Source organism: Varanus komodoensis, unplaced genomic scaffold, assembly GCF_004798865.1.
Source record: "Varanus komodoensis strain SLA01 unplaced genomic scaffold, ASM479886v1 scaffold8, whole genome shotgun sequence".
In the NCBI taxonomy this organism is placed as follows: Eukaryota; Metazoa; Chordata; class Lepidosauria; order Squamata; family Varanidae; genus Varanus; species Varanus komodoensis.
Window position 1 is genome coordinate 35167688 of NW_025336481.1, and position 144179 is coordinate 35311866.

At 41.0% G+C, this 144179-nt stretch overlaps 1 protein-coding gene across 1 annotated transcript; it reads right to left on the reverse strand.

Annotated features, from left to right (window-relative positions):
• Window positions 1-8696: 8696 nt before the first annotated feature.
• On the reverse strand, window positions 8697-91276 carry TUSC3 (tumor suppressor candidate 3). Its single transcript, XM_044455202.1, has 9 exons — window positions 91214-91276; window positions 86842-87011; window positions 73575-73692; window positions 70889-71029; window positions 67710-67850; window positions 62187-62276; window positions 30496-30559; window positions 11899-11973; window positions 8697-8791 (listed from the first exon to the last, which is right to left on the reverse strand). The coding sequence occupies exons 1-9, from the start codon at window positions 91274-91276 to the stop codon at window positions 8697-8699; spliced, it is 957 nt and encodes a 318-aa protein (XP_044311137.1).
• Window positions 91277-144179: the final 52903 nt, after the last annotated feature.

Here is a 144179-nt window from a genome sequence, read left to right on the forward strand (position 1 = left end):
TATCACTAAGGAGTGCACATCTATTAATGTATACACAGAAACACCAAGTGTGGTGACACATTTGTCATACATTGCAATTGTAATTTCCATAAATTTCAACACGAATGTGGATTTCAGGGAAGGAGACAATTTATTCTGGATGAAGACATCTTAGATCAATTATAGATCTCCACACTGATTGCTCAATCCCTCTTGATTATGCTACTCCTCCCTAGTCCATTGATAGTGGTACTTTTTATGAAATAATAGTTCCAATTTATTCTGCACTGGTTGGATGGTGGTTGCATCTGTGGATGGTGTCCAATTCTGGGCACCAAATCTTAGGAAGGGCACAGAAAAAGTGGAGTGTCCAGAAAGACCAATGTTTATGTATGGTATGTTTATCCTAGAAAAGAGAAAAGGTGAGATGAGGTAACAGTCTTCAAGTCTCTGAAGAGCTGTCATGAAGAAGATGGGGTAGACTAGTTCTTTATTGCCCCAGTCAACAGAACTAAAAAAGACACAAAAACAGAGTTCAACCACATATTGAGAACCACTTCCTCATGGCAAGATGTAGTGTAGAGAAATGCCAACTATTTTCACTATTTTGCTTTTCACAGGGAACTAAGGAGGCTGATGACAGCCAAAGTTACAGTGCCATCCTAACCATGTTTACTCCACTGGGACTAATAGGCCTACATCCAAAAGAATGTGCAAAAGAATACTACTGCTTTTAATTACTGTAAGCCGACCTGAGATGTTTTACTGGGAAGGATGGGGCAGAAATGTTTTAAATAAATAAATAAATTGCAGCTTTGGTGGTGAGACACATACCAAGTTCCTTCTGAAATTACTTGTTTCCTCTCCATATAACTGGGAGTAAGAGGTCACTCCAGCTGAAGAAGGTTCTTCTTTTGGAAAACTAAGGGCTCATAATTGCCCAATTCAAGACCAAACCACCATAAAATGCTTTGGTTACTGAGAAGGAAGTACATGGCATTGATCGGAAAAAGCATTTGCCTTCAGTCCTGCAATGATAGCAGCCAAACTCTGAGGAAACAAGGAACTCTGATGAGGATGGCAACAGATGATGCCAGTAATGAAGAAATTGCCTCATCATCTGGCATTTTGTGAAATAAACTGAAAGAACAGGTATCCCGTGCCGTTCAAGATGAGCTCTTTTGCAGGGAAGACTAGAATGTTAAAAGCTCCTGATCAAAAACATGCATATAGAATTTGAGGGGAAAAAAGATCTGCACTTTAATAAGCAGGTCACCTCATTTTACTGTAATCTGTTTTCTGAAAGCCAGAACAATATCCTGCAAGGTCCTCCCCACCATTTTATATGACTACATTAAAAGCAGGGGGTGATTGGGGAAGGCAACCTATTTCCTCATATTTCTTGCTTGATTTATTTTCCTTTTGATAGAGCATTACCTCAGGGATGTCAAGAGAATACACTGCAGAGACCGGTTACTTTGGGAGTCCTCGGCTGGTGTGTGCTGCTTCAAGAAAAGATTAATTTGGCTGTTTGTTGATATACAACAGACCAGCTGCTTAATATCTGTGGCCTGCAATTTAGGACAAGCTGCATGTTTGTTTGTTTGTTTATTTATTTAAAACATTTCTATGCCGCCCCCATCGCAACAAAGCCTCGGGGCGGTCACAAAAAACACATAAAACATACATAAATAATAATATAGCAATTAAAAGAAGAAAACAACAACAACAACAACATTTAAAAACCCCTGGTACATTCTCGGCTAAAAATTTTAAAAACCTAATTAATACAATAATTTAGCAATTAAAATAAGTTTTAAATAAAAAGGTCTTAGCCTGGCGCTGAAAAACAAATAACGACGGCGCCAGGCGGACCTCTCTGGGGAGCGCATTCCATAGATGGGGCGCCACCGCAGAGAAGGCCCTCCTCCGGGTACTCACCCTCCTTATATCATTCACAGAGGGTTCCCGGAGAAGGGCATCCATTGCTGATCTCAAGGGGCAGGAGGGCATATATGGGCGCAAGCATTCCTTTAGATATCCAGGTTCCAAGCTGTTTAGGGCTTTATAGGTCATAACCAACACCTTGAATTGGGCCCGGACTTCAATCGGGAGCCAGATGTTGGGGTTTCCATCTTTTCAGAGTTTGACATGAAATGCCTGTTTGAAATCACTTATTACAGACAAGTAATGATAGAAAGGTTTTCTATCTATCTTTTTTCACTTTTCAAATGAAGCTGTGGCATGAATTTGGGCAAGCTTTGGTGGAATTCTAGCCATCCTTCCATGTTATAATTTCCACAGGAATACGTATCAAAGAGTGCCCAGTGCTCTCACAGAGCTAGCACAATACCATTAATGCTTGGTAGACAAAGGGAAAAAAGCAGTGATTTTCTATGAAAGAACAATGGCAAATCACCCCTTTTTCCCTTTGCCCAGGACATGCTGGCAACCTGGTGCTAGCATTGGTTTATGCTAGCAAAGCCTTTCCCAACTTGTTGGTCTCCAGGGGCATTTGGACCACAACTCCCAGAATTCTTGTCTAGCAGGGCCACTGACTGGGAATTCTGGGTGTTGCAGTCCAAACGTGTCTGGAAGGCACAATGTTAGGGAAGGCTTTGCTAGCACAATGTCATGAGCATTAGCAATGTGATAGTACTGGACAATGCTGTATGATTCAGAGCTACCCCAACGCTGGCTGCCTTGCATCAGAGTCCCTAACGGCACATTACGTCACTCAATGAGATTCCATGCAAGACATCTTTCTATACATCAGCATCAGATGTGAGCTAACTTTGTTAATCACTGGCATAATAGCAGGTATGACCAACTTATCCTGGGTTGAGTTCTTTCTTGTTTAAAGGTATTGTGGTCATTTGCAAGGACTCGCTGCTAATTCTCATGTCTGTGCAGCCCATTTCATAGAGCAATTATCTTTCCTGGTGGCTTTTAATTGGTTTGGGCTCCATACATCATGAAGCCCACTTTGCCACTGATATGCCACTGCATATTTTAGTGCCCTTTTGACTATACCATTTATACGCTTTCTGACCATACTTTAATACCATCAGTCTCATTACAGGTGAATTATTCCCATGCAGTTCTGAGGGCCTCAGGCTAAGTGAAAGGTAAGGATGAGAGAATTTGGAAAATGGAAAATGTGAGCTCAACAAACTTCTTTTATTCCATCTCAAAGCCCATCCTAATTTGAGTCAGTATCAGAATGTAAGTTTGTTTTCTCTTTTCACATACAGATCCATGAATACTTTGTGCATATTTCTCCAAATGCTCACCTTTGCAATGTACACCTTCTTCTTCCAATGATGAAAATATATTTTGCATACCTTTTTCCATTCTTTTTTCATGTGCATTTTGCAAATGTACACATGCTGGAGATGTGCTTAGGTCTGTGAATCACATTGCAAGCTGGGAGGTATATGGACTTTGACTTCAGTTTGTGTCTGGATGGTGTGAATTGAAGTAAAGCCAATCTGAAACGATTTTCTCATACATCTCCAGTGGGAGATTTCCCCAGTATGGCTCCTTTCCATGCTAGTGGTGCCACAGTTCTGAAAAGTTCTATACTAGTAAGGAAAGGAGCCAAGCTGTGACTTCCGACATTAGCAAAGCAACATGGGAAGGTGCCGCCATTCCAACACCTTCAAGTAATAATATTGGAAGGGAGTTTTGGTGGCTGCAGTATATATATTCATTAAGTTTCTGTTTCTAGACGTCTGGCATTTGCTGCATAAAAGCTGGCCTACTCTGAAGAAAGTTGTGGGAAGAGAAGAAAGATGGACCAAAGGATAACAACAAGGTAAATAATACATAAAGGGTGACTTATGTTTGGGTAATGATTGGTATCAAAGGAAGCATTAAAAAAAAACCCAAGAACCTATTTAAATATAGGACATCTCAGTTTTCTCAGTAGTATTTGGCAAATATGCATATATTTTTCATTAAAACTAATGTGAGTTACATGCATGCCTGGAGGAGAATATTTAACTTAAGGAAGACAGGCAGACCGGCAAGACTGCAGCACAGCTGCTGAAGTTTACTGCAGGAGGCAAAATTGATTTCATGAAAAGCCTAATGAATCCAGCAACACTTTGCTCAGAGACTATAATATCCCCAGAGAGGGGGGTAAGGAGTCCCCAGGCAGACGGGTGTAGCACTCAGTGACTTTGGCATGGCATTGGAACAGGTAACTAGGCCAGAAGAGTTATAAAATATTGACTGAGCAGCTAGTAAATTTGGGTGTACAGGCTCTTAGGCTGCCAGCTGCCCAAGATGCTCCAGACAGCACACCTTAAGTACTAGGTATGCCACTCCAATTACTCAGCGAACAATGAGTAGAACCTTCTAGATAGGCATTAAAAATGCCCTTGAGCAGAATTGCTTCATTCTGAATGAGCCACAAATGTGGGTGGGCTCCTCCTCCCAGTGAACCCTGCTGATAACAGATAAAAAAACAATTTTGAGAATGGCTGTTTCCGTGAAGTTCTGTGCCTACCACTGGGGGTGGGGGGAGGCGCTGTGGAGGCCTAAGCAATGAAGCACATTTCTCGGGCAGTTGTGGGCTGCACAAAAGGGCTATTAAAGATGTGAGTTCAGGAGGTCTCCTGGACCATGGAAGCCTGAAGGTTCTGCACGCTGTAAACCAGTTATTTTCACACCTTGTTCCTGGAAGTCTTCCATTAGAAGAGAAACAGTGGATGACAAGCTTTTCTTGAAAGGCAGCTTTCACACTGCTATCAATCTTCCTCTGCAATAGTGAGCAGCAGGAGAGAGCCAAGTATATTCTAGGGTGCACACACATTTCACAGTAGGACCTAACAGGCCATTTGCCAAGGGTATACTCTGCAATGGGCTGCATTCAATGGCAGATGTTTGGGGCATGATCCATCCATTTGCGTATCCTCAGATATTTTCTACAGCTTGGACCACTTGGTTGGCTTTTAGCCTCCTAGGCCATCCTACCACAACACTCCCACATCTAGGCTCTACAGTTTCTGGACTACAAATCCTACCAGCCACAGTCACAGTTGCTGTGCAGCACATCTGAAGGGCACTGATTTGGGGAAGGCTGTCCTAAAGGTTGGTGTAGATTGCATTTTTTAAAAAATAAAGCATATCCACATAAAAATTGGACTGAACAAAAGATATCAGTCCATTAAAAGCTTAACCCTGGCCAAGCAACATTTTGCATCAGACCAGAATGATCAACACAAGACCTTTGGTAGATCACAGTAATTAGAAGTTTGATCTTCTAACCTATGTAACCTGGAAGCAGAAATGATGAAACTGAAGCTGCTGTACTTCAGGCATGTCATGAGAAGGCAAGACTCAGTAGAGAAGACACTCATGCTAGGGCAAAGTTGAAGGCAGAAGAGAAAGACCAACTATGTGATGGATAAGTTCCACAAGGAAGTCACAGGCTTGGGTTAAGATGAGCTGGGCAGGGTTCTCAGGGAGAGGTCATACTGAACAGCATTCATTCATAGTTGACATAAGTCAGAGATGACTTGGTGGCATGCAGTGACAACAGAACTATGCAACAAGGGATGGGGTCATGAAGCAGGAATTTCACAAATAATGTGGAATGCTGCCCTCGTAATATCCTTAAGATGTTACTAAGAAAACTGTGCTCTTTCTACAGGGTTCATAAGGAACTTTGACAAGAGTGCAAATGCACGTTAGTTATCTTTTTGTCTCCATGATAAAAGGTTATCAAGGAAGTTTAAAAAGTACACAGAAAATGTGTTGACTCCTCAACTAATACTTTGGTGACACACCAAAGTGATATGCTAAAACAGAAACATTTAACAGAATATTCTCTGTAGAACATATAAAAAGTTGCAAAAAATATCTTTCCATTGCACCTCACAGAGTTTTAAAACCCTTTTAAAACTTACACATGAAAAGCTTTCCTGGTGATCTAGAAGACTAACATTTCATACTGATCGTTCTTTTTTAAATGTTAAAGAAGGGAGGTATCAGTTGAAAAGCGTCTTTCAGTTAAGAGCTTGTACTGAAAGAGAGGAATGACATAAAACTCATTGATGATCCAACAATCTTTGCATCATACACGTCTTCCTATTTCAGAGTTAGGTTCTAGAAATATATTTCTACCATACTGCCAGTGTTCAGGTCCTCATGGATTCCGCAGTCTAACAAAACTCAGTTAACTCAAGTCTGATCAAGGGAGTGATGACAGGTATCATATGTCATATCCTATTTCAACACAGGACATCTGTTTCTAGGCCATGGTCATTCCTCTGGGCAATTCTTGCTGTAGCATCCATTCCCCTTTAAGTAGAATCTCTTCGAGACTGGGCAAAAAATTGTGTTCAAATAAAGTTTAATCCTCTCCTCTGACTGCCTAGTATAAAGGCTTAGGGCAACCTTCTCCAAACTGGTGCCTTCCAGATGTGTTGGACTACACCTCCCAGAATCCTGAAGCAATGAACACTTGAATTTAAATATATAAATATCGTTTTTTCTCAAAATATGCATCTGTAGACAGTTTCTCTGTAAAACTGCACTTCATTAAAACTGTTGATGAGTTTGAGGCAAAAAGGAACATTCACAACATTTGGCAAAGAGAAAAGAAGGGGAAAGTGAACATGCATGGGAATTCGTGAGGTCCCTGTCAGATTCACTGGTGCCAGAATGCACAGATAATCTAATTGCTCAAGCATTCCTAGGCTCTGTTCATGAAACTCTACAGGGTTCCCTGAAGGAACTGGGAAGACTTGAAAACTATTTATAAAAAATCCCCTGATCAGTTGTGTTCTCAGATGTCAGATTTTCCAAGTTACTACTCTGTTTCTGAACCTCTGGATCATCTCAGAGGGAATGACTGCTACTGTACCCAGATATTAGTCCCTAACAGGTGAGACTTCCAGACTTGGGTTTCCACTGTTCGATTTCTTGCAGTTTGGTCTCCTGGTGGCAGATGCAAAAGATACCAGAGGGAGCAGAAGTTCCAGGATCTACCATGCTGCTCTTCTGCATGTGTCCCCTCTGATTCAGAAACTCTGGGCCACAGCAGGTCTTTGAGGCAAATGACCATGGCTTGAAAATACCACAACCACCAGATGTTGGTTTCTTAGAAATGAGGTTTTTTTAAAAAAGTTCCAGGCTGCTGCCTCTTACAAGTATACAAACAGTGATCAGTCGATGAATTCAGCATTACAGTGTTAACTGCTGCTTCTTTGGAAGTACCCGAATAGCTCATGTGCAGCTGTACATGGGGGGCCATGAATGGCATCAATGAAAATAAAACTGTCAGATTCCCTTTAGGAAGCAAGGACATTATGGAGCAAACAAACATGACAGACCAAAGAAAAAGGAAAGGAAAGGAAAGGAAAGGAAAAAATAAAAAAAGGAAAAGGGGGAAAGGGGAAATCCTTACTTTTAAATCAAAAGCTGTTTCTTTGAATATTTTAAAATTATAAAACATTCTTGATAAGATTCTGTGCCTATTCCCATGGATGATGATGGGGGAGACAAAGGAAAAAACTGACTGAAAACCAAAGTCACTTGTCAAGCAGGAAATTCAGAGGACCTGGATCTGCACATGGGGTTCCAATGAGGTGTGGCAGGCATGGGTCATGGAACACAAATGCGAGTAAAGTCCCCTCTCTTTTCAAAGAACTCTGTGTGCAGGTCTCAGGCCTGGTGTTAGGGTCAACGTTCTGAAAATTATAATCTATTTGTTACTGATTTGGGGCATTTCCATGATCAAACACAAATGAGGTGGGATTTTTTGTCGTTTTAGAACACAACTTGAGAGCTCTTGGTCAGAGAAGTGGGACAGAGGTACAGTGGTGTTTAATCCATAGCCCTGCACAACACTGCCCTGATCTAAACAGCATCCTAATGATGCTATTAGGCCTGCAGGGCATTTGCATTTCTGCTTTTGCCCTCTGGTACTACAGAAGCTTTGCGAGCCTGCATGTGTTTGAGTGAAATGTTGTAGGGGAAACAGTTCGGCTCCGCTTCCCAGGGAGCCACTGCTCTGATAAAATGTGATGTCTCCTCCCTCTCCTTAAGGTTAAAACATGCAGTGGAAGATTCAGTTACAGATCTTCATTTCAGTGTGCTTCGGTACTCAGTTGCACAAAACTGCAGCTTGTTTTAAAGTGTATGGATTTTTCAATCACACGGTGTTGCAGGAATCATTTGCTAGACGAATGGATCCATTGCCATTTGGAATCTACAGTACAGTACAGTTGCTCAAGTGTCATGGGCGTTTGGTGGATGGTGCTCATGGCATCTCTGATAAGAAGCAGCAATTATATTCTATGTCCAGCCCACAACTTGGTTTGTGAAGGGAGCCCTGGCTTTAAATCCTAGCAGGACGTCTTTAGCCGTGAAAAATAAAAATGATTTCTTCACCATTTGCCTCGATGCCAGCTGGGTCCCTCTCCTCTGCAAGATCTTTCTTTGCAGATCAGGCACTTGCTCATTTTCTTACATGTTTCATCACACCGGAAAAGGTTTACATGTGGGATCTTGAGCACTCTACTACTATTGAGGGCCTGCAGACCTGTCCCAGGAAGGCTCAAAAGCAGTCATGACATTTCTGCAGCAAACATCCAAATAAGCTTGGCATACACCAACACCTTCATGAATTCATGGCACAACAAACTGAGATCCGGTAGCTGGCTGGAAAAAAAGCTACTTGAATAGTTACCTGCATTATTCCAAACTTACCTGTATGGATAGCCATGGTACTTGGAGCGGAATATTGACAGCAGGAAGCTGAAGAAGAAAACGACGAGACCCAATCCTACCAGGCATATTACTGGAAAAAATACCAACATTGAAGAATCACTGAAAAAACCCCTATGTTAAATACAGCAGTAGGTGCAAATCAATTTACAAATATATTTTGAAATTAATCAGTTGTCTCTAGCTGCCCTTCATTTGGGGTAGGATTATAAAATTTTAAAGAAAAATACATATCCAGCAGATTACTGTTTTTGGTTGTCATAAATGCCAATAAAATGGCGGTTTAAAAGGAGGAGGAAAAGAAAGAGAAGGTAGAAATACAGAAAAATGTTGAGATAGTGAGATTTTACTAAAGAAAGGGATGAACTTGGAATTGTACATTCCAGGCAATATTATTTCAGGTTCGTGGCAGACTGTGTGGCAGAAAAAACTATTTCTTAATTGCCCATTGCCACAAGTTGTCAAATTCACAGCATCTTGGTCCCATCCCATGCATTTTAAAACACAGATGTGGTTGACTCAGCCCGTTCTTATGCAACTGAGAGATAAACTAGATGAGACAGCGTTTGTGCAGAGAGAAATTCTGTGAATGTCTTTTAAAAAGAATAATTGCAGGTGCAAGTTCCTCAAATGGATTGGATGTAGGAAGCGGGGGACTTGAATCATTTGCCTTCCCAGCAATCCCAAACTAGATTGATTGATTGGTTGTATTTGCATGTCACCACATAGCCTGGGGGCTCATAGGAAAATGGATCTTTGGAGTCTTTGTGCCTGCTACTTCCTCCAGGAAAGAGCTCTAGTAAGACTTTTCACCAATGCAAATACAGGTATGCATTCAGGTTCAATGTCAGAAATGCAGTGGGCTTTACTTTTTCAGTCAGAATCTGATCAGAAGTAGTCAGGATAGCTAGTCTGTGGAATGTCAAGACCAGTGTGAGATAATCTCTGCCAGTGTTCACAGGGGAAAAGAGGAAGGAGGTGTGCCATCTCCTTCGTCCAGATGCAACTTCAACTTTGCAACGTCAACCTTCTCAGGCTACTGAGCAGGAGTAAGGGGAGTTGCACAGGTGTCACTCCTGACACTGCAACCCTGAAAGGCAGAATGGGAAGATCCAGGCTAGGTAGGCAGCTTGTGGTGGGCTACATCTGCTGTCATTTTGTTAATTGGTAGATGGTTTTTGTAGTTGCACTTCATCTTAAAAGCTTTGCCATGGGGACACTGCTAGGAAAATCTCATATCCCCTTCTAGATTTTTGTTTTTTGGATCTATCACCCTTTTATAGAGCACTCTGCATATGATTGCTACATAGTTTGGCCTTTTATGAAAAGGACTGTCATATTTTTTCTTGAATGCTCTTGAATTATGAATTATGAGTCTTCATTAAGTCACCTGAAGCCCAGCTGGCTTGGAGCAAATTCCTGACTTGTAGACTTTCCTTATGCATGTTTCCATAAGTCATAGAGATTTCATAACTGAGAGTTTGGGATGCTGAAATCTCTGAATGTGGAGAATTACTTTGGACTCAATTCTGATAATGCTCTAGAGACTTAAGAAGCCTGGACTCACAGTACTCAGTGGTCCCAACTCTACTACTTTTGCTCCATCAATAATGTATAAATGATTGGCTAAATTAATCTCTTTCCTGCTTCTGAGAAGTTGCCACCAGTTATCTTTAGTTTTGTGCTGCTTCACTGCTAGTCCTTGGACTGATATCACGATCTGAGTCTTTAGTTTTAAAGCTGTCCATCCCCCTGGCTCTTTGCTTAATGAATGAGTAAAGGCAGGGATGGGGAACATGTGGCCTTCCTTATTAGACCGCAACCCTAGGATGAGGCCAAGGATGAGGCCTGACAACTGTTGCAGTTTAACATCTAAAGTACCACATGCTCCCCATCTCTGACTTAAAGGAATGATTTGGGTACCATCTGTGAGTGAAGCACATTCCACAGTACTGGTTTACTTAATACAATAATGAAAATGCCGTTTTAGGTACAGAGCCAATGTTGTCAACATCCTCCTTGGATAGAGAAGATTGACTTGCCTCTATGTGTTTGTTTCCCTGATGGCAAAATATGTTTCTTTATTAAGCACTTCCATAAGGAAATGGATTTTGTAGGTTGAGTTGGAACTTTGTATTGCTTGGAGAAGAAAGGAAAAAGTGGGAACTAGTGGAAGTCAAAAGCCTATTCAAAATGTAGTGCATATCTGATATTGGTAAAGCTTAAGAAGATAAAAGAGAAGGGTATAGCCCAAATGGTCAACCCTACTTAGCTTTTCCATTTGAATATGAGAAGGATATTTTTGTAGAGGGTTTTTTTTTTGGGGGGGAGCACTAATCACAAATTGGTATGGGGGACAGTAATGGCCTTTCTTATCTTATCTTCCTTTTACCACCACTGTAGGCAACCACAATTCCCCCCTCACAAAGACTCCTTGGATGAGTGTTCCATCATGAGACAGAATTGTTCTCGGGGCATTGTGGGGAAGAAGTGGGAGTTGCCAGTGGGGACTACATAATGTTCCTTGCAATGATGCTATGTCATGACTGAAGGTCATTCTGAAGGAGCACTTTAGGAGAAAATGGCAGTTGTCAGAGTTGGCCACTGAGAGAATTCTGACACTGTCACCTGCAATGGAGGCAAAACAAAGAAAAAGGAAATGTAAAAGCCAGTGTTACCAAGCAAGCCCTGCAACCTTCAAAAAAGCCATGTATTTCAAATCAAACATTCTCAATTCAGTACTTTTGACATTCTCAATTCAGTACTTTTGACTGAAATGTAAACATAAGCTCGGGACAACATAATCAAGGCTATCTGTTTATGTATTACTGAATTGCTACTAACAACAGCAGCTACATAAACAAAAATGGACAAAATCAAAAGTACTGCACAGCTGGGTGGAAGGGCCCAGGGAGGTTCTTTAAAAAAAGTCCTTCACATTGCATGGCAAGTTGCCTTGGAAATGGAAAGAACACAGCTCGAGCAGTTCTTCAGCTCCCAAGCCTGTGGCGTTATATCCTCAATACATGCAAATATGTTTGCAAATGAGTAAACACATTTTCAATTGCTGAGAAAAATATGAATCGGCAAGCTTTCATGCAGATCTACAGTAGACACACATACATTTAAATGCCAAGAGCACGACTATGGCAACTCAGCCTACCAAATTAAGCAACTTACTCCTTCTTTTTCCAACATCTCCTTTGGAGGTAGCAGCTTCATTCAAAAGAACCATTCCCATGGTGATAGCCGCATCTACATTATTGTTGTCAAGGAAACAATAGAAATGTGGAAGTCTCACAAAGCAAAGCAGAGCATCTGTAAACTTAGAATGTTATGAGCTTAAAGGTATTGATGGATTGTAAATGTTTACAGATTGTAAATGTATGCAGATCATTAATCCAGGGGATTCCGATGCATAATCTACATTTTGTTTGTTACTTACCTCTTTGCTACTTTTAGTTTTCAGTACATCAACCAAACAGAACAGCAATGCGTTTAAGGATTCAATGTGCACAAACGTTTTGCTAAATTAGGTAAGTATAGCAAAGCTCTCAAACCTACGAGATGCCTGAAAACTCATGTACCGATTCTGGTAGTACAAACTGAATGTTGCCAGGAGACAGATACAGGGTGCATAAAAATAATTACATTAATTCTCTGATTAACTGATGCATACTAAACCATTTAGATAGGCCACAGTATGCTGTTTCTCAACCAAGGTTTCCAAGATGGATAGTATCTGTCTAACATGTCACAAGAATGGAGTAAAATCACTGCAGCGGCAAGTGTTTTCAGTCACTAGCCATTTTTAGAGTCTTAATTGCTAGCTTTTACAAATGCAAACAGGCACATAATGATAAAATAATTTAAACTAATTTGCCAGGATCCTAGGCTATTCACATAATTGTTTGAAAATGTATCCACGAAAAGCAACTGTTACTACTGTAATTAACATCTGTTCCAAGCAGTCAGCATACAACAATGCAAATGAGAATGATGTATCATGATAACTTTCTCTATTTCTGGAGTCTACCATTCTCTAATCTAGTCTTAAGAAAGAAGCTTGTTTGGTATCTACAGTAACTAAATATAGACCAACTGCTGGCCATTATCCTTGCTGTAAACACCTTCCATTAACTAATGTCTGACTTTAGCAGATTCATCTTTCTGTAAGATAGCAGTGTTTAAGAGCATGAGACATGAGTTAAGCATCACTGAAAAAAAATTCTCAAAGTTACTGTCTAATTTTGTATGTGCTTATTCAGAAGAAAGTCCTTCCCATTTCAGTGAACCTTATTCTCAGCTATCAGGATTACAAGATGAATATATTTATGACTGGTTATGAAGAGTTGGAAAAATGGGAATGCAAGGAGAAAGCAAGTTATACTTGCTCTTTGTTAAGTTGGAGCTCTCTTTTCTCCTTTCTGCATGGATGTTTTAAGTGTGTTAAAAAAATGAGGAGGAGCAAGAGATTTAGGCAGTGGCTATAGTTCAGTGGCAGAGTACATCTTTTGGATGCACAAAGGCTCAGGTTCCAGGTAGCGCTGGGAAAGATTCTTGCCTGAAGCCATGGGCAATTGCTTTCAGTCATGGTCTACAATAGTGGTCTTGATGAACTGATGGCCAAACTTTTAGTATAAGGCAGCATATACTTCTGCATATGAAGGATGCAAAAAGAAGCCCTGTCAATTTTAGCAAGAGAAAGTTAAGGCACTTATTTAATCTTCTTCTGTTACGATGAGTTTTTTTTTTTAAGAACTTTATCATTGGATGAGGCCCAAACTTCACAAAGAGCTATCTCCACCTTCCTAACCTTACAACATTAAATAATTTGGGGTTCCTCTGAGAGGCTGACACTGTTCAAGTGAAGTACAGGTGTTCTTGTAGCATGGTCCAATATTTCATTTTTGGGAAACATCTGAAATCGCACTCATGACTTAAAGCAAAGGCTGTCAATGCCACATTTTAATCAGATGATGATGATGTTTTTCTTAAACCTTTTAGTTTTCTTAAACTTTGGCTCATTCCTTTTACTTTGTTGACTGGCGGGGAACATTAAAAATGTAACTGTGTGACATTCAGAACTCATGATAAGGGCAACAAGTAAGGGTAACAAGTAAGGTCAGGTAGGCAACAGCATATTTACTACCTAGGAAGGCTCACAGGAAAATTCAAGCTTCATGAGTTTATGTGAACTTAAACGGTGAACCTCTCCATTTTTTCACCTAATTAAATAAAATTCACAGTACGATCCTTTACAAGCCTGCTCAAAAGGAAGCTTCACTGAGGTCAATGGTGTTAACAGGTAAAGCATACCGGGTTGCACTTTGTTTATTAACATGTATGTGACTTAGTCAGTTACTCCAATAAGCATAAATTTACTATGAGCAAAAACCTTAACAGATTTTATAAAGCACAACTGTGCTTTCTTTTAAGAAAGAAAAGGCATCCCCTTTTTTTCTCACATGAGAGACTATTTATCTTCTAAGGAGGTACTTGCCCTCTGAACACGTTAAAGTATTTGTATCTATAGATAGATAGATAGATTGTATCTATAATTGGGAATACCTGTTTTGGAAATCAGAATCTTTGTAAATCAATGAACTATGCCACAGTAGGCCATGTGGTTCCTGGGGCACCAATGTACCACTAGGTACATGTAATGCCTCCGATATTTATTTTGAAATATATTTTTATTTTGTTACTGGCAGCTAAAATTATTTCAAAGTGAAGCTGGAGCCTCAGGTCCCTGCCATCTCACCTCCCAATAAATATCCCTTGGTTGCTGACTTGCCCTTTGTGGCTAGCCAAAGGACTCCCTGCCCTGATCTGTTATAGGCCTGCTGCTGTTTTATATAGATTCTCTCTCTCTCTCTCTGTGAGAAAGAGAGAGTGAGAGGGAGGGAGCAACACTCTCAGCTTTCTAGCTATTTTATCCAGGGATGCATGCCTGAAGGGCAGATCTGGAACATGAATGGTTACCAACTGTGGTCTTGTTAGAAGGAATGCAACACAGTTATGTTTTCAGTCTTTAATAAAGCTCTTGAAGAAGCCATGCTGTGCTGTGTCGAGATAAGCTTTCTCAGCCCATATTTTTCCCCATTAATTAAATCTTTTTTTGTTTGCTTACTTGTTTGTTCTAAGAAAGCCCTCCTTCAGGTGGACAGAAATGACTAATAACATTTGGGTTCCTGAGAAAGAGAATCCAGCTGAGGTCTCCTCACCTCCTGTTGTATAAGCTACACTAAACTAAATCATAAACACTGTGATGCACTTTAATGAAATGAACAAGTTTCCCCTTCCATCCATCCCTTGATTGCTCTCTGGATTCTACTCCTCCTGAACTTTAGCATAGCTAGAAGAATTTCTGCAATTAATTCTGGAATCAGGACTATGTGACGTTTGCTGCAGCTTGCAGTTCCTGGAGATTTTTTTGTCTTTTGAATTTCCAATGTGCCTTTGAACATCAATAAAAGACTGCCAAAAAGGAAAATAAACTTTGATGTAAACAAAACAAAACAAAAAACTTGAATAATGCTTGTGTGTTTTTATGCATATTTCATGTTCTTAATGTAAAGGACTTTCTGAAATCTGCAACAAACTGCAAGGATACAATGGGTACCAAATCTGGGAATTAAATTAATACAGCACATTGTCAGTCCCCATTTGAAGAAACCACCAGATAATTTGTAATTCTAAACATTTGGGAATTATTATGGATGAAACTTTTCAAAGCATCCTCAAGTATCCACCTCAAAGGCTTCTTGTAGAAGTGACTTGTGTGATGCTGCAAGATAGCTGCCTTTATTCTAAATTTCCATTAGGAAGTAAAGGCTGGTAGTGGCTATGATCTAGGGAAGTTGATTTAAAATCACAGATACTGAGTTATTTAAATCAAAGAATAAAGAAATGACCTTCAGCAATGCAAGTGTCATTGGGACTTCTGGCCATGTAGTTAAAAAGGCAGGGAAATAAAACTGGCAGAGTTGCTCATTCATTGTATGTGAACTGGCACACACTTGGCCTCCTTGTCCTTCAGGCAACTCAGCTGGAAAATTGAAAAAGTAAAATCTCACTGAAAAACCAGATGCTACATCTGAGCTGAGATATCCCGAACAAATAAATTACAAATGTATAAATAAATAAAAGGTCATTGGCTCACTAGGAGTTAGCCAGTCACTCAAGTATCCATTTTAATTTTTAGGAGACGAGCGTTAGGCTAAATCCAAAGGTTCAACAATGAGTCCAAATCTCAACCAATAATTATATATTATTGGATTTATTCATTCACAGAGTAATAATTCATAACTTTTATCAAACCTGAGCACCATGGAAGAGGTCAGATGCATGCCCAATGAGGCAAAGCATGCTGCCAACAGATTGCCTCCATTCACTGGCTCCCGATGGTTGCATAATCCCCCTTCAGAAATGTCTGGCACCAGCTGAGGAGTAGCATCTTCCTTGGGCATGAGTGTACGGTGGCACCATTGCTGAATATCAACAGCTAGGAGCCAGCAGCAATTCACAGGCTAAGCAGCTTCAGGCTCATGCGAACATTTCTTGACTAAAAGCAAGATGAGGACAATGGCTGAAGCATGCTGTCAGTCGGGTTGATACAGGACAGCTGTGCTTTGGTTTGGACTTTCCCCATACATGAACACCACCGTCCAATACCTGCCAAAAATGGCAATGAAAACATCCTGATGGTTATGCTATTTACTATACTTTCTGATTCAACTAGCCAAGAGTAGATGGCATCTATGCAACCTGGGTTACAAAACCATTGACTCCAAGAGACTCCTTTATACATTGTGCTATGAACAAAAGGAGATAGGAGATATGCCATCCCTTACAGAGAAAGTTTATGTGAATGGAATACAGTTGAACTACAGAGAATCTGAATTCCCCCGCTACTGCATATTAGAAGTGGTCTGCGCCCCCATTTACACTATCCTAAAACTCAGACAAATTGGTAATGTTTCGATGCCAAGTGAGATACATTGCTTAGAAACAGAACAGAAACTGCCATCATGAAAGACTGCTTGAATGACCTGCTCCAAGGGAGCTCTCTCTGCATATCAGTCTTTTTTTATACAGGATGAAAATGATTCCCAAGGCAGACAAATGGTGGTGCAGCATAAACCAACAGGTGCATTTTGTCAGATGCAAGATGTGCAAAAGGGAAAAAAAGGCTAAGTCTGAGTACCATTTGGAGCATTTCAAATAACTCTTGATTACAGCATGTTTGATTCCCTTATCACTATAAATTCACACATTACAAGATTGGATGCTTAGAATGTGTTCCTGTGCAAAGTCGGCTCACTTTCAGAGCAATTCCTCAAAATTTCAATTTGTCCTCAGTCAAGTGCACTTAGCCCTAGCTCAAGTGCTCAATCTGTCTGATGTGCTGCACCTTTCTAGCTCAGTAGACCTGTCAGTTACTAGGTGGTGGTTTGCTGTCTAGCAGTGAACAAGCCAAGAATGTAAAGGACACAGTCAACACAGGAGGGCTTCATAGTGCTTTGATTTAAAAGCAGCCCCTCACCTGCCCATACACGTAATGGACTTCAGATTTAGAACCACTCTAGAGTAAAAGCCACTATGCTTATATGACTTTTTCAACCACTTTGACATTGATCACACATGGATTAGAAGTTCCTGGGACCATTGTTGGAGAGCCATCTACTATTGTATGCATTTCTCTGAAGCACTGAACAATAAAAAGGCACAGAACTGAAGAGAAGATGTCATAACACCCCAGTCCAACAGGCTTACATTTGAAATAAAGATACATGTGGGGATAAGGAAAGGAAGATGGAGAAAAGTCTATGCAGGGTTGGGTGCTAAAGATGGTAAGGCACTTGGAGACCAAGTCCTATGAGAAAGGTTGAACTTGGGTATGTTGTGCCTGGAAAAAGTATTGATGAAGAGGTGATCAACAGATATTTACAGGGCCATGATGCGGAATTCTTTTGCTCCAGATGGTGGGTCATGGCCCAAAGGGTTTAAACTACAATAAAAGAGTTTAGACTAAACATTAGGAATAACTACTTGATGAAACACAGTCTTTTCTGCAGAACAGATTGCTTTGGAAGGTGGTGGACTCGCCTTCATTAGAAGCTTTATAGCAAAGGCTGCATGGCCACCTATCAGGGATGCCGTGGTATTGAAAGAGCTGCACTAGCAGGAGGCTGAACTAGATGCCTTTGAAGTGTTTGAAGTGATGCCTCAAACACTATGATTCTAGAGGAATTAATAGAATTGAGCAGGTATGGTAAGCTTGCTCATAACTTTCAGGTCAAAAGTTCTAAATAAACTTCAGATTATTCTGTGTGATAACATTAGCCCTTTTCACCCAGCAAGTTTGGTTTTCTGTAGTACAAGGCATAGGCATACTGTGTCAGGGCCTGCTCCCACAAAATATACAACCTCTGTGCAACCAGAACATCACAAAAAGCAGGGCTCTCCATCATCGACTTGTGGCCCTCCATTGCACTGGTCCAGATAAGATGATACTTGAGTATGGTTAACTGTGTAGCTAGGCTGCCTCTGTTCAGGTAAGAAAACGGTTGCTATATCAGCCTGAGATGATGCCATCGAGGTTTCTTGTGTTTCCAGTGATAATACTCGATCCAAACATAGTCCCAGTTGATCAGCATTATACATATGTGTGATGAAAGAGATGAAAACCATCTTCGGTGGACTGGGTCTCAGCTGATTTGCACTTATGCTATCATTTATAGTGCCCAGGCACTGAGTCTGAATATCTCCTGCCTCCTAGATTTGAGTGTCATAGTATAGTTGTGATGCTTCAAATCCTCACCACAATCTTCCCCAGCAGCATTTTACAGATTTTAAAAATCATGGGGGAGAAGAAAGAACCTGTCCAGTCCCATGGCAAGGGAGAGAACAATACTGCTCCAATGACACATTCTAGAATTGCCCATTCCAGCAAGAAAAAAGCCAGTGTGGTGTAGCAGTTAAGAGCATGGGACTGGGACTCGGAGGATCTGGGTTCTAGTCCCCGCTCAGCCATGGAGCCAACTGGGTGACTTTGGGCCAGTTGCAGACTCTCAGCCCAACGTACCTCACAGGGTTGTTGTTGTGGGGATAAGATGGAGGAGGAGAGATGATGTAAGCTGTCTTGAGCCCTTTGTAGGAAAAAGGCAGGATATAAATAGCAATATAAATAAATAAATATAAAAGAACACCATTGCAGTGAAGTACCTCCAACCACAAGCCTAGCTAACCTATTCTGAATGAAACCATGGTTGATTGTAGCAACATCATGTTTGCTGAGGGTTACACTGCCCCTAGGCAAAGGTCATCCCACAGGGTGAGCAAGGCAGTTCACTCTTATTAGCTCAATTACTTGCATGTTATATAGATGACACCGCATAAACAAAAGCTTTTAAAGGAGTTACACAGAGCAGTTAAGCAGTAGTGACCACATCATTCCAATTGCATGCAACATGGGCTTCAGTCCTTTCTGGACCCATTCTGGCACTGAACCAGGACAGAGATAAAGAGAATATCTTAACTGTTGTATTTTGGCCTCATGTAGCCCTGCACATTCTATGTCTTGTGTCAGGCTTTTCCCCAAAGTACTGACAGGACTTGAGATTTGGTGTGCTATAGTGCTTAGTGCTGGACTAGGATTTAGGAGATCCAAGTTCTAGTCCTCACTCATGGGAGTCCATTGAATTACTTTGGGCCAGTTACTGATTCTCAGCCTAACCAGTGTTGTTTTGAGGATAAAATGGGAAGGAAGAGGATTATGTAAACTATCTTGGGTCCCTGCAGGAAAAATGGGGATGTAAATATAATACATATACCGTATTTTTCGCTCTGTAAGACGCACCTGACCATAAGACGCACCTAGTTTTTAGAGGAGGGATCCATGGAAAGCTTCCTGATAATCACAGGCACATTCCCCATCACTTCCCCATGGGCTTCATTAAAAGATGGGTTGCCATTTGAAAACACACACCAACCTGTGATTAACAGCTCTTACCTGCGCCGGAGGAGGGGGGTCGGACCAGGGCGTGCAAAGCGCGTGCCGGCTAGGTGTGGTGCAGCTGAGCCGGCAGTGTGCCAGCAGTGGTCTTCCCGGTGGCCCGGCGGCGGCAGCAGGTCTTCCCGGGCGGTGAGGGTGAGCAGTCCGTCTCTCTGTGTGGCTGGCGGGTTAAAGCTCGCGGCTCCTCCTCCTCCTCCGCAGGTCTTCCCGGGCAGTCCGTCCTCCTCACCGCTCCCCCTGAGTGGCACAACTGTCACCTGCATCCCGGGCGTCGGGCGCACACACATTCGCTCCATAAGACGCACAGACATTTCCCCTTACTTTTGAGGGGGAAAAAAGTGCGTCTTATAGAGCGAAAAATACGGTAAATTAAAAAAAAAAACTGTATCCATTGCTTTCCAAGTATCAGAGCAACATTGAAGCAAGTTAAATTATCATAAGTATAGAAATCACAAGCATGAATATTTCCATTGAATAATGTTCTGCACTTCACTCTTTTTTTTTCAAGCAAACTTTCTGCTGGAAGTCATCTCTTTGAAATGTTCTCTTAGCAATCAGTTATTTCCCAGGACTGTAAATGATACATTCCTATATTCAAACAGAAGAGAACAGCTTTCAGTATTCCTAGTGAATTTACTTGGAGCTCACATCTGTATCCTTGACTTGCAGAAAAACAGGACCAGGTATTCAATCATTTCGTGCCACTATTTTAGAAGAGAAGAATTAGTGAAATAGTGTGGAATTGATACTGAGGGTTTTTGTTATCTGGCTGCAGATGGTACCAATGTGTATATAATTCTAGTAGGACTCTTAAGCAGTAAAATTCTCACCTAAAGGCTTATCTGTGGTGTTGTTTTTAAAGGAACCACCTCAAATATAAGCTCTTATGAAGCTTGACTGTTGTTGATGATCTCTGCTGCTCAGAACTGACATTCTATCTAAAGCCATCAGATCCGTGAAGGTAAAGATTTTAAATCCATTTCAGCCTAATCTAGCTACAACAAGCAAGGTACGGAACTACACCTGACTGGATGACAGACCACTGATCTTCAGATCTTTCCTTTTTTCTGAGATAACACCTGGGCTACTTAGAAAGGTGCCAATCAAACCGGTTGGAGAAAATAGGTTTTGAAAAGCTTGAAAATGAGAACCCAAAATAAAAGTTGAGACACGGATACACAATTATGATTTCAAAAACAACCCAACAACGTGAAGTAGAGGTGATAAAACATTGATTTATTTGTTCTTTGAAGAAAGAAATACTTTGTGGTAAAAGCTCACATTCATCCAAGCTTATTGGCATGTAGGAAAACACTTACTCCCGAAATCTCTAAGGCTGCATTATTCTCCCTATTCTTCCATTTAATTGGCCTGCCATGCCTTATTTTCTGTTATATCCCCCCGTTCCTGAAAATTTGTCCTCATGCTTCTAAGTCCAAAAAATGGTGTAATATGGTGTCCTGCAACAGCAGGGGATTGGGCTTGATGGCCTTCATGGCCCCTTCCAGGTCTACTATTCTATGATTCTATGATTTATATGGTGACACCTCTCTCTCTTTCTCTTCAGAACCCTGTCCAAAACATCACCTTTGTAAATGGCGTAAATTGTCATTGGCTCTCAACCCACATTTCTGATTGCAATGGAACATCTGCACATAGCTGTGCAGCTTTTTGCAACCTGGTGCCCTCTGAATATGTCGGCCTACAACAACATTCCCGGATGGCATGGTCCCTGGCCATGGTAGCTACGGGTGACAGAAGCTGCAGCCTGTCACATTTGGAGGGTCCTAAGCTGGGAAAGGCTATATTTGTATTTCCTCACAGTCACCTCATCACTCTCGAGACCAGCTTCCTCACAACATCAGAAACCCCACTGAGTATTAAAGACACAGTGAGCTCCTTTCGTACAGTGGGATGAAAACCATGAGCTGCCCACTAGAATCCACAGGTCAGGGTCCTTAGTGCATCAAGTTCAATTAAACTCAGATAATCCAGCCAGAGCCAGCACTTTATACTACGGTGGTTAATTCGTAGTCTCAGCAAAAGCATGCCTGGGATCAGTGACCTGTAGCCACCAACCGCTTTGCTCATGCACTGGCTTTATGCAGAACTGTGGCAACTGGAGGTCCTCATTTATTTATTTTATTATTTATTAAAACATTTCTATGCCGCCCCTTGCCGAAGCCTCGGGGCGGCTCACAGCATAAAATAAAATACAATAAAATACAAAAATAACAATATAAAATTAACAATCTAAAATAAATAACAATATAAAAGAAGTCGCCCTGGCCAGATAAATAAGCAAATATTGTTAACAATTAAAATGACGTTTAAATAAAAAGCTGGACTCATGTGTCAGTCCAGTTCTACGAGAAAACCTGGTCTGGATCTGAAAACTCCACCTCACTGATTCTTTTTCCTCTTACCGTTTCGGTTGACAACCTCACCTAGAGACAGCCTTGGGCAGAACCCTGCCCCTTATTAAAGAAAGTTCCTCAGACTGGAGTGGGTCAGCTGTGGTTTCCAGGCTGGCTCTGGCAGCAGGAGAAGAAGAAGGACTGCACCCTATACTGCAAAACTGGGCACCCTCACAATCCAAAACTTGACTAAACCCCAAAGCAGATTCTTCTGTCTCTGAATCAGATTATTCCCTTGAGAGAGTTTCAGGGGAAGATGTGTCACTCACTCTCCGCTTTCCCTTCATTAGCTCCCTTCCTGTCTTGTTCCCCACTGGTGGAACTTAGACGAAAAAAAAATGCAAAGCAGAGATCTACCTTTTTTTTGTTTATGTTATTATGTAAAGTCCTATGTATATCAAAGGTGATAACTAATGAAGTTGTTTTGTACACAGACACTTTTCAAGCTGAACCTACAGAGTAAGATGCTTCCATGCTAAACCTAACCTTAAAATATCTAATTAGAAAACTGAATAGCTTTAGTAGCTTAGTTACCAACATTTTATCTACATTAAAATGTATTTTAGAAGAGGATTAATTGTGAAAAAGCCCTGCAGGTTATTGTAAATCCCTATAATAATGACCTTCAAATTTATCACTTGCTGTACTAGCAATACATTGCTTATAATGGTAAAGTCTTTTGATAAAGAAAATATTTATTACTTGAGCCGCATTAAGTGGAATGTTATTGCAACAGCAAGTATGAAAACAGCACAGATTACAGTTGCTAATCTTGTGTGTTCTGGTGCGAGAAAACAGAAGAAAGTATTGTGCAAAGCTTAGGGTAAAATGTGCAGAGAACTGATGCATGCTTTTGGCAGGATAAAGAATGTTATCTAAGCTCTAGCACCACCGGTGCATGCACTGTGGGGGTTGAGAAGAGAGGATTAAGCAGAGATTCCCTCCCTTCACTTACCAAGACATTCAAGGAATGTGAAGGGTGACATATTAAAGGGCAAGTAGAGAATAACAGAGGGTTCCCAACCTAAATTGCAAATAAATTTTAATTTTAAAACAGGGCAGTTGAAGCCAAAGCTAATATTCAAATTGAGCCCCAAGAGCAGAGAATGGCTGTATGCAATTCTTACTGGTGGAGAGCTACTAATTGGGACACTTGACCACACAAACCACTGAAATGGGTTTTCCTTGTAAAACTTGGTTGGTCTTAATGAAATCCTTTTCTTTCCCCTGTCCTATTTATTCTCCATCTGCAGCAAATATTTCACACCAAAGAGCTGTATCCCAGCATGCCTGATAAATCACTTATGTCTTGCTTCTGTTATGTCTGCAATCGTCCCACCAAGTCCGCAGATACAAGTACATGTAGAAGAGATGCAGTCTAGTTCTAAAGGTGTTCACAGCTTCCTATATTGTCCAGGGAAAATCTTGTTTGTCCTACATGTTAATGGTAGATACACAAAGCAAGCAAATCACCAATGCATTTTTACACAGAAAGGTAACCATGTACATTGATTTCAAAAACTCATCCCGTCTCATTTCCTGAAGCTTCCAGGACATTACTGATGCCTAACAACTACAATGATTTAATATTGGTATATTAAAAGAAAACAGAACTTAGCTTGGATAAATCTAGTTTATGTTGATTTTCATTCTGTTGATTGGGGAGTTTTGTATTTACTTTTGTTCAAAGTACCTCAAATGCATTTCATATTCTACAATGATTTATTGACAGATTTCTAAAAAAAATAAAAGCCCTAAAAACTTACTCTACTCAGGGAACCCAGCATATTGATATGAGCCTGCCTAAAACCGCAAACTATTATTTGTGAAAATTACATACAGCACCTTCAGGCAATGATCATCCAGCTGAGCTGGTGACAAATATGTTTATACTACATAAAGCTTCATTCTCAATTGTACCTGATAACAAGCTACTGTTGCTCTCTGGAAGAAAACCAGGGCTTTGCTAGTTTAAGATAAATGAGAACAGATGTTGAGAAAAATGACACTGTACTGTTGTTATAATGACAGATTAAAAGTGATCCAAATCTAAAAACAGTTCTCAAATTGCATTCAGCATTAATTTTGCTTCCCCTGAAAATACCTGTCCTCAACTGTTTTGCATGCAAACAAATCTGGCAGTAGGAGCCAATCCATTCCATTGCAGGGAACAGAAGCCACACTTTGGCAATTTTGCCTATTAAAATGATGTGGGACAGTAGGAAGCTGACTTGCTGAGCCTCGTTATCCCTTAAGCATGCTTTAGACAGGTCCAAATGAAAACACTTTGACAGAATTACTCTGGATTTTCTTTGATGCAAATGAGACAGGCACGATGCTCATATTGTACAAAACCTGCTAGATGGAACTGCCAGAAGAAGCGGGAAGGCAATTCCTATAAGCTTATGGCAGCAAGCTTTGATAGCATCTTACATGTACGTTTACAGATTTAATTCTGCACTACCTGGGAACTGCTTTAAACTAGCAGTTTGTCAAGAAAATTGAAGGGCTATTAGAAGCTTTTGCTAGTGAAATGAAGCATATATTCAACACCCGCCCCAACTGGTTGCACCTATTGTGGATTGCCACTGAAAATCTTTGCCAATGGGGCAGATTTATGCTTGGGAAGTAATAGCAAAACTTCTCCATGTGCTGGCACAGTTACACAACATAATGTGCTTTTATTTGTTCTGCCCATTGCCTCTCGAGATAAAGGATATTGGTATGCCAGTGCTGACAGAGCTGGAGTACAGCCCAAGGGCACCAAAAGTATTCCCTTTCTCAGAATCACCAGCATGGGCAAGGGCTTTTTAGTGGCAATTACAAACAGGGTTGTATATTGGCACAAATCCCAGGGAATGCTGGGAGGCTGCTTTCCACATGTCTGGTTCATTGCTAGAAGCACATGAAGGATCGTGGAAACACTGGCTCTGCTTCCTCATCTGGGCCCCTTTGCACTCACCACAGAGCAGCAGAAATGCTGACGGAGCAATTTAATTCCATAGATCCTGCGAAGCTGCAGAGAACTGGCACAGAATGAGGCACTCTACACACCCAGAATGCAAGGAGCACAACACTGGGGCAGGCTTGTAAAACATTTATTTCTTACCATACACCTAAAGTGTGCCAGGATGGCTACCAGGATAAGAAAATGCAACGATTTCCACAAATAAAATTACTGGGCAGTATCCAAGAGTGACTGCATGGCAGCAGGACTTACTGCTAGAGCAATTGGAACCCAAATTAATCTAAAATTAGCAGAAATGGTCTGAGCTGGAAGGACACCAATTAGCAGAGGTCACAGTAGCAGACTCTGCTAACAAGCAGCAAACATATCTGCTGGTTTCTAGGGTTGCCTTTAGAACCAACAGCTCTCTTTTCTGCTGGCAATGGGACAAACATGTGCAGATATGGAGTGGCTGTACTGGATACTGCTCATTAGAATTTAAGCATGTATCAGTTCAACAATGAAGAGCAATATACCAAACCAGCAGCAAAAGGTAATGCAGACATTATCCCAACAGCTCAGGACTTGACTGAAATGCTTTTTGCCCAATCACTACCAGTCCTTGCTAAGGAAAATGGCGAAACACAGCTTTGGAATATGTGCCCTTGCTTGGTTCCAGAACACACAGAGGGCTGAGCAAATGTTTTGCCTTGTCTGAAAGCAAAAGATTCTGCAATGCATGGGATCTGCATGGCCAGAAGTTATATATTTGTGCTCCTAGGTTGCATAAGGGCTCTATTCAGCTGCAAACCAGTAGGTGTTAATGGTTACAACAATTAGTTGATAAGCTTGCTTGGCCAAGAAAGATATGAATTTCAAAATGGGAAAGTTGATTTAAAGCAATTATCCAAAGCAGCCAGTCTTCCATTTAGCCATGATCACAAAGAGGAACTTTTGGATTTAGTTTGCCTCTCATTGGGAGGAAAGAGAATAGCAGAACTGCTATCTTCATGCCTGGCTTATGCTTTTCCCAGGGGAATCTGGCTAGCCACTAGCAGAAGATGGATATTTGAAAAGATAGTTCTTCCACAGCATAGCTTTTTCTGTTATTACATTTTATGAAAAAGGTAATACCATCTATGTGTTTCAAGCAATGTCACTTGGTGGAGTGGGAAAGAGATGGCCAGGTTGTTTTTCTGGCTGACACATCCAAATGCAAACTGATCAAATGTTGGAGTGGTCATGTCTATGAAGCAGTCTTCCTGTACATCTTGACACTAGGCTGTGCATGCAACTATACATCCTCAAGCCCTGCTATGCTCTCTATAATGATATCAGATCACACAAAAACAAACATTATTAATCATCATACAGCTGGAAATAACCCATTTATTTATTTAGGCTATTTTTATCCCATCCTATACTAATTGTCTCTGGATGGCTTACAATGTAATACGGATCTGGGTATGATCTAGTCATACATAAGCATTTTAAGTCAAGCAGATTTCAAATGAAATAATACACACACACACATGCATTTTCCACTGAAATCAATGGGACTTATGTGTGCCCAGCAGTAGTTGAATTGAGTACTTATTTTTGATGCCAGAAAAAACTAAGCTACTAGAAGAATTATATTAATTTGGTTTTAAAAAATCTGTTAAATAATGATGTTTAGGAAACAGATAATTGTCACTTTTCTCCTTACTCTACACATTGTTTTGAATCAAAGAATAAAACAACGAACCAATGGAGCAGTTAATAATTATTGTTGGAATAAGAGGATGATGGAAACACATTCTTCTGAGCCTAACTTGTAAAAGTCCATACATAAGACTTTACACAGCTTGTGAAATCTCTTTGCATTCCAAATTTCAATTTGACAGTACTGAGCCACGAGATAAAACCATCCTGGAAGATGGATTAAGATGCCATGTGCCTTTATTTGTTCTATCAATATTACGAGTGGACTGGCTAGTTTAAATAATGCATATAGCCAGGAAGCTGTGAGAATGGTGTGCCAAGTTGAGAAAAGAAAGAATTGCCTCAGTAGCTCAGCTACTTGGTTATGTATTTTGCTCTGTGATATTCAGTGGAAGTCAGATTTTGGACAATGGGGTAAGACTGTCCTCTAAAGAGCCAATACAATTAGACATATTGATAAAGGTAGAAGCTCACACAACTGACCTTAGGACCCAGTGCGCTTTCAGTCCATACATAAAAACTTGTGATATCCTAACATTTGGATGTATTCTGTGCACATGGTAAAGTATGATGTTGGAATTGTGATGGTCACATGATCACCTTTGAGACAGGGAAGCAAGACAACAGTGTGACCAGTCATTCCATCACTCACTGTGATGGCGTCCAAAAAAAGAAAAAGAAAAAAAGAAAAAGAAATAAAGTTATATTGCCACAAGAGTGCAACACATCCACAATTCCATACAACTAAGGGATGTCAATACTCTTTTGTGATACAGGGAATGTTCTCTGAGAATGAGGCAGACCATTACTAGAAAGAACTCTATATAAGGATCAGAATCTATTTGAGCGATAGATTTGCCATGCACTGGGACTTCAACTCTTTGTCCTCAGAAGAAAAGGCTCAGGTTAATGCAAGAGGACTAAGCAATGGAAAAAAGGTGTGTGGCTTCCATGTGTGGCAGTGGTCAAAAGGGTGAACACCACCCTTGGTTGCATAGCCAGAAGTGTGGCTTCTAGATCGAGAGAGGTATTACTACCACTCTTTATGACTCTGGTGCACCCACAACTGGAGTATTGTGCTCAGTTTTGGGGCCCTCATTACAGAAAGGATATAGCCAGGTTAGAGTCAGTGCAGAGTAGGGCCACAAGGTTGGTGGCCAGTTTGCAGGGGATGGGATATGAGGTGAGACTGAGGTAACTGGGTCTCTTCAGCCTGGAGAAGAGGAGACTCAGAGGGGATCTGTTGGCGACATACAGGTATGTGAGGGGATGTCACATGGAGATGGGTAGAGACCTGTTCTTCCCTGCAGAGGAAGGCAGGATGCGCTCCGACAGAGCAGAAGTTCAGGGAACCAAGGTTCCATTTAGATGCCAGGAAGCACTTCCTGACAGTTAGGACCCCGAGGGTGTGGAATGGGCTTCCACGAGAGGTCGCTGAGGACCCATAGGTGAGGGTGTTCAAAGATAGGCTGGACATGCACATGGTGGGCATGTCATGAGCAGAGCCGGCTGGAGCCGGGGGTCAGACTAGATGGCCCGGGAGACCCCCTCTGACTCGCTCTGTTTCCATGTTTCCATGTCTTCAAAATACCCAAAGAGTTGTCTTCCCATCTTTGAAGGTGGCTGCATTAGTGTGGGCTTCAATCATGTTTTCACATAGCACTAGTAGCCACTCCTGCTCCATCACAGCTTGAGACTGCTAAAACAGGCCAGGCCTCCGCATCCCACATGTTGGGGGTAACTGGCCTCTCTCAAGGCTCACATTCCATTGTGTAATTTACATACCAGCAGACCTATATTCTAGTCCTTCTAGAATATTGACAAAAACTGTGCAGTAAAACTTGTCCTCTTCTGCTTTTTACAGCTTTCCTTTAATAAATTAAAATATCCCTGGGTTACAAAATGCCCCAAAGTTTGTATAATTATAGTTTTGTCGGGCACTTTTATACACCCAAAAAAAGGCACAGAAAATGATAACTACAGTTCATCTTAGTCTATTTTGAAAGCCAAGGGTCTGAGTTAAAGCCTTCAGCAAACGGAATTAAAATCCATTGAGGAAAAGCTCTTTAAAGCTTGTTAAAACTCTGTATTCCTCAAACAAATGTTATGAGGATTGAAGGTCAATAGATCAAGCATTACTATACAGATTGTATTGTTATGCATGGCTCCAGAAAAGATTAAATCTTAAATTACCTTTGCTAGATGAAGTCATTAATAAATTCTTATGCTCATTCAAGATTTCTGGAAAAACACTCTACCAAAGAAAAAGCCTTTTCATACGCAGCATTGGTCTCTTTAAGGGACTTTTGCCTGGGGTCAAAAATGACCCCTTTTGTAGATAATGGTTAGTTTTATCATTGAAGGTAGTTGAAGGTTAAATAAGTTTTCATAATGAGGCTGGGTTAACCAACCTAAATTCGATTGTATTTAATTACACTGTTACTTTAGGCTTAAACTTGATCTACTCTATGACAGAACATAAAGAGAAGCATACCCAGCTTCCAGCCCTACATTGAGATTTTCACTGTGGTCATCTAGTCCTATGTCTGAAATGTGACCTTGTGGGGAAAAAACCCAATCCATAGATCCACTATGCAACCTGGAACTCACTAGCATCTCAGTCACGCAAAGCCTGTACAACAAAGAGAGAAGAGAACAGGGTTTTGTCCAGAGGGTATGTAGATGTACACTTACTGACACATTCACTCACTCGTTCACTCTAAAACCATCCGAAATTTGTAAAGTATTTTCAATGTACCTATATTTTACTAGTAGTGAAAATGGGCAGCAACTATTAGCTAAGCAAAATATTGGGAAGGAGCATAAAACATATTTTTAATGACTCTCTCTCTCCATATATATATATATATATATATATATATATATATATATGGACTTTAGGTAAAATTTTCACTGTAGCATAATACACAGGTAAACATTTACCTTAAAATCTTATGCAAACATAAGGTAACTTGGGTTAATTCTCTGCATCAAAGATTTTTTTAATTTGCAAACTTGGAGCCCAGTCCTGTGAACCATATATAGCACTTTACTCATGAACTTAGTAAAGGAGAAGGACAGACAAATGCAGTTTGCACCTACTTGTGCACACTCTCACCATTTTGTGTTGCCTATGTGACACATGCACTATGTTTAACAGTCAGCTGATTGTAAGTAAAGGGTATCAGAAGTGCATAGAGGTTTGCACTGGATCATACAGTACGCTCTGTGTGTGTCTATGTAATACACATGATTGAGTGCACATTATGAATCTGAGTCTTGCATCATTATTTCAGGTCTGTATTGTGTCTCTGCAGGGACCAGCTCTTTAAACAGATAAAATCTTCATTACCTGATGATCACCACTTTTTTTGAGACCATGAACTAATTCTTAGTGCATTATTGACTTGTCTGGTTTCTGATATGAAGGCATAAATATATAGCACAACATCAGCAAACAAGTGAGGATTTAGAAAATGAAATCCCTGTATAGAACCCCAAAAGATCTGCAGCTTTCTCTACTAGCAAATAGCAAAACTATTGTGGTTGATCTTGCTCATACAGTAAACAGGCAGGAAATGTAATACCTGTTCAAAACTTCAATGATATTCACTGCCAATGCAATTTCATTTAATAGTGAACTCTTGCTTTAGCTTGCCTTGTTCCAGCCATCAACATTTGAAGGATACTCAGGAGCAGTATAATATGAGACTCTGCGACAAATTGGGCCTGGCTACTTCCATGTATGTAACTCTGAGAAACAGAGGGATGAGAGAGAATAAGAAGAGATTAGTATTTGACAAAGCTTGATCTGTTCAAAACACTTTTTTAAAGGATATATTTTATAAAGCTACTGTAGCAACTGAATAGAATCTGACACAAAACCAGCCTGGTAAAACGTGGTATGGAATGCAGCATCATGTAAAGATGACACAGGCACACGATCGCAGATGTTTCGTTTGCCTTTATCAAGTCCTGTGAAAAGCGACACAAGTCGAAATGCTGGGGCCGCTGCCTTCCTGCCCCATTTATGAGCTTCTCAGAGCCAAGGGTCAGACCTTTGCTGGCAGCAGAACGTTGGACTAGACTAACCTTTGGCCTGATCTGGGAAGGCAGCTCTTGTACTTGTAAAAGCAGTGCTAGCCTGCCAATCCCCACACCCACCCTGTAATTTGATTATAATGACAGCATTACAACAGAACTAAACCCATGCATTAAACTGCGTTTGGATAATAGGTCTTATTCAGCGTGCCAAACCTGGAGTCTGATCCATGTATTTCCTTTCTAAGGCGCTTCCCCGTTGGGGCAAGCTGGATCCATAGGTCCCCTCACCCCACTTACTGACATGCATCTTTGCATTCTCATTTTATCTGTAGGCACAAGGAAAACTGGATTCACCGCCTTTTTTTTGCACGTTATAAATTACCATCAATTGAGTCCTTTATGATAGAAACCATTGTAACTTGTCCTTCCATGTCACCTTGCATTATACAATTCAGACTGATGGCATTTATGTCCCTGAACCATGTTAATCTTTTGTCACCACCCACTGTATTCTTCCTGTAAGGCACTTCCATATTGATGAGGCACCTGCTCATAAGTGCAGAATCAATTTCTCTGGGACCTATGCCTCTGAGGTCCATTGCAAATGAAAACTGTACTAGAAAACACTTTCATTTGCACCCTCACCCATGAAATGGCTAGGGAAACATCAAACAGTGCTTTTGGAAAAAGGTGAGTCCAGTGTTCTCTGCTGATTCCATCAACTTTGTGTGGACCAGCCAATGAGGTGATACTCCTCTCTTCTGGCAGAAATATTACTACTTATGAGGGGATTAAGAACAAAACAACATAGAAACATAAAAATAGAGCGAGTCAGAAGGGGTCTCCCTAGTCTGACCCCTGGCTCCAACTGGCTCTGCTCATGACATGCCCACCATGTGTATGTCAGCGTCATGTTGGATCAGACCAAAGCTAGATATCAGGAAAAGCTTCCTGTCAGAGCAATTTGATAGTGGAACCAGCTGCCTAGAGAGGTGGTGGGCTCTCCCACACTAGAGACATTCAAAAAGCAACTGGACAGCCATCTGAGTGGGATGGTATAAACTTGTGTCTTGCAACAGCAGGGGGTTGGATCCAATGGCCTTCATGGGCCCCTTCCAACTCTACTATTCTATGAAGGGTCCATCTAGTCCAACAATCTGTTCCTGCAGTGGCCAACCACCTGCTCACAAGATCCCACAAGTAGGATATGAGTACAACAGCATTCCCACGCCCAAGCTGGCCAGCAACTGCTTATACACAGACATACTATCTCTGAAAGTAGCTAGTAGCCACTAAGAGCCTTCTCCTCCATGCTTATGTCCAATCACCATTTAAAGTCATCCAACTTGGTGGCCACAGCTGCACTCCATCTGTCTGTCCTGAATATTGCACTTCATGGGTTCATGGGACAACCCTGTGTTCTAATATTATGGGAAAGGGGAAAAATCCCTTCCTTTCTACTTGCTCCATGCCATGGACAATTCCTTGCACCTCTATCCCCTTACTTGCCTTTTTCCTAAGCTAAACAATCTCAGCTGTTGTAACCTTCCCTCACAGGGGGATTACTTTGACCCCTTAGTTGCCCTTTCTGAGGTTTTCCCAATTCTACAAGAGCCTTTTTTTAGGTGACCAGAGCTCTGTACAATATCATAAGTGTGGCTGAAATGTAGATTTGTATAAATGCAGTATGATTAAGGATGGGCAAGCATCTTGTTGAGGTTGAAGGGGGATTCCATCCTGAGATGCCAGTAGATGGACTGTCTATAAAAGTTTTAAATAAATTCTTAAGACTAGCATTTGCACTGGGTTGGGAAGCAAGGAGTTGACATCAATGCAAATCTAATGGGTCTCAGCATTGTGACTCTGGCAGTATGGAGATGTATTTGTTAGCTTCTGTGGAGGTTTTCTTTTTACTTTTTGCAAATTGTAAAACACAGTTCCCTCTGCCCCATGTCTCTGTGTGTGAATAGTAACTGGGCCATCTTCTCCCATAATACAGCATACTTCAGAATCTGACTAAGAACTGAAAGAATTGGTTGTTTTTGAATTATTGGGTGTAATGAAATGCTAGTATGCCTGAAGATAAACCAAGTGACTCTGAACACCTCCGGTTCGGGGGCAGGCACTGTTGAATAGAAAGGGCCAGATGGAGAGTGATGTAACATAATTAATCCTGACATCTGACCTTTGATAAAGACAGCAGGCCAATTGAATAGTGTTGAGTGTTCCCAGATGGGAACTTCTCTATTGTGGGGGAGCTAACTCTACTTTGTTGGACAAGGAGGATGGGGATTCAAGTTGGAATTGACTTCTTGACATGAGTGGTAATCGCTTTAATTAGCTTTGTTCCTAACTTGATGGCTGTCTTCTGCTAATGACCTGAGCATAATAGTTAGAAGCCTCTTGTCTTGATTGGCTTGGAAGGAGAAAGATGAGCAGGAAAAGACCAGCTTCCAACACTGTCTGAGGAGCTCTTTATTCCATTGATAAAAAAGAACTGAATGAAATCGGTAATATGCTGTATGCTATAACTTCATGTCTGTCAGAGCAGCAGAGTAATTTCCCAGTAACAGTGCCCTTCTGGTTTTCACTGCAATTTATGAGGGAGTTGACTATCATTTCCACACAAAGACACAGCATTTCAATGCCCATTACTTGCAAAGTGTATTTATTAATAAGTTAAAAAGCAATCCTATGTACTAACTGAAGAATACCTTTCCCCAAAAGAATACATTTTCCCAGCTAGATATTTAAGAACAGATTGAGGCCAATGGATACACATGCCAATTGAATCACTCAGATATGAGGCCAGCAATGAAGCACTTGCCTCCACACAATCTTTTCTTTTATACATAATCCCAATTCCAACTTTAAAGCAGCCCTGACAAAGCTAACATTTCCAAGAAGGCTGCAGTGTGTTTAAATATAATCCAAAGAACAACCCCTAGATGCTTGCAAACACCAAACTTCTATACCTGCCATTTTATACAACTGTTGTTTCTGCAGTGTTAAGAGCATGTGTTTGTGTGCTTTGGACTGTGGGTTAATTTTAAATTCATCCTGAACTTAAAAGAAACTAGTATGAGTCATATCTGGGGGCACTGTGGTGCTGCAGACAAAAGCACAATTTAGAAACCTGGAAATCACTGCTGATACAGATTAAATTGTATAGAGAAAGAAACCAGCCATTTGAACAGTTTCCTCCTAACAGTACTAACTGTGGTGAAGGCACTTCATCTCTTTAAGCAGAATTCTCACTTTCCTATAACTACAAGCCTCATTACAATGCTATCAAATGTTGGGATATCTGAAGGAAAGTTCACCTAGGGAATGGGAATTAATGCAGCCTACATTAAGTTGAGCAACTTTTGGAAAGCCAATTAGTCTATTCACAGAGCCATTAATACATAGCACTAAGGACATGCACCTAAGTTACTTGCGAAGATGGGAAATGACACATAAATAACCAACTGGGTGTGATGGAGAGGCATACAAATCACAGCTTTTACATTTCCCCTGGCAAGCAAATACAGAACTAAGCGAAATAGATGTGATGCTTGTTTCTCCAAACCCAATTTTGTATACAGAGGGCTTTCAAATTTTCCCTTTGGATTAGCTTAGAATTTACCTGATTTAGTAAATTTAGTAAACAACATTTTAGTGAGTAAAAATAAGTGAGTAATCACTGAAGTCCAACCTGAGGAGAACCATTCCTTAGTACAAGGATGGAAAAAAATCTGTGGCTGTAAAAATGTTTGTGGGGACAAAAGCCAGCCTTCCTACCCTATGCTTAATTCATGGTAGCCAAGTTTTCAGTGCACCTGATTTTGACCTCAAAGTATCTGTACCTATGCTCCATGAGAACAAAAAGAACCATGAGCTCATATAGAGCTATGAGGAGAAGGGGCAGGGAAGCTGCAGGGTGAAATTGGGTGGTAAGTGAACGTCCCGATCCCTCCTGGTTCTTATCAGGTGTCGGGGCTCCCTGCTATCCAATTTTGTCCCTGTAATTTCCCTCCCTTCTCAGTGCAATGTAACAAGGCAAAGCCTGAATTGGGGCTGGAACAAAAAGACTGCAGTGTCCACAGTTTGAAAGTTCAAGGAAGGAAGTTCAGGGGCTGGAAAGCTTGCACTCACTCTGTCTTTGTCTCTCAAGATTCCTCTGGGTTCAAACTGAATCAGGCTCAGGCAAACTCTGGTGCCATCCATAGCTTGGCATTTGATTTAAAACGTCCTATCTGCTTGATGGTGAAAAGCCAGGAAGAATTAGAGCAACTGCTCCTGCTTGCAGAGATAAATTGCAGATGGAATATAAAGCAATAGCCTTTAAAGGGTATTGCTTACTAATGTGAGCAGTGAATTTATTTTAAAATGCTCCACAAGAAGCATCTCTGTAGATACAGGGACGTAACAGAGGCAAGGCATTGTTTCTTGGCAACTCCTGAAAGTGGTGCCACAAAGCAGAAGGGACTTTTATTAGCATAGTCACACTGACTGTCCTGCTGGAGCAGCCTTCCCCAGATGGTGGCTTTCAGATAGTTGGACATCAACTCACATCAGCCCCAGCCAGCATAGCCAACAGTGAGGAACAGTGGGAGTTGCAGTCCAGAACATCTGGACAGGACCAGGTTGGGGAATGCTGGGTTCAAGGGTCCAGCAGGTTGGTCTGTGTGGAGAATTCTGGCATGTACAAGCAGATCCTATGTCTCCTGGGAGATTGTTGCCTCACAAATTATGGATTATCTCACATTCACACTTGAGCTTGTAAAATGAAGTTTTCAAGGCTGCTACAGGAAAAGTAAGCATGTCCCTTCCTTTTCCAGTAGATCATAGTGAAAAGCTGCTCAAATATAGGCAAATATTGAGCTAGACTGCCAGTCAGGCTGAGAATATAGTAACAATATAGTTGTTAACAAGTAGCATCTATCAAAGGAGTGATCCCTCTGATCGGTGAAGTTAGTTTTTACCCATGTCAGGGCTGATTCCAAAGTGAATCCCTCTCTTCTCTTCTCCTCCAAACTGGGCCAGCTGCACCCTTAGCGAGGTTCTGTTTCTGGGCAATTAAAAATTGTTTAATTGGAGTGCATGTTTGGCTTAATGATGCACCACTGGGTAGATGAACTCCCCCTTTTGACTATGCTTGTTCTACAGTGTCTTCCCTTGAATCAGAGGCAGTTTGGTCATCATCAAATGCTTGACTAATCTTGCTTGTTAACCTTGGCATTTCAGTAATGCATCTCATCTCTCCTTCTCATCTTTTAGCTCACTTTAAGAGTCTGACCTTTCTAGCTTAGAATACTGTATCTCGAGAGAAGCAAGCCCAATCCCTATAGTTGCAGGAAATCATCCCCCAACTGAATTAGCACTCTCACTTGCCATCATATGTTAACTGAACTTAAGAACAACTACACAAAGAGTCTGAACCCAAGGTCTTACAACTGATGTATTCCTTTCTAAATCTACTTTAGTGATCAAAGTCACTGCAACAGCAAGTGCCAATGGTTAAAGGGCCCAGCAGACTTCTACAAGACTTAACTTGATACTCAAAGGTCACTGCTTCAAAAGGTCTTTTTCTTACACTGCAGAAGATCAAGTATTTCATCTCCTAAATCTTGATACTATTGTGATGTCATTTATAGCAATCATGCCAAATCTCTTTCAAGTAAAACTTACTTTGTCTCAGAGGGCTTTAGTGTAGCTTGTTCGAAAGAAATTTTAGGCATTTCATAGTCAGAAGTGCTGAGTTCTTTGTCAGTAAAATGCTAATGCAACACATTTTAATAACTAAAAATCAACTGTAGGTTACGAATGGTCGTATAGCATTGTACATGAGATTATAGGATTTCAGAGTAGTAGAAATATAATAAAATTAGTATATTACTACAATTAATAAAAGGCACACAAAATTTCATAGATAGGACTAAAGGCTGGGATGAAAAGAGCATTCCAGTCTGTGGACCAGTCTTTTCCAATTCCTCCCCCTCATTCACCCCATTTCACTCCACTCTCTTCCAGATGCTCTATTAATCCTTTCTTCCCTTTACCCACACAATTTCCCTCACTATCTTTTTGCTGCTGCTGCTGCTACATAATTGCATCCAGCTTTTAAGTGCAGTAAAGTCCGTTACCTACATTGACCAGGTCTGCATGACTGCAGGGTAGTTAACAAGCCACAGTGGATTCACATGAAACAAGCCTCTGACCTGCATGGAAGGGGAACTAAGTAACCTGGGGCTGATCATGCAAACCAGACTGGCAACTAGTTTTAAGCCTAACAACCATACAAGGCAGGTTGGATCTCCCAAGGACACCCAGTGAGTTCAGAACAGAGGTGGACTAGAACCAGAGAATTCCTGATTAACAGCTAATACCCACCACAGTACATCAGGTCTCCCCAAAACATCTCTAGGATAGTGACTCACCTTAATTCCACTACCTTTTGGGCTCCTCTCTCTGACATCCCCTTGGCTTTCTCCTTCCTAACCCAAAGCGCACTTGACTCTCCGTCTCTCCTTTCATCACATACGGATTACTGCAATGTGTTGTAGGTGGGGCTGCCCTTGAAGTACTTTTATTACAAAATATTCCTACTTCTGTAAGTGACTGATAGAATAACCAATGGTTGCTATTTACTATGGCTTTTAAATTTTTTAATATTTTACTATATACTTTTTCAGTTCTGTGAAATTTTTGTCTTGGTTGGCTTCAGAAATGTGGCACAGAAACAAACAAAGCAGTACAGAAGTATAACAAACAAATAGCCAAAAGGGCTTGAGAGTACCAGGTGGCACACCCCTGTTTTTAGAGAGCACCATTGTTCAAGACCAAGAAGGAATAAGACTTGGTTGCAAAGTGCTCAAAACTGACAGCAGAAGTTTGATTATTCTTGTCAATTCATGACATAGAGTTACAGCATAGCTAGTATTGAGCCCATGTATGACCTTCAGTACTTTTGACTCATCTCCTACACAAAATAATACCATACAGACCAGAACCTGTGATCATACAATGCCCTACCCTTCTGCACAGTACCTGAACATCGGTTTGCAGGTCACCTCTTAGACTTACTTTGATCCTGCTAGAGGTGATAAGAGTGGAATGTTCTCTGCAAGGTATCAAAATGGATCAAATCCACTACATGTATATTTCTGGAGAACCAAATTAAGTATTTATCTGCTTTCCTAGAATTATTTGGCATTGCTGAATCAGAAATGGTATATACTTTATACATACTCTCCAGAGTAATCAACCATAGCCATAATGGATTATATTTTAAAATTTTTCTAAATACTGCATATCTCTGTGATCTCCAGAGTGATATCTGTCATGGTTCAGTAAGACACTTACATTAAATGTAGATTGCACTCATTCCTTTCTCCCTGTTAAACTGTGTAAATAAAATAGAAAACGGTAATTGGAAACAAGACCTGTGTGAGTTACATTTTAGTCCTCAAGGCAATTCAATTAGCTCCTGCAATAGCCCACATTAAAATTTAAACATGATTGCATATTTTAGATGCCACAACGGTCTGCAGTGCTGTTACCTGAATAAAACAGCATGGGTTTTCTGCTTCAGTAAGCTGGTACAGGTGATAGGGAGGGGAATAATAATCTAGAAATGCTTGTGTGGGAGCATTAAATTAAACATCATTTAAATTAATAAGCTGGCAGCAGAGTAGAATATTTCCATCAAGCATTTGTTTATTTACTTTTCTTTTTCAATGAGATACAAATACACCCTTTTCACAGCTTTCCAACAGTCTTTTCTGACATGTTGAAAGAAAAAAGCTGCCAAGAGCACAAACACAGGCAGACTTACTTATAATCCTGATTTCACTGCAGCAGGTGAGAGCATTGCCCTGCTACAGCACAGTTGTTCTGTGCAGTCTGGTTCTAGACAACCCAAAATCCCTGCTCAGACACACTTTCACTTTATTGATTTATCTTGGTAGGCCACTTCTCATCTGAATAAATCCCAAAGTGGTTTACATATACACAGTTGGTTCAAAGATAGCTCATGGCTGGGGAAATGCTATAGAAACAGCTTTGTTTTCAACAAATGCCTAAAACACCCCAGTGTTGAAGCCAGATGTACCTTGAAATAGAGATCATTCCACAAGGCAGGCATCAAAACAGAGAAGGCCTGTGGCCTCCTCTAAAGTTTGAAGTGGCCTGGAAAGTTGGTATGGAGCAAGGGGTGGGGGAAATGTAGCACCTACTAGTACACTGGGGCTTGCCTTGGTCCCTCATTATGCCTGCAATAATGTTCCATTGGCTTCATAGAATAATAGAATTGGAAGGGCCCATGAAGGCCATCAGGTCCAACCCCCTGCTCTTGCAGGACACCAGTTTACACCATCCCATTCAGATGGCTATCCAGTTGCTTTTTGAATGTCTCTAGTGTGGGAGAGCCCACCACCTGTCTGGGCAGCTGGTTCCACTGTCGTATTGCTCTGACAGTGAGGAAGCTTTTCCTGATATCTAGCCTAAAGCTGGGCTGTCCCAACTTGACTTGATAATTCCTAAACTCCTAAACTCTGGTATCAGCAAGAAGAGAGCTTGGCCTTCCTCTTTGTGACAGCCTTTGGGGTACTTTTACAGGGATATCACATCCCACCTCAGTCTTCTCTTCTCAAGGCTGAACATGCCCAGTTCTCTCAGTCTCTCCTTATAGGGCAGTGTTTCCAAACCCTGGATCATTTTTGTTGTCTTCCTCTGGACCCTTTTTAATTTTTCTGCATCTTCCTTAAATCTTGGTCCCCAGAACTGAACACAGTAACCAAAATGAGGAATTAGGGTCAGGGAGGTACACTGTTGAAAAACACCCACCCACACTTCCCTTGTGACAAACAAGGTGGTGTGTGGTCCCCTTCACTTGTACCAGAGCATCCATTATATCTTTGTATCAGCATTACTCAGTCTTAGTTTTTATAGTGCTTTTCCCATAAGCTGCCTCAGTGAACCTGCCAACAGAAACATAGTAAGCCCATTACCCTCTTATTGTAATAGAGGATGGGGGTGGAAAAGGCATAGTTGTGTTAGGCTACCAAATGAGGCCATGAGGCACTTCACAGCAGGTCCCTTTGCCAGGTCCCTATATACAGTCTCTGGTAAGTACAACACAGTGACTAGTTATCTTTTCAGTGTATGAAGGCTGTAGAGTTATGGAGCTGGATGTGTGCAGTGGCCTCAGATCGAGCGATCTTTACTGCTCAGCCAATGACCATCACCTGGCATTCAATAACACAATAAAATGAAACACTGTTCAAAATAAAACTACAATGTAGCCTAGCATTGCAGAGAGAACACTCATCCCCGTGAGAATGCTAAGCATTACAAAACCATTATTGTTGGAGAATGACTTAATCAAAGTTTAGTTTGCTAATCCCCACTTAATCTAACCGTATTAATCTACTGTTTTAAAAAAAACGGTTTCTGTGTTTTTCTTTTCCTGTTTTTAAGAACTGCAATGGCTGGGTTAGATGCTGTGTTGCAAACCATCTCACACTGGCAAACAACAGGGATAAGAATGTTTTAAATAAAACAAAGGGGGGTTTCCAAGTAATACGAGAGAATGGCTCAAAACATCTCTAGCTCCACATGCATGCTGTGGACAGCCATCACCTTGTCTGCCCCCAGTAGGAATCTAATAAACTAGTGCTCCCATCCCTACTGAAAACACAGCACAGTGAAAATCATCATTAACATACCACAAAATTGCCATCCCCACACTTCTAAAAATAACAGCAGTGGCTGGCTGGACAGCAAGACTTGGTGCCACACAGAAGAGAAGCTGGGGATCCTCTTAGCCTTTGTGCAATTATGCGAGGAGGGCTCGGGCATTCCTAGCTCCCTTCTTTCCTGCTACCTTTTTAGATCTCCTTCCAGCAGGTGTCCGTCCAATATTTTCATCTTTATCAAAGGCACAAAGTCAATCAAACCCAAGCTGCTTTTGGGTTTGAATGTACTGTGAATACCAACCACAGGTTCCTAAGGCATATTATCTTAGTTACAAGACAAGAAAGAAACAAAGTTAAATGAAGCCATCACAATAGCTTCACAGGCTTACTTGGCGGTCACCAGAGAGCACGCAGCGTTTATGTTGTTGCTATGAAAGAAACGCCTGTTGTCAATTCCTACACGGCTAACAATAGTATTTCATTATATTAGTGGGAGATTTATTTTGTGTCCATGAAGAGCTCTAATAGCTCCATGGCCAAAAGCTATACATGATCCAGATTTGGAACTATTTATTATTAAATCATCTTTAATGTTTAACAGCATTCTGTTAACTAACACACACACTTCTCTCAACTGGTCCTTTTTCCAGATTGTGCAGCTAACAATTCTTCAGTTCTAACATCAGGTAAAGATGCCTTTATGTCATTTCTAACATCATAGGAATGAAGGATGGAAGGGAGACAAGCAGATAGATTTATTGAACTGATTTATTTTGCATTACCTTGCAAAACAATGAAGAAACTCCCAAAGTCAGAGTCTGTATATAAGGGGATGAAATTTGACTTGCAAGGTTAAGTGCAGGTATAACCTCCATTTGGGTTGCTGTCTTGGAATCCATGAAAGGCAGTCATGGAATGAGCATAAATTATCGGGAAGCAACTATCCAAAAGTCTTGAATGAAATGCACAATCTCTGAACTGCATTGGGAATTGTAAGGAGAAGCCCCTTTGGCAAGGATCTCCATCCAGATTCTATTTTGTACCAAACAGTGATGAGTCTGCAGTCCCTAATAACAGCTTAACTTTCATTTGGTTGTTGCAAGAATTTGCAAGAAGGATGCTCTGAATGTGAATGAGGAAGCCTGGTGACAGGACTGATACCGCTTTCTATTTTCTCCTGTGATGCTTTTGAGCTCATGGTTTCTTTTGTGATGTTTTATACATTTGAATTCTGCGACACACTGGACTGCTTCAAGCTCAACTACTGAAAAAGCTGCCAGTCTGCCCTCTAGCTAAATGGGATTATTCTTCATTGTCCTCTTGGCAAGGCTAACTTGGCACGAAGGCAGATGTTTCTGAACTCAAGAGCAGACTACAGAGCTGTGCTCATTTACTCAGATTAGCTGATTAGAACGAAAATGTTCTGACTACCTGAATATTTCCTCATCCAACTCCTTTCGATAATTGACACTCATGGATATAAACAGAAATACTTGGTCTGTTTGAAACAATGTAACTCTCTGAACTCCAAACTAACGAGTTACAAGTCATGCAACTCTGCACAAAGGCAAAGAGGGCAACCATTATTTCTTGCAGTAATTATTGCTGCCAAGACCAGCACTATAAATCTGAATTAATTTCTTCTTACCTTAATTACTTGATAATATCAGTATGGAAGAGAGAAAACTTTTCATAATTTTGTAACCTTGTACATCTATTATTGTGAAGCTTTGGTATTATTAATATATCACTCCTTTGATTATCCAATACTGTAATTTAGAGAAACGTTTGGGCTAGTTTAGAGAAATGTTTAGGCTAGTTTAGAGAAACTAGCTTAATGTAATACATGCTACATGGGAATGCCTTTATACAGTTTGGAAAGTTGAACTAGCATGGAACACAGCTACCAAGCCTTCTTTGAGGCTCAAGGACTCTGATCATATTACACCAATACCATACTAGTTCTATTGGCTGGCAATTTATTGTTCGGAAAGGCTAGTTTAAACCTTTAAAGAGCTGAATAGCTTGGGAACTGCCATCAACTGCTGCCTATCCCTGTACCAACCTGGCTGAATGAATTTTTATTTTGGGAACAGACCAATCAGACTTTTGATACTAAATAATTAATACAGCAACTAAAGCAGGTAGAACTTTTTTTTAAAAAAAATCAAACATATTTCATTAATTTAATCTCAGAAGAAGGAAGGAAGGAAGGGAGGGAGGAAGGGAGCTGAAACTCTGTAAGCGATATAGAATAAGTTACTCCTTGAGCAGAACAAAAGTGATCTGATCATCCTGGGAGAGTTCTTAGAAAAGGAAGAATCACCCTGAACTATGTGGAGATGCCCTCTTCGAAGCGCACCGCTTCAATCTGTCAGAGTAGGGGAGAGCCACCAGAAAGCCAGGCTCTTCCACTAGCGGGCTTACCCAGAGCGGAATGATCAAAGTAGGGACCCCACAGCAAGCTGCATCAACCCTCTGAAGTGTAATAATCACCTCAGCAGAAGAGAATGGAACTCTGCAATGGGGATGGGGATGGAGAAATTCCTGAAGGGCAACTAGTGAGCAGCAACCGCTCTTCCAGGCAGCACTGGTAGACATTCTTTCACAGACAATGGCATTAATGCCCAAACCAGGTCAATGCAATGTAAATTACAAGCCCTTGGTATTGGACACCCTGGTTCTCACTCGGTCTTTAGAATTGCACTTTTAAAGCCCATGCATTTTGCAGAAGAGGAGTGGCCTGAGTCGCTTCCAGGAAGAGATGAGTCAGATGAAATATTGAGCATTCAGAGCTAAGGACATGGTCCTCGTCTGGAGCACTAACTCCTTTCTTGGTTTGAAACAGGCAACAGTTGGGTCATGCCTCATTGTTTTTGACACATTTTCATTGATTGCTTTTCTTTTTTTTCCACTTAATTTAAGACTTTATATTTCCAAAGATATCAATTCTCTAGCTCCTTTGCTTTGGCAAACACCCCCATAAAGTTTTTGAAAAGTAATAAAAATGACCAGTTTTAGACACAAAAACATTTCTGCCTCATTCTCAATAATCTCACAGCCATTTCTGTTAAAATAACCTTTCCAATTTCAGTGCCAAGAAGGGCTGGTGCCACAAATTATTTTATCCAAATTATTTGTGTATGATTACGTGCTTTCGAAAATAGACACTAAAAGTGCTATAAGTATAAGCAGGGTGCTACTACTGTGCCTATAAATATGTATACTTATTTACTGAAATCAGTAGAACTACTAGTGTGAACAAGTTTTATGAGGGTAAAAGCTTTCTAGGATGAGATTTTTTTATGGCACCAATTATTTTAGGCACATAACTACATAAACACTTAACATATTAAAATTTAAATCATAAAGGATGTGGCCAATTTTCTAGTAGTACAACAGGGTTTTACTATTCTGTCTAAATTTACGCTCGACTCATTATACAGTCATTTTATTGCTATAAGCTTCTATTTTGATGATTTAAATCTATATAATATCTAAATATTGATGTGCAGGGTTTATTAGCATGTAGCACAGCTACGCAGGATAAGCAAAATCAACATTGTCCCAGAGAGAGCATAGAGAAGTACAGTTGTATTCAAAATTCCAGAGGAATATGGCTTATATTGGTGCCATAATCTGACAGTCTAGGAGCAGTGCTGGATCAAGCAGAATCACTGGCCTTCAGAGAGAAAAGGTGTTTTTCCGAATAGCTTCCAAAAAAGGTTTTGCTCCTAATCCCAGACTGGCCCATGTATTGACCAACAAGCTGTCTGCCCTGTCTGGTTTGAGCCTAAGTTTGTTTGCCAACATCTTAATCTGTACAAGAGATATTATTTACGAAAACATAACTATTTTAGGTAACTATCTTCAAGTGAGTTAAAATGACTAAATGACAATAAATTACCACTGGACAGTACTTCAAGACATTTAAAAATATGCTATGTACTAACTAAACTAAGGGCACTGAAGGAAGGAGATCAAAACTATCCCAAATCTACATAATTCCAAGTGAGTGTGTTCTTCACAATTAGAGATGTCTTTGTATGGTATGGACATATACTTCAAATACAGTATGCTCTTTGCATGTATCAGTATTGAATGCATATTTATTTGTTTGTTTCATTTTTATACTGCCCAATAGCCAAGGGTGGTTTTGGAATAAGTTTGCCCATTATTCAGAATCTTCACATCAATCTTATGGGCCTCTGTATACTGTATAGCAACAGACAATAAAGTACAAGAATGAAAAATGATCATATTTTTAATATGATGAATGCATATTGGTTTAATATTGTTTTAACTTTCTCTGCTTTGCCCAAAGATCCTGAAAGTTGAAGGAATGCTAATTTGTCTGCTCAGAACACTACCAGAATTTCCTAGGAAAAAAAGTGATGGCTATTTCGAGGATAAACCCTAACCATTTTTCTTATGCCTAGTACACCCATGCATCTCCTCCTCCTCCTCCTCCTCCTCCACCACCACCACCACTACTACTGCTACTATTGCCTTTTGGTAGTGTACACTGTGTACTTTCCCCAAAACTCTAGCTGTAGAAGTGCATCCCACTCCCTCAACAGGGATAGTTTCAACAGGGAAATGGGTGGTTTTTCCCACGTGCATATATGACAGCTAGCTTCCAAAACCTTTTCACCATAAAAAGGGGGTGGGATTCCTTTTGTACTTTCCTAGGCAGCTATAGTTCGGAGAAAAATGAAGAATGTGCACTTGCCTGAGGATTTTCGGGAAAAAGAAAAGGATAAAAATTTTAAAAATTACAAGCATCTTGCCAGCTGCAAATCTCAGCAACCACTGCTCACAAGTGAAGATCCTCCATGCCTTTGCTTTACCTTGACATCTTGCCATTTGACAGCAAGAAACCGGGGGAGGGGAGCTATTTGGAGGATCTTTGGGACAATGTCCAGAGTTCGTGTCTGATGCACTTTCATGGCAGGAAGCGTCAACTGGTTGAGGCTAAACTGTACACCAATAATGAACACCAATGCTAAACTGTACACCAATAATGTACACCAATGTAACTGTACACCAAGCATTCCTGGACTGTCGCTGATTGTTTCCTGGCCCCAGTTCAAGGTGATGGTTTTAACTTTTAAAGCAGCTTCTGGGCTTCTTCTCTGATGCAGCATCCACTTTAGTACAAACCTGCTCAGTTACTAAGATCAGCAGGTGAGGCTCCTCTGAAGACATCCTTCACTTGCTTGCTCCCAAACTCTGGAACAAACAGTCCTTTGGAGCAGTTCAGGAAATGGATCAAGACTCATCATTTTAACTTGGCTCTTCAGATTGTTGATTTTACTGTTATTTCTAACATGTTGCTATGTGAATGTCTCTTTTGTGTTTTGGATGTTTTGTAAACCACCTTGACTGGCCTTAGAAAGACAATGATTTTAAACTGCCATTCCATTGGTCACATTATAGTTTTCTGTTACAGAGCCCAATCTTTGGAACATATTTCATATTTTTTGTGAAAAGATCAGCAGTTTCACATTTGATTATGTTCTAAAGTATGCCCTTACATAGCTCCCACAGAACTAACCTGAAATTTCTATTTGTGCCACATAGCAACATACTGAATTTATTGCACAAATACAAAATTCTTATCGCTGGACTAATATTTGAACCACATTAAGTACATTTCAGTATATGCAATGAGAAATTGGTTACACTATAAAAACACACTGATAATGCTGTTATCTTTTCCATTCCAGCAAATATAATGGCAAAAAGAAGCTTCCTCTTCATAGTTCAACATCTTCATGAGTACATGCATTATGATTCTGACATTTCTATGACTGATAAGAGACCGAAAGTCGCAGAGAAAGTTTGAAGGTTATTCTTTTAATTGTCTTGTTTAAAAGTAGTACATTTAATACTGTATGATGTACTCTTATCTGACTTGAATGTTCTAAGAGAGAAATTCACTTCATTTTTGATGGAATTAAAATGCAATCCCTATTCATCTGAGTATGTTCCCATCTTTGTTGCCAGACTTGACCCAGTGATAACAAAAACATCACGGATAACCAAACTTGCTTTTTCAAAAGGTGTAAGAAAAAAATTACAAGGTGAAAACATATCTTTGTTAAAGTTGACTTAAACAGGAATTACATAAAGAGAATATCTAAGTACTAAGTGACCCTATTTGATTCTTTGTTTTATTATGCATCTAAAAGGATGCATATTCTTTAAAGAAAACCTGCATTTTAGATGTATAAGGCATAACAATTAAAAGAAGCAGGCTGTCATTGCCCAAGAACAAAGCAGCCTCACTTGTTCTTCATAAATCATAAATATTGACTCCAGAGACATTAAGCTATTCTTGGGCTATCACCAGTCCTGACAGTTTAACCATAACAGAGGACAAACCCAAAAGCTCAGACTTTTGGCACCGTGCCAAGTAATATTACTTCCAACTCTTTGAGATGATTGGAAGTATTTCAATCCTACATATCACAAAAAGAAAGATTCTGAAGTGCTGGTTGACACGTGCGACCTGACCGTTTTCCCTCCCTGCAGTCTCTCTCATGTACAGAATTACATGGAGAAAACTCACATAAAGACCATAAAGACTTTGTGCAACTGTTTCAATGATCACGACAGCTGGATAATATGCTTTTAAGATGTTGGGCTTTCAGTGTTTAACCTAGTCTCCTTCTCCCTTTCTCCCTCTTTCCTCTCCCTCTCCGTGGGTGTGTGTGTGTGTAATATTAAAAGGAAAATACAAACAAACAATCTGGTTTGTAGAACATTACAACCCACAATGGGCAACAAGTCATAGTTGGTTGTTGTGTTGTCATGAGCCCAGCCCAGGTAACTCATGAAGGGTGGTGGTTGTTGTCGATTTCAAATGTCACCCTGAGAACCATGAGCTGCTCAAGGGGTTGTTTTGCCTGTGATGGGTAGTTGGGTCATCAAAACCCAGGTGACCAATCCAGCAGCCAGTAAGACATGCAACCTGTGCCAGTGCCAGTGCCAGCCAATCCCTAAGTGCCCAAGCAGCAACTGGGGGTGGCTGGAGCTAGTTTGCTAACCTCTCCTCTCAACCATGAAGTTCCCCCTTTTTTTGCAAGTTAAGTTTATAGAAGATAGTAAAAGACAGCTAGGGAGTCAGGCCCCATTTTGGCAGCCACTGACAACCCCTTCAAAGTGCCCAGGGAGTACCTTGAAGGGACCGTCTACAGTTGTAAACTTATTTTTTAAGATTCATTTGCTCCTGCTTCCCTTCATTACTTACAATCTTTAAGAAATAGTTCAAAAGTCTACCAACTAAAAATACTAACAGGAGTCTGAGAATGGGCAGTCTCTCTAGAATAACAAGCAATGATGCATATACCCTTGCCAAGAAACCATGGGGAACCATGGCACGGAGACTCTTTCAAAAACCCTCGTCAAATCTTTTCATCATACTTTTCAAAAAACTATGAGCTACAATTTCCATGATCCCAAGCAACTAGATTCCCAGGAACAAGTAGAAATGTGAAAACACCCTATGTACATTGTAGCTGAAAACAACAACACAAGAGGATCTTGCCATGAAGGATTTTTAATCCTACCATTGCCCTTTTACAAGCAAAGATCACCTGTGACTTTGGTTTGGACTGACAGCTTGCCTTTTGACAGCTGCCAAACTGAAGGAGGAAAAAAGAGCATCTGGGGGCTTTGGGGGAATTAGTACTTTGCTGGACACTGTCCAGGCAAGGCTGCCCACTAGCGAACCTCCATAAGCGCAAACCTTGTGCAAGACTGAGTGCAAATATTTGCACACATTAGGAGGGCAAAACAAATGAGAGATCAGTCTGCAGCCACAGAAGTCCCTCCAAGATGCCAGCTGGGCTCTTTGAAGGCCGTCTGTGGCTGCCAGACCGGAAACTGAAAAAGGCAATTCCTGGGAGGAAAAAAAAGCCAGACAGAGGTGAAAATGGCTCTTGTTCATAGTGAGGAGAAACAACTTGTTCCCACCAAGATACTGCCTAGAGAACTGAGGGGAAGGCAAAGAGTGAACAATGTATGTTGAACTGGATCACACCTTGGGCACACTATAAGTTGCTTGCAGAACCAAGCTGCCAAATGTGGCTTATGTGGGATGTCATGATTTGTGAACCATCCAGTGTGTGTGTGAGTGAATTTATGTGAAAGCATGCGCAAATCTGGGAAAAAACCCTCTTCTCCTGATGGCCAAAAATTTGAGCAGAAATGAAGGCATGCTGAAATCGTGGGACAATCAAGCCAAGCCAGAAGTATCTCTTCCCTGTTTATTTAATCATGAGAACTAAATCCGAGACATGTGCTTTCACTTTCATGGCATCAATTACCTATTGGCTAATATTTTGAGAATAAAACTCTGATACAATAATGGATTTTGTATTCTTCCACCTAAGAATCACCCAGTTCCTTTTGGTGTTAGAGCCTACAGGAAGCTTCCTTAACTGGCATCTTTCTCTTACCGCAGCCCACCTGCCACTTCCTACCTATAGTGGCATATTCAATATCTACAATCAGGCATAGCAGGACATCTTATCAGGAACCCGATCTGAACATTGATGGGAAATTACCTGGGATGTGAAGCTGTGTACAGAAATGACTGAATACTAATAAAATATGTGGGAGACGACACCTGCATCCAAGGCTCTTCCATAAACCTCAAAAGATAACAGCAATTCACCATGTGTCTTCTGAAGCAAGAGACAATCTAGCTACTGAATGAGTGATATTTTAAAGCTGAATTTGCCCAGTGGAATTAATCATAATCATGCTGACTGAATAGCATAAAACTATTACACGTTTCCATACAGGCATCCAGCCTTGCCAGCACGAGCTTGGTTCCAAGCTGTAAATGGGTGTGTTATGGAAGATAAGGATCCTTTCCTTTTCTGGGAGATTCAGGTGGCCAAGCTATTTGCAAGGATTCAGCCCAGCCTAGCTCACGGGGTAGTTGTTGTGAGGATAAAATGGAGTTATATAAGGCACTCTGGGTTCTTTCCAAGAGGAAAAAGGGTGAAATATAAATGGTATGTAGCAACAACAACAACATTTCAAGCTGCCCAAGAAGGAACTACTGAATTTCCTAATTTTCTGCAACACCAACCATGAACTAAGCATGAGTGACAACACATAAAAGAGGGGAGGGCAGCCAAAGTGGGTGGATGACCCATCCTTCCATGGGCTGAATGACTTCAAAGAGGGTGTGGCTATGCCTTGTGGCATAAGGAGACACCAGAGGGGTGATGATCCTGCTGATGTATCTTCCAGGAGCTCATTTTGCTGTGTGCAAGCCTCTTTCCATTAGAGGAGGTCAATGAACACCCACCCACTTTGCTTGCCCCATGTCTTCACTATCTACTATGTTATAGTGAAATCCAATGAGTCATTTATCTACCTGCATCCCTGCCTACATCTCTGAGCACAGACTGGAACCAACAGTGGCGAATTAGATCAGAGGGTGTGCTGTGAAGACCAAGGCCTGACTCCTGTGGAAATCCAAGAAGGGCAATCTCTATTGGCCAGATTAGGCCCAAGATTGGAGACTGCCCTCCTGTGCAAATAAGATGATTTGCTGGTAACTACAGGACAGTTGTGGAATCTCTTTCCTGATGTAACTTTTTGTCTTACATATCTCACATTTGATGGCTTGAGTAAAGCAAATGCAGAACCTGTTTACTGTTGGTTACATGATCATTTTCAGGTTTTGAAACACATCACAAAGTCCAAACCTTTGGAACTGGGTGACAGATATGCATCTGTCACCCAGATGCATATCCAATGAATAGTACTTTATCCATATACAATACAATGAATAGTACTTTACAATGAATAGTACTTTATCCATATTTCTTTACTACCAAAGTTATCAACTATTATTTTAAAGATATCAGACACTCACATTTATATTCAATTTTCACTCATATAACCAGGCAAGAATTAGGCCTTTCATGATTGGGTATCTTCTGAAGTTTTCCTTCTAGCATTTAAAACTTCGCTATTTGACTTGCACTAAAATAAAGAGTTAAAGAAATGCTCTTGGGCACAGTGTAGCATAAAGTGAAATAAACAAAACAAAACACAAAGAAATACCCTCGATCTCCTTGCAAAGTCAGCTTTTTTCTCCCTTTTAACAAATTAAACCATGCATAACTTTTATACCAATTATTTGTTTTATACATATATTATGATCACTTCTTGCCTTTTTGCCTGTAAAGAACCCACAGAAGCTTATGTAATTCCCCTGCTCCACTCCATTTTATCCTCACAACGGACTAGCTGTTGTGAGACTAGGTGTGAGATAAGGCTAGGCTTATAGCCAGTGGCTGCACCAAGGTCAGCCAGTGAACTTCTTGGACAGCTGGGGGCTAGAACCTGGATTTCCTGAGTCCAAGTCCAACACTCTAACTATACCTTACTGGCTGTTAATATTCATAATATTAGTTAATGTTTATGGATTTTAGATGGTCCATGGGTAGTGGATATTTTAGCCTACACAAGGTTTACTCAGCATATATGTTGACAGAATGGGAATAGCTGGGTTTGCCACTTTTTAGGGAAGAAGTTATTTATTCTTAGTTCTACTGTGAGAGTCCAGTATGCCACAGGGAACTTATTCTATTAAAATACAATTAGAATGTAAACCTAACAGAATTGATAACTCTAAAACCATACCATGCCTATAAGAAGTCTATATTACTGTAGCCCAAAGTCTACCCAAGAAGACAAGTTTTCATTATCCATCACAAAACAGGAAAAAACACTTTCAAATGGATAAAGAAGAGCATTCCAGAGTCATGGCAACATCATTAAAAAAGCTAACTCACCTTTGAATGGACACTGGGCAGGCTAGTAAGCAGATGTGTGAAAAGGTGGACCATCAACTAGCTCCATCCCAAATCATGCAGGGATTTAAAGGGTAAGAGCTTTAAACTAAGCCCCAGTGAAGAGTCCAATAGTAACAAGATGACACAATGCATTTTTACAGTGCTCTTTACCTCAATTAAGATTTATTTAGGCGAATGCACTGCTAATCTTTTTCACCTTCCCCTCCTGACCTTCTGTTCTTAGTCAAATGTATTTAAAAGTGAGGAAAGGATTGATTGAAGCTTTGCCTTGTTTTCAGTGAAAGTATAGATAGGTGCATGTCACCTTCAACCATACTAGTTGTACACCTCCAAAGCCATTCATTTGTTCATCACACAAGCATGACTAAGCCTCAGGCACATCCCACTACCTCTGATGGACATGGTTATTCTACTTCATCATTTTTCTTGGTGGGGCATGGGGAGAAACTCACTTAAAATTGTGCTCACAGATTCACCCTCCTTTCTTTGCAATTCTGCCCTCATATTTTTTCATGTCTTTTCAAGGATTGGGCACATCTTTCTTCCCCAGTCATGCCTTGCTCCTTTCTTATCCCCCTTCCTTCCTCATCCTCTGCAGCCCACAAGTTCTTTCCTTCCTCCTCACTCCCTCTTGCCCACTTCTGGAAAGCCACAGTAGCCAGGGAGAAGAGGCCACAGTGGCACTGGGTGCCGGGGTAAAGGCCTGGAGTAGGCAGGGGGCAGGGAAGGCCCCAGATGGAAGGGGAGGTGCAGGGCCGGGAAGGAAAAACCAAAGCTGCAAGAAGCAAAGGGAAAGCAAGGCCATGGCAAAAAAGGTCATGGCCAGGATCTGATGGGTGCCTGTATACCTGAGGGCACCACACTGCCAATTCCTGGCCTATATTATGAGTTACATGCACAGCTCTGGGTGACATGGGCCACTGGGTCCCTCAGGAAAGACTCTTCTCCTAGGGGTTGGCTTATTTATCAGCCTAAGCTGAAAAATATGCCTATAAGGCATACCTGTTTTTGACACAAGCTGCATAAAGGAGAAGTCACAGCATTAATTAAGTGGCGGCTCTGTGCAAGAAAACAGGGTTGTGTCCAATGGTATCATTCCACCAGCCCAAAGCCTGCTGTGCCAGCAGAAATGAAGGTCTAAATTATGCGCCAGAGGACAATCTGACTCGCGTTCCTGTCGCACAGCCGTCTTCTAGACTTACAAAGTGATCCTCTAGTGACTGTGTGATCACTTGTGCACTGGGAAAAGGCAGCAGAGCTCTGATAGCACAGCAATTGCTTCCTCTAACAGTACATTGAATTTAGGATAAAAATACAGTCGACTCCGGAATTGCATTTTATCTCTCAGTTGCTTGCGTTGACAAAGTGTCATTCTAATAAAACCTGCTCCTTGTGGACCAAGCAGCAATGTTTGCAGGGACGAAGGGGACAGAATCTCTAATTTTTGCTTCTCTCTCTTGTAATGTCCATGGAGTTTGATCCCTAAGAGGCTCTAACTGTAGACACAGGAAGGCTAATGATTAATATTTCTAGCAATACCAACAATCTGTCTCTAGACAATTTCATGATTTAGAATCCCTCATCTTTTAATTTAAAAAAAGAGAGATTCTCATCAAGAGGTGCACATTATAACACCCACAGTTTCAGCAAAATGCTCTCTTACAACAAATGAGAAAAGGTACTTTGAAAAAGCCCACTACAGTCCTTTCCTAACTATGTGGGAATTCTCTTCCAACTTCAGTGAGCCATGATAATAAAAGACATGAAAGATGAGTCTCTAACTTCAAATACTCCCACTGCACTGATCTAGAATTATTCTCTTTGCCTGAAGCATGGACACAACAGGTTGGATCCAGAAATCCATCCACAGAGGGGATAGGAAGAAGCTGAGTTTCTTGTCTCTTCCTCTCTCTGCCATCTCTTGGAGGTCCTGACAATTCCTCTTGGAGGGCTGAAGGACAAGTGAGAGTCTGCAGAAAATTGGAAGGCGCTTTCTGCTCCCTTCATAAAGGGTACCTCTTCAACCTCCGTCTGCTTTCAAAACTGACCCCACTCAGCAGCATCCCTGGTACTCGAGGAAGTATTCTGGGGATGATGGGTTCTGGTAAGGGGCAGGGAAATTAGCTTCTGCCTGTACCCATCTGTGTGTGGATCTCTGGATGCATTGCCTTGCACTGCCAATGGAAAACCGAGCTGAATGTTTTATTGACTGTGTGTTTTGAGTCTTACACTGATGTGTCGTTGTGGGGTTCCTCGAGTGCCTCATACTGAAGTGGAAAAGTGTGACACTTTTGATAAATAAAAAATAACGTTAAAATACATCTTACATAAAACCAGCCATATAAAGGAAGAGGCCAGGTAGGACATGGTGACAGTGGAGGCGATGTCCATGCCCCTGGGAAGCTGAAAAGAATGGAAGCATTCTTGTCTACTTGGGTATTTGTTGGAACACTATGAAAGGGGACACACCATGCCTGCCAACATGCTTCTGATGAGTGCTCAGATGAGACTACAAGTCTCCTATTTAGCTGCTAGTAAGGCCGGTTATTTAATGAACTGTTGCTTATGACAATGAGTGCTTGGCTGTAGATGCATTCATGTTTGTGTAACCTTCTCACAATGCAATCCTATACATACTGTGTAACTGTCATGCGTTCGCACATTCAAGGCAACAGACCATTTCTTTGCAAAAAGCTCTTTATTCACTGGAGTATACCCAATAAATGTAATTCCCACAGAATGTCTGTCTGAGCATACAGGATGGTTTGTTGAACCCAATCTAATCAACTATCTCTGGAAACCCTCCATTTGAGTATGATCTGGGTCTGATCCCTTCTGAAGGACCCATTTGGAAGTGAGCCCACCTCTCTTCTATATGCCTGTACTCTAATTGGCTGGGTCTCCTTTCCCAACACTGCATCATGGGGTTAAGAGTTGTACCAGGTTCCTCTGACTGACAGCTCCTCTCCCATGGCCCAACTCAAAAGCTGGGCATTTTAGCTATTCTCCAAGCCTGTCTGAGCGCTTGGGGAGGGTGGCCTTGAGAAAAATAACACTTCTCTCATCTCAAGGTCTTGAGTCCCACACTCCCAAGCTTCCTCTCCTTCATCTTCTGTCTCAGAGTCCGGGCTGGTGTAACTCGTGAGAGTGCGCCAAGAACAACAACCCTCATTCCCAACAATATGTGTCAAAAGTAAACATCTCTGAGTTCAATGGAGCCTATTCAAAGATATGGGCATGTAGGATTGTACCCAAAGCATGCTTAACAGAAAGGAATTACAGTGCAAAAGTTTAATATTGTGATAACAAAATTCTCCTGCTTAACTATCTCTAGCATAATTTGATGAGATTACATGTGAGAGAGCTACAGATTTAAGGTTTTGTCATTTAATTAACAGATCATAGATCTTTGATCTGATTCTTTCACTGTTTAAAGGAAAATTCAGCAATATAAAGAAGCGTATTTTCAAGACCATGAAAAACCAATAGCTGCAGTTAACATATTGTTAGGAACATGGTGATCTGGGTGGTCATGTGATTGTAAGTTTATGACCTAGAATGACCTAGCACAGAGAACATGTTGCATATTTCTAGAAAGAAGAGACAATGACAATGATCAGGAGTAAAGTCAAAATCCCCTATCTGATTACTGAGTACAAGCTACCAATTCATTCATTTAAAGGTGTTCAATGCTGAATACAGTTTTCAATGCTGAATACAGTTTTCATTCTCGAAACTGCGTTTTATTACTTTGAGAATGTTGAAGCCCAGTGGATATGCCTGAACAAGATATTAACATTCTCTCATTTAGAAGAGAAGACATCAGCTGCAGAATTTATAGGGTACATAAACTGCTCATTTACAAAATTAAATTGGAATGTTAATATTTCATTAAGGGAAATAAAGAATAATGGCCACCTTTTAGGCAATACAGAAAGACCAGAATCCCACCCCCCAACACACACACAAATGATAGCCCTCCGTAGTGATCCATATCCATATACCTAATTATATGGTGACCCCAAATAGCATAGCTAATTCAATCCACTGCCAAGGATCAGTGAACTCCAACTTGGCTTCTCACAGGTAACTGATTACTTTTTGAAGGTTTAGGCAGCAGTATCTTATACAAAGATCTACTTTATGAATGCCCAAATGATTTCACTAGCCCGATAAAATTACCTCTCCATCTTGCAAACAGGACCACACAAGGGCTTACCAGAAAATGTTTCGGAGTTTAGTTTGATGAGTAGTGTGGCATTCAGAATGGGAAAATACTTTTCTGAAAATAAGCTCAAGGCATTCTTTGGCTCACAGAACTAGTTGTGGGATTCGTAAGTATAGAATGCACGCAGTTAAACTCTCTTGAATAAATTAGAAGGGTTTTTTTTTAACTTAATGCTTACAATCAACATTCTTCATACATTCCTAGCCAAAGGGACAAAAACAATAAGAAATTATACACACAAAACTTCTTAAAAGTGGAAACATACCAGCAGTGAAAATGAAAATTGGTCCAACTTGATAAATTACATGTTTTCCATATAAGCTAGAATATGTTATATGGAATGCAACTGCTAGCATTTCTGTTATTTCGGCAAAGGAAAATTCAAAACTCTTCCCAATATTAGTGTTGTTTTAACAAGCTGAAATGAAGGGTGTAAACTAATTTAACAATGCTCATTTATAATGCACTCATTTATAATGTAGCAGGTGCATAATAAACTCTGTTGCCAAGAGAAGTCTCATTAACTATAATAGTGCAACTAATTTAACAATTTTCACTTTATACTAGCTTTCTAATTTATCAGATTAATGACCACAGTATAACTGTGCTTTACTGAATCCAATACCATAAGCTAAATCTCCGTCAGGAGCATAAACAAAAATTCAGTAAATAATAGATGGAGAGTTGAGCTTCTCTCCCTTTTGATTTAAAAAAAAAAACTTTAAAAGACGTGATTTCTACATGTCTTTTCCTAGAGCAGTTCTTGAACAGCGTACCCATGTTTGCCTGTTGTTTATGGCAATACAGGCCACACTAGAACATGAGAGATAGTGAACTTTAATATAGATACTTTCTCTTCCTCACTGCATTCCCCTGCTTTTTTGCTTACACAGCACTAAACCTTCAGAAAAAGTCTACTTTAAATTGAGACCATAAATTAGACTCCTTAGGTTCTGAATAATCTCTAGAGAGAAATGGAAAGGCCAGGAACAGAAGTTCACCATCTACTCTGAAGTTTTCAAAACCAAGAGAAAGTGTTCTGTATTTTTAATTACTATTATTTTTTGCAAAAGAAAAAGAGCATCATTTGTTCTCTTTGAACACGTATCCTCGGATTCATTCTGGAGAGATATCTTTTCATTAAACTATGTGATCTTCAATCACACATCATTATATCTTTCTTTATGCCATTGATGGAGGATGGGTTATTTTTTTCCTCCAACATACAGAGCAGTCTACTAAAATGCCCAAGCCTTTGGGAAGATGATTAGAATAATCTCATTATTTAACCAGATACTAAATGGAACTGAAATATTGCTACAGGGCATTCTCTTCATACTTTATCTACCTTTATCTAACACTTCATCTTGTTTTTATGTTTTGTTAGCCCAGAGAGCTTTGGCTATGGGCGGTATAGAAATGAAATAAATATATTAATAATAGTAGTAATACTAATAATAGCCTAAATTCCATGTGGCGCTAATACACTTTCCCTGGACTGGGAACAAAGATTTTAAGCCAGTTGAACAGATATTTATAGTGTTATCCAATGGTGCCTTTAACTCTGAAGAAGCCACATATTTCAAAGAAATCCATTAACCATGCACATACAGTAATTATACAGAACACATTCACAAGGTGAACAATGCCATGTGCTGGTATTTTTCAAATTCAAAGTATTTCTAATACTTGAATTTAGTACTTAGTTCCCAAATTTAAAAAAAGGGAAACAACCCAACCATAAATATGTAAAATATGATGCAATGTTACAAATGTGAAGGTTAATATGGCCATCAGGAGAAATGTGAAGGTTAATATGGCCATTCACTGTGGGAACAGAAACAGCGTGGCCTTGGGGGAGATGAAGCCAGTTGAATAGAGAGGCCTGAAAGATTGGAGGTTCAATCTTTGAACCCCAGCATCCCCTAGCTAATCACTGGAAACCTCCTACTTGTGCTTAAGAATAAAAACAAAAGCACATATACTTCAAAGGAGGTACTTGTTTCCATCTCAACCGGTTGGCCTTGTCAGAGCAAATCATGTGTGAGTGGAGATGCATACATAAAACAATGTATTCCAGTAATTATCAGGCATGCAAGGTTTCTTTTTCTTTTTATAAGCAAGTGATAAATTCTGAACATTTTTCCTCTTCTAAACTAGAAGCGTCAATTTCTGACATGGTGGCTATTTTATGGACTTTGCGTGTTGAAATGCTCATGGCCATGCAACAACTGCAGAATAACAAAGAGGGACACCCCCCCCATTTTTAAATCAACGTCTGCTGAATCGGTTGTGACACCTAGATGTCTGTGAAAGATATATAGACATACATGCATCTCTCTAGTGCAATAATTTTTAACTAGTGCCCAGGCCATTCTGTTTGGTATAGCCCACTGAAGAAACTGAACACAGTGGGCCTATTCTTGTGGTTATATGCCACCAAGTCCTCTCTGACTTATGGTGGCCCTATGAATGAATGCCCCCCAAAAAGGCCTGACAGCTCTGCTCAGCTCTTGTAAACTTAAGCCTGTTGTAAATGTAATCCTTCCTTTATGGAATCAATTCATCTCCTAGCTGGTCTTCCTCTTCCACCTCTGACTTTATTACCATTAATATTGACATTATTACCTTCTCCTGATAAGTCCAAAGTATGACATTATTAGTTTTGTCATGTTTGTTTCCAGGGAAGGTTGCAGCTTGATTTGATCTAGTCCCTGATTGCTTGACTTTCTATTGGTCCAGGCAGTCACAAATCTCTCCTCCGTCACATCAATTTTCTTGTCACCCTACTTTCTTTCCCAAGCTGTTTAGGGCTTTGAATGTTAGTAGTAGCACTTTAAATCGGGCCCAGACGTCACCTGGCAGCCAGCACAGCTAGAAGACTGGCATAATGTGTTCTCATGAACCAGTCCCCATTAACAGTCTTGCTACCCTGTCTTGGATCAGCAATATGGTATATCTGCAAGTCTTAAATTACTAATGTATTTTCCATCAAGTTTCAGTCTTCAGCTAAGCCTAATTCAGCTTTCCTTAGGTTATGTTCTGCAGACTGCCTTGTACAGCCTTTGCCTATAGAAAACCATCCTGTTTCTCCATAAGCTGTCCCAACAGTGTGTCCTTGGTACATACAGGTTATGCAGCAAGCCAATCAAGTGCTGAGGCACACCCATTTCTTTCAGAAATTTGGCCTATTACTTATTTTCAGAGGATACAAGTACCCATATTACCATATGTGCCTTTTTATACTATTCTAACATTTTAATACCACCGTTTTTTAGGTTTTACATGATGACATATATGTTTTAGATAAAGTAGATTCTAATCTACAAAAGCTTACGCCATAGTAAACCCTAAATCTTTATGGTGTTCAAAGGTTTGACTATTGAATTTAGCATCACAGTTGTATCAGTTCCAAATTCCTCCTGATTAATGAGAAATAGGAATTGTTCTAGCATCTAGGTAGTCATAAAACAAATTTTAAGACAACAGTGGGAAAACGCCAAGGGATCTGCTGATACCTATATGACTGGCTGGCCCTAGATTGGAACAGGGACATTCTAGGGCTGGGAATGCAATTTGGCATCACCCCACAATGGTGGAGTCTATGAAGCTGGGCTACACATTACGTTTACCCTATATAAAACAGCCTGGCTTTGTCATTCTGAAATTGTGAAGATTTCCTGCAAAGCAGGATAAGTGTGACCGATATAGCAAAGAAAGGGTTGCGTGCCAGCTTTCTCCTTGGTTTCATTCTTTTTGTTATCCTCATGTAATTCTCAGCCTCGTTTTATTTTCATGGCAAAAAGCAACGGAGCTTTTAAAAAATGATTATTTGGTGGTGATGAGGAGGTACTGAGATGTACTTAAAGTACAATACTATGCATGCCTAGCCCTTTTTTGTTTAAACATATATAGGATTGCACTCTTAGTATACTCACAATTAATACACAGTCTGGGTGTTTTGTCAAACTTTTATTTTTCAGAGGCAAGGTGCTGCTCAAAGCAGTACAGCCGCCAGAAGGACCCAAGGATCAATGGCCAGACTTTTTGTATCATTGGCCTGTCTCCAGTGATTATGTGCACATTCTAAACACAATCTGTGATCTCAGTCTTTCCTGGTTTACAAGAAGAAACAGCACCTGAGCAGAAAAACTGTCACCAGACAAGGACTAACAACACGGTAGAAAGAAGCCAGGAAGGCAAACAGAAACAAAAAAGCCTCCATTTTCTTGACAATCCTCCTCCAGGCAGAAAAACTAAAGTGAATCTATAAAAAACTGACAATTTATTAAGCACACACACACTGATGTACTTGTTAGTACCAGTGTCTGCTCCCTGCCATTTCTCACCTTCCGTCACTCTGTATAAAAGGCATCATAAATTAAATACTGAAATGGAGTAATGAAAAAATTCCGAGCTGTTCCTAAACACAGTGTTTTAGTGACACACTTATTTATTACTTCCTTAGCCAAAGTGCAGCATAACAAAGCTGCCAGCCCAAGTGTGCCATTTTTTGTCATCAATCAGTTCCTATCCTTCTGCCGCCAAGTCGCTCAGTCATCAAATTCAGTCCATCACTTTTTTTTTCTTCATCTAATTAAGATATGAAGCATCAAAGAAAACTAAGAATGGATTTCCTCTCGCAAGACTAGGCAAATGATTTTCCATTAGCCAATAATAAGAAAGCTCTAGCACTGTGGAAAGTTCAACATGAAATGAAGTGGGGGTTGCGGGGTGGAAGAGAAGTGAAGACCAATCACATTTTTAGCATGTTCCCAACTCAACTGCTCTTGGGAAAAGCGCACCTTTTATAATAACGAAACTCTTTCCTCTCTCATTTGTCATAGCACAATGCAAGCTTATGGCCCATTGCTAGCCCTTCTCTGTTCACTGGAAAACAAGGCAAAACTAGCTACACCTCAAAGCTCCAAAATTTAGTTTGCTTGCAATAGTTTCTCTTACTATTTTTATCTTCTGTATTTCTTTCTAGCTCTTTGTCCCACTTTTCCATACAAGTAGGGAATTGCATTCCAAAACCTATGCACATACAACAGAAAAATAAAACCCACCACCAAAAAACAAAAATAAAAACCACTCCTCCCACACAACGAATAGCACCTCAAATTCAAATTACTGTTTGCAGTTATGCAATAACAGCATATCATATGCAACTTGATTTATTAGCTATAGTGAAACATGCATAGCAGTTAAACCAAGAACTCATCCCTAATACAGTACCTTTACACTATTTTCAGTATCTTTTAATCTTCTTTCCTAGTCACACTTTGCTACATTTTAAACCAGAACTCCATCCCTACTTTGTCACATTTTTATTATTCCCTGCCCACCTTTAAAAATGGACACACAGTTTATGGGAAGTCTACAACCACTGGATAATACAAAATATCAGGTCTAGATATATATCTTCTTAATATGGCTTTCTTTTCTAGGGTGTATGTGCAACCAGACAGTTTCTCTTGCATTCATCTTGTTTAGTATTTCAAGTCCTTTCCATTCTTAATATGAAACCATTTGCACATTTTGGTAAATCCTTATATATTCAAAACTGCAAATGAAAATCTCACCTATCTGCCACCAGTTGGTACAGTCATTCCCAGCATGGAGATGACCACGCTGTAATTGCCTTTCATACAGAGATATCATACCATACAGTGTGGCATAGCAGTTAGATTGAGACTCAGGAGATCTGGGAAAATTCTTATTAAAAATGAAGCAAAACAAAATCTCTACTTTAAACTATTATGTAACGAACAGGTTAGCTCTTGGGAATATGGGAAAATACTGTATACTCAACAGCAAATTGAGAATCCCAAGCATCTAGGAGAGTAAAAAAAGCAACTTTCATTTGATCTGTTTTGTACATTTTCACACACTTTGATGAGAGAGCTTGGTGTTGTCAAACAGGCCGGAACATACACAAAAGAAAGACAACCTCAGATGTCATGACAAATAAACTACCAGCTATGTTTGGCAACTTTCATTACTATGCAAGCAGTAAGTAAGTTTTGCTTGTTATGTTTTGCTCAAACACACTTATTATAGAATAAACAGCACTGGACACATGGGTAGGGTAAATATGCATATGGAAAACATCATGAGCTGATTACTGCTGATTGTCATATTGTTATGTTAATGCTGGACACTACAGAAGGTGCTTGAATCTGAATAAAAACCCTGTCATCTCACACACACATAAACCAGGAAAAGGAGACTATAAAACAAAGGTTAAAACTTTACTGAGGGGATCATAGGCCAAATGGAGAACCACAAGGTATACGCACTTTGCCTACCTGACCAGAATGCCCGAAAGACGATTGTTAGAAAAATTTAACTGAAGCCATTTTACAAATCAGACTGCAGTAACAGTCTAATCGTTGGCTCAAGATCACTGGTACAAAACATCCATTAAGCTGTTGTATCAAATACATGCAGGAGGCAAAAGAAGGGTTCGTGGGGGTAAATAATCATGCATTTTTATACCCTGTTCCTGTACAAATGGAATGTATAGGCCTCTGTGCTGATATTGTTCTTTTTATGCACTGGACCAAAAAAGCACTTACCACTTGCCCATTCTGAGGATTTTTATGAGCATACGGGGGCCCACGAATGTGATTCCACATTTGGCCGGAAGTCATAGCAAAAACAACGCACTGAAAAACAACAGAACACAGTTTATAGTAAGAAGAACAACTGCAAGCCACATGCTCAGGCAATCTATGCCAGTAATTTAGAAGCACACTTTTTAAAAAAAATCTTGATGTTTGGATTTTAACCAGTCACAAAAGACAAGAAAAGAGAAAATGGTCATAAGAACATAAGAAGGGATGTGCTGGATCAGACCAGTACGTGCAGTGGCAAACCAGCCGCCCACAGGATCCCTCAAGCAGGATGGGTGCAAGACAAGATCGTCAGCAACTGATGCGTGCAGGCATGCCACCTCCAGTACAGAAGGAAGCACACAGCCAACAGGGCTAGTAGCCACGGAGTGCCTCCCCCCTCATGAATCTCTCCAATCCCTTTTTAAAGCCATCCAGATTGGCGAGCATTACCACTCCCCATTGCAGTGAAATTCCACAGTTTAACTATATGCCGTGTGATGAAGTACTCCTTTTCTATCTCTGCTAAATCTCCCGCCAATCAGTTGCATAAAGTTAACTGGGATATGTCCTAATGTCAGAATTCAAGTTGAGCCTAAGATAACACTTTAAAGATGACTGCTGATGCTTTATGTTCCCTAAAATTAGTTTTTGTCAAAGGAGGGACCACATCATTTGTCTTGCTCTTCTTTTAGTAGTTCAGGGAGGGATACGCAAATGCAATATTATGAATGTTAAGTTTAGCTCCTTCATCTCGATTATAAGTGTGCCCTCCAAACCGGCATTAAAAATTAGTAGAATGTGGAGCACTCTCCCCAACCTCACTTTTGCATTTAATGACTGGCATGCTGAAAGAGGGAGGGTGTCTTTACCATTGGCCTAATCATAGTCTATACCCCACTGGATCACCCTCTATGTAATCTTGTGGGAAAAAAGTCATACATTTCCTTGTCCTGATCCTTTTTGTCTAAATCAACAATCACCAAAACTGACCATTCTTGGTCTAGTTATTAACTGGCATGGGGCATTTGAAAGTCTGACCTAAAAAGAGAGCAATGAGGGTGGCGGAGGAAGACGAGCAAGATATTTTGGACTACCTGCTGCAAAATAAGAGTGTTAGCAGAAATCTATGAAAGTTATTGAACTGCAAAGACCCAGTGGCTGGCAGAATGCATCTGTCATTGGTCATAACGAGGGCTGACATAAAAGGTATTTGGCACTGCAATTATGGCCTCAAACCATTGCTTTCTGGTGATTGAAACAGCCACCTGAAGTATGGAGGTGTATTAGGGAACACTGTGGGGTAGGGAGACTTTTAGCAAACTGTTCTGCTGCTCTGGCTTTAAACTTTCCTTCTATGCCACTGCCTGTGTAGTAATTATTACAGACTTTCTCACTGAAGCTGGCTGCTAGAGAATTTTCCACACCTCCTTATACCCCTGAATGCTGCTTACATCAAGCTGTAGAAAAGAGAACAATGATGGCAGGCCACTATTATTTTTATTTTTCTATACCACCCCATTTTCAAAGGCTCTGAGAGATTAAAACAAAAAGAAATTAAAATTTTGACTAAAAACAAGCATGAAACTAATATGGGAACACCTGGTCGAAGAGGAATGTTCCCTCTTGAAGGTAGCAAGAGGGAGTCTTGCAAACAGTTGTCTGCATCTCCGATGCATCTCTCACAGCAGGCCATTCCACAGTTTAGGGACAACCACGGGGGAAGATGTATTAATCTCCCAAGTAAAATATCAAAACGGAGCACCACTGCAGGGGAAGAATGGCATCTGGCCATTGACTACCATGAGGGCCTCTCCTGCACTGACATGTACATGGAAGAAAAGCTTATCATAAAGAGCATGGGCTTCCAAATTAAACTGCATGGCCTTCATTTTGGCACCCATGAATGAGATAATAGGAGGTTGTGCTTTTTGCTGCTTACAACCAATCCTCTAAGCACAAGTGTTTGCAAGACTAGAGAAGGGGTAGGGAGACATTTTTGAGCCTGCAGAGACACTTGGCATTTTGGAGGCCTGTGGGGACATTTGTTCCATGAACTGAGGGCCATGGCCATTTATTTCTGGGATGCTGCCTTTTCTTTTCCCCCCTCTGGATCCTGTTTTTTTCATGTCCCACCTGTGGGCCAATGATATATTTTAAATTAGCTCACTACAAGTTAGTGGTAGAGGTTTGACAAATACATTATAGGGGGAAAAGCTATTTCCCAAAGCAAAAGCTCACAGGCTCTTCAAACCCATTCTCTGAAAGGCAAGTAGTGAGGCCCAAGCGCCTCAGGTGAGCCTGTGGTCAACAAACCCAGCTTTGACCTTCCTGCCCACCCATTCCCTGGCCAAAGGTGTATTTGCCAGTGGCAAATGGAAAGAATCTTGCCATTTAAATTTCCCATAGTGCCTCAGAGTCTCGCTACCTCAGGCATTCTGGCACACCGCGAGACATTTAAAATAGCAACTTCCCAGAGTAGTGGAATTTTAGAAGGGCATACAAATGGAATAGCAGCCCACACCTGTGGATTCAAATAATCACCAACCATAATGCAGGGACCTTCTTTCATCTTCTAATTGTGTTTGCACGGACAAGGATTCTCCATTGCTAACCAACAAGCAGCATGTCAGAGAATGGGAATGGGGACCGAATAGAAAGGGAGTAAATGTGGCTTGTCAACTATCTGTATGCCAACAAACAAGTTAATGACTGTGTCACTCCTCCTAAAGCTTAGTGAGCTTAATGCACATATATATGATAATCTCAGGTCCAGCAGGGAGCAAAATGCAGCTTGTGGTTAGAACTGTGTGAGGCTGCAGACAGCTCTGAAGCACAAGCTGCCTATTGATTGACATGAATCTGGTTAAGAGCTGTTTCGACAGCCATGTACCTATTCCCCATTTGAACAACTGCACAGACTAGACTGCGCCCTCTTCTCACCATTATAATGGATTAACTATGAATAAACAAGAAGCTAGGATATAATTATTGTGAAAGCTAATGAGCTACATTAATGGGCCATTTGAATTCACATGCAGCCTGGAGGCAAAGGGAGTTCATGCCGTTATATGAATCCTCTAGATCTATGTCAGGCTGATTAGAAAAGCAGGACACATGGAAACTAACAGCAATCTGGACTCATGGAGAAAGCTGCTCTTCTTTTCAATTCCTCCACAGCTGCTTTTGTTTTCACAATGCTGCAAAACTCGGCTCATTTTATTGTGTCCTTTATAACTTTTTGCCCTTGTTAAAGGATTCAGCACCGCTTTCCTGTTCATGTTAGTACATCTTCAAGCTGTCTCAGATTTCACTCCATGGAATCTAATGCTCCCAACTCCAGTGAAGAAACTAAATATAAATCTCCTTGGAATGGTGCTCACTGATATACTGAATTTATTTTATTTATTTATTAGAAGGTTTTCTATCCCGACCCCTACAGAATGTCTTGGGACGGCTTGCAGTAATTCCACTTGGTTAGTTTCCACTAACTGTGTCTGCATCTGCTAAAATCTTTTTATGGTTACTTTTTCATTCCAGATCTTTTCATTCTACCATTTTATTCAAACAGGTGAAATCTAGGAAAGGTGAGATATATTCAGGTAATTGCCTAACCTACCTTTCAGAAAAATCACACCATAGAAACACATGGTAGAAACACAAATTGTAGTTGGTAGTCATGTAAACTTAATGTCTTAAAAGTGAAATTGGTTGCTCTCACATCCCATCTACAAAAATAGCAACAGCCCTCTTCTGTTTCCTATACTATCATAGCAAGAGGACTCCATAAATACCTTTGTGAAGCCATATCAAAACTACGTGAAAATGGAGTTGCCAAAAAGAATAGCAGAAAAAATTCAAGAGAAAACAATGAAGCAACCCCTAGATAAAGAGTATTTGCACTCCCTTGTGTCTCAGAAAGCATACCAATAAGCTTCAGAGAAGATCCTTTCCTTAAAAGAAGTAAAGTGCTGGGGGTTTTAAGCTCACTAGTTGTAAAACCAATAATGAGCCCATCACTGAATCTTAATATTCCAACAGAAGATCTCATCCCTGTCATTCTTCCTTATGCAGATAATGATCTGCTAAATGGTGTTTAGAAATTACTGAATAAATGCAACATTCCTGTATCAGAGGATCTGAGCAATTCAAGAATATAGATGGTTTTTGAAAAGATTATATGCATGTTAAGCCAGTTGTTAAGTATGCAACTTTCTTTACATAGTTCTTGCTACCTTGCCTTTTCATTCTTAAGCAGAAAAAGTTTGAATATACAGGGAAGGCTTTCTCCTGTACTTTTTAGCTGCACCCAAAGGAAGAAAAGTTTATGTATCTTGGGTCAGGTTAACACATCTGTATGTCTTTCAAGAATTGCAACTGAGACCAAGCTTGTTCAATCAGCAAAGGCCACCATTATCGAATGGAGTAGATGGACAAAAACAAAGCTGGATTTCTATTTTAGACAGACAGACAGACACAGGCAGACAGACTGACCAACCAACCGACCGATGTGGGGCAGACCCTATGAAAAAGAAATTGAAAGGTAAGTTTGTACATGCTGTTTCTGCTTCCAGTATGGCGTGCCAGTTTTTATTACTGAGGCAGGGAGTACACAAGAATAGATGGAAGACTTTAGCACATGGGGAATATAGATACTACTCTAAATGGCATGTTTTCTGCCTTGGCATTCCACCATATCCATCATTTGATTGTCTTCATAGGCTGCAAGGGGAAGGAGAACAAGAGTTTGATTTGCTAACCTCCACAATATTTTAGAATAGAATTACCTTTCCCTCATGGTTGAGAGAAATAAACAGGACAGCAACAGCAGTATAATATTGAAATGAAGTGTTAAACCACACAAATTCATGATAAGGATAAAAATGGTAAAAAATTAAGGCAGATTCAGGGAGATAAACCCTGTGATGCTGTATATTCCACCACTCCCGGACAGACAGTATGCAAACGCTTTGTTCAAGTACCTAACATTACCTGCAGCTACACAGCTCATGATATTTTTCCAAGCTAACTTTCCAAATGCCTGGCTCTGTCTTCAGTTGCCATAAACAGCTTTATTTAAATAAACTTTATTTAAATATACAATAAATAAGTCACAATCATAGTTTGAATAGCAAAAGCACTGGCCCTCTAATTCAAAGCAACAGTGAGTCATAAGTTAGAATCCTCATCTCTATGAACTTTAGAAAAGTGTGTCATTTTAGCCAACTTCTACTAACAATGCTTGAACCCCTAACAATTAACCAAGGGATTGGCAGCCTCTTAATTGCATGCCCTTCCCAACTAGCCGTGTTTATCGCCCTTGAGATTTGGCCCAGCTGTTTCTGTTTTGATTTCATAACCAATGCTGCCTCTCTCTAACCTATTTATTAATGCAGTGCTTTCTCATTAACAGTGCAAATGGGACTGGAAACCTTGTTATATGAACAAATAAATGATTGAAAGAAACATTTTTAAAAGTGCCCATACCAGTGCTGCCATTGCCCAGCCAGTCTTGTTGTAGATGAATTCCAAGTTATTTCGCCGCAAGTAGAGCAAACCACCAACCAAGGACACCAGAAGGGCCAGTGCAATAGTGCCAGAATAGTTTGGTGGCCTAAACACTCTAATCTGTAAAACAGAAGACCAGCAAGTATTATTCTACTTTCGTGATGTAACAGTATACACATTTCCAGTCACAGGTTTCAAATACTAAGCAGAGGCTGCTGCCTACAGTGATGGGGGCGGGGAAGGTCCCCATACAGCCCAATCAAATGGAATGATGCAGCTCTAGATTCAAAATGTTCACTTGTTTACAATTTTGAAAAATCTAACAAAAAAGAGAGATCACTCAATCAAGTCCTGTGAGTTTGGAGGTAGGGTACAGGGGGACATAGCCTTCCCATATTTTTTCCAGAACAATCAGGATAGACCATACTACCTTACTTCGAATACTAGCTTGGTAAAGTAGCATAAAATGCTGAACTTCTATTGTTGAACCAGGACTGAGCAATACATTCTGCCCCTCTGTCTTTCTCTCTCTCTCATGTCTAAATGGAGATTTGGTTTGTGAAAACAACAAATCTCTTTCCACTACTGATTGACTGTTATTATATTTATATCCTGCCTTTTTTCCTTTTAAGGCACTCAAGATGGCTTACATAATTATCCTCCTCCTTTCAGTTTTATCATCATAACAATAACCCTGTGAGGCTGGTTGGGCTGAGTGTCTGTGACTGGCCCAAAGTCACTCAGTTGGCTCCATGGCTGAGTGCAGTCTAGAATCAAGATCTCCTGAGTCCACTCCAGTACTCTAACCACTATGCTGCACTGGTGTTATTTATATCCTGCCTTTTTCTTTCAAGAAACTCAAGGTGGCTTACACCATATTTTTATTTTAAAATAAACTATTACAAATTCATATTCTCCATTAGGAAGCGGGAAAGAATCATTGCATACAGCTACCCAGATCACTACAAAAATGTAATAAAGCATGCATAACGTACAAGGATGTGCCCAGCTGTGCTGGTTGTTGGGTCAGGAGCTGATGGCAAACCCAACCTGCACATTACTCTCACAGCTTCCAATATTTACTGAAACCCATCCCCAGCCAGCATAGCTGTGACTGATATGGAGGGGCAATATCAGAAGGGCACACAAATGATTCTGCATGCGACAACTGGAAGATAAATTAGCAAGGTGCCTAGATGAATCCAGTCACACCAATTCTGCATAAGAAAGAAAGGAGAAACCTAAAATAATGGGGGAGGAGGTGGCAGTAGGAAATGGCCAGAAATAGGAACAACTTAAGACTTTTGTCCATAGATACAACAGGAAATATCAGTTATGATGTTCCCTGTGGAAAACCAGGAGACAGAGCACAAGAACTAAGAGCTCATATAATGCCTTAACAACTCTTAGGATACTCTGAAGCAGATTATTGTTGTGAGGTTGCCTACCTCTTCCCTCACCTTCATAAGTCCCAAAGTGAAACCTCAAAATGCTGTTCTTTTATTAAAACTGGTTACAGAACAGTAGGCATCAAAGAAGCATCTGTCCATACAAGTCCATATAAAACCAAACTGAAACTTTTCCTTCATCCCTCTTTTTCTATAAATCTTCTGAATCCACCTTCAGGGCAGCTCCTGCTTGTTGTGGTCTAGATGGAGCGAATGTCAGACACTTTGTAATTGGTCTACTCAGTTCCTCTGTCATTTCATGACTGGGTCAAGAAGGTCTTCTTCTACCTGTCCCTGCCCCCAGGCCCCAAAAAGCTTTTCTCCCTTCCCAAGGCAGGCTGGTTCTCACACTCTGATAAACCTAAACAGGTTTACTAGGTAACCCTGAAACTGGCAAGTCCTCTGCCCTCTTTGCTATTCTGCCTTCTTCTCAGAATCCGATGAATCCATCTGAACAGACTGTGATATGTGAGAGCTGGATCCCCTCTCTACAGACATGTACATCAACTCTCCTTGTCTAGACACGTATGTATAAGATAAGTGCTTTCCTGTACCCTGCTTTCCTGAAAAGTATCTGACATGAAGTTAGCATTGAAAAAATTAGGTACATTGTTCATCGTTACTAATACAATGACTGCCTGCATACTGATTTTCTGTATACATGATAGTCAATCTTCATATGGCATTTATGAGGATAGTGTTATTATATGGCATAGCCACTCAGTAGCATTCGACTTGGCTCTGTCTATCTGGTGCCAGGAGTTTCTTCTGGCTGTTTTTGCATTTATTGGAGAAACAATAAGTGCCTTGCTTAAATTCTTGACTGGTATGGCCTCAATGGTATTACACTACCTTTGGAGAGCAGCAAGATTATGCTAGGTTTAGCACAGACACAAGCGAGAGGGTCCGGCAAGATGCTCGTCTAAATCAGGGAGGCAAGCTGAATGAACTTTCACTGGGAATCTCTCCCATGCAAGACTCAGTGAAATGGAAAGGGACTGTACAAGGGTTCCTGTGTAACTTCATTTGTTTCTGTGAGCTTTGAACAGAAGTTTCTGGTAAATTGCAGCTGATTTTTTTCCCGGACATACAGACTACAGGACCTATTTTTAATATGAAATTAAGTTTCCCTCCCAGTCACCACCCTGTCCCTCCACCCCATGCATCAACTCAAGTTGCTTTTAGCATTATAATTATTAGAGGAGCTTCCTTAGCATCCTCTCAGTCAGATGGATTATTATAATTCTAGCAATATCCCTAGTTTTGCTTTAAAAATGGTTTCATAACAGTGTTCTTGCCTATTACAAGTGTACATAGTTAAATAAAATTCTTCAAAATATTTAACAATTGCACATCTAGAACATTTTAATCCTTCAAACTTGGAATAAGCAGTATTTCATTTACATGCTCACATTAATAAAATAATTGGAACACTATCATTCCTCCTCTTCTGTTGGAAAGATTAATATTTTAGTTATCAAAACAGAGTGAAAGACATCTTTTTGTGTTGGGGGTTGTTTAGCTATCAGACAGTGATGAAATAAAACAGCTGGCACTTTTGTTATTTTAATGGATTTTGTGGAAGACTCTTATGGGAAAAAGTCCCTTGGAGGCAGCGGAAGGTGGGGGAACCACAGTTCCTAGGTCAATTTGTCACAGAACATGAAGATAAGTGAGGATCAGTCTCTTAACTTTTGTCAAGTGACTTACATGAACATCAGTTCTGTCAGCTATCCACTTAGCTAACTGTTCTGCTGCGAATCCAATTCTCTGCAGGTCAAATGTGTCAGCTCTCTTGGGCTTACCTTTCGGAGGGAAATGCATGAACGTTGGAGCAGAGTTCATATTGAGCTACAACAGACAACGGAGACGCCATCAAATATTAAATAAGCATACCTGTTCTTTGCCTTTGTCAATCTTTTTGAGTACAGTTACAGTATCGAAGAGTACAATATATAAAATTTAACTAGCTGGCGTTAAAACAATTCACTAAGTTTCTCTCGACCTCCGGCTTCAACATGGGGATGATAATACCAAATTACCTTGCAGGGCCATGGTAATCATTAAGTGTTAAATGCATGTGGAACAGTGTATATTCTAAAGCACCATATAAATGCTAAATATTATAATTACTTTCCATGAATAAAGTGCAGGATTGTTTACTTACACATACTCTACATTTCAAGACTCCAAGGGATATGTGTAAATAAGGCTGCACTGAAATTTGGAAGAAGGGATGGGAGACAGAGCTGCATGCTAGCAAGAGGGATAGAACAAGATTGTTGCTAATGATATATACATACACAGCCACTTTCATTACCAGAGCTGTATGCTTGCTACACAACTAAATTACGTTACATAAATGCATTATTTAAAAACTGCAAATTCAAATTATGCACAATGATCAAGTTGGATGTTAAATAATTGGATTTATTCCAAGTACAGCAAATTCTCTTTCTCCACTGAATATTTGTTGACAGCCCAATATGTTACAAAACAGCAAATATGTGCATCGGCTTATTTATTTATTTATTTATTTATTTATAAATATTTCAGAAAGCAGTGCATAGCCTTGTTCAGTAAGACTGAAAGTTGCTTTGTGATGCAGTGAAAGTGAGGGCTTTCCCTCCCTTTCTGTAAGTCAGCAGATCAATTGACCTGTGAGCTAAATTACTCAAGCAGTGGCAGGGGAGAGGAGGAAGAGCACATAGGGAAGGGACAAGTATAATGGCAAAACTGCACATCGCAGCAAACATAGCATAGCCACCAAAACCAGCATTATGCATTGTCCCACGCAGCAGGACACAACCACGAAGAAAAGACATACATGGTGCAGTGAGGTCACAGACCATTGATATAGATCATGTAGAAAGTGCAGACATGGCATGGAGAGCCTGTTTTAGAGAGCTGCTCTGTGTCCACTCTAACCTGTAGTTTGACCTTAAAAATTTAAGTGCCGTAAAAATATTTAGCTTATGCTCCCTTACATCAAATTACATGTTTCCTCCTATTTATTTGTTTGACTTGTGCGCTGTCCCATTGGCCATAAGGCTCTCTAGGCGGCTCACAACATGTTATGCAACAAATAAACAGTTCATAAAGTATTTAAAACAATACATAATAAAAACCATAGTAAAAAACAAATCAATAATAAAAATACACATAAATTTGAGAAATCTATTTAAGAACATCTTAGAAAAAAATTAAATGCATTTAAATATAATTAAAAAGTACAAGAGATAAAACCTGGTGCTAAAATCATAAACCAAATCATAACATGGCAGCAGCAATTGAAACCATTAACCTTATGTTAACCTCTCTTATCCTAATAGACTCTGTATCTTATGGTCAATTCTTAAGCTATTCCCCGACTGACATAGCAGCTGACTCAGTTGACAATCCAAACTGGTACCATACAAGCTCTGTTCCCTTCTCCTCTTCTCCATACCTGTTCATAAGATAAAGATTTCAGGGGAAGAAAACAATTCTGCATTATGTATGTACTTAGGGAACTACTTTGACCTGTTACAAATTAGGGGAACAGACAATCTCTTATTTAATTATAGATTGCCACATGTTTGGTACTTCAGCTCCTGCAAGGTCCAGCCATCATGACCAGTGGTCAAGAACACTGGAAAGTGAAGTCCAAAATACAGGGTAATCTTCTTTCTGCCTACCTCAGGTTAAGGAAATTGGACAACACCAAATAGTGATAAATATATTAATATGTGTAGGCACCAGATGCATTGTTTTACAATGTTTCTCTGGTAGTAGCTAATGCAGTGTGTTGATTTTTGTACATCGGTAATCTCAAACAAACAAAAATCTATCCATTTTCTGTGCTTGTGCTTCCCCTTAAAAAGGAAAGTAAATAAACAAAGCATTTCTGAAATGTTAAGGCAATGAAGGGCATAATCCTACTGGGATGCATGCTAAGTCCCCAAACTCAGAGGCTTACAGGAATCACATTCAGAGTGGAAAAAGCAGTAGAGGCAATTTCCATCTCCCCGACCTCCCTGGTTTGCATTTTCACTCAATGCACTTTTTCACCCACTTACCTGAAATATTTCAGAGGGAGAGGGAAGCAACTTCAAGGAACCTTGTATCTTGCCTCCCCAGTCTCCTTCTCTTCTCCCAATATGCTCCCTTGTACCTTGGAGAACAGCTGGTGCCATTCTTTCCATGGCAGCTACAAGGGGGCAGGGGAGTAGATCTACAAACCACAGCTCTGAGGATGGAAAGCGTGATCCAACTTCCATTCTGGGAAACCAAAAAATCCTACGGTCCTCAGACACTGCCAAGAGGTAATATGATTGTCCTTGAAGAACATTAATACAGGCCTTGAAAAAGAGATCCATAGAGAGCAGTTCTGTAATTAAACAAGTCCCACTCTTACCTGCTGAAAAACGTCAGCGCCTTCATCATAATCAACTATAGTGAAGAAAAGTTTGTTTGAAAAGGCTGAAGAGTAGCGCCATGAGTTTGCTAACACCTGATATTCTTCATTAGCTTGCCTGTAAAGTCACAGAGAGGCACACAGTCAACTTTAATAACCATACAGGTTAACTTGACATTAAAATGTTATATGCATCATTTCCCCACAAACGCTAGCTTGTATTTTAAAAAAGCCTGTAAAATTTCTGTGAACGAGGCAGTACAATTACACAACAAACTGGTTCATCAATAGGTCTTGCAGAGCCAGGATATGTAGACAACTGAACTCTAAATGGTCTATTTTCTTTACCAATCTAGCATACGTTATAAGTTGGCAAAGTGTTTGTTCTGCATGGATTTTTATTAGTTCTTGCTTCCACCACTATCAAACTTGTAGCATCTGCTTTGCTTACTCATTTTCCAGGCTCCATCCCTAAGAAATAACATCAGGTCCTATCTCCTGGCACATTCTGTAGAATCCTTATTTTAATCAGTCCAAGACTGGAGAATTTGTACTATTCTCATGTGCCAAAAGCAGATAGGAAGGTGACAAAATGAAATACGCTGCACTGGAGTGTTTCTTGGCACAAGTGCTTGTTTTAGCTTGCCTGTCTGTCGCACATATAGCCCATCATATAGAGCTGCGTATCTATGGATGGGAAAGAAAGGGTGGTGAATCTGAAAGTTTTCAAGGTGGGGGTATATTGGATTATAGATTTATTTTATGAACTGCATGGCACACTGGATAGAAGCCTTCAGCATGGCACCTCCCTTTCTGTGGACCTCCCAGCTCAGGTTGTTTTCAGCTTCTCCTGTGGAAATCTTCATTTCAAGAATCCTTCCTGGACTGACCAGCCAGAGTTTTAGTGCCATTTGCTTCCTTTCAACAAAAAAACCCTTTAATATGGGGGTTGAACCTTTTTTATCGTATATCTGTGGAGTCACTTTGGATGTGGAATGGTATAGAAATGTTGTAAAATGACCAAAAAGCAGAGCATTCCTCAAGGGTGCTTCTACAGGAGATGCATAACACTGTACATCACTGAAAAGAACATCTGATAACTGAAATGTTCCTCCAGATCTGCATTTTCTTCTGGGAACTATCACTGCATTTCACAAGTTGAGTCCAACAGTGCAACATTCAACATTTATTGCTACTGTAACTTTAAACCTACTTAACTGTGCAAATCATTTGTAAATTACAAAACGTACAGGGAGTTTCATTCCTCAGGAATTTCTCAAAATTATTTTTATACCTTTCCATACATATTACCAAATTTATTGAGCGAGAGGTATGCATTGCACTGAGGTCTTATGTTTCAAAAGAGCACAAAAATGAAGTAAACTGAGACACAGAAGAACGTATACTAATTCATCTGCACATGCACACATATGTATTCACATATGTATTCAGAAAACAGTTTTGACTTTCAGGGTAGACCCAGAGTCTATAACTTCTCTTTGCCAGGAGTACAGGGTTGAAAGAAATAGACCTCCCCCCACCCTACCCCCCCAAAATATAAAGATCTGTCTGTTGGCTTCTCAGAATCTACTTGTAGGTACAAAAACTAAAAAATAAAGTGAGCGGGGAAGGGAATGCTCTAGAAACTTGCTATCTTGCCATCAAGTCCCATTCCTAGTGTTGCAGAATATCCTAGGGAGCCATATTCCAGGTCTCCTGGTGGCTCTCTAGCATTTTCCAGGAATACTCCAGGAGTGGTGCAGTTCTGTGCACTGGATGTGCAAAAAAGCTACACATCCCTCTTTTAAAAAGGAAGCATATCCTTTGCAGGTTTTCAGCTCAGTGTTGAGTAAACTTTCAGTGCATATGATGGATTGATTGAACAAGTAATTTCGTCTCCTGCTTTGTTTTACAAAGAGCAAGGCTGCCTTTGTATTGGGTTTCATACCTAACTAAGAACCCACAATTATCTGAGTAGGCTTGATTACCTGCACTAGTTCACGATCTTGCTTCCTTTATCTCTGTGTTATTTAAGATCTGGAAAGATTTGCAGTTATTCATCTCAGGAAGTAGCAGAGTTCTCAGGAAGAAAACTGTCTGAAAAATACTTTTGGCCAGAGACTCCCTGTTCCCATTAAAGTTTAGGTGGAATTACATCTCACTGTATTCAACAGGGCTTACTGATCAGGCAAGTGTTCAAAGCAACATGGCCAACTTGCAGTCCAATACACACTGGCCTGGATGCAACCTCTACTGAATAAAGTTGGATTTACTTTTAAGGAAGCTTATGTAAAATAAAGCCAAATGTCACTGTGTAAATTTCAGCCACAACCAAGGGTCCTTGGCCTTTTGAAGAAAACAGAAAATTGCTCCTTTGAAGTTAGCACAAATTGGAAATACATTCTCTCTTTCCTTCCCTCTTTCAGCTCCCTCTTCTCTTCCTAATCTTCTAAATCCATAACATTTGTTTTCAAAGCACAACTTTTAACGGTATTGGATAAAAGGATTTTAAGGGTGTTACAGAAAAAGGCACCACCATCATGTGTGCGAAAAAGAGGACCAATAAAGTGTTTTGTCAGTAATTCTGGACTTCCCATAGGCATTTGTTTGGCCACTGTGGGAACAGAAAGCCAGGTTAGACAAAGCTATGGTCTGATCCTACAGGGCTCTTATGTTCTTAGATTTATTTTCAAGGCACTTTTCCAGTGAAGTCTCCTCAACATCACCAACCATTTACACCTGTTAAAAATGCACCCTGTTCCTTTCAAACTCTGTAAGCCCTGACAAATTAAACTTGGATTGAATCCTTACATATTTATGACTATATATGAGGAAGGAAAAAATGCAACTCTTGGGCTTAGTGGAAGACACATATTAATCAGTTGCTGCCACCATCATAGATCAAACTAACCTTCATCCTGTGAAACACAATTCCATTCTGCATGTGATGTGCCAGCTACTGGGAAGCGGGCAATTCCAAAAAACACTGGCATTCTCCTTGCCAAGATTTGCCAAATATGACCTTGCTACGAATTTTGTTTGTTTTCTAATTACGGCCACATTTAGGCCCAGAAGAGCAACAGCCATTCAAGTCAGATTAATGCAATCATTGCTAAACAAATAAAAAGGTAAAAGATACTGAAACTAAATAGAACTCTGAATGCCGTTTTGGAAGAAATGCGCATTTCCTTGTCTAAACACAGCATTGCGCTTCCTGGGAAAAGAAAACCAATATCTCTGCACCATGATAATAAGCCAAATAAAGACCCTCGACACTGAACACTCATTTGGAGTCAAAGGAAAGCAAAATGTTTGCTTTTTGCTGTCAGCTGGTGAGCTGAGACTTATTTCCTTCTTTCAAAATCCCATTTAGGGGGCAAGGCTGGAAAGCCTGGCAGCTCTCCTTGCTAGTGGAATCTGTCACTTCCTAATGAACTGGTCCAGCATCTTTCTTGGCAGCCTGTAGAGGGCAGTCAAGCAGCATCAAATGGATCCTGCCAGGACTTGAGTCATAACTGTACTTGTGTAAACCGACTATAATGGAAAAGTTCAGGTTTTCATAAAAGAACAAAATGATAACATCACTTAGCTCCAGTCTGATTTTCTTTATACTTGTCTACCAGAATATATTTTGTAAACGCATAAAAACATTTAGGTAATATTTGAGAGTCAGTAAAAATCATTATATTAATGCATTTTCTGCCTTTAATTAAGTTACCTGCTAGTTCATATTTACCATCTTATTGGAAGACATCAGTAACAATTTACGCAAAGAACAAGTGGCAAAATGCCCAAGATAGCTTTGCAGAGTAAAAGGACAAGAAATGTTTAGATGAACTATAAGAGCAACAGGCGCAACACTTGTATCCTGAGCTGAAACCTGGCAGTTACTTCAGGAAAAAAAATTGCATGGCTGAAGGAGGGACAGGGAGAGTTGTATGCATTTCTCTCAAGAGGAATTCCCTACAATTTTTCCCTGGTTATGCACCCACGTTTCTCCAAATCTACTCAGAAAGATTTTGCATTATGCTTCCTGACTGGCCCGCATGAGGTCACTGGCAAACTAAAAGTCATAATATATTGTCATAATATAGATGCAAGCAATACAACTACACTGTTTTTATTTTGAAGGATCTGCTAAATTGAATTGAATTTATTGCTTTTCATGTAATGTTAATGTTTTTGTGAATATTCATTAAATAGTGTTGTTCTGTGCTTCACATTTTCATTGTATCATTGTAATGTTTCATTTACTGTTTTTATGGAGATATATATGGAGCAGAGCTGTAAGCGTATTGGTCCGGCCCTTAACAACTGTCAAAGTTTCTCATGTGGCCCCACAGGAAAATTAATTGCCCACCCCTGCTTTAGAATGTGATGGGTCTCGGAGATGAATAGGTAGGAAGTACTTCACACTGTAAAGAACTGCTTTGCCTAGTGCATCAGACAAGTGGGGCCTGCAAGAAAACATGGCAGCCTGATATGCTCCTGTTCGGTGCTTCAGCCAGGCTTGCCAGCCATGTTCTCATCCAGGACACATCATTCCATTCCCCTGCCCCATCGGCATTCCATGCCACTGAGTATGTGAAATGCTCACTGATCTGTTTGTTCTTGCTTTGTAATTTTTTCTCCGACTGCTGCAAAATTTGAAGATCCACCCCCACCTCCACAAACCAAGGACTACACCTTATGTGCTCCTTCTGGTGTACAGACTGTACCCCCTTGGGTACACAAGTCTGTACACTCTGAAAGTTAGTCTGTTATTAGTGTATGAGGAGAAGGCGAATAGAATAGAGTGTTGAATAGAACTAGGAGAGAGGCGGGGGAAAGGGAACCTGGCGTCAAATCCCTGCACATTCATGAAATTCACCTGATCTGTTCAATGCATCTCATAGATTACTGGTGAGAGCAAATGGGACAATCCTACATATGCTGCTCTCTTGGGTGGAAAGCTGGGGTATCAGTATGACTGGGTATAGTTCTGCCTACCTAGCCTTCTTTTGGCTATTTTTGTGCAGTTAGCTTAAATTAGACAAAAATGCCATTTGTGCATGAGGTCCAGTATTTGCTAATCAAAGTGGGAGTAACTCAAGACTTAGGAAGAGCACCTCATGCCCATGACTGGGTTCAGGCAATAATGATAATATAATGTGAATAAAATTCACATAATAACCCATATGCAAGGCTTGGTAAGGGTTGTCATTGATCCATGGACTGTTGTTGAAATGTGGATCATCATGTTATCTGAACCTAAATGTACAAACAACTCATGACTTGTTAACCACAAACAACCATGATGAGAATCCATGGTCTGTTATCTCAGCTGGGTTCAGAGAATGCAATAACCTATGTTTTGGCAACAACCTGTGATTCAATGGCAGCCCACAATCAACCTATGCTCAATCCTGCATGTGGGTTATCCTAGTGTGGGTTTTATCCCCTGCAATAAAAACTGTTCTTTGGGTAACCAGGCAATGAAGCAGTACTAAAGTATATTTGCAAGGCTGGAATAATGATGCTTGTACATCATGGCAGCGGCAGGCCCATGAGACTTCAGCATCCCATTCCCGAACACCTCTCTTGACTGCCCTATGAACAAGAGATGGGCTAATTGCTTTGCTGCCTCCTGGAAATTTCTTTGCACAATTATTCAGTTGGAAGGCAAGATGGCAACATAAAAATATTCAGCCAAACTACATCTCTAGGTTTAGACCAGAATGCATTTATGCTGCTACCTGAACCCGAAAGAAGAAAATCTAAAGACTTGATAAACAAACGACGTAACTGCCTATTTTCTTAACATTTGAAACCGTAAGTGCTTACTTGCTTTTCTCCAGAAGCCTGACCTTTCCCTCTTTTAACAGCAAATGCAGCAGACCACAACACCTTACAGGGGATTCTGTACACTCAGCCAAGAGTATTTCATTCTCCCGTCGTCTCCTTGCTGAAATTCTTGGCTTCTTGTCCTTTTACTTTTCCGAACTAGTTCCGCTGCAAAGTGAACACACAGCTGTTCTGCTTTGACCAACACCTGGCACTGGAAGGGGGGTGGCGAACTCCCCGCCACCCTAGAAAACCAGGGTTTGGATATCAGAATCAACTTCAGTTAAACGAGGAGGTTTCAAGTATACATGCGTGACAGTACCAGCGTGAAGAACAAAACAGTTGGCAAGACTACTTCATCCCTCGCTTCGGAATGGTGATTAAGAATGTACAGCAGGCTGTCAGCAAGCACGGCAGGTATCAAGCTAGACAAGCTGTTTTTCATCTTTCACTGGGCCTGGGCTTTGTGAAGAGGCTATTCAGTAAAGTGGAGCTCATCCAGTTATCAGCATTGACTCCAGCTCCTCATACTTGCACAGCATGCAAGGGTACTAATTTTAGGAAGGTGAAAATGAAAAGGTTACATAACTGGAGAGCAGGAAGCAGGAGGGGGGAATGTAGACAGAGAGGGCTCTGATGGTTAAAAAACACAAGCAGACAAAGCTAGGGTGGATTCCTACTTCCACTGCTTGCTATTCCTGCATGATGTCCGAAGCATGTGGTCCTGGGTACGCCCCACAAATCTGGAGCTAAAGCATTTCCACACTGCCAAGAAGTAGGATTCCCTGATCCCGAAATGAAAGAACAGGAACTGTTCCTTAATGGATGATACACAGACTTTATTCCTTTCCCAGGGTTTTCCCTTACTTGCCCCACATTTCACAGCATTCATAGCAACCTGAAGAGTCAAACAATCTATTAGAGTATTATGGTGCAGTCTGTCAATGGTGTGATGAAAATTTCCAACCTTGACCTGCTAAGAATACTGAACACTGGCAGGTGGTAGATGGCCAGAGAAATGGAACTTTCTTCATCTTTCTAAGGTAGTATTTCATTGTACTACATCAATATTTAGACCAGGATGGTTTGATGCATGGTCCCATGAACCACATGCCTTGTTCTACAGCCCTCTTGCTGCTCAGAGCTTCCCTGTTCGCACCCACTCCAGATACCAGTGATGGCACGGGCAAGATTGCAGTGGCCTCTCCCAAGGCCATCAGCCTGCCCTGCTCTCTTCCTGAGGCTCAAGAAGAGAGCATGTTGGGCTGGTGGCCTTGTGAGAGTGTGTCCCAGCATGCCCTGTGCTGCTCAAGCTGATGAGCACAAAGGTGCTTAGGACCTCTTAGCAGGAGCTCAGAGGAGGCAGAGCATGAAGGTGTACAAGGAGCTGTCCATGTTGAAAAGCTGGCTCAGCTGCAATGCTTTATAGGGCCTGGCATGTCCTCCTTGCCTGAAGGACATCAAGTGGCTGAACTGAAGCAGGGATGTCTGTGGGATCCATTCAGGCTCAAACTGCATCCTAGAAGGCAGCCCATTCTGTGGCAGTGAAGGCAGCCTTCAAAGCCCAATCTCCCCCCAGCTATTTGGCACATCAACTCCCACTGGTTCCAGTTAGCATGTTCAGGGGCCAACATTATGGGAACGGTAGTTCTCAACATCTGGAGGGCATCAGTTTAGCAACAGCTTGACTCCTGAAGTCCAGAACACTGATGGCACAGAAAGGAAGGTGGCTACTGATGGTCCTGATGGCCCAGGCTCAAGGCCATGTTTAACAAAATATGCTACATCGGAAGCACCATCCCATTTTTCATGAATATATCACTCTTCCAGAACCAGCATGTCTGCATTCTCTTCATCTTAATCTTCTTCCACCTCACCTGTTCTTCTCTATGGGCTTCTCCTTGGGAGTCCAGTCCTGCGTGATGGACATGGCCGTGGCACTCATTTCAGCTTTGCAGAAGACGCGCCCCCCCACCAGCTGTCAGCTCCAGGACCTGCATCCAATTGGGGCTCTGCCTGCTATCCAAACCTCTGCCAGACAACAGCTGTCCTAGCTCTGCTTGGTAGCTCTGGACTCTCTCTCCGCCCCAACCACTACCACCACCAGAAAAAAAAAAGTCCACATTGACTTGGGAAACTTCTGAGAACCACTCTGGGAAGGAGAAAGGAATTATTCAGGATCTGAGTGCCTTTGTGCTCATCAGCAGGAGCTGTGGGGAGTTTGTCTACTCAGGTACAAGAGGCTCAGCGTGCCAATTATGAGAAGGAAGGAGGGGCTGGGGAGGGGGGGTCACACGGGAGGGTTTCCAGGATTGCAGGAGAAACAGGGAAGAAAGGGACGGGCCACCCCAGAGCTGCATTGTGCTTGGGCTGCAATCGGAGCTGCCTATGATCTTTGCAACGAAGCATCCTTTTTCATTCAATTAGGGCTGGCCAACTCTGAGAACTGGTATCAGTTTTCCCCCTTATTTAAACATATTGCTTATATTACATTTAAAGAAAAATACTGCAAGCACTTTAATTTACATATGGAAATATAATTCACTGTGCAGCTCCAGGTTCTGTGTCGAAGTCGTCATGCAGGCCTTGAGGTACAAAAAATTGGACCACCCTGATTTAGACTCTAAGCAGCTACATTTATAGTTAGCACAACCTGCACATGGGGATTAGTGCCTAACCTCACCCCATTAGCCAGGACTGCAAGCACATTACTACTAATAGTATCTATTACTTATGATAGGAAAGGGAGAGGAGATAGGATTCAGGTGAGTACCGTTTCCTTCTCCTATCCCATCAGCAGTTGGGAGATTGATAGCATTGCCCGGGGATACACAAACCCATCAGCAGACCTGTGCAGACACCTGGCCCTTACTGATTAGCATGTTGGTGGCTTTCTACTAATGCCTGCCTGCATAAGGAAGTGGGGGCATATTGCAGCTGCAATCCTAAAACATATTTATCTGAGACTAAGTCCCATAGAAATCAGTGGGGCTTACTTCCAAGTGGCTATGAACTGGACAGTACCAAGTCCCATTCTTCCCCAACCGACCTCCCTCAGGTTTGGTACCAAACCAAGCAAAAAGACAAATGGCCTCCAAAAACAATCCAAGGGGCCAGGCTTCTCAGTCTTACTTTCTAGTGGCTTATTTCTGTAGTCCTCCTGAAACAGTTAACACTATTTTTCCTTCAATCACACCCTTGGCATTTACGCCTTGCAAATTCTCATTTCCACAAAGCCCCAAATAAAGATTTTAGGATTAAAATCCTCATTGGGCAACTTTTAGCGAAAGAAGATTTACATTCAATGGGGACCTGTTCTCGCTTTGGTGTTAAGGAACGCATTTATAGGATTTGAGATTAAGGGAATCAGCAGAGATGTAATGCAGGCATCTGTCTGGATGATGGAAAGCAAGTTGATTGTTTGAGGTCTTGTATGCTTTGCATGAAGAAAGGGTACAAAAGGTAGCAATTGATTCCTAACATGGGAAAGTACTTTAACCGCAGGAGGGCACACCAATTTTTATCCTCTTTTATATTTCCACTCTACCAGCTATTTCTACAATATTTACCCAATATTTGATTTTCTCTAGATGAAAGCTGCACTGTAGTTATGAATTCTTAGAAATAATATTGCCACATAACCCTTCAACGCATTCCCGATGCTGTTAGAGAGTGACATGCTCACCTTTAGCATGAATTCAATGTATCCACTTCAGCTCTTATTTCATACTTTTAGTTTTGCAGGCTCCGCATTGCTCCCAGTGAGCTCCATGCTAGCCTTGTACCTTACTGTGTGCAATGAGGATGCAACAAGCCATGAATGGGATCATTCTAGATGTGTGAAGTTTGGTTTGTGTACACCAGAAGAAAGGCCGTCACTCACCATATGGCAATTCCCCTCCATATATGATCAGTTAACTCACATGATACGCTCACAAAACGCTGGGCTGGGTTTAGGGGATCATGAAAATACTTAACAGCACATCACTGGTGAGTTGTTCTTCACGTGAGACCTCTCTATGCTTTTCCAGAAGCAGAAAATGGACAGAGATATTGGAGGATGCAAACTATCTTCAGAAGTGATTGGAAAGCAACCATGATTTTTAGTCTTTTCCTGGCATACCCGGAAAAAAAAAGCAGTGGAATGTCCACTTTCCATGCTCCTTGTCCAGAGATAATTAAAAAGTGGCAAGATAGCTTGGTGAATTCAGATTTCCATCAAGGGTTAGAAGATGACTGGGGCAGTCCCCCACCCTTATCTTGGAGTGTGGGCAAATCCCCATACTTTGTACTATTTTCTCAGCCTTTCCAACACTCCACTGCAGGAGCAACTCCCCTGCCTCTCAAAGCTAGAGGAGGAAGACTGGAACTTGCCTTGTGGTTGCAATCGTCTTCAGGGCATCTGGAAAGCTTCCAAGCCCAGCATGTTGTCACACAGAAGGAAGACCTCAACCCTCATCTTGCAGCCAAACACAGAGAGAGATCAGTAAAGTGCAAACCTCAGAAGGCCCAAAGAAAAAGAGATTTACAGGGAAAGGCCACAGGGCCACACAAAAAGAATCAGAGGGTGAAAGAACAGGTGGAGAGGCATACTGGTAAGAACTGACCTAGAAAAGCCTGATCCTACATTAGACCCTATTACAGCTAGATGAGTAATATACTTCCAGAGATCTCACAGAGACATTTTCTAATTTCATCCAGTTTATTTGAACCAAATTCAATCCAGCTTTCACACAGTTGTAGTCAGAACTTGGACAGCAGCTTTTTGTGCGAACAGGTAGCTTTGCTACTATATTTGCTGAGCAAAATTGATGGTTTCACTTAGTTACCTTACAGAACAGGAGAAAGTAATTTCATGGAACTAATCATTAGCTTGTGGATGATCAAGTGAGATTTAATGATAAGGGACACATTTAACCAAGACTCTGAATTCCTTCACTGATGCAGATGCCTGCGGCATGGTGGGTGGAATCACTTCAGATGACCTAAAGATGACTTTTTGAGGAGCAAAAAGAAAGATACCATTATGCTGTGTGTTAAAGCCCCATGTTTGGGCCTACTTTTGCACCCTAAAAAAGGGTGCAAAAGTAGCACTCTGCAACCAGAAGTTCTGCAAATTAAGCATTTTTTCTAGTTTGCATCATTTGTTCTCCTTTGACTTGCTGGAGGGAAGGGCAAACATCTAATGTAAGTGATGAAGTCCTGCCTGTCCAACAATTGTACTCTCAATTGGTTTCCAGAGTCTGCAACATGCATTGCCCACATGCAAAATTTATCTTTGCAGTTCTAAGATATAAAAATTCTCTGCAGGGAATGGAATCCAGATGAGAATCTCAATACCTGGATTCTGGACTTGGTATGATCACAGAAGGATAGAAACAGAGAAGAGGAAAACAGTTAAGGGAAGACTTTAAAAATATGTCTCAAGATTTTTATAAAAGCAGGAACAAATGAACAATAACCTTTTAAGCATTAATGTATCCTTAATATTTGAAGCACATGAAAGCTGAAGGACAAACTATATAGGTGAAAAAAGCAACATCCTGCAGACAGCTCTGACAGATGCAACAAACTAAATAGTTTCAGAACAATACCATGCAGAAAGTAAAGATAACATGCCAGGTTTGTTTGTTTGATTGATTAATTGTTTTGTGAAAGTTTGATCATATCAAGAACAGTTTAGTTGAGAAATGCTGGTGTGTCATATTATTTAGGAAAAAACAAAAACTTGATAGCAGAGGGAACTGAATCCTAAATAGTAGAACATCTTCAGTCAGTGATGCATTAGGTTGTCCACAGCAAAGTCCACAATATATGCTGAATAGAGCAGAAGGAATTCATCTTCTCTATATACTTACAACTCCCAGTTTCTAATTGCTTGGTGATTTGAGTGACTTCAGTTTTCTGTTGTTATTTTCAGGTACAGCAGCATCAATTTCATTTAATTCATATTGTACCCTCCAGCAAAGCCAGATCTCAATTTCACAATTATTTTAAATGTTTTGAACTAGAAGCAATGAGTTAATTGTTTCTTATTTTAGATGTCCAGCTGCATTCTGCTGAGATGACTAAGCCTGCGGTCCTAATATTTACTTGGAAATGAATTTCATTGAAATTAATGGGACATGTTCAGGGTCTATGGCATATAGTAGGATGAACCTTAAGCCCCCTTTTCACTGCAGTAAATGGCATCCTCTTATTAAATGACAATATTTGTACAGAATTAAATCCCAGTAACAAAAGATTTACACACCAGCTGACATAAGGGAATGCATTACTGGCTATTTCATGTAATAATCGGAACAGCAACAATTTAAAGCTGTCCTGATTATTCCTGAACTTCAGCCTACTGAGGATAAAACACTTTCACAGTAACAAACAATAGGCCATATTCCATTTGCCAAGTCAATTCTGCCATGCCAAACTGTCGTTCAGAATAGGAGCTATAGCAGCCTGCCGAGAACTGAGCTGCTAAAACGGAATTGCAGGTGAATGCAACAGTAATTAGGTGAATACAGCAGTAATAAGGAGCCATATGAAGCATGCTTATAGCTTCATGGGAAAGCTCTACACAGCTGAGTGTCTGGCAGATCTCTGTATTATCATGTTGCACAGGTACGAGCCTTTTCAAGAGTTGCCGGACAGGTTGCAGGAACAGTGGATGGATGCTTGCATATTCCTATGGCATCCCCTTTGATAGAGGAGAGCCTTTAAAATTCGCTGATCTCATAAACATGCCATAGGAAATGCAAGGGGCTCTGGCTTCCAAGATGTATACACAGAATGTATGCCCCCCTGGCCTGAAAGACCATGGGACATATTCATTGTTCTGCAAGCTATGAAGCAGCTTGGGCTTTAGCTGCCGAGGTACCTTGTTTAGCTACCCAGGCATCTTGTTTGATTAACTGACACAGGTTATTCAGACTGAAATTTATACTGATTAGGAAATGATGAGATCTAGTCTGTAGTACTGCAAATTAAGTGAATATTTCTGACTTTTTAAAAAGCATTTCTGGAGCATTTTTTTCTCAGCAGTGACTGTGAGCAAACCATAGCAAGTCAGCTGAGGAAGGTTATGAAAAACCCTACCAGAGGATACAAGTTGTACCAAATATGACAGCAGAAACCAATCTGTGAAATACTGGAAGTCTTTACTTTCAGGTTTTTTTATATGACTTTTCCACTAAAAGTAACAAGCCATTCATAAATGGGTCTTTTAAAAGGCAATTAATAAATGAACATTTAACTTGTATACCACAGAAACAGGTTAGAGGGAAGTTATTATCCGCACCAGAAATCAGCTAGATGAGTCTTGGTGAGTCCTAGAAGGAACTCTTTCAGTGATTTTATTTTTATTTTTATATAAATAAATAAATAAATAAATAAATAAATAAATGGAGACAAAAGGGGAGAAGACAGTTCTACTTCCTAGGGTATAATTTACCTGCAAACAGAACACTGCCTCTGCGGCTGGAGAGCCGTAAACATCACAATCACGGAGTAGTTGCGAGGTGGGGCCTTCACAAATCTTCTGAATTTGTCTCCATTCATCCGGATGACTGAGCGTCTTGAACTCCATTCCATCAGTTGTTCCACCTTCTCGGCCAAAAGATTCTGGAATCAGGCAGAAGAAGAAAGGCTGGTGCTGCTGCTTCTTTTTTTAAAGGCATGTACTAAGATTTACTCCCAAGCCAGAAAGTAGCTTGCTAATGGATGATCGAACAGAAAGGCATTTTATTCTATTCACCTGCCTGGCTCAGGCAAACTTTACAAATGCAGGATGCTGGGACAACCTCCTTGTGGAAAGTCCTAGGCAAGGTTCAGCCAGAATGGAACGTGCTGGTAAGGGAAGACTTAGAGCTTGTCTGTGTGGATAACCTCCGTGGGCACACACGGCCTTCCATTCACATAATGCTGCATTAAAAAGATGCTGCCTGAATAGGTGTATATCTCATTTTGCCCCCGGCCCTCACACTGCCCATTATGCAACATGCAGATAAGCATATATAAGATAAAGAGCCTGTAAGACAAGTCAGTGCCAGAATCCCCACCTTTTCAGTAACGCATCATGCCACCAACTAATATTAATTGCCTGCTGATATATGGAGTCAATACATCTCTTGCTAAATACATAGTGAAGAAACTAGATGTAGGGAATCTGGGTCCTCAAACAGGGTGCTCTGATAGGAAAAATCAAGGCATTTTGTTCTCGGCATGGGTTGCAAAGATCAAGAGGTGCTAGTCTAATCCAGCTGCTCTGAAGTGCCACTCTTGCAGACAGACGGACAGACTGACAGAGGCATGACAGTTTATACCCCACCAGAAATTAAGGGAAACCAAGGAGCCAGCAGCATCCCATTGGACCTACAAAGCTGATTGCTCTGGTCTTGCTCCTCAATTTGTACAGCTCCTCCCCTGATGTGCTTTATCATCTGTCCAAGTACCAATGCCTGATTTGCCTGTTTAGCTTGCAGAACCCTTCAGTGGCCTCCAGGCCACCAGCCCAGGCAAAAGGCAAGCTTGGCAACTACAATGGTGGAGCGCAGCCACAAATCAATTCTGGTCATTGATCAAATTAAACACAAAGTTCTTCACTGAGAGTATCACACTACAGATATGCAAACATGAATAATGAGCCTTCAAAAATATTTTCCTGTAATCTAATAAAGCAATTAAAACGTCTTTGAGTCCACAAATTTCAGTCTACTCTACAGGGACTAAAGAACTTTTTATATCAGCTCCCAAGAAAAACTAAAAACTATCCCAAACAAAATCTTTATTACTTTCTCTCGGAACTAGAATTTTAGCTGGAACGTTCCATGTGAAAGGTGAGCTGTTCTTAGCAGACCAAAGTAGGCAAGCTCCCTTTCTGTCAACAGATTATACTTTTCCACCCAGGGCATAAACACTGGCCAACCACCCTCCAGATGTTTGTGCCAGAACTCCGTCATCCCTCCCCATAATTAATCCTTGCTAGTGATGGTGAGAGTTACGGGACACAATATATGGAGAGCCTTAAAACTCCCCACCACCTTTAAGGAACTCTATCACTATAATGAAAGCAAACTTATGTACATGTGAACATGCCGCCACTGAATAAACGGGCAAGCATAATTTAAAATTGCTGGAATGCCATTCTTATCTAAATAAATAAATAAAGTTAAGTAAAGCATAGACAAGGAAACCTATCAAAAGAGTGCTCAACAGGAATAAAGGAAACTTCTCTATGTGTACATGACTTACATGCAATAAAGGCAGTAGGAGAACAGGAAAACCCATTTGGAAGAACGGGTTCTGAATAGTGTCACTCTAAGGGTGATGCTACGCATTTGCTTTGCAATTAGCTATTGGAACTTTTAAGATTTCAAACACATGGCTTCCTCAGAATGTGCCAGGGATACACTGGGTTTACTGCAGTTCTGAATCAGGCAAAAATAATTACACCGTTACTAGTACAAGGTTACCAGCACATTAAGAATTGTCATCAAGATATTAATTTGTCTGAAGCATATAAACATATGGCTCTGAAGATCAGTACAAGTATGGAACCAAAGCATTTAAGTATACAATAAAGTTATCATTGAAGTAGTCTCTTCAGTCAGGAGGCTGCTTACTACAACTTTACAAAAATTGTCATCTATAGAGTGACTGAGCTACTACTTTGGATATAGAAAGTTCTACATTGATAGTGGGAAATAAGTGACTGCAACAACAGATTTGGCACTCAAACCTTGTGCAGAGCTACCTACAGTGTTCAAATTACAAACTTGCAATAGTGGCATAATCTCTCCTTGAAACTCCATGTTGGTACAGTGGCAATCACAACCCATTTAACACAATCCTATTCAAGTTTAGAAAGAACTCCTAGCATTCTCTGGGCAACGCTGTTGGGTGGAGTGTGCTGGGAAATGTACAGCTTTTTGTTTTGTCTAAACATGCATAGGACTGTACCCTTAATTTATTCAGTGGCATCACAAAGTATCAGAATCAGTCCATTTAAAAAACTTAAGCAGGAGATTGGAAGACATTATCAGCAGGGTTATTCATTGATTAAGATGGTTAATACGAGGGTGAAAGCCTTTTCAGTGATGGCCCCACCTCTGGTGCCAGTTTCCATTAGGTATTTATCTAAGTTCTTTTTTGAAGGTCTTCAGGAAACTTTTAATAAACCACTTTTGGTTACCTTCTGGCTTACCTGATCATGGTGTCTAGGGCTGTTGGTTTTAACAGTTAATTGTTTATTAATTTTAATTGAAGATGAATTTATTTAATAGGTATTGCTTATTTTGAATGGAACTCTTTTTACCACATTGAGAGAGTTCTACCCTTAAAAGCTGCCTAAAAATAATTTTAAACAACACAATTTAAAAGTTATGCATGGCTAGAGATTAAGCTAACAGTGCCGGATAAGCAAGGAGCCAAGAATCATAAGATGTAGAATAAGCCATAACTCTGGACCAAAGAATATGTCTGCAAACCCAAAGGTAGAACCAAAGAACAGTCAAGGATACAGGAATACACCAAAGAGCAAAAGACCATACTTCCCAAGTAAGGCACAGCTGGAAAAGGAAGACCTCTATATCCCTTCTTGTCCACTAAGAAAACTACAATAGCTAGCGAAGATGGTCAGTCACAGCCCAGTGGAAGCCCTTTGCTAGGAAGACAGTCTCCTGAAATCAGTGGTTTCCTACACATAGCAGCTGAACCCTTCCACAGCCACTCAATCACTGCTGAGATATGACTTTGATCTTGAATATGAACTCAGTCTGATTCCAGTGATAATGCTACATACCTACAAATATGGGCTAGCTCTAACAACCACAAAGCCAAGTGGACGTCAGACCTGGGTTTCTTCAACAGCAACCTTCCATGCCTTTAAGAAAAATTTATTTTGGAACTAATGTTGAGCGTTAGAAGTAATGCTTCACTTGACATGTCAGGTCTCCTAGCCAAAGGAAAGAAAAACCACCTGGAGAACTTCCCCCCAGGGTAATTCAGGTAGGTTTGGATCCTACCTACTACCTGCAGGGAAATTCCATATATCCCCTTAATGTAACCTCAAACAAAATTAAAATAAAGTAATTCATCATGCAACAGTCTGTAACAAAAGAAAAATCAGAGGATTTGGTAGCGGAACTTAAAAGAAAATTAAAAGGAAGATTAAAAGAAAAACAGCTAACTTTTAGAATAAAAATATTTTTCCCAGGGAAGGTAGCAAGTCTGCATTTCGTATTTTCTACAAAAAACATTCCAAGGAAATATGTTGAAAATCGACATGACAGAAGTCACATATTAGTAACAAATCAGTGAGGCCTAAACTAGATAGTTTATTTTAAGATACTGCTCAGAATTCCAGACACTCATTCCTTCTAATCAGGGCACCTCCCTCTTTCCCAAACCCCAATTTCATGTGTCTTCTGCAGCAGTCACTTGACTTTCTCGAGCTACTGCGTGTGTTCCAGGGGCTGATCTTGAAGTTGGCTGCCACCTCAGGTTTCTTTCATTTCATTTACTTTACTGTACTTCTGTAAACCTTGGGGAAACACTTCCACCTAGGTTCCCTGCAGCTTTGCTTTGGATGCAGTCCTGGTAGGACACTCCCCCTGAGCGCCCTATTAGAAGCCGTGCTTAGTAAAAAAGCATTAATAAAACCCACTTAGAGACCTTTATAGCACATGAAATGGGGTTCCTCACATTTGAAGAGCTTTATGTTAGTGATTTTTATCAACAGCAACTCCGCAAATTGCTTCAAGCAAGGAACTAACCACAACCTACTCAAGCAAGGTCAGAATGTTCTTTTTTTATTGGCCACCAACCTTAGCAACCGGCTTCATGAACAAGTCGAACTCATTAATCCAAGATTTTGCTGCATGACCCATTAAGAGTTTTACTATGCAAGTGTGTTAGCCAATACTAAGAAAGAAAGTAAATTGAGAGTACAGGCTGTTCAGTCCAGGATAACATTAATGCAGCAAGGGCAAGATGCTGTGCTCACTGCCCAGAGAAGAAAGGGCAAGATGATACATCTCAGCCGCAGTGAAGATGAGCAGTTGCTCCCAAGTTAATGTCAACAGAGTACATTGCTGACTCAAAGACAAGTAAACTCAACTGCCTCAAAACATATGGAGGCACAAAAGAAATGCAGCACAGCACTTCACTGTCTGGAAATACAGGGGGCCATTACACAAAAGTAAGTCATTGCATCAAGGCTTCTGTAAGAGCTTTGATACAATTGGGAGGGGGTGCCAGATGCCAGCGACAATGGCCACAGTGCTTACCCAGGGTTTTCGTACATTCCTTGAGAGCCCCTTTGTAACATCTAGCCCAGCATCCTGAAGGAGAAGGAACGCTGGGCCACTTAGAGCTTTCCTCCGATCTTGTCACAGCATATATTATTTCAGTGATGGATGGGACACAGATTTGAATCAGGGATGCTCCGTTGAGTGAGCTCTTGGGAATGAATGGCTATAGATAGAATGGAGGCAGTCACAGGCCCCTGACTCCATTCTTCTTGTGCCCCAGCTCTCCTCTGGCAGCTGCCCCATCCTGTTTCCCACATGAGGGGAGTTGAGCTAGGGAGGATACAAGTCACAGCTGGAGGAAAGCTGGAATTTTCAACCATCTAGCACTCCACCTCCATCCCACTCCAAGAATTTCCAAGACTGCAGCAAGATTGCAAGGAACACTAATACTTTTGGAAAGATAGTCCAAAGCGGCTCAACCATCTTTAAAAGAAATTTTCAGTTTGCATTGTCTACATGGCTATTAGAGTAAGATGTTTGAAACCCTTCCTTTATTTATATTAATTTGAAAGAAAGTTACAGTACTACATTTATCAATCATCCATTCCTTAGTAGAAAAAGCAATATTCATGTCCTCTTGCCTCCATCCCCTTATGTAATCATACTTACCTACAAAAAACTTAATGGACAAGAACATGTTATGTGTGTTGAGAAAGATGGAAACATAACAATCATTTCCCATATAAGCAACAAAGTTCAATTAAAGTAGAACTTCATTAATTGAGAGTATAGTAGCAGAGCATCCAGTTCATATGAGACACCATGTCTTCTCAGCGTGTAAGCCATAAAAGGGGGCATTAATGCAGAAACATCTAGATACGTTGCATAAGAAAACAAGCTCTGTTTGGCCAGTGATACTGCATAGCCAAGCCTTGCAAGATAACGTGTGAGTACATGAAAGCAAAGCAGGACAAAGTGATAGGGAGAAGAACAAAGTGTTCAGAAGGGCAAATATTAGCAAAATTAGAAAAAACAACACTAGAATATTTGCTCAGTTTTCTAATATGCTATCACAAGAGGGTTACACAAAAAGATATGTAAAGAAGCAGCATGTTTAGTTTGCAAATTCCTGGAGAGAGGTACATACCAAAAAAGAAAAAAAAGAAAAAAAAGATAGCGTAAGGAATGGATACAGTTAACTGAATCTGAGCATAAAGATATCATGATTCCCCATAACCACTGCTAATGTAAAATGCATTAGAAGCACTTAACTGCCACAGCTCTAAGCCACTGGCTCAGTGTGACATTAATGCAGTTTGACAAGAGTTACTGTTTTCAGCAGGAATCAATCTTCTTTCATTAGATGCATACATGTAAACAGGTTACTCCAAGTTCTGCCAACACCTTCCATGCAAGCCATGACATTAGTGGTAATAATATTGACCTTGGAGCTCAGCATCAACATGCTATCCAGATGTGGAAGCAGGGGCACCACCCCAAACATGCAGACATCACTAAGAGGCTGTCCCTGCTCCAATCAATTAATGCACTGGTATATGAAGCTGCCTTAGAAAGAAAATGGCCACTGTTCCATCTTATCCCAGGATCACCTGATCCATTAGATGCTTCCATGGAGGTATCTTCTAATGCTCTTAGCAGACATCTCTTTACCTGAATAAGTTGAGAATTTTCCTGGAACATGATGCATTCAAGGCACCGGATCTACTGCCAAACTACACTCATTCCCCAGTGATTGCTTATGGTTTGACTGTTTAAAAATATGCAAGCATTCATTAATCACAGCTGTATCTTGTTCTTCCTTTGAAAATCTTAAGAACATATTGCATAGGGTAGCCAAGGATCTGCTTTCCTGAGACTGACAGCTCTAACAGTCTAACAGCATCATGTTTCCTTGCATCATTTTCAGAGAAATTGATTATGTTTGTCTAGGCACAACAGAGTCCCCTGCAATAGGGTATTGCAGCTCCTGTCCATACCAGGAAGCATAAAAAAAGAACTAGGAGAAAGAATGGGTGAGTGGAATCCAATGAGTAACAATATGACGCATAAATTGGCCATATTTGTAGGTTTTGAGTTGAACTTCTAAGGGCTTTTCTGATGCTTTGTCAACATGCAACTATCAGTCACAAACTTCTCATTTTTACAATAATTAACATGCATCTTCATTTTATTATTTTATTTATATCCTGCCCCTTTTCCAGCAAGGAATCTAAGCACCATATATAATCCTCCCTTCCATTTTATCTCAAAGCAACCCTGTGAGGTAAGTTAGGCTGAGAGTCAGTGACTGGCCTTAAGTCCCCCAGAGAGCTTCATGGCCAAGCGGAGATCATAGCCCAGATCTCCCCAGTCCCTGTCCAATACTCTGATCACTACACCAAACTAGTTCCTTGGGCTTTGTGTCTTCATGGCATCAATCCAACATCTCTAACTGCTACTTTAGCATATTATTAATGTTTGCAATATTTTTACACTCCCATTTCTACATAACAGTTCTATTCTGAGTCACCCTCCTCCACTTCTTACACTCCCACTTTACTAATTGCCTCTAATTAATATCATTTGTGAATATCACTTCAGCAACTGCCACACAAGGAGTATAGATCTATAACACCTCTGATTCTAATCACACTGGAACTCCGGATGCTTTATCAGGTGCATATTTGGAAAGCTCTGGAAGGAGAAAGTGGAACTGGTATAGCAATATGGAACAAACAGGGCAAAAGAGTTTTTAGTAATGACCACCACAATTGGAAGTAAAGACCACAGTCACTCTGCTGAAGCTCATCTGCAGTCCACCATTTCTAAGAGCAGAGAATATCATGGCAAGTAAGGACAGGAAAAAAGAAATGGCTATATGTCTGTGCCTTTCAAATGTGTCCTGGCCACATCACTTATCTTTACTGGTCCTGTCATAATTCCAAGGCCAGGCAAAGGAAAGTTTGAGGTATCTTAAGCAAGATTTCTTCTGATGGGCTTGAAGACACACAGATCATTAACCTTCATGTTGCTGTGTATTGAAGAAAATGCCAAGAGGTAGACAGTTCAGCACCTTCTTCAGCCCCACTGCCAAACCAACCAAAGTCCTACAAGCTCCAGTAGATCATCCCGTGATCCTTAAAAATCATACATTTTTTGAATTTTGTTCAAGAGATGTATTCTTTCATCTCCATAAAGACCATGTTGCTTATACGGAGAAAAGGCAGATAACAGCAATTTCCTTGGAGTTGATAAAAGTCCCTGTGTTCCTGTTACATCTTCTCATATTATCCACTGAGCACGATTCTGTGCATAGATTTACATGGCAAGGGAGGAAGGAACTCTCTGTTTCTCTTTCAACTTGGAGTTGTTACTTGGAGTTGCCTTTGAAGGGTTCAGGCTAATTATTCAGGAAGAGTCCCAGGCCATCTTCTGCTCCAAATTACAGAGAAAGTTTTGGCTAGACATTTTGGGAATCATCTGAGACACCTATAAGCTTTAATAACAGGGCAGTACCCAACAAGGTACTCAGAGTTAGTCCAATTCTCTAGTGCCTTTCCAATTTCCATTGATATCTGGAAATATATCAGTGGAAATTGCAGAGAGTGAGTGCTTCCTGGGGCAGCCAGAAATGAGAAACAACTGATTCTGGGATGAGACACATCCTGTTCTGACTCAGAAGCAAGTGTTTCTGCTTGTCTCAGGCCTACCTCTGGTAAGTATCACCACCACCACCACCACCACCACTTTATTGTGCAAGTGCTGAGTCTCCCTTGCACAACAGAACCAGCAGGACCCACTACTTGTGCAACAAAAGCTGTGGGCTGCAAAAGGAACTGATGGGGCATATGTGCCCCATTGGATACTGCCCTGAGAATTCCTGTAGATACCAAGCAAGCCCTTACCAAATTTAGCAAACTATGCTAGTGTTCTTGTGCTTCCAGATAACATTCTGAACCAGCTGACTGACTATGCCATATGGGTCCCAAATGCTGCTGTATAAACCAGGGGGAGGAGCCATCTCTCCAACAGGTACTGCTTCACAACACAGCGGGAGGTGTTTGCTCAATCCAAATAGTCTGTACCACCAAACAGTCTTGTAAAGCAGGCTAAACAGAACTAGAGAAGAGCATCATGCATGGAGAGAGCCTGAGGATTGAGACAAGTGGTTGGTAGGTGAACACTGACAAGAAAGCCCTGGGTAATGACGACCAATAAGAAGGTCTATCTTGCCAGTCTGTTTCCTCTTCCACTAGTTTTCCAGCAATCTCCATTTCCAAAGAAGACTAAAACTTAAGTTACTCAGAAAAGTGGCTACCCTGAAATTAGTCGGCTCAAAGCTCTGAGCCTATTAAACTAGCAAAGATTAGAAGGTGATACAGGAAAACATCCTAACTCTTCTCTGCACTTTTAAGAACTGCTGACAAAAAAAAATGGCTTCTGCATATACATTTTCTGAAATACCACAGAGACTGTATTGCAACAATTTCAATAAATGATTCCGCTCTCAGTCTATGCACTTTCCCCCCTATTCTTTCAGCCAAGCTTTAGGGCAAGCATTATGCATTTTAAAATCATATCTGCCCTCTACATCTTTATTAGTATAAATTATTTGAAAATTAAGGAGTAAATTTTACTTCTCACACCTTGTTACACTAAAACAGAAGACACATGGTTATGCTTATTGGAAAGTACATTAGAGTCTAAAGACACAATTGCCAATGTCAGCATTCAGACACTGGATCTACAATACCACTAATTAGTAGGACGGATTTGCATTATTATTTTGTTGTGACAAAGAGGAAACTGGATACAGTGCTGAGGGAAACTAAAAATATACTTTCTCAAGAAAACAGTTTTACATGGAAAATACAGAACCCCATATTGCAACTGTTAAATTTAGCTTTCATTAAAGTTGAGGGTCTTCATTTTGTATGAATAATGACTTTTAAAATTCAGTAGGTCACTTTGTGGTCTCTGACCTTCACCAATGTGTCATTTATTCATTCATTTATCCATTCAAAAAACCCATTCTATTTTTAAAAAAGAATTACATTCAAAATAAGCACTATTCTATGTACTGAATTATCTGCCTTGTGCAAGGCAAACATCCACAATAGGATTTTACACTGACATGGCATTTTCTCCCTGCACAGCTCTTTGATAACAAAATGCAATACATTTTAAATGTGGGGCCTCAAAAAATAAAAAATAAAAAAGCAGATTCTGGGCAAGCTGCTCCCTGGACTTATTCTCCTAGTGTTCATCTTTCACAGCTATTTTAGGTTTTACAACAGACTCTGCATTTTGAACCCTATGCCGGACAAAGACTTCTATCCTGGGCTCTTTGGATACAAACTAAACTGGCAGTTCCTACAGAGCTTAAGATTACCTATACGCAAGTAACATGGTTAGGGTGCAATCCAAAGGGATGCCAGTAAGCTTCTGTCCTTGCAGGATTACTGGCATACTATGCAAGGTACAAAATATGTGGAGGTGATCTTCAGCTCCCCACTTCAGCTAAGACGTTCGACTTTGGCTGTTAAATAGTGAGACTTTGGACAAAAAAAGAAGGTGGCTGAAGCATCACCTGGATACGACCCAACCTGGAGAAGCCAGTCTTCTCCTCTCCCTACCCTGGGGACCCCTTCTTTACCCCTTCCCTGAGGGCAGTACTTTCTGTGCCAGCTGCCTGAGAAAAGTGGGATCTAGATGAAGTTGAAGTTCTTCTGCACCTAAGCATTCTATGGCCTTTCAGATGCTGTCTAGATGGTTGCAGGATTATTCTGCCAAGAGCATTTATAGCAAAGTAACACTTTATTAAGAAAGATAAAACTGACTCATACTTGGTGATTTTTTCCAATGTATCTATTTGGGCAAGGAGAAAGGAGAATTAAAAACAAGAAGCAGAAGAGAATGCCAATGTGTATTTCACACTTGCATCCTCAGAAGTGTACACTCCCAATTTCTTAGGAATAACCACATGAAGAGATCCTGAGAATTCACCTTTTCTTAAAGTTCAAGCATGATTGGCCAGAAATTAGTACAAGGAAGCCCAAAAGAATTTGGCTAGTGGTCCACTGATATACCACAATTATTTGCCCATGATTTAGAGTGCTCTCCCTTTGAGCACCTCTGCAAAAGTACTATTTTCACTCCTAGTACAATATTAAGTCCAATTTATTCAGCCTGAGGAAGCAAGTGATAAAGCTTTTCCTGGACTCTACTAGCTCAGGAGGCAAGTGAGCAACTGCATGTTTTCCACTCTGCTATGGAAGAACACTCAGGAAAGGGGAAAGATAGCCTGAGTCCTCCTTTCCCACATTGCACTGTTTTTCTTGAAATAGTCTGGGGAGAAAACATTTGAATGGGCAGTGACTCCTTACCCTAAATTGCCTGGACCAGATTATGATTACAATAATATCCACCCATGCAAATAATTCATACTTGAGATGAATCTGAGTTCGTCCACCATGTCAAGTGTGGAAGACAGGTAACAGAAACAGGGCCTTTTCTGTGGTGGTGCCAGGACCATGGAAAGCTCTGCTAAAGAAAGTTCACTAGGCCCATGTCTGTTTACCTTTCTGTAAACAATGAAGAGGAAAACTGCATTCTTAATACTGAAGGAAAGGTGATTTCATGGGGTATGGACCTATTAGTGGCTACTGAGAATAAGGCACCATGGCTCTGAACACCAGACACTGAGGAGCAGCAGAGGGTGAATTCTCCCAGGAACACCACACCACAAGAACATTCTTGCTGGTTCAGTCTGGAGGCCAGTCTAGGCAAGCATCCTGTTCCCAAAGTAGTCCACCAGAGGCCTCTGGGAAGCCCGGAAGCAGCTCATGACTGCAACAGCCTCTTCATCCAGCAGAGTTTTGCCGATATTCTAATGTATTTTGCACAGAAAGGCAGGATAAATGTCTTAAAACCAAGCTAATAAAAATAAACACCAAAGCAACATCTCCAATATACCCCGAAGTGGGTACAGTTCAAGAAAAACTTGAACATACCCAACTGAAAGGGGAAAGTTTACACACAGAGAAACAAGGCAGACTTTATGCAGACACTGCATAAGCCCTGTGCAAAAACTCAGGATTTATAAAGCTAAGATGTGCCCACACAGCACATACAAACACATCAAACATTTCCATGTAGACCAGCATTTTGATGCTTCTACCTTGAATACCTACTTCACCAATAATAACCCTCCTACCCTGTGCTAAAGAGCAGTTTCAGCCTTGCAAAACAGCTTGTAATAAGCTGGCCAATTCTTGCAATACCAACAGAATAGTTGGGTTTCTTTCTACCATCATGGCCTCTCTAAATTAGAGTGCTGAAACTAAGAAAGCTTGCAGGGAGACGACTTTGGTGTGAGAGGACTTTGAGCCCAGTTCTGCTCCTGAAAACAAGTTACTAGGCTGAGCATATGCTCAGAGGCACCTGTTCCATAGTTTTGGATGCGTATCTAGCCACTGAGCTACCTTTCGGCACCTGGATCCAATGGCTGGACATCCACATTCTATTAATAACAAAAAAGTTGAGCATGAAAAGTTGGAAGTTGCCTACCCTTACCTTAGTAGTTCATAGTACTAACAGTCATATTCAAAACAAATGAGAAGGTAATGAGAAGATCCACCACTTTTGCTTGCCACCATTTCAGTTAGCATAGTTTTGCTGGTGCCTGTCCAAGTCATTGATGCATCTGGAACAGTCAGCCTGCCCCTACAAACTTTAAAAGGCTGTTTGCAGGTTCTGTATTGAAGATGTGGCAGAAAGGATCTGGTAAGGCAGAGCAGGATAAGATGAGACACTGCTCATCCCAGGTGAACAAGCAAATGATAAGCTTGATTCATCAGCCTTCAGGAACAAGGTTATTATACCCATCCAAACAAGGAGATGAAAAAGGCTGAGACTGTGGATATGGCCATTTGATAAAATGGAAGGAATGCCACTATTTCTATTACATGTTTAGGAACTCACATTTCAGTAGTAAACCATTCCTCAGTTAGCACCATACAATTCTAGAATTTACATATAGCAGTTACAAAATAAATCAACCCACACCACAGAATGGGGTACAGCTCTACACAGTTTAGGAAAAATAATAGTTCCCAAGACAATTTTGCATATGAAAATTGCTCATTTAATTTGGAGTGGGGGGACTCTACCCATGTAACAGAAGTACAAAGCTTTAATTGCTTTTAAAAAACAAATTGCTGCTTCAGCTAACAAACTTATAATTTACTCTCTGATAGCAAAGCAAGCATGAGTTCTGCATGAAAGCACACGGCATTAACTTCTTTTTAAGCAAACATTCTTCCCCTATGTGCAGGTTTGATTTGACAGAAAGGCAAGCCCTAACTTTCCACAATGTAAAATAAATGCTGAGAGAACCTGGGTTTTGAAAAAGCAGGTACTGTCCTTGTATGTTCTAAGTTTACCAACACAGCACCTAGAAATATAAGTTTTTATAGTGCACATTTTGGGTGTTCAAAGTAATTCATGCACCTCTTCTTGAAAACTCCAGCAGTCAAGATATGAGGTAGACCAATATCATTAATATCATGGTGTTTCAACACAGCTGGCTAGAAAAGCGGCTTAGTTAGGGTCACTGAGCAAGTTCATGGGAGAGATGAAATCTGAACTGCGGGCTCTCACACTGTTGCTATTCTACACCAGCCCTTGTGAATTATTTACACCATTTGGGTCATGTAGTTATGAGCATGTAACATGCTCCCACTGCACACAGCCAGCTGGTGTCAGTCCATCACCAACATCTGCAATCTATTCCAAATAAAGTGGGTATAGAACGGCTTTTCAGAATCCGTTGACTGAAGAATTGTTCAGCTGGGTATTCAAGTATTGCCAGATTCTAAAACCGTTTGCTCTGCATCACTCCCTTTCACTTCAATGGCCAGATATACAGACTCCATGATTTCCAAATGTGCTGAAACCAACAATACATGCTTATAAACTCATTTGGCCACTGCCCATCCAAATTTAGAACAAAAGCAAAGAGAAGGAAAGGCTAGAAAGAGTGGTGTTTAACTTTCCAGTCTAGAAGCTGCAACCATCCAGAATATCTGCAGGTATGCCTTCAGGAACCGAATTTAGAATCCATGGAAGGAGAGAGGACAGTCCATTACTGCCAGTGAGGCAGACAGTTCTTCATGAATATCGTCTTTGCAAGCAAGCCTGCAAAAAAACACACATCCACATTTTTCTATCATATTGAGGCATGCAAACAGGGCTGGGCTGACTGGACCTTAAGTTCAGGATCATAGCAAGCCTGAATCAGTTACCATTTGCAAACTAAAACTGAAAATATATTTCAAGCAAACAGATCTGTAAACAAACTTACATACCTTGTACTTTTATTCTGATCTTAGAAGGGTGTGAGTTTAGCCCTGTCTGGAGTTATTTGAACAGCAAGTTTACATGTAATGCACAACCACAATCTGGTGCTACAACAGAGGTGGGACCCTCCAGAGTTGTGGGATTCCAACTTCCATCTGGACAGCCCACGATCAGGAAAGATGGAATTTGCTGACCTACATCCCTAAAGGAACATGTCCTGTATTCTCGCACTTACTCCTGCCTAGTGCATGGATTTTATTTACTTCATGGTTTGTGGCAAACCACTATCTCCCTTACAGCTAAGTAACTCATTAAATGGAGTATATTACCACAAAATGACTTACTACTGTAGCTCCCATGCCATGCTCTTCCTGTCACATGTGAATCAGCTGAATCAGTTGTACAAATGAGAATCCACAACAGCCTTCTGATTTTAGACTTTTTACCCAAAATGATTTTCTACTCCTCACCCCACCTGACTACTATAATGGGAGATTTCTCACAGTCAGATTATTTCATGTTAATTTTCCTGAATTAATTGCATCTTAAAAAATGTTTATTTTATAAAAAAAACAAGAGGTATCTTTGAAATAATGTGGGATAACTTCAGTATAACAAAGGATAGCATTCAGAGTTATAAGGAAATGGTTTATAACATTGTTTTTCTTTGCCCACTTATTACAAAATCCCAAAACAAAAGTAACCTCAAATAGAGCTTCACCAATTAAAATCTGCCCTCACTGATAAAATTCTTTTTCTCCATTTATCACCTAAATATTTAGATGATTAATTTACCAATTAAAGTTGGAGCCCTAGTTATAACCCATATTTCTTTACAAACAGACTGGATATCTTCACCACATAACTGTTTCTTTCTTCCAATTAGTGCTTAGCAGTTACTGGACTACATCCAAATTATTAGCCCAGGTCATAAAGTGTTAAGAAATATTCAGAAGGAACTGTTGGAGAATATTAAGCAGTTACGCCTACAGGAATTATCATTGTGCAGTTTGACCATGTGCTTATGCGCTACCATCTTAAATCTGGACCCCAATCAAAAGAAAAACATCTATCATTTTTACCAAAGCAACCAAGCAGGATGAAAAATAGTTTCTTACAACCCTGTGACACATACACCTACTTCTAAGTTATAGGCAAGCGAGTTTGCAGATGAAACTTAAATATCCATGCAAGAAAACTCCCAAAGCAACTGTGAAGGGCTCTCACTAAATGAATAAGCATAGGTGAGATTTCAAAATGAACTACAAAGTGAGGCAAACTGAAAAAAAGAAGGTACCATAATGTAGCACACAACAGCATGATTGTCGCACATAATATAACAAGAAATGGCATTTGGGGAAACAGTGCATTTTTATGGTCAATCCTAAGCGAATCAATGCATTCCAACAATCATTTTGTGTCATTCTTTTTCCTAAGCTCCTGGCAAGAACATTAGACTTGATGGATCATTGGTCTGATCTGGCAGTGCAATTATTATGCTCCCCAACAACCGCACTGAGGGTTTGTTGGTTTGTTTCTGAAAGATTTCCTCCCAGTAGATGCTGCAACAGAATCCACAAAATCCTCCAAGGAAGTCTGCTTCTAGTGAACATATGCTGCTTCAAGCTGAGCTGCTACATTTCTTCCACCTCTTCCCCACACTTCCCTTTGTCTCCCTTTGTAAGAAAAACATAAACGTGGAAGTTCTCTGGGGAAGTGGTGGCTTTCAGTTATGGCACAATCTTTGTTGGGAAAAATCCAAATAAATCTTATATGAGAAAATGGGGGAAAGGATCTGGATGTTGTCTGGTCCTAAACACAGTGCCTGGCTCCCATTTTAGAACAGAACTAGCGGCTGCTTGAGTCAACTCTTCCTAGCAGGAAGAGAATCTGCCCCAAGCCTGTCATATCTGAAAGGGACTCCTGAGATCCATTCAGCCTCAGGCTTTTGATACATTGTATAACACTAGTCCTGTTTGGAAAGAATGTTGAAAGTTCACCCTCAGTGGAATGCAGAACATGTGCCTCCAATTGAACCAATTCAGATTGCAACATACTTGCCCTCTTCCCCCAGCAGATTCAACCAAGTTGTCAAACTAGTTTTCTGGCCATATCACAATTGCTTTTGTTTGCATGTTTAAACAATAACGCCAGACTTGTAATAGTTTCTCATGTTTTACTGATTATCATGTCAACGTTTTGTAATCATCAATATTTACTGTATGATTGTCACATGTCCCCTCTGCCAGTCACTCACGCTGCTTTATCCCTAGATCATTATGTGCCTATTATTAATCATCTGCCCTCTACCTGCGTACATGACTGAGAGACCATAAAACACCCTGTGCATGTTCTAGAAAGTTGTACCTGGTTTGTGCACCTCTACCCAACCGCGCTGTTGTAGGTTTTCTCTGCTGAAGGGTTTGGTTCCTGGATGTTCTCATCAAGAAAACTGCTGAGGTTCCTAACAGAGAGCTCTCCTTACGGACCTGAGTGTTCATTCTTGCGGCTGCTCTTCCAGTGTCTCTGAGTTTTTACATTTGGACCCATACAGGCTAGAAGAAGAACACTTCTTAAGAGTAGCACAACAAAGGGGCACCTGGGGCGGGGGGGGGGGGGGGAGATAAATATTTTCCTCTCTCTCCTCACCCATCCCCACTACTGCAAGCTGCATTTCCTTCTCAGATGCCAACAAGCTCAAAACCTGAGAGTTGCCCTATTGCTGATTTGTGGGGGGGGGGGTCTTATTTTTGACCCCCTTCCGAAAAAACTGACTCTGGCATGGGTACGGCTGGTATGGCACAAAAACTGAACTACATTTTGGACTTGCTGTTTCCATCCAGGGTGATTTCTGCAGGATCTCATTTCTCTTGTGTATCCCACCATCGTATCTTGCTTAGCTCTTCTACAGAATAGTAAGGCCCCACCAACCATCACAGTTCCACCAGGCTTCCAAGATGCCCACTACATCTAGCCCAGTACTAGATGTGACTATTCATTTTTCAGAACTGAGGCTTCTGGCTTTAGCAGGACCCTCTGCCTTGCCTTGTGTGTGTGCAACTGCTGCCTCTTCCCAGTGCAATTCTACATTCAGCTCCATGGGATGGGATTTACTCCTGAGTAGGCATGTACATCTAGGCATGTAAGACATGCACTCTGTATGGCAAAGTAATCCCTTTTAAAATGCTGTTATTTGTTTATATGATCTTTGCCAAATCTCATTGCATTCTTCCCACTTTTGGGGTCCTCAAACATTTACACCATTGTTCCTAAGTCTGAGGGCCGGAGAGATGCTTCTTGAACCAGATGCTCACTGGTCAACTTCTCAAACACCCTCCCAGAAACTGACATTTCATGACAATTTGCATGAAGAAAGAAGGCTTAGCATAATCCAAATACCTTTTCAACATCCAGGGCTTTATTTAGCTAGGCTGCCAGGGGCCTGGTCCTAGAATATGTGAATTAAAATAGGTTTCTATTTGTGCATTGGCATACTTTACTAAAGGAAGCTATTCTAACCTTGACATCAACTAGACACCACTGATTCTATTACATAGGGCTATGGGAGAATACAAAACGAGAGCAACCTATTCCACAACTATGCAGTTACCCAAGGAAATAACAATTTTCAGCTTGGCTTAGGAGCCATGCCACTTCCACAACAAAATAAATGACATTGTGAAGTACAGATTTATCCAAGATCCCCCAGCTTCAAGCATTGGATTTTATATCAAACACTGGCACAGCTCCTTTGCCTATGGCACAAGAGGGGGGCAATATTTTATCCCCCCTGTTTTATCAGTATGCTATTATTGTTTATAATTGCCTGGCTATTTATCTCTACTTATAGGCTAGCTACATACATGGGCAGTTGGAACTGTGGACCTTCAAGCAGCTCGTTCAAGAACACAGTCCTCCTGTGGAGACATGGACCTTCTTGGTTCTCAGCAGTTATATTGGCTTTTGCCCTTGCTCCACCATTCTGCACTAGGATGGGTCACTGCCATTTCCCTTCATGCATTGGCATCTTCCTCCTATCACCCATATAATGAAGCTCTTCCTTCTTGCAGCTCCTGGACTCTGCCCCTCATTGTTCCCCTACCTTATTTATTTATGGATTAATTACCAACACCCAATAGCCTGCCCAAAAATAAAGTCGGGATGACTTACAGAAAAAGTAAAAATAAATGCCATAACACAAAAACCATAAAATCCATAGAGTAAATTCACTCCTTTGCTGGCATTCCCTTTCAGTCCTATTTGATGCTTCTTTCTCACATCTGCCTGAAGTGACCTTGTAGGATTTGGCCTCATCTTGTGCCACCAGCCTGGTAGTTGGTTTGACTCTCTCCATCAGACACCTCAGCCTGACCAAACCAGTGAAAAAGGCCAAGCCACATGAAATTCTAGTTCTTCCCAAGGGGTCATGACCCTCATAGAAGAGACTGAGTGCATAATTAAAGCATAGATAAAGTGTTTCTGAGCATGCCCAAACTTGCTCTTCCCAACCAGCTATGTAACCATCACCAATCTCTTCCTTGGTGAGGAAGGCATTCCATGTCTTTCTGCATGACTTCTAAGCTGAACTGAGCCTCACACCTTTCTTTTTCTACACTAAACATGTATTAAAATAATCTGGGAGCCCCACATTTTAATAACTTTCTATTACAGTTCAGTCCAATATGTTAGTCAAGCTGCCCATCAGACTGGCCATCTTTTTAAAAAGAGATGAGGAAAAAGAAGTCTGGAGTTTCAGCCATAAAACAGAAGCTAGCAAGAAGAGCATGACAAGTGTTTTGAATTTTACTGATGTGATTCTTTTGACTGAAGCTCCTCCATAAAAGAGGCACTTCAGTCAGCAAAGCAGAACTACTCATTTATTAGCCTTCTCTGTTGTCTGTAAAAAGATTTGACACATAGCAGCAACTCTAATAGTGTGAAGTACAATGCCGCTCCCCACTTCAAATGTCACCTTGAGGGCTGTTCCAGGTGTGATTGGCTCAAAATTAAAAGACAAGACCTATTCTGCATTGTAATTAAACGATGCCACAAAATAAAGGCTTTGGATGAAATTCAAGAGATGTTTCATAAGAACGTAACTAAGAAACAGCCTTGCTGGATCAAACCAAAGGCCTACCCAAAGAACGCCCTGCTCTCATAGTAGCCAGATGCCCATAGGAAGCCCTGTGACACCTTCCAGGAAGTGGAATAATTTAATAATGAGATGGAGGAGAGGTTGTACCCCCAATCTTACTTTTAAAAACTGCTTACTTTTAAAACAATTACATGTTCAAACATTCCTGGAGAGGGATCCACAGTATTGTCTCTTAAACTAGATAAAGCAGCAGCCCACTCAGTTCTTCCATAGTGTTCTGGAGCTTGCTTACCCTCCCCTGGTTAATTTCTTCTTCAAGGAACGACGTGTGATTCTGATGCATTATCATTCCTTGAGCCCATGCAGTGCTCCTGATCTCCAGCTTTGCTCAAAATGCACCTTGTTAACTGGCCAACTTATGGAAAGACTTGTACAATTAACTTGACTGGTTCTTTCTAAGCCACCAAGACTCCACCCCGTCCTCCCTCAACAACCCTGTACTGCAGCCACTGCTCATTGGAAGGACCTTTTTTCAGCATTTTGTTCTTGGAGCTCATCTATCCTGTTGCAACATGTAAGTTATATTCAAATATAGGCTGGGGTTTTGTGAAGGTGTACCTAGACAAGTTGTGCAATTAACACTGCTGCCACGACCTACAAGTTGCCTCTTGTTGTTAGGACCTGAAACCATGACACAGCATGCTCAGTGATGACTCTGCAAAAGGCAGCCTGTAGGCACTTGCAAGGACTGGAACCTGTGCAATCATGCAACATAACTGAGAGCTCTGAAAGACTTCGCTGCATTGTGCAGCTTTGCCACAGCATCACGGCCCTTTGTGGCGACAGCTTTTCCGTCCTGCTTCTAGTCTCACCTTGCGTTCAGCCATGCCTTGAATCTTACCTGCTTCTGCTTCTGACTCTGCCCTTGCCTCCAGTGGATCCCCACCTTGCCAGGTACCACCTTGCCTCCATAGCTGGTTCTGCCATGCCTTACCAGTACCTCATACTTGCTTACTCTGTACCTAGCTTTCACTACTAGATCCTGCTGATTCTCTGACCTTGTTCTGCCTTCTCCTCTGGACCATTCAGGGCTTGCTGGGTATCTGAGCCTCACTTTTTCCTCTGGTCATGGCTTGACAGTATCTGACCCTTGCCTGTTACTGATTTTGTTTTGCCTCTGGCCCTACTGCATCACTTCAAGATCTCCATCCAACTCCATCACTCTTGATGCTCCAGCCAAAGACACCAGCTGCCTACATCCTGGCCCCGACCCTTGTCCATTACTGATTCAAACACTATCTTCACCATCACATAATGCCCTACATCCCAGTTCTGCTTACCTCCAAGCAGCATGACTGTTGACTTTCTGAAGCACTAGGATTTGGGGCTTTTGTAATGATCCAACTTCTACTGTTGCCTCAGGACATTATCTTCATTTACAACAATATTTCCTCTTTATTTATTATATTTCTGTGCTGCTCAATACCCAAAGCTCTCTGACCAGTTCATAAGTTCCTGGGAGTCTGGATTACTGCAATACATTATATATGGGCTGCCTCTGAATTCAGTCTGGAACTTTCAGCTGGTCCAAAACAGGACATTGCTAATGGGGACCAGCCCGCATGATCTTTATTAGGCCAATATTTTACCATCTGTATTGGCTGCCAGTCCATGCTGGACCTAATTCAAAAGCAATAAAGCTATAAACTTTTATAGTGCATCATGAAAGATACACCATAAAAGTTTTAAACAGCAGTATCATTCCCAAAGAAAAAAAATCCTAGCAGCAAGGAAAAGATTGAAAAAGCAGTAGCAGGTTTAAAAACAACAGAGACTGAAAGACTAAAATGCTCCTGAAAATAAGGTCTTCATTGGAACCAAAAGGAGCACAGTGTAGGCACCAGGCAAGCTTCTCTGGGAAGCTCATTTCACAATTGCGGTGCCACAACAAAGAAGGCTCTCTTTTTAATAGCCACTCACCTCACCTCCAGAGAAGGACTGCTCTACTTAGCATTTACAGAGCACTGTTTTAGCATTTGGAGTGTTTTATATATCTCTGTAATCTTTACAGCAAATGCATAACACTTAATTGTACACAGGGAAGATAAGCTGAGGGCAGTCTCAGAATGCCAGCCCAACCAACCTCACAGGGTTGTTGTGAGGATAAGACTGAGTGCAAGAAGCAAATGATGTAATCACCTTAAGTTCCTTGGAAAGAAAAAAGGTAAAATATAAATATAATAAATACTAGGAGGAGAAATCTCTTTTATCTATTAAACTGCAATACACATACAATATTTATTTCCTAATATTATTATCACAGCCTAATATTATTATCACAGCATCAAGCCAGTTTTAAAATAGGGTTTCAAAGTAACACACACAAATGCTTAGCCATTTTGGCTAGGACTGAAAAGTCCAATTCACTGCAATGAGATTTACTCTTCACAATTCTAATGCCAAAGCAAACAATCTGGCTTTTCCACGTGGCTGCTCAAGAAGTGCCGCGTAAGTACTTGCAGAACAGTTTGGTGAGAAAGATCAATTAAGCCGCTGAACTGTCTTACAGAAGCTAAGCTGCCAACTAGAGACATCTGGGATGGGAACAAAGTTCCAGACAATCTAATTACAGGAGTGCTTTGGGGCTGCTATACGCACCATATTTCATTTGTTGTGAATGACAAAAAAAGTTTTTCCATCACATTTTCAAAACTCTTTTTCCCAAACAGAATTCCTTGCTGATATATGTTATGTTTTGACTAAAACATATGTAAAATACTATTTTTGGAAGAGAATCTGTGTTAGCCTGAGGCATCTTAACGAACAATTTATCCTGGAATAAGCTTTGTGGCAACTGCCCAATCCATTACATGCCACTGAAGTGGACAGTGTGCATGAAACCTTATGCAAGAATAAATGTGTTAGTTCTTAAGAATAGCACAAGTCTGTGTTGTTGCTGCAGCTGCTGCTGTTGTTATAATTGGAGTTTCAGCAAGCTTCCTTAGACTAGGTCCATAAGGTCCCTAGACTTACTTTCCACCAAGAATATGTATTCCCATGTGAATGACCTAGACAACTACTGAACCTGTCATCTATCTTTCCACAAGTACACACAACAGTTCTGTGTAGGCTTTGATATGGGAAACCCAGGTTCACATATCCACCCTGTCTTCCACTGGAGTTGACCTGGTCCATGGCAATTTCATCACAGGTTCAATGTTCTACTAATCTCACTTTCATCTCCCATGCTATTCAACCTCTACATGAAACCACCTGGATAGTTTATCTGGGAATGTGGACTAAGATACCATTAATATGCTGATGAGAGAAAACTTTTCAGAAATGCTGAATGTTACTTATATGCAGGGGGTGTTAAAAATGCAGGATTCAAGCTTTGTTTGAATCCATTGTGATTCAAATAGTATACAAAATTAAAAATTGTATTGAAGTATGCTAGCTGAGAAGTCCTGCACTGCATTCCTAGCTATGCATTGTAGTAAATGACACTGATTTCAGCTGCATTTAAATCTTCACTTTCTGAAAGGTAGCTTCAAGATTTATATGTACCTAGAGGCAACACCCACAAGCCATTAAAATTAAGCAAATATAAGCCTATGGGTTTCCATCACCTTAAGCATTCTTGATTATATTCTATATTTTGTGCAGAGAACATTTTCAAATGATACTGTACACAGACTAGAGTTACAACTTGTATTGTAGAATAAGTGGGAATTGGTAGTGAGAACAAAAGAGATGCAGTAACACTACAGAATATGATTAAGTGAATAGATAATGACCTTATCAAAAGTTTGATTTTATTATTCAGGGACAATGTTGATCACCAAGTTTATAGTAGATGGTGATGTCCAAAGAATGGATTAGATTGGAGTGAGGTCACATTCCACCTCAGAAGAATCTCACAGGGAAGCCCAGCCTGGGACCACATGAGAGACATTGCAATGCTACAAATCTGGATAGAAGGTAATGCCACAAAGTCAACTGAGAGGATGGGACTTCCTGCCACTGTCCTCGCTTGGAATGTGTGAATACTTTCTCCCTTTCTCCAAACAAGTTCCCTGCAAAACTGCTGGAAGATGGAGAATACTTCTCACCACTGCTGAGTTTTTTCATTAGAAGTGTCTCTCCTCAACTTAGCCCTAGATTAAAAACACAATCCTGCATCTAAAGAACAAAAATTTGAAAGGAGTGCTATTAAGAGTGCATGGGTCAGTAAAGAAAAAGAAAGGTGCATGGATCTAGTCCAGAAAATATCCCAGATTTGTTTAGAGATGGACTTGAAGAAATGCAAGCAGCAAAATAAAGTGTGCAGTGGACAATGGAAAGATCATTCTCACATTGCAACATATAATAATTCATAGCTTAAACAGTTAATAATACTCTACGGTTTGACAACAGCCTTTCTTCTTCTTCTCCTTCTTCCTCCCCCCCCCCACCCCCTTTTTGAAGTTCCATTATAAGAATACCTCTCCTGTTCACAGAAGTATACACCAGGGTCAAGATGCATTGGAAAAAGTAGATGGATTTCTTTTCATTCTACTGCCTAGTCTAAAAGAAGATTTATTGGACAAAATCTTTAAGAAATAATATTTTGCACACCAGGAAAGGGGCTCTGTGAACCAGGTTGATGCATTCCAAATTGGTATTTGCAGACCTGAACAAAGGGCAACATAGAGTGAAAAACACAGGCAATTGCCTTTCATACAGGATTCTAAAACAAAGAGACTTAAACATGTGGATGTAAGAATCCCTTCACCAGTGGAAGACGGTCATCTCTCTTACTTTGTTTGCCAGTGCTACATTTACCAAGTCTTTGAAAAAGCCTTCTGAACTTCATCCAAAAATGCAAAAAAGGACGCCTTAACCTTTTTGTGTTTACTGACATTAATTTGGCCTCCTGCAATAGCACATTGGCCAAGAGTCAAATGCAGCACAATTAAGACAACATTGATCCAAAGGCTGATTCCATTATTTTTCTTCATACCCTGCATCTTGAATGAGAAAGTGAAGGAAAATTTGGAGGTACCAGGAAGTATTATGTTTGGAAAAAGGATATTTGCTTCCAGAGCTTTCACTTTCCATATTTGAGAAGTCAACAACACATCACAGCTGAGAAAGTAGGTAAGCAGCAGTTCATTGCTCTGGATCAATTGTACTCCAGAAAATAAGCAGCAGTAGCAGAAGAAAGGGGATTTGTGATGAGATTGATGGAAAAAATTCATTTCTCTTCAGCAGTGTTTAATGTTTTGTTTACTGATACACCAAGCACATTTTTCCCTGGTTTAATACTGGAGAGACGCTCTCCTCGATATTAAAGAGTTTCACTTACGTATTTTCACAATCAACTGCATCAAGAATAGTTGCTGGACATCCCCTTTACAACTGCAACTCTTGACAACCTACTCATCACCTTTAAGAAGCCCTGTCTAGGTAATGGTGATTCTTCAGGGATTATCCTTCTCCTGACAAAATGGTGCACAGATTGTAGCTGCCACCTGCAACTTTACTTCTTATCTCTGAATGCACTCATGGACCACAAACTGGATTCAATGCAGGATGGGACTTCCCCTCTACAAGGCCAATTGAGTAGTGATTGCTCCCAATATGACATTTGAATTTTTCAAGACTTGTTTCAGCCGTGCCAGCATGTCTTGGTGCTAAGTTTGTGAATCACTGGCTTTAAGTATGATTCATATAACAAATCAAAGGGCTTGTAGAAATATGATTTTTGCTTCTGATGAAAATATGCAAAGTATTGTCTTCTGGATTATCAGTTGCAGTAAGAACCATGAGCTCTTTTCTGGTGACAGATGGAATGAACAGACAAGATTTCCATGTTCCGGAAATAAATAAGAGGTCTCATCAAGGACCTTCCTTGCAAAATATGCATTGTCTCGAACGACAACTACTCTACCTACTTTGGAATTGCCCCAACTACTTAGAAGAACTCCACCATAAAAACTGGTTTGGAGATTTAAGTATCAAGAACAGCTCAACTTTCCACAAAGTGGATTCCACCCCTTATTGCAAATGTTCCATCGAGTACATTCCTGTAAAAGTTTGTAAAACTGAGGCAGCCCTTGTGGTTCCTTGGCCAGATACAATGGGTCTCACTTTTCCTTATCATTCCAATCATTCAATTAATGCATCCCAGTTCAAAGGAGAGAATGTGAAACTACATGCGTATTACTCCTTGGGAGCCAAGGAATAAACCACACAGAGTTTAGAAAAAGTAGCTGTAATCCCTTTCTTGTGAACACAGTGTAAGTTGCAAACTAATATTTTTTCCCATTATTCAGGCAGGTCAGATCAACACATTAAAAATAGAATCTGGCATATTGGACTGCCAAGACCAGATGCAATTCACCCCATGATCTCTAAGGAAATGAATAAAGAATTGGCTCAGAAACCAGCAAACCAGGAAGGGTTCCAAAGCTTTTGAAGGCCATTTAAGTAACCATAGCTAATGAATGAAAGGGGAGAGTCAAAATCAGAAGTCAAGAAGTTGGCCTCAAATTTAATCTAGTGGAATAGGACTTAGGAACCAAAAGGAAAATGCTCCTAATGGCTGGTACCTGGGTTGCCAAAGGCAGAAAGTAATTTTTCCTCCTCCAGCACGTGGTGCTGTTTGTACAGCCTGGCCTCCTTTTACTCCCTTTGTCGAGATGTCCTTCCTTTCAAACTCAGTTAGCACAGCTCACTACATTTTGCTGTGGTAGCAACAGGGGGTCAGCAGAAGCAGAGGTCTAGTGAGTGCCTCCTCCTACTCCTTCGTTCTTTGTAGCCCAGCTGGCCAGCCAGAAAATGACTGAGGAGCCTTCCATTCCCTGGAATGTGAGAATGATTCTGCTGCCAGTGGATGACCAGACATGCCCGCTTCATCTTGAAAATGTTTTGCACGACAGACTATGGCTTCTGCTTTACTTATGGATTTCTATGTTGCTTTTCCAATCCAGAAATACCCTCAAGGCAGCATGGGACAGCTTCTGCCCATTCCAACACACAACGTAACACTGGCACAGCAGATCCTACGCACTGCCAGGCCTGATCACCTTTAGGTTTCAGAATGTCATGTTCTTTCCAAAAACAGTTCATTGGATATGGAGATTTCTTTATTTTCTCCTAGTTCTGCCCATACACCCTCTTGTTCCATTTTTTCAAGACCAAGCAATAGCATTTAGATTCAGTAGTAGCATTGGAATAGACCCAATGCCCACAAACACAAGTTTTGCAAAATCCAACTTTTTCTAGTTTTCTTCCTCCCTCTTGTCTTCCTCTGCACCTTCCAATTTTTGCTCCTTTATTTCACGCCCCCAAGGCACTCTCCCACCTGCAATCCTCTTTCCCATTCAGTACTCTCTTGGCATGTCTACCTCTTCCTAATCACAGTTCCACCACACACAATTCTCTCCCTTGTGCTTCCCCACTTCAACAGAGAGCACAGATTCACATCGCTTCTTTCGCCCATGTATTCAGTTTTCTCCCTGTTTCCAGCACCCTAACACTTACCAGCCTACCCTGACCCTATGCTCTTTGCCAAGAGAGTTTCAACTTGGGCTTCTCTGTATCCATCCACAGACATTCCACAATAAATTGGCCAACTAAAACAAAATGTTCTCATTACATTTGAACCCACCTTCCAGCTTTGTTGCTGAAGCCCGGATTTGAAGTAGGCTTCCCAGTGCTTGTTTCTTAGGGAAGTAAATAAAGGAGGGGTCTAGGTTCAGATGTAAAGATGCTTTTTGTTAGTTCTGGCTTAGTTTAGCCACACCTACTGGAAAAGGTGCCAAGTGGGAGCCACTGGGCAGTATGGAGAAGAGTAATCTGGGTACATACTTCCCAGCAAAACTGTTTTCTAACCTGGGTAGCTAATTCAAGCTTTTCAGAGAGCTATTAATCCATCTAATATATGTGATGGATGAGCTCTTTTCCCACCTCTTCAGTGTATATTTATGTGAAAATAGATATGCAAATCCTGTTAGTGGCTAAACAAGGAATAAAGAGAGGCAATATCACATGTAGAGGTGTTACATCATCTCTACAGTACAGAAGACCTCAGGGAGCAATAAAAGATGCTTGACATGAACACTGGGGTCAAGAATGGAAAAACAGGATATATCTTGTCCAAGAAATCTAGGTAAGAGTTCATGTTACAGAGGGCTGTAAAATTCAAGCATAGCACTAATTTAAGCAAACTTAAGGAATTAAATTACCATTGATATTAATGTAACCACAACAGTTATTTCAGTCTATTTTATTCTTACTGTGTAGCAGAGAGCAAGAAAGGAATGCAAGGACAAGGAATAAGAATTCTACAAGCAATCCCATTTCAAGTGGGCTTAATATTCAAAGAACATTTCAAAAATGCAAGCCATATCTGATGCTTCCAGTCAAAGGACTTTTAGTTCTACCAATCTACAGTTGTGGTGTATGTTCTCCATCCCTTTCTCTTCATTATTTTTTTTTTCTTTCTCAAAAAAGGTGTGTGAGAAACAGACATGGGAAAACAAGGGAAATGGGGTTCTGACATCTGGATGCCCATCCCACAACAAATTCCAGGGAATGTGGGGATTTAAAAAGCCTTGTCTGGAAGCACCCTTCATGGTAACAGAAAGAGCAAATGTGACAGGAGAGAAGAAAATATGGCAGGACTTAATTCCTATAAGGATAAATGTTTGCACTGTGTGGAAATCATACCCTTTGATTTGAATTCCTTTTGTCTTTCTAAATAGCTTGCAAGTATACCATAAGAGATTCATCACCTCTTCCAAGGCAGTCTTTTCCACTACTGCTTGACACATTTCACTGATAAAATAGCGTGGAGAATAATGCTCCTGTATTTCAGGGACTGTGCAACTGATTGCTTTTGCATGGTTTGGGGAATGATCCTGTGACCATATAAACTGTCTAAGAGGCCATAGGAAAGGTCAGATTGCAGCTCCGAGGTCAGAGACAGCTTTCCAAGCTCAGAAGTGGGCACTAGAGCTCTGGCCCCCTCCCCTCAAAACTAATATGGAAAGACCAGGCTAGCTTTTCCCCAAAATAGGGAAAGGGAACTTGGAGAGATACCAAAGGAGGTTTTGCAGGTCTTAGGGAGGATAGGAGGGGGCAGAAGCCAGGATGAAAGATATACTCTTCCCCTCCAAGACACTCCAACAAGATGGGAAAAGCAGCCCATCCCATGAATAATGCAGCAGCAGCTCAAAGAGGCAAAGATCAGTTCTGCCAATCCTGCTCTGCATTAAATACCTATACTTTTCTGAAATCTAAGTATATGGGCACCTGGTTCAAATGCACCCTTAAAATGTAAACAGACTCTCAATTTTTTAAAAAATATATTTTTAAGCAGGGTTCTAAGACAAAAACTTAAGAAACTCTGCTTTATAGAGGAGACATTTAATTGAGAATCCACCATCTGGCAACACCTTCACGTTTTCTACACGCCAATGTCCTGAACATCTGTATTTCCCACACGCTCCAGTTGCTTGTGAAGTGCCAGTGCACACGATGGGGCACTAGCAGAGAGGACAAATGTTTAAATGAAACCTAGAAAGGCGTGTACATACTTAAAATGAAAAGCCCACAGCTTTTTCTCCCTCCCTTTAAAGGGAGAAGAAAATATGCATGCCAAATCATACGGCGGGAGCTGGAAAGTGAAGCTGGCATTAGGTTCAGAAACAAGATGCTTGCAATGGAGAAGACGTGGAGGGGGGGAGGGGCGGTTCTAGAGATTTTTCGCTGTGCGCCCAGGAACGAGAGGGGGGTCGCGGCGGAGGGGAACGCGGAGACGCGAGCCGCTCTACCTCCTTCTTCTTCTGGCTGCCCCCGAGCTGGACACAGAGGAGGAGGAGGAGAAGGAGGAGGGGAGGAAGGAGGCCGCTCCTGGCGGACAGGTGCGGCGCCGGGCGTCGTGATGATGCCATGGCTTCCCAGCAGCGACGCAGCAGCCTCCTCCAGAGCACCTGCAGAACGCCGTTATCCACGCCACTGAGCTCCGCACGGATTGGGCCTGGGCGGCAGCCAATCCCAAAGCAGCCTTCTGGGCAAAGCCTTCTGGGAAACGTAGTCACTCTTTTCCGGGGAATGCCTGCTCTCGCCTATTTGGATTATCATTCCATTTCTGCCGCTCCCGTGGGCAAGGCTGTCTGGGCGGTTCATGACGTTTAGGACACCCGTCCAGATTTCAACCAAGCCTGACCCTACTTAGGCGAGATAAGGCAGGATCCGGTTGTTTCAGTTTGTTCCTGATGCTTCCCACGTCGCTGCTTCCCCTCTTCTGTTACTTTGTGGAAACCTTCCTCGGGGAGAAACTGGTGTAACCCGATCCAGTGCTTGGAAGTCTTTATTTATTTAACGGGATGTACACCCTAGTAAGAAGAGTGCTAGAGCCTCAGTAAATAACTCTACGCATGCATTCAGCAAAGGGAAGATACAAACTCGTTATTGAAACGTAAGGCCCCCTTTCCCACGCCCTTAAAACGGTGCGTAAATGAAAGGACATAAATGAATGCCACGTATGAGAATATGAATAGATTGCCTTAATGGAGGTTTAGGAAGAAATGGGCGTGTTTTCCTAGTTGGTAAAACCAGCGATGCAGCTCGGGCTGAGGTCCAGGGCCCCTGCAGTCTGGAGCATGCCCAGACAGCCTTCCAGAGACCAAGAGGTGATGCTGATGCAGAGGTTGTTTCGCACTGCCTGCAGGGGCATGAAGGTGTCTATCAGATCTAAGACTGCTTCCAAGAACATCATGAAGTTCTATCTAGATATTACCTATCTATAAATATATTTAGGAGATAATGCAATAGGCATGTGCATAGTTGCAAATGTTCATTTGATTGTTTTTATTGGACATAATTGGGATGCAGGTGGCGCAGTGGCTTAAACTGCTGTGCTGCTGGGCTGGTTCATCGAAAGGTTGCCGGTTTGAGTCTGCACAATAGAGTAAGTTCCTGTTGCTCTGTCCCAGCTCCTGTCAACCTTGCAGTTCGAAAGCATGTTAATGCAAGTAGATAAAAAGGTGCCACTTCAGTGAGAAGGTAACAGCATTCTGTGCAGTTCAGTGTTTAGTCATGCCAGCCACATGACCACGGAGACTGTCTGCAGACAAATGCTGGCTCCCTCGGCTAGGAAACAGACATGAACACCACCCCTAGAGTCAGACATGACTGGACTTAATATCAAGGGGAAACCTTTACCTTTACCTATTGGACATAATATTCTTTTCTATAATGAAATGATGCTAGTTCCCAAGTAAATGTGTTTAGAATCAGGGCAGCAGAAACAACTGCAGTCCTATTCCTGCAGTCATGATCGTCCATAAATTATGTGAGTTTAAAGTGCAAATCCGCACATGCTTGGAGTGTTTGTTATTCTTTTATTGGGGTTACCAGTTAGGTTTGGTTTGGTTTTGGTCCAATATATCAGGGATGTAGAAGCAATTGTGAAGCATGGAATGACGGGGATGGAGATGAGAGGTGTTAATTGTGTGTTTCATGAAAGAAATGACACATATACCACCTATGGGAGCCTGCCGTAAAACCATCAAGTCCAGGGTATAAAAATTATCCACCTGTATTACTGCTTAAAACTCGAAAGACAGTATATTTTTATTTGACTCCTCATTTTGGACCTCCATACATTACTATTAGCCTTTTAATAAAAGGGTAGTGCCATGCATGAGCTTTATCAAAGATGACTGCAAACTATTGGAGATTGGGCACTCCTAAACCTTCATAGCTACCCGAGACAGACAGAAATATGGCAGGTTTAGATTTTCCCATTTCAGCAGTACATCTCCAGGGAAAGCTTTAGAGGCTAATTTTCTCCCTATCAAATAGATCTTAAAGACACAGAAACGTTTCCATACAGAGATTGGCAATCACTCCGTATGAACCTATTAAGAAAGGATTAAGTCATTTATTACTGTTCTCTCCAAAGTTAAATTAGGTTGAGGCTTTGCTTGATGAAGATAAAGAAGCAAATAATGTTAATACAATATGGTTCTATTTATGGGAAACAGAACAAGACTTGAAAACTGGTGAGGCAGGGCTAATGTGCCTTGAGCACTTATGTTTATTTATTTGTAAGCAGATGACACTGTGCTCAATGGGGTTTACCTCCAGATGCATGCACATATATGACTGTAGACTTACACAGTGCAATCCACATTTCTGTTCAGAAGTAAGTCTCACTGACTTCAATGGGTCTTTCTCCTAGATCAGGAGTCGACAACCTTTAACTCTCAAAGAGCCATTCGGACCCATTTCCCACACAAAAGAAAACACCAGGAGCCGCAAAACCTTTTTGCCATCTAAAATGAAGATAACACTGCATATATCACTTTTTACCTTAATACTATGTATATCTTCATTATGATTTAGCTGCAGCTCTTGTTCAGTCACTAAAAACTGTTATTTTTAATCTTACATTATAAACTAGTAGGAGTCCTTTCATATATTTTGAATAGGAGAACAGCTTCCTGAAGAGTCAAAGTCAGTGCTAAAGGGCTGCATGCATTAAACAGCAACACCCCATAAGTTCGTCAGCAGTAAAAGCAAATGAATCTACCCACGTACCATTAAACGTTTGGTTTTCTTCAGAAACTTTTCTTCGATTTATCCATGGTTGGCCTATGGGGCCCGGAGGGGGGCGAGCTCCGTAAATTGGCACCTGCAGATCGGCAGCTGTGCGGCTGTGCCGGAGATATAGGTGTGTTTAGTGACTGATTAGCAGATAAACAGTCAAGTGCTGTGAATTGTGACAGGTCCCAAGCACAGCTTTTAACATTCAGATGAAGGAGATTGCACTGGGACAAAGAGAATCCTTTCAGCAGCGTTTCGTTTCGTGTAACATGAGAGCCTGCAGGAAGCCTGTTTAGCAGAGGAATGTAGCAATTTACTTAACTAGCTGATTTACTTAACTAGCTAGCACTGCGTTCCTGAGTGGAGCTTCAAGCAGATCAGCGGCTGTGCCGGCGCGTGTTTTGAGTGACGGAGCCGCAGCAGAGGGGTTCAAGAGCCACGTGTGGCTCCGGAGCCGCGGGTTGCTGATCCCTGTCCTAAATAAATGAGTAGAGGATTGCAAGGCTTTTGCAAAATGGTAAAACCATCAAACAATGAAAGGCAGTTTTAGGGTTTTACAAGGCTTTTGCAAAACAGTAAAATACTCTAACACTGAAACAACTTCACAATTTAAGAGGCAAAATTAAAAAGATGTGCCTACACATTGTTTCAAAAAGCTAAGATGGTGAGAACCAATTTTATTTCATTACACAGTTTTGGGAGCATCACAGGGAAAAGTCCTTTAACTTGTGCCTGACCAAGGGCTTCTGTATCTGTGGCATTTATTGTTCACAATGATCTTTCACTCACAGAAGTTTGTGGGACCATTTCATGATAATAGTGTCCCCCCAGGGCTTCTGTGTTTTTAGCCATTTTCATGGAAGTTTTTTAGAGTGAGGAAAGTCTGGTATTAGATATCAAAATGGAACAAAAACTTCATGTAAACTTGAAAATCTGCTATACTGCAGATGTAATGGAGTGCCACCATGTGCTTGATTAAGAGTATATTTAGAAAGACAAACCCCCAGAAATGGGGAGGAATAACTGTGTAAGGGATGCATTTTCTTCCTGCAATGGAAACAATAGAAGCAGCCCCAAGTAAAACAGTGGAAAAGCTCCAAAAGGCATCTACAGGTAATGGTGCCCTTGAAAGCACTTTTCCTGCAGGCCTTAATACCTGTTCAGGTTTATAATGAGCCAAGACCCTTAGGTAGTGGGTCCCAAGCTATTTAGGGCTTCAATGATTAAAACTAGCACTCTGAATTGAGCCTGGAAAGCAATTGCCAAGTAGTGCAGGTCTTTCAAGAGAGTGGAGTATGTTCCTGATCCTGTGCACTCCTATCAGCCTAGCTTCCGCATTTCACACCAATTAAAGCTTCCAGGTGCTCTTCAGCAGTACCCCCGTGTAAAGCACATTGCAATAGTTGAATTGTTGCCAAGTTAGAAGGCCCAGGAAAAATCCTAGATGGCTACCCAACTGTAATTATGTAAGTGCACTCTGTGTCACCGAAAGATCTTAGGATCAAGGAGTGCTTTTTTCAGAACAGTTTGAATCTTGATCCCTGAGTCAGTACCAGCCAACATTTTAACGCTCTCTAAATCAGCGGCCATGACCACATCTTGTGGGAGTAAATCTTTCAAATCAATTACATTTTCTGTAAGTTCTTAAAAATCCCTTTTTTTCTGTCCACAGTCTTCTGCCTATCAATTTAATTGGATGATCCTGAATTATGAGAGAGGGAAATATATCTGTATCTTTTCCCACACGCTATGTCATTTTATAAAGATCTGCCATGTGCCCCCCTCGTCATACTTTTCTAACTAGTCTCAAACACCTTCTTAAGAAAAGTGACCCACCATACTGATAAATTGGAACTGCAATTATATATCTGTCTGCCTGGGAGTGAATCAAATGAACTTATTTCTGGTAGACACCTGTAAGATTTTCTGCTGTAAGATAAGCTTTTCTTCAACATACCAAGTTCATAAAGCTTTATACATTTAAACATTTTCTGAGATGTGAGCCCTGTTTTAAAATAAGACTTCAACACTGTTGTGAGTTTGGTTGCTAATTACTGAGAATGCACTTCTCACTATGGTTTGCCTGGAATTTTTACCAATTTGGATGTTTTCCCACCAAGTGTACAATGCAGCTCATTTCTGAGCAAGTCTGCTCAGGAGAAATCATGGTGCAATAGCTCTCATCTGCAAAAACACAGCTTCAGTATTTGCAGGGTAAATTGTGGCCACTAGTTGGAGATAACAGCAAAGGAAACTTGCAGGCTAGCTGAGGAACCCCCCGGGGCTACATCTGGCCCATGGATCACAGGTTCTGCATCCCTACCTTAGGTCTAATGGATAGACAGAACTATAAGCATCTTGACCAGAAAACATGGCAAAGAATTTGCAAAAGGCATCCAGATCTTGATTTCAGCCAAAATCATCTGAACCTCAGTCTGAACCAACCTATATTTTTTCTTCACAGGCAGCCCAGTACAGAACAGTAGTCCAGTCTAGAAATGAGTTGGGCATACATGAGTGAGGCTGCATCAGAATAATTTAGGGCACAGTACTATGTACATTTAGACAGAAATAAGTCTCACAATTCCCCAGCCAGCCATTTTCTGTCCAAACATTTATAGGATTGAGCCTCTAGCAAACAACCCTATGCATTTTTAGGGGGGGGGGGGGGAAGAAGTCATAGCATCCCCAGCATGTCCCAACCAGTCAGCATGAGCTTTCTCTGTTTAAACATGCATGGGATTACCCTCTTACAGCAGTTTCTGATGTTTGCCTCAATGGACAACCTACCCACAGGATAGGAGTGATTGGAACCTGTGCTCTGTGTGAAGCAGGAGTTTTATAGTCTGAAATAAAAGCTAAGAATTGAGACAGAGTTGACTGGAGTGCTGTCCTGTAAAAAGTTTCCTCTCTCTTTCAGATCTGCTGCCTGCTAAGCTGAAGGCCAATGCACTGCCTATTTGCTTGAATTAGTCAATATGACAGTCTGGATAGCCAGAACATCAGACCATCAAAGTAGCAGCCTCAAGTTTCAGATGTTCATGACCTGCACGATACACACGACCGGTACCCACATGTTACTTTCATGTTAGTAAAATAAAATAGTATTAGTATCACTACATTTAGTTAGAGCTAAAGACCAAGTGGGTCTCCAAGCAGGTTAGAAGTCTTTCAAAGTCTGGTTGAGAAAGGATCAGGGTTGGGGAACCTCTAAGCCAAGCATAGCTCTGCAGGGTTCCCTAGCTCACCAAACCCCTTCTGTTGTCCCCACACCTTTTCCAAGACTGCTGATTACTGGCCATTCCAAGCATTTGCATTGTTTTTCTTTGTTCTCCAAAGTTGCAATGCCATTCCTGAAGCTTAGTTACTGCCAAGGACCACTTAAAGATGCAGTGCTCGGGGGCTCATGAGTATCCAGTACAGAGCAGGAGGAGTGGTGGAGCCTGTCTATACCTCCCTGAACCACCACCTCTATGTTTCTCCAAGGCAGCCATTTTCAGTCAACTTCCTGAGATGCTTCAGGTGGGCAAAAATAAAGCTAGGGCACAGCCAGCTTCTGAGCTTCTATCCTCCTCACCTTCCAGAACACCTCCTCTACCTCCTTTCTGAGGCTGATTTCCTGACCTTGGACAGGCATGATTCTTTCTGCGTGTGCTGCAAGGGAAAGAGGAGGATGAGATCACAGATCCCAAGTTCTGAGGAGTGGTCCTCAGAGAACCAGAGTTCTCCTCAGAGGACAGAGTTCTGACCTTGGATGTTGAAATATGCATTGTCCTATGGCCTCCAGACCATATTGGGGGGTGGGGGGGGGAAGGATTGTTCTCGTAGGTTAAGTTTGATGATATTTTTGCTGTTTTCCTGCACCCTTTTTGCCTTTGGGCCCATCCACGCAAGAGCTCTGCAAAAAGAGAATTTGGGCCTCAAGCTGAAAAAATATCTCTGCCTTCACAAGCACACCCTCAACAATAGAGAAGAACCCCAGATTGGACCAGGATCTCACTGCTCAGAATGCTGCTTATTTTGTTCTAAAACGATTTCTGATTGGACCAACTAATTCTCAAAGTTTTGCATAACAAGGACAAGCATACATTAATACAGGAAATAAATTTACACATATATCCTCAGGCTTTCTGGTGCAATGCAAACAACTAACAAGAAAGGTTTCTCTTTAAAAAATAAATAAAAAGCAAAACACTCTGGAACATGTTTAATTGTTATTGTTCTAAGCCTTTAATGTGACCCTTGCAGGAATCCAAAAGTCCGTCAAAAGAAGCTTAATATATATTTAATCAATATAAGTTCTCTAAGTAGCCCTTCAGGCATCTGACTATTCTAGTGCCCCTCAGGTTTGCAATGACTCCACCAAAAAGAACCACATTTGGAACATGGCAGAATAAAAAAAAGTTAAGTTACAAGTGACATAATTTTTCATTCTGAATGATCTATGATATCAGATCTACTGGAATGACAAAGAAGTAAAATGGAGGAAAAGTTGGAAGAAAAATTGCATCTGGGTTTATACCTAAGCACCGATTTTGTAATGGGAATATTAATCATGACACATCATATCTAAATGAACACTGCTTGACAAAGTACCCAAGAGCAAAATCAGATTTCACCACCCGTATTTTCCACCAATCCTGAAGGCTCATCTTCCTTGGCAGCAAGCTATCATCAAGGCACTGAACCAGGAAGGCTTAGCTTGGCAGCCATCAGAAACAAAGAGCTTGTATGGAATTTCTTGTCAATAAACAGATGGTGAAACTTTTGCTGAAATGCAGGCCTATGGTTTCTCAGCTCATTGGCCCACTCTAAATGTAAAACTGGCCAATCACCCAACTATAGTTAACAGAATTTACTGAGCCAGCTTGTATGTCCTCTTCATCACTTTCTCCAGCTCAATAGACTCAAGGGAAGTGGGTGCATTTGCACAGATTGCACATGCTGTGAACTCCAGCTCCCATCAGACTCAGCCAGCATGGCCAATGGTTAGGAATGTTTATTTTTATTTATTTATATTTTGATTTATATCCTGCCTTTCTCCTACAAAGGGCTCAAGGCAGCTTACATCATCTTTCCTCCTCCATCTTGTCCCCACAACAACAACCCTGTGAGATAGGTTGGGCTGAGAGTCTGTGACTGGCCCAAAGTCCCCCAGTTGGCTCCATGGCTAAGCGGGGACTAGAACCCAGATCCTCTGAGTCCCAGCCCCATGCTCTTAACCACTACACCACACCGGCTCTCACTTCCCACAATGTTGGGAATTGTAGTCCTAAACATCTGGAGGGCACTCGGTTGAGGTAAGCAATTCTGAGCCAGATGGACCATCGCTCTCTCTGCCTTGAAACAAACCAGTAGACTGTGTTGAGGGAAAGCCCTGTTCCACAAGTCCCTGAGTAGCTATAGGAGTCTTCTCCAACTGGGTGCCCCTGAGATGCATTGGACTAAAATTGCCAATATCTCCCACCCCAGAGGTACATATGGCAAGCAGGGTGGGGAAGATGCAATGCCCCAGTTTCAGAAAGATACTAGTGGCAACACCAGTACTGCAGAAGTACATGGCTGCTGACTGGATGGTCACCTTTACTGACCTTAGCAACCTTTTTCCACGCTGGAATGACCATCCAGAAGGAAGCCATGTGCTTGCATGATGTTTGCTTTGGGAACAAACCCCTTACCTCTATCACCACTTTCCCGTGTGGAACATCAACCTTGAAAGGAGCCCTTCCTGCTCTATTGCCCACCCTGGGTGCTGGCAGTTTGGCCTACTGAGCCTCTTCAGTAGCTACTGCTAGATATACATGCCCTGAAGGCTGATGACTACCAAGGGCAGATTTAGGGGCAGCCAATCCAAATTGTCATGCTTAGGAGCTGCTTGTCTGACTTGAGTATCAACTCAAAGGTTGAAATGAATAATAACAGTCAGTTCATCCTGACTTGTAAAGCTGGTAACCCTGAACTGAGTGGCCAGCATTGCATCAATATTCATTGCTGTTATTTTAAATTTCGGTGTCCTTCCCACAGAAAGTATGTGCATGAGTTATTGCACTGAGATCCACGCATGCAAATATCTTGCTTTATATAACAGAGCACAATCACACATGCAAATCATGTATCAATGTCATGAAATGGAGTACAAATGCAATTTACAAAACCCACAGTATCCAAAAATTGAATAAATTGAGGGAAACACTGAATTAGCTCTTTGCCTAGGGCACAGTTTGGCCATCCCTGGTCACTCCTACACTAGAGCAGTCAGTTTGAAGACTGAAGCCATAAAATTAACTTGTATAAAATTGGCCCTCAATCTAATTTAAGGTCTATTGGCAGACTTCTGGAACTAATCAAATGAAAATATACATATGTGCATAAGAAAGAGATTCTGCTCTGGATTAGGAAAAGCAAATCAACTGCCATAGAACAAATACCAAAAACTAACAGAAGATTAACTTTCAGAAGAGCTTGCCAGCTTATCATTATGAACAGCAAAAAAGCTGAAAAGAACTGGAATAATACCCAAAATAATGGCCAAGGGGGGAAAAATCCTCAGAATAAAAAGGACTGACTTATTGCCCCAGAACTAAAAATAACTAGGAAAAAACTCAAGAAGCAATTAATGTAAGATGGCATTCTCACAAAGTTTTCATTAACAGGAGAACTTTTATGGATCCTATTGCATAAGTAAAGCAGTAAAAATGGTTTTAACTGCACTGTAGCCTTGGAAAAATCGGATTCTTTTACCTTGATGATCATTTCAAAAAATAGCTAGCCAGCACTGCATATCTCTATTAATTAATTTAATAGTTACACTTATCTATAATTTGGTGGCTGTGCATTCATCTTTGATAAAGATATAATGTTTCTAATTGTCTGCAATACCGGATGGAAAGGGGGCCCTTGATCATTTTCCAAGAGTACCTTAAATGTACACACCTTTCCCTGAATTATTTTAATCCTTAATCTAGATTTTTTGGGTAGTGGGGAAGGGGGACTATGGACTATGCTAAAGACATTTTGTACAAGCTCCAAGATACAAATACATTTGAAAGAAGATTTCTTTGGACAAGAAGATTTTGGAAATGAACTTGTAGATTTTAGGGAAAACACGGATGTTATAAAGAGCTCTGATTCAAATTAAACTTTCTAGAAATCTCATTGATGAAATCATCCAGCTTCATTTCAGCCTGCAATGTTGCTGTCTCCCTGGACTGGGTGGGAGAGGGGTGGAGGAAGCTGTTCCATGTCATGTGATTCCATGCCTGCCTTTCTCTATTCAAATAAACAGAGCCAGACGCAAGAATTGTTTTTGCAACAAGTCCCACGTTACTGCAACAAGAGGCTCATTTTATTTAGGGTTGTTACACTTTCAGGACCTAGTCTGTTTTGTTTGTTTTTCATAGCCAGCTCCCCTTCCCACAACTTTCTTCCCGGGGATCTTATTTTATTTTATAAATCACTGAGTGATACAGATCCTGATTTCTGATAACTGCCGGAAGACAATTTCCAGGTGACAATTTCCACTGCGACTTCTCAGCTTACCATCAACCTTTGGCCTGCACCCATGCGGCAGTGGCCTCTCTGCTCATCCTGCAAGCATTCTGGTCTCTTGCCCAGCTGTGGGCAGCCTGTAACCCTCCAGATAGTTTGGCCTAAAACTCCCATCAGCCTTCCCCATTGACTATACTAGTTAGGGCCAAGATATTTGGGGGATACAAGTTGCCCTCCCTGCTCTAACCCAAGGCTTATATAGTAGATGTTTCATCTCTTTATCTTTTCTAGCCTTCTTTTTCTCCCTCTATTTCTCACCAGTCCCATCTCTCCAAGAATCTCACCAGTCTCTTACATCCTGGATCCCTGATGCCACCTTTCCACTCTTCCTGTTTTCCAGTTATCTCCTTTGTATTTTCTCTCTGGCTGGAGTCCACCAGGACTTCTAGCAGTCTCAGGGTCTTTTCCCTTCAGCACTGAATCCAAACTGCCTTCTATGTGACAGTTGCATAGTGCTCTCATCCTCCAGCTAGCTCCTGCTGGCTGCTTCCCCAGCCATCCAAGAACCATGCATTTAACAGAAACCAGTTACTCAGATTCACTGGGGTTTAGGTTTTCAACAGGATGACAGTTCCCACCAGGACAGCAATCATATTTCAAAAATCCAATAAAGATACAGTTGGCCAGGAAAAAAATGTTTCTATTGTGCTTCCCGACCCCATCCAAGCCTTGCAGAAACACTGACCCCACTTCCCCCAAGACTCTCAGGTCTTGTTGCACCAGAAGGAAAAGAAAATCAGAACGATGGCACCTGCACTAGGCTATTTGTATATACTGCCTTCCGGTCTATAGCAACTGCTGACTGGGAAACAACCAGTCTCTTCTCTGCTGAAGGCAGGCAAAGTCACCAGGAGAGGAACAAGAGATGTGCTCTTGCTATAACCCTCAGCCCCTTCCACCCAACTCTGTCAGCTGATTAGTGGGGTGATAGCCAGTCTTCCAATCCTCTCGTGCCATCCCGAGTCATCTGCAACAAAATGTTTGGCCCTGCCATCTCCAGCATCCTTGGGCCTTTGGTCTTGATAACATCAAGATGTGAATTGCTCCCTTAATCCTTGATGGTTGGATGAGAACTACACCCTTAGTCACTGGAATTTCTGAGCAGTATAAACAATCAGAGCCATCTGGTTTGGTTCTCCCCCACTCCTCTGGGATTTTAACGCTTTCATGACAGTTATAGCAACCTAAAAATGGCAGAATAAATGTTCATAGAAGAAGAAATGGATGAGCCCAGTTTGTGTGAACGCATGATACATCCCCAAGGACGTGTCCCAATTAAGCTGCCATATGTGGTGTTCCAATGATGCTAAGACTGGACAGATGGAGAAGCATGACAAAAAGGGTTTCCCACCCTGGAGAGAGAGAGCAGCAGTATAAGACTGACACAACTGACGCTGTTTTCCCTTTTCCCACCTCACTACTTTCGGGCTTGTTTTTCTTTAATGTCTACACCCAAAATTGTGGAGAAGACTAGATTAATTACCTTCATTTCATCCATTTATGCTGAGACAACATCAGGACCACTGTTGGCATATCTTTCCACTTATGAATAGAAGCACTTCAGCCCATTCAAGCATGAAGGCAACTTCATCGTTGTTCCTGGATGTGGTGGAAGGCCTTGTTTGTAAGATACAGGTTAAATACAAAGAAGGTATAGCTTAACATGAAAACGTTACCCTGCCTATACACTTAATTCACATGTCAGGCAAATATATGCTTAAATCCGGTGGATCAGGGCTGGTCAAACCTCTCCCCAAACTGATTTAAGCAGTAAAGAGTGAAATTGCTGTATTAATGCAAGAAAAAGTATTTGTGTAAAGTCACCCCCACAAAAAACCAACAAATTACTAATTCATTTTACTGTTTAGTTCATGCATTTCCTTGAGAGTAAGATTCATTGCTGCTTAGAAATGCATAAGATTGCACTGTTAATCTCTCTCCTCCCAATATAGCAAAGTATACACTTTGGGTATACGTTAGAATACAGCATGGCATGGGAGTCCTTAGTGAGTGCTTTTTCAAGCTTCTGAGAAGCTGGATTAAATTTCTATGCACCATTCTTGATTCCTCTTCCTGTAATTACACTCACAGCTCACATGTGCATCCCTTGATGACTGCACCATCAAGTGATGGCTTGTATGTGTGAACGCAGCATCTCAGATGTAATGCCACAGGCAGAGGTTGCATTTGGCTTCCCAGCTCCTCTAACACTATGTATCAAAGACAGTTCACATATTCATGTTCATATATTCATGTGAACTGACTTTGAAGAGCTGCCTTCACCTTTTCCTCCCTGTCAGGTTTCTACAGATCACTCCCTCAGCTACTTTGAACCCTGAATGAGAAAAAGAAATAAATACTTATATCCCACGTCCCATCCAGATTAAAAGCAAGTAGGGATGACTGGAAGTGGAAATCTTGTAGAAAGGAAAGGATTAAGAAATTCCCATTCCTTTCTCCATTGGAGAGTGCAACTTAGGCAGCAGATTTAAACTAAGGGGGGAAACGGTGGGTCAGGGAAGCCTGTTTAGTATCAAGGGTAATTTGAGCTTTGTCTTTCACAATGAAGAAGAAAGCACAATCTAGAGGTTCTTATAAGAAGATGCTCTTGTTTAAAAATTTCCTTTAATTCATTTCTGAAGTTCCCTGAGGTTGAAGTCCTCAGTAGATGTGCACAGACAGAATCCTTGTCTGGCATTCCCAAGATACCAAGTTCCAGTCTTGACACCTATCATCATTCATTGTCTTGTCACCAGTCACACAAAGTGTAAGTTTCTAATGCAGTCTTAAACAAACTTTCCCTAATCCAAGTCTTTCCATATGTTTTTGAGCACAATTGCCATCAGCCCCAGTCATCAGGATTTCTGGCCATTGATAATGGAGACCGTAGGCCATAAGATCTGGTAGGACTGACGTTAAGGTTAGCCATCTTAAAGTATGCAAAAACTGCCTGTAAAAATACAGGAAGTGACTGTAAGGCAAGTCAGTCTATTGGTTCAAGTCACTTGGCCATGTTCTCACCAGGGGTTTACAACTCTTTCACCCAAAGGGCCAAACTGAATTTCAAGCCTTCCCAGGGGCTTGTATTCCAATGGTGAGAAGGAATGAAGGCAAAAGTGGACCAAAAATTCCAGGGTATTTTAGCTTAAAGCCATTACTATTGGTAACTAAGCTTTCAGAGGGGCTTTTCAATATTTTAGAATAGAGGGGACATTGCACAAAGCCAAGAGCAGTGACAGGGGAATGAGTATGCTCATTTGGGGAACCCCAAGGGAGTGGATTGGAAATCCAGGTGGAATGGATTTGGTCACTCAAGTCTGGGGTCCTGAACATCTGTTTTACATTGACTGGAAGTAGTTCTCCAGGTTTCAGACAAATGGATTTGCCAGCCCTAATTGGAGATGCTGGAAATTAAGCCTGGGGTCTTTCACATCCAAAGCATTCTGTGACCTACAGCCCTACCCCAAGTTGTTTGTGGATCATGGAAAGACTCTCCTTCTAGAGTTATGGACATAACTCCATATGACCAGAGTAGAGCAGCAAACAGGACATCCCTGATGATGTACCAGTGTGTGTGCACATATGCATGTGAGTGAAGGGGCAATTCAGGGCATTTTCATTGTGACTTTATTCCCTGATAATAAAAAAGAAAAATGCAGTCATTTCAACCCTACAGCTACCTGATGCAAGATTTGAGGTGACAGCCATAAAAAGCAGAAACGTCCTCATCAAACTAAGACAGGTGGCAATGCAGCTGTTTCAAAAACCCATCCAAACATATGTATCTTTTCTTTTGGCGGTATTAGTATGCTGCACCTAACTGTTACTAGGCAAACTGATGTTAACAGCATCACAGATCACTTATTAATGCAGCACATCTGTCCTCTTTGTGTATAGAGACAAACAGCATTTCCATCAAGAAAGAAACTCTTGCACCATAAATCCTGAGGAACCAAATGGCACTGTGATTTCCCCCCTTTTTTCTTGTGTGGGAAGAACAAGAAGGGAAGGGTGGTTTTAAATCCAGGCAAACTGGGTCAGTTATCTCCTTATTTCACTGCCTAGCGCCAGCCATGAGTTAATTTTCTGAGGTATTGTTGCATAAGCTAGAGCCTACCTAAGCTCTTCAGACTGAACAGCATGAGTTCAAATTCCTTCATTTTTCAATTCTGCTGTTACTGCTGATTTGAAGGCAAGCTGTTAATAAAACCCAAATGATTGACAAATTTGCCCAAATTAGATCCAAACAATTGCAGCCCAGTATGTTATGGAAGTACACAAGTGCTTTCCTGTACTATTTCCCCGTCCTTTGGCCTTCATCTGGTGAATTGTCAGGACCCCAACTGGGTCATTTTATGATTTAGGTTCCACCAGTGCCACCAACCAAAAACTGCCCTTAGGTCAAGCAGTTACCTAATGGGAAAAATCTTAAATGCTACCTCTATTTGTTCAGTTTTTGAGGATTCTATCTATAGATTTGAAGACCTGTATCAATATATCCTGTTGCGTCTGTGACTTATTCCATTCAGAACAATTCACACACACACACACACACACACACAAATGTCACTGCCTTTCACAGTTCACTCAAAAATTCCACATTCACAATGGGACAGATACTTTCCAAACAATTTTGAAGCCTTCACAGTCACAAAAACATATACCTGAAAAATGTACAACTTTCTAAAAAACAAACCCTGCAGCTTTCATTTACTTACTGACTTTATATACTATTCAACCAGCAGTTGCCCTCAGGATGTGTTTTATAATCATATGGGAGGTCCAACATGAAGGAAGTGTATGGAAAATAACCTGGCAGTTTTGCCCATCCTTACTGGAAAATATGCTCAACTAAAAAATCTTCAAGCAAATTCTTCTGAAATGACAAACAGATGTCTGATGTAGATGCAATAATCTTTTAAAAGGTTGCTGCATAGAGATAAGCATCTAAATCTCCAAACAACATGATTTGGAACCCTGCCCCTTCCCCGATAATCAAGCCCTTTCTTTCTTTCTTTCTTTCTTTCTTTCTTTCTTTCTTTCTTTCTTTCTTTCTTTCTTTTTTCTCCTTATCTTTTAAGAAAGGTTATTCCAAACATGAAGCACCACTGAGCTCCATAAGCTCACCCCGCTGACTTACTCCTGTTAGAACAATTTAATTAGAAGAAGGCTTATTTTGGAATTATTCGTAATCAACCAGGGACAGGAAATAAAAGCAACCATATCATCTGAAATTTCAAAGTGCGCATTTCCCTATTCAAGCTAATTACATTTCTAAAACAGCAACTGCTTCCTTTGCTCAGTCTTTGTACAAAGATGTTAATACCCCAGCTTCAGCATAGGGGGGCATGCAAACCGAAGTGGATTGTCTTCATATAAACCTAAAACAATTACTTGCCAGTATAATTTGTTGACTCAATCAGCTCTGGGAATAAAAGATTATTGTGGTAGGATAAGAATATCGGGAACTTCTGTACCATTATGAGTTGAGCCAGAATTTTGCAATTTTTAGTTCTCATGCCCAAATCTCCAAGCCTGCTGAAGGTGGAAATGTTGGAGAAAACCAGAATATATTCAAATGAGTTTGGATTTCTTTTTGAAATTTGAATAAGTTTTATTCTTAATAGATCTAACAAAAAAGGAACTAAAAAGTCATCAATCATCAAAAACATCAGACCTACAGGGTCAGCCCCCCACATTTTTTTCTTTTTATGTTAAACTATAAACATATTTAAATCTATGCATAGTCCCGTTTCACCAGCCAATAATAAAAAGAGTCCCAGGTTTGATAGAAGTCTGTATCTTCTTTCTCCTTCAGAGGCAAAGTCAATCTGTCCATTTCGGCACAGTCCAAGATCTTTTTTAAAATGAGTTTGGATTTCTGTGAATCTGACCTATGCCTTCCACAGAAGCCTGGTCTTTAAAAAAAAATTAAGGGGACAGGCAGAATTTGTGCAAGTTTGTAGTAGCACTAATGCAAGTAGAATAAAATCTTCACAAAACCCTAAAAAATCTGATTCCATCAAACAGAGCAAAAGATGCTGACATTGCTGAGAAAAAGGAGATTCTTTCACTGAAGAGCTAAAAGGAGTATATGGATGTTGAAATATTTTAACCAAAAATTCTAGAAATTAATTACAGTTAATTGCACTACTGTGCAAATGTCCCCAAAGGTTGTTTTTTTTTTTTTAAAGCTCAGGAATTGTGCAGTTTCTGAGCAAGTTTACAGGGCACAGTTTAAGGAACCTGTCCACCCAAATCTCGTCTGTCCAAGCACAGGGAATTTCCATGGAACATTTCTGTGTCCGATCTGTTGGTATTGTTGAGCTAGGAAACAAATGGGCTAAGCAGCATCGGGCTTTTATCAGCAGGGTTACTGCTACCATCCTCAGAATTCAGTGTTCCCTCTCAGTTTAGCCAAGGTTACAACAGTATATATAAGCAGTTCTTACTAAGCGGTAGCTCAGACCTCTCTGGACCTTGTCCAAGAAGGACAAGAAATGGATGTGAAACAGAAGAAAATGAATGTCATTTGAGCACATTTCCATCCCAATAGTCAAAATCAGACTACGTCAGGATATTATTTTGCAACTGTGGAAGTGTTTGAAATATCTGTGCAAAATTGGAGCCAAGAATTGTATTTGTCTAACACAATTTGTACAGATTAAAATCCACATAAATTTTGATTTGTACAAAATGCTATTTCTATAAGTTGAAGGTGACTTGTTAGATTCAAGTTCTTATTGTTTTCATTGTCCTTTTTGTAGCATTTAACAAGAGAATGGATACATTCTTCTCTCACTGCATACCCATAAAATCCACTTTGGCTAGCTTGAATATTTTGACAGCAAATTTTAGATTTGAACAAAATTCAGGCTTCCACTCAGAATTTGTGCAAATTATACAAATTTGTGCAGATCTGCATTATGTCTGCCCACATTTTGTGGAAATGTTCCTGGCTTAAAAACACACACACATACACAGTGTGTCAAAATGAGGGTCCATGTGGGAATCATATCAGATTAAGTCTGGGTCAGCACAGGATTGACAGAATTGAATCCATAGAGCACAGTGAAGAAAAAACTTTGGATTTTCAGTTCTGTATCAAGGATGCAGATCCTTGACCTGAGGACTTTTTGGACAGTAGCCTCCTGTATCTATGTGTAAAACAGGGGGGCACTTCCTCATGGACAAAATGGAAGTTGAAGAAAGGGGAACCCAAATTACTCTATTTTGCAATATCCTGTAATGTGAAGGAGAGTTATGCAAATAAACAAGAGAGGAAGAGCAGGAATCAGGAAAGGTAACTGCACTCCACAATTGATTCTGTAGAGAGATGCCATCCATGCTTGAGCTCCTGGGACATTAATATTAATGCTGAAAGTCCTGCTCCTAATACATTGCAAAACAATGCATTACCTATGAGTTTAGGAGCATTTTGTATGGTGCCACTGGTTGTGGGATCAGAAAAAATGTGTGCTTGTGTGCACCCTCCATGTTTAAAAATTTAAAACTTAAAAATTTGAAGTGCTTCTTCATCCTCCTCTTTTTCCAACTCCAACACTAAAATTACACAAACCCCATTTTAGAAAGATCCATTTTCAGCAAGAGTGTTCTTCCCTTGACCCCAGAATTCTTTATCTGTACAACTCTAAAACCACTAGGCAACCTTCTACATCTTTATTGGTGATGTGAGAAGATATTAAAGTTGAGCCAGAAAAGTAACCCATGTCTCTGAACTCTGGTAGGAAAGATGCTGTTAACTGCCTCATTACTGTCTGATCTTTTCACATCACACTCAGTTGGCTTTTTACTGAGATATTGTCGTAAAACTTGCACATATCTGTGAACATGAGAGAACTGCAAGTGTTTGTATAACCAAAGGCTTCATTCAGCATAGCCACCCATAAGCTGAACCACTGGACTCAGCTGGAAGGGCCATAGAGGCACCCAGAAGGGACAAACTAGAAAAAGGTAACGTGGAAGCTTCTTGACTATGTGCTGGTACACATGGTACTGTGATGGTAACTTGAACCTAATGAAGAGGTAATAAAGCACTCTGTAATTAAATAAGTCTTCACAGAGTTGCTTGCACTTACAGTTACTGGAAAGGAACACATAATTGGCTGATGATGAAGAGAAAGAGCACATTTTTTTTTTGCAAAGATCACTGGAAAGGAATTGTTTCATTTTCTTTTATATTCCTGTGCCTTTCCATTAGAATGAACTTCAATTTGTATTCATCTTTCCAATGAAAACCCTTTTGTTTCCTACAGAAAGCTTTTGTTATAAAGGCAGGGGATCACAAAAAGACAATTTAATTCCAGAAATACATTGGTGCACATTGATACAATTTTCCACAGAACTAACAAGGACAATGCTGTCTCCCACCATGAAAAATAATAATAATTATAAACTCCTTATTAGGACACCTCTAACCTTCAAGTCTGCAGACTCCAATATATCACAGGGTTTTCATATATTTTCAGCTGTTGTTCTGTAATTAAAGTGACCAAAGAAACCAGTCAGAATGACAAAACATTCCAAAGCAAGATTAGAAAATTTCACCCATGGGTCATAACCAGTTTATCAAAGAGTTTGCCCCAACAAATATTGTCCCATAATTTCCACATATGGAAATACACCACCAGTCTGTCATACTAAGGAAAATAACCTTTTAAAATAAACACTTTAGTGAGTAAAATGTAAACTATAGGAGTTATGCTTTTTATCCTGATCAAAGGCATTTACATTTAAGCATGCAACTTTCAACCAATCCTAATATAAAAAATAATTACACATTCATGAGTGCACTGGGCACCAAAATGGGCCCAGGGAGAGGAAAAGAGCATGCAAAGGAAATTCTCAAGGCATACATTATCATTTGAATTCACTTGAAAATACTCCTGATTTCTTAACCCCTCCAGTTATTCCAAATTTTGGATGGGGTAAGCTAAAGCCTATATATGTCTGCTAGTCCATGACATCTCTGCACACTGGCAAAGTCCTATTCTGTGGACTCTTTAGACTTGCAGGGGGAGCTAATAGTGTCTGATTTATGTAGTCAGCTTCAAGAAGATGATATCTAATCTAGGTAGGTAAAGTCAAGTGCTCAAGTCATGGCAGACGAGGTCAATTCAAGATAGATGAAATCAAGTCACAACAGGGCCAGTCAAGGAAAATCCCTCTTAAATAGAGAGAAGACAGAAACAGGATAATGAATAGCTCCAGTGGAACCCTCCTGGCTCAATCTCTGTCCTACTGAAGAAGGTGGAGAAAGATGTAAGGAAATATTGTCTCAGCAGGAAGTCAAAACCAACTGAAGCCTTATGTGGTCGGAGAAGACCTGTTTTGGGGGATTAGCCCTGCTCCCTGAAGGACCAGACTGGGCTGTTAATGGACTATCACCTGATTTTTCAGTCTTTGACTTCTGTGAAGCTGAGGAGATGGGATTCTACCAGGTACTCATCTTCAGAATCTTAGGGTGGTAACACGGTTGTTGCCTTCCAGCCAGGAGAGTAACAACTAAGATACAATAGTCCTCCTCCTGTAGAAGTGACTTGAATCTCATAAGAGCTATCAAATGTGCATTACAAGGTTCAATCACCAGGGGGCATGGCAGACAACAGGCAGCAACACACAAGTATGCCTGGGAGTTAGGCTGAAAGGAAGCCAGCAGTCACCATCTCATTTCTCCCAATCTTTAAATCATGATGGAAGGTGCTCCTTGAAGTTGAAAGTCATCCTCCTGTTGCCTCATCTGCATTGGCTTCAAGGCCAAAAAGAAGAATGGGTTCTTTCTCCTTGATCTTCAGCTCTGATGCTTTTATTAGGTAGTGAACACCCTGAACTGGGTGGTGGAAGTGCACACGACTTGCCATGCTCATTCTCCGCGTACAGTTTCTTGCAATGACTTTTGGGCTGAGAGGGGTTAGGGGAGGTGGGGCAGGAAGAGAGAGAGGGAAAGTCCATACCAACCTGTCCATCTTAGAAGCCAGATACTTCTTATTCAAAATGAACGTTGCTGGTTCTATGACAAATTTGGTGTTGAGCGCATAAGGGACTGGTTCTTGGTGAGGTATCCGAGTGCTGGATATTCTGCATTCATCCTCAGTAGGGTTTATTACCTGCTCTGACAACTTAAATTATCTTGGTGAACACTAGCATAAATAAAGACATCACTGCAAATGTATCATTTTTAGGTGAAATCTACTATATAAATTACCTAGACCAGCTGTATCATATATAATCTTAAAATGAATAATTTAATTGCAGATCTGTCAATGAGGACTGATATACTTTTCTGCTCCCAAATATACCAAGTGAAAAAAGACACTATAATGTCCAGTTAACTAAATAACCTATATAAAACTATTTTCTCCACATATTGGATTGATGGTCAGTTAGTATACATAAAACAGTTTGTGTGTGTGTGGAATCCTCTAGTTTAAAAAAAATGAACACTGTTAATATGGGAGCACAGCCAAAAACCCTTCGCAAGAACAGATAAGAAGTGAGCCTCTTTGTTTCTCTGTACTTATAATTCTGCTTAGTCCTTTGCTACCAGATTTATATCCATCTTTTCCTGCATTGTGAGACTGATTGAACAACCTGCAATGTTAGCAATAAATTTAAAGTGTTGCCATGGGTCAGATAAAGTAGACATCATTCCAAACAGACTGTTTTAGTGGTGTCGTGGAGCCTGGACTTGTAGGGCCAAAGCACCAAGACATTGGCTGTGTCCGCACACAATGCTAAACCACTCTGCACATCGTGGTTTCTTACCTGGGACCCTGGATTCAGAGAGCCACAAGGTTTCCATGCATGTGTGGGTTGTACACTTCTCCAGCTTTCTCACTCATGGCAACCGTTCTCTCATGAGCCCCTGCAGCTGAAAGACCAATCCCAGCATACCCTGCTGCCGCCGGTGCTGCCGGCCTCTTTCTCCTCGGTCAACACGCTCCCCTTAAGCAGGGCTGCAGCCAATTGCTCCTGTTTTTATGTTTCTTCATTTTGCTGCTCAGACAAAACAACCATTTACTCACTGGAGGAACATTTCTGCTCTAGAGGAGCACTGTCCTGTGCTCCAAGCCAAGATGCAGGCCTGCACGCACACACCCCTGCCTCCTCCCTCCCCCCTGTGCGCAGGACTTGCGCATGCTGGCAAGGGCCACCTCCCCATTGCAGCTTGCCAGGCATGTGGAGGGTATCAGCAAGGCAAGGGAAAGAAGTGGCATGTCCCGCTGGGAACCGTGCATGAGGGCATCTGCCTAGGAAAGTTTCCTGGCTGGCTGTTGGGATGTGTTTGTGTCACAGCTGCGGCAGGGAGGCAGGAGAGAGCAGGGCTTGTTGAGAGTCCCAAGGAATGCCAGGGACAAGATAGGTGCAGAGTGCAAGGCAGGACAGAGGGGGAAGCATCAGCTTTTCAGAGTGACTGTCCTGTTGGTGATGCTTTTGCGCAACCGGGGTGCTCATCTTGGGTAGGGCAATTTTTGCAAAAGGAGACTGCTGGCTCTAAGCATCAAGAAAGCCTACAGCATTTTCCCAAGCGCCACTTGAGAAAACTGCAGCAACCAAACAGGAGTGCTAAGCATGGCTGTTCCCAGGTTTTGCTGCTAGAGGTGGCCTGCTGCAATTTCCCACTGCCTCTGAGATTCCAAAGCTGCAGGTGGGCATCGGGAAGGAAGCATGCAGGCAGAGAAGAAAAGGATGGCAGAGTGGTCAATCACAGTGTGGCTGCAGCTACCTCAGCAGTTGCTAAGCAGAGAATGTGGGCTAGAGAATCCGTGGACAATTTTGCTGTGAAAGTCACAGATGGAAACATGAAAACTGGCTTCAGACATGCAAACAAGCCATGATGAAACATGAAAACTGTATCATAAGCTGTGGTTCTTCAGAGACCATCCTTACCATGCTTCCCTGCTCTTGCTGGGTTCAGACATAGCAACAAACCATGACAAGTGATCTGCCTAGCTCCCCGCCCATAGCGTCTAGTGGAATAAATGTTCTGACATCACAACAAGCTGTTTCCAATGGCTGCAACATCTCATTGGCTGAAATGTAGATGCACGGAATTTCTGGTCCTGACACCTTTTGGTGGTATCTCCACATGTAGCATAACATGTACATAATTTGGCCCATTGGATGAGCTGTTCTTCAGTTATAACAGTATTAAGAGGCAAACATTATATTGAAGTGGAGTGGTGGTTGCTGGATTATTTGCAGTAGACTGACAAGGGTTCCTGACTCTCAACTGTTTAACACTAGCAACTGCAATAAATATATTTTTCCCTTCTGAAGCCATGCTGTTAAGATCCCTGATAGGGAGTAACACTGGTACAGATTTGTACTCGTATTATACAGGCCATCCAAGCTCAGTTGGCTCCACTCCTTGAGTGAAACATTGCAAGTCACCCAACCGTGCCATTACTGTTTTGCTCCTGGTTTTGGTCAGTGTCCTTGCAGTTGGGTAAAACCAAAAAACTTGAGCCACAAATTGAAATGTTCCTGTATCTTCTGTTATAAGATAATATGAGGTACCTACATTTGTCTTATAAATAAACACATAAACAAGCAAAGGAAAACCATGAACAGAACTAGAGAGAGAAAAATAAGGCAAAGAGTTAAATAGATTGGCATATATTAACATATTGCCTAGAACCTGGATTATTTGTTGCAATAGAAGTATGCAATTTTTTTTAGTAAATGACAACTGCATCCATCTCATTGTTACATCATGCAGGACTGCCTAATACTATTTAGTTCTGAATACTTTCCCATCTGTTTTAAGGAAGGAAGGATAGATATTTGTGAATACTCCTGGCCTTGCCATGTCAGCCTTACAACATTCATGTATAGCTGTCTAGATCTTGATCCTGTTGCCCTTTTGTTAACATCCACCTCCTTTGGCTTAAACTCTTACATTCGTGCTCAATGGAGTAGGAAAGCGACAAAGTTCTAAATTGTCTTGTGTGACTTTAGGGTTTCAGAACTAAAACTGATCTAAGCATGGTTTATGTAATATTCTACATTATATAACTGATGCAATTAGGAGGGTAAATACTCGGAGAAGGGCTTTCTCTGTGGTGGTGCCCAATCTATGGAATGCGCTCCCCAGAGAGGTCCGCCTGGCGCCGTCGTTATTTGTTTTTCGGCACCAGGCGAAGACCTTTTTATTCAAATGTCATTTTAATTGTTAATAGTAGTTATTCATTTTATTCTTTGGCCAGGGCGACTTAATTTATACTGTTAATTTATATTATTTTATGGAAGTTTATTTATGGATGTGAGCCACCCCGAGGCTTCGGCGAATGGGGCGGCATAGAAGTCTCCAAATAAATAAATAATAAATAAATAATGCCTAAAGTTGCTATAGGTTGAAAACAGGATTGGGGAACAAAATGAGTGGAAGGACTCTGAAATAATTAAAGAAACCATGGCTAGCCCAAACTAGTAACAGACAGAAAAATCATGTTTGCTCTGCTCTGTTTAAAATGACTGACATATAAGCCATATCCCTCAGGATTCAGTGCTAATCATGCTTGACAGGAAAAACTGCAGCTATCTTTACCAGTTTTTATTTTTTTAAAGAACAGTGTGTGTGTGTGTGTGTGTGTGTGTGCGCGCGCGCGCGCGCGCGCGCTTTATTGATATATCTGTTAAGAGACTATGTATCCTACCTTCATATGGCTTTTGATATTTAAGGCAGCAAGTGCTGAAATCAGATTGATTTTGAATACAAAAATATGGTTGTGGACCAACACCAAAACGGGAATCTCACGTTCCCATTCAGTAAAACATGCATGGTGTGATGTCATCATAATAGGATAGCCTTCCCCAGCCTGGTGCACCCCAATGGTGCTGCCTTAGAGGTCTCAGCATCTCTCAGTCAGAGTTATGGGTCAACACATCTGGAATGAACAAGGTTGGGGAAGGCAGCCATGGGATCTGCCAACCAGAGTTTTAGTACAGCACATCTGGCAGGCACAAGATTAAAGTGGGGAAATTTGTAACATTTTGCCTAAATAAATATTACAGAAAAGAAATGAAAACAATGTGAGATAGCTGCATCCAAGGCATAGCATGGAATTCCATCCTCCAATCTGCATAACTTTAATTCTGAGAGGTGGCCTAATTCAAAAAGTAATTCATGTATAGTAGAATTATTCTTCATTGTCCCCACCCTACCTAACCTTTGGTAACGAACTTTGAAGGAGAGCTTTAGAAAGTGTTTTTGAGAGTTCAGTGAGGGTAGCTCTAGATCATGGCTTTCAAAATCTATCAGTCACATCAATTTCTGGGTGTTCAAAACAAAAATAGAATAATAAGATGACATTGGATGTCTGAAAGGTTACTTGGACAATTACTGGAGAATAGTTTGAATCTGAATAGTTTCTGTTAGCTATATTGGGCTAGATGAGGACCAACAAACTGATGCTTACTCTAGAGAGGATGGAAGTACTGCTGATGGGGGATTGCATTGATTCCAGGCTATATGTAGGATGGTATTTCAATGTTGCAGTGTGGATACGGTCTTGAATTCAATACTATTTCTGGTTGCTCAGATGGTGACAATGACCAAGCTTGTTTTCTCCCCCAGATTAGGTTGGTTAATCAGCTGCACTCTGTACAAGAAAACAATGAGTGATGCTTGGGCAGGTAAAATGTTCAGGTAGCAGATGCTCAATGTTGAACAGGAGTAAGTAGGAACCCCTTGGTTATTCATCTCTGGTGGAGGGCAAAACCATGTGTTCCAGGCGGCCTGCTCCACACTTCCCAAAACGTCTGAAAGATGTTATCTCATCATTAGTGCTCAAGTAATATTACACTGTTGGCCTGGTTAGCTTCTGCAGATGGAATTCTGGTGGTAGGGTGCCATTTTGTCTTTCCTCAGGCAGCAAAAGCTCTGAGCCAGGGATGTTCCATGGGACACTAAAGGTGACATGTCAACTCCTTCCCCAAGCTAAAAATAAAGGACAGTGCTTTTCCTATGGAGACTATTGCAGAGCCTCTCTCCCATCTCCTGGGAAAGCTGTTTTGCTAAGGTAAAGGATGTTGTTCCCACTGCAAAGGCAGGCCCTCTCTATAGAGCACCGGAGAAAGCTGCTTGAAGGCAATTAACTCTAGTGCTCTTCCTAACAGAATGAAAGCATTGAGGCCTTGGCATGATCCCCAGAACCTGTGCTGGCTTTGGGCTCTGGAAAAAATCTGTGTACTATCTATCTCAACAGCCTTCTCATCATTCTTCTGGTAGAGTCTAAACAATACAGGAACCCCCTAGGCCAAATCTCTTTTGGCCAAAAGGCTGGGTCAAAATAACAAAAATATTTTCCCCTTTCAGCTAACAGCTCCTTCTGCCAGTAACGAAGCCTCAAGAGAGGCACTTGAACTTTTCAGAATGGGGGAACAAGCCTGCACAAATGCCAGGAAACCACCAAACAATGGAGGTTGAGAAAAGGACCACCTGGGGAACACTGGAGGGTGGAAACAGCTTCTGGGCTTAAGGTTCTACAGCATATCTATAGGGCTTATAGCACACATGTTCCTAGTCTGAACAAGTCATTTCACAGGGTAGCTACACAGCAACCTCTGACTCACCTGCTTAATATGGAAAATAACCACCAGTCCATCTTCACCTCTGGAAATTTTGATTCTCACCAGCCAGCCAGGGGCCTTCCTCTGCCTCCAAAACCCCAGTTTTGTCTGCTGGGGCACTCTTTCCAAACTCAACCAATATTTATTGAGCCAATATTTAATGATCCAACACATGTTCATTAAAATGTTCCTCAGAGACCCACTGTGGACTTTTCCATCCTGTGATATACAGTGGCAGGTTTTGCAGGAGAGCACCCATTCCACAGTTGTCTGGAAACTGTGGAAGTCTGTTCTGTGGAAAATTCATTGTCTCCCTGTGCTGTGGGCCTTTTGACAGCAGCGTTGATGGAAAGATTCTTTGTTTCTGTGGGCATTTGGAATTGCCTTGAAAACTATTATTTAGCAAGATATCAATCAATCAATGAGCATTTTATTTGCCTTAGTTCTCAATCTAACCACCTCTATCTGTTGATTTTAGCAGTTCCTATTGCTCATTTCTTTCTCCTTTTTCCTTCTCCTTTTTATTTTTTGCATGATGCTTCTAACTCTTGCATTTCTTTTTTTGTATTATTAGCTGCCTTGAAAGGCCTAAACAACAGAAGGTAAGTGATAATTTTTAAACAAGTAATGAAGTAAATAGATCTGGCCTGTTTATTTTAGCTGTTTTTAAATTGCTGGGTCTTGCCCATAAGAAGTTACAAATTCTCAAATTACATGAACATTCAAGGAAGTCCTACTCAATTGCCAGCAAAAGATTCATGTGAACAGTGGCTCTCAACTCAATTTGAATATATCCATTTAAAAAAGGCAATTTCATTCCACACTCTAAGTGAAGACACTGACAAATGCATTAAAAGCACTTCATTTAGAGATGGGATTAATAACTTCAGAGGTAGGAACAGGATATGAGGGAAAGGTGAGATTCAATACAGCTGAAGTCTAATGGAAATAGTTCCATACTAAGTTTCTTAGGAATTCATTTGTCTCTCTCTGTTTTTAAAGATGCTATAAATTTTTAACACAGTGAAATGCCTTTTTATTAACAAAAATAGATTTAAACCCCAATATATGTAATTCCAGAGTTGGAGACCCTTTACTCTGTTGTAGAATTAGAACAAAACATCCCATGGCTTCTTTAAAGACCTGTGGATTTATTATGGCATGAACTTTCAGGGGTTGGAGACCATTTTGTCAGATGGCATTTAGCAACAGTTTCATCACAGCTTCAGAACCATGGGTTGAGCCCTGTCTGATGGAACATATGGAAGAGAACGAAACAGAGTGGCTGGGTCATTCCCCAACTACAGGACATTCAGCTAAGGCTGTGCACAACCCATAATAATGATCAGCTGTGAGTGGAGGAATACATCTTTTGGAAATATGCTAATTTTTTGCTGAGAAAATCTACAAGGCAGACAGTATTTATTTATTTAAAACATTTGTATCCCATCCTTCTGACAAATGCTCAGGATGGCTTACATAGTATAAAATTAGAAAACAGTGGTACCTTGGCTCATGAACTTAATCCGTTCCAGGACTCTGGTTGCGACCTAAAATGATCATGGGCCAAGTCAAATTCCCCATAAGGGTCAATGTAAATAAGGTTAATCCGTTCTGCAACTATTTGTTTTACTCACAAAAATTTGAAGCAAAGTGACATAAAACAACAAAGATTGTGGCCATCTCCCCCGCCCCCCGCGATCGTGCGGAGGGTGCAGGGAGATGGGCACGATCACCGGTGCGCTGGGGGAGGAGGTGGGTGTGGGCATGGGTGTGCTCAGGCAGGGAACACAGGCACAATCACAGCCATCTGCCCCCCATCCGCACGCGCCCGTGCAGGGAAGGCGGGCGCACTCGCGATCGTCACCCGATGCAGAGTTCGCAACCCGGGGCAAAATTTTCATGAAATTTCTGTTTGCGACCTGATTTGGTTATGAACTGAGGCTTTCGTGAGCCAAGGTACCACTGTAGTACAATAATAAAACCACAGTTATTAAAACCATATAAAACGGAACTTCATAAACTAAAAGAAAGGAAGGGAAAAAAATAGAAAATGTGACTGTGAGGAAAGAAAAAAAAATCCTAAAACATCTAAAACCCTTGATTATTAAAATGATGGTTGAATAAAAAGGTCTTTACTGGGTGCCGTAACGTCGGCACCAGGCGGACCTCCCTGGGGAGCACATTCCATAGTCTGGGCACCACAGTTTAATGCTTAGACTGCAGTCCTATGCACACATTTCTGGGAGGACACAATGGACCTAACTTCTGAATCAACATGTACAGGACTGGACTGTTACTCTGAAATTGTTATTTTCCATTTATATCCTGCCTTACTTTCTC

What these genes read in the sequence shown, in the direction of transcription:
- TUSC3 (XM_044455202.1), bottom strand. Translation starts at nt 91,276, where the DNA reads ATGGGTCATGCAGCAAAATCTTGGATTAATGAGTTCGACTTGTTCATG. An exon ending in TCATGAAGCCGGTTGCTAAG is followed by an intron (nt 87,012 to 91,213) that starts GTTGGTGGCCAA and finishes GCCTGATTCCAG; the next exon opens with AATCTTTTGGCCGAGAAGGT. An exon ending in AGGCAGTGTTCTGTTTGCAG is followed by an intron (nt 73,693 to 86,841) that starts GTAAATTATACC and finishes GTGACTTTACAG; the next exon opens with GCAAGCTAATGAAGAATATC.